General features: G+C 43.1%; 5 protein-coding genes and 1 long non-coding RNA gene across 14 annotated transcripts; 2 read left to right on the top strand and 4 right to left on the bottom strand.

Annotated features, from left to right (window-relative positions):
- Nucleotides 1-1,647: 1,647 nt before the first annotated feature.
- mtfmt (mitochondrial methionyl-tRNA formyltransferase) lies at nucleotides 1,648-56,379 on the top strand. Of its 6 annotated transcripts, XR_010000937.1 has the most exons (12): nucleotides 1,648-1,785; nucleotides 4,131-4,343; nucleotides 8,410-8,532; nucleotides 8,799-8,901; nucleotides 9,804-9,879; nucleotides 11,263-11,354; nucleotides 12,135-12,216; nucleotides 15,205-15,287; nucleotides 37,236-37,437; nucleotides 54,509-54,649; nucleotides 54,843-54,949; nucleotides 55,058-56,379. XR_010000937.1 is itself a non-coding variant. In XM_062963352.1 (9 exons), the coding sequence occupies exons 1-9, from the start codon at nucleotides 1,700-1,702 to the stop codon at nucleotides 37,269-37,271; spliced, it is 894 nt and encodes a 297-aa protein (XP_062819422.1). In that variant the 5' UTR covers nucleotides 1,648-1,699; the 3' UTR covers nucleotides 37,272-37,883. The 6 variants fall into 6 exon arrangements, 3 of the variants coding, with proteins under 3 accessions (XP_062819422.1, XP_062819420.1, XP_062819421.1); XR_010000935.1 differs by having other exon boundaries at nucleotides 54,843-56,379; XR_010000936.1 differs by having other exon boundaries at nucleotides 54,509-54,949.
- Nucleotides 17,708-55,431, bottom strand: cilp (cartilage intermediate layer protein). Of its 2 annotated transcripts, none has more exons than XM_062963347.1 (9): nucleotides 55,295-55,431; nucleotides 44,680-44,845; nucleotides 40,058-40,141; nucleotides 37,957-38,226; nucleotides 36,627-36,812; nucleotides 34,843-35,157; nucleotides 32,397-32,505; nucleotides 30,681-30,838; nucleotides 17,708-20,885 (listed from the first exon to the last, which is right to left on the bottom strand). In XM_062963347.1, the coding sequence occupies exons 2-9, from the start codon at nucleotides 44,741-44,743 to the stop codon at nucleotides 18,544-18,546; spliced, it is 3,528 nt and encodes a 1,175-aa protein (XP_062819417.1). In that variant the 5' UTR covers nucleotides 44,744-44,845; nucleotides 55,295-55,431; the 3' UTR covers nucleotides 17,708-18,543. The 2 variants fall into 2 exon arrangements, with proteins under 2 accessions (XP_062819417.1, XP_008117640.2); XM_008119433.3 differs by lacking the exon at nucleotides 55,295-55,431 and adding an exon at nucleotides 54,978-55,089.
- LOC134293970 (uncharacterized) lies at nucleotides 47,803-53,132 on the bottom strand. The gene is made up of 2 exons (XM_062963349.1): nucleotides 51,362-53,132; nucleotides 47,803-48,133 (listed from the first exon to the last, which is right to left on the bottom strand). The coding sequence occupies exons 1-2, from the start codon at nucleotides 52,907-52,909 to the stop codon at nucleotides 48,092-48,094; spliced, it is 1,590 nt and encodes a 529-aa protein (XP_062819419.1). The 5' UTR covers nucleotides 52,910-53,132; the 3' UTR covers nucleotides 47,803-48,091.
- A 21,002-nt stretch (nucleotides 56,380-77,381) lies between the features above and the next one.
- Nucleotides 77,382-87,588, top strand: gnrhr (gonadotropin releasing hormone receptor). Of its 3 annotated transcripts, none has more exons than XM_062962993.1 (6): nucleotides 77,382-77,836; nucleotides 77,941-78,055; nucleotides 78,902-79,043; nucleotides 81,233-81,751; nucleotides 82,084-82,285; nucleotides 86,164-87,588. In XM_062962993.1, the coding sequence occupies exons 4-6, from the start codon at nucleotides 81,236-81,238 to the stop codon at nucleotides 86,568-86,570; spliced, it is 1,125 nt and encodes a 374-aa protein (XP_062819063.1). In that variant the 5' UTR covers nucleotides 77,382-77,836; nucleotides 77,941-78,055; nucleotides 78,902-79,043; nucleotides 81,233-81,235; the 3' UTR covers nucleotides 86,571-87,588. The 3 variants fall into 3 exon arrangements, with proteins under 3 accessions (XP_062819063.1, XP_062819062.1, XP_003226613.1); XM_062962992.1 differs by having other exon boundaries at nucleotides 78,644-79,043; XM_003226565.4 differs by having other exon boundaries at nucleotides 77,382-78,055; nucleotides 78,864-79,043.
- Nucleotides 87,589-88,542: 954 nt separating this feature from the next.
- On the bottom strand, nucleotides 88,543-101,230 carry parp16 (poly(ADP-ribose) polymerase family member 16). Its single transcript, XM_062962995.1, has 7 exons — nucleotides 101,075-101,230; nucleotides 98,522-98,733; nucleotides 98,201-98,338; nucleotides 96,810-97,016; nucleotides 95,432-95,603; nucleotides 89,384-89,525; nucleotides 88,543-89,033 (listed from the first exon to the last, which is right to left on the bottom strand). The coding sequence occupies exons 2-7, from the start codon at nucleotides 98,717-98,719 to the stop codon at nucleotides 88,892-88,894; spliced, it is 999 nt and encodes a 332-aa protein (XP_062819065.1). The 5' UTR covers nucleotides 98,720-98,733; nucleotides 101,075-101,230; the 3' UTR covers nucleotides 88,543-88,891.
- Nucleotides 101,231-111,948: 10,718 nt separating this feature from the next.
- Nucleotides 111,949-115,929, bottom strand: LOC100551625 (uncharacterized). Its single transcript, XR_507342.3, has 5 exons — nucleotides 115,806-115,929; nucleotides 114,808-114,909; nucleotides 114,461-114,633; nucleotides 114,262-114,344; nucleotides 111,949-112,668 (listed from the first exon to the last, which is right to left on the bottom strand). It is a non-coding gene; the product is annotated as an uncharacterized LOC100551625 (long non-coding RNA).
- Nucleotides 115,930-121,896: the final 5,967 nt, after the last annotated feature.

Here is a 121,896-nt window from a genome sequence, read left to right as displayed (position 1 = left end):
TTTAGCACCAAAATATCACGATATATTGAAAACATTGACTACAAAAATGGCTTGGATTATCCAGAGGCTTGGATAAGCGAGGCTTGGATAAGTGAAACTCTACTGTATAATATTGTATTCCATTATAATATTATAATCAATATTATATGAATATACAATATATTATATATTTATAAATTACTGTGTATATGTGTGCAAGTGTACACACACAAAAATCTATATCTATATCTATATATATGAAACAAAACACAACATATAGCACACACACATATAAACATGTATATAACACATTAAACATCAATAAAAGATAACAAACATAAAGAAACATTTAAAACCGTATATATGTGTATGTATATATACATATGAACACATATATACTTATGCATATATACAAACATATACATACACATGTACACATGTGTGTATATAAACATACATATACATATGCATATATGCACATACATACACATGTACACATTTGTGTGTATATATATATATGAACACACATATACATATGAATATATACATGTGTTTATATACACATGTACACATTTGTATGTGTATATATATATATACACAGACACATATGAATATATACACAGATACATACACATGTACACATGTGTGTATATAAACACACATATACATATGTATATATACACATATACAATCACATGTACAGATTTTTGTATATATATTATACATATAATACACATATACATATGTATGTCTGTATATACACACGTATATACACATATGTATAAATATACGCACATATACATACACATGTACACGTTTGTGTGTATATATTATATGAATACACACATATACACATAAATATATACACACATGTATATACACATGTACACATTTGTGTGTTGTGTATATATATATAATACACATATACATATGTATGTATATACACACATATACATACACACATATATACACATATGTATAAATATACACACATATACATACACATGTACAAATTTGTGTGTATGTATATTATATGAATACACACATATACAGTAGAGTCTCACTTATCCAACATAAATGGGCCGGCAGAACGTTGGATAAGTGAATATGTTGGATAATAAGGAGAGATTAAGAAAAAGCCTATTAAACATCAAAATAGGTTATGATTTTACAAATGAAGCACCAAAACATCATGTTATACAACAAATTTGACCGAAAAAGTAGTTCATTACATATTAATGCTATGTAGTAATTACTGTATTTACGAATTTAGCAACAAAATATCACAATGCATTGAAAACATTGACTACAAAAATGTGTTGGATAATCCAGAACATTGGATAAGTGAGACTCTACTATACATATAAATATATACACACATGTATATACACATGTACACATTTGTGTGTATATCTATATATATATATATATAAATATACACACAGATACATATGTATGCGTATATATATATATACACACACATATACATACACATGTACACATTTGTGTGTGCGCGTATATATAAATACACACACACATACACACATCCCAAAGAGAACTTGGTAAGGTCTTGGTGGATCCCATCCTGAGGGCCCCGCCCAATCGAGTCCCGTAGCCACGCCCACAAAGGCGAGGTGGGACCGGATTGGCGCCGTGCCGCGTGATGCCATGACGCTTGAGGCGATGGGGGCGTGGCCAGAAACCCGGAAGCGGCGTGGCGATGCGGGGTGGGCCGCCGTGGCGGGTGCTCTTCTTCGGCACCGACGCCTTCGCCGGACGGGCCCTGCGCGCGCTAGGCGGGGCTCGGTGGGTCGAATGGCAACCGGAAGTGTGTCTGTGTCTGTGGGGAAACAAAAACCCCAACGTGCAGTTTGCAGCTGGATATAAATTCTCAAGTTCAAGAGGAATCTCGACATTAAATTGGGAGACAAATAAGTATCTTCCATTCAGACAGAAATATTTATATTTAATTTAGATATATCGATGGGTTGCTGTGAGTTTTCCGGGCTGTATGGCCATGTTCCAGAAGCATTCTCTCCTGACGTTTCGCCCACATCTATGGCAGGCATCCTCAGAGGTTGTGAGGTCTTTTGGAAACCAGCCAAGTGGGGTTTATATATCTGGGATGTCCAGGGTGGGAGACAGAACTCTTGTCTGCTGGAGGCAAGTGCGAATGTTGCTATTGGCCAACTTGATTAGCATTGAATAACCTTGTAGCTTCAAAACTTGGCTGCTTCCTGCCTGGGGGAATCCTTTGTTAGGAGGTGTTAGCTGGTCTTATTTCCTTATAAAAGTCTTCCCATTGAGCTGCTGGAATAGGTAAATTGATATCAAATCGTACTTCCTTTAATTTTTTGGCCACAATATCCCAGAAGAAAATGGAGTTACGTGTGAAGATTGCCAGTTCAAGATCAGACCATACTTTCATATTATAGCTCTTCTCTTTATCTGCGATCAGTTTTTTATATTGCTGTCTAATTTTTAACATATGGGCTTGTGTATCTAAATTATGATATGGTCAAAATTGATTAATCAATAAAGAGTTGTTGTTGTTGACTCATTGGCCCTATTTGATTCATGTCAATAATTCCCGTTTTCTAAGTTTTTGTTCTTTATCTACTGTCCTGATTTTAGATTATTTTAATACTGGGAGCAAAATTTTGTTGCTTTTAATAGTTTCCTCCTTTCTATTGAAATTGTCCACATGCTTCTGGATTTCACTGGCTTCTCTGTGTAGCCTGACGTGGTTGTGAGAGTGGTCTGTGCTCTCAAATAATATTCTGTGTCCAGGTTGGCTCATCAAGTGCTCTGGTTGAGTGAGTCTGCATTGCCTTTCATGTTCCTTGATTCATGTTTGGGCAATGCTGCTGTGTTTGGTGATCCCTCTGTAGACTTGTCCACAGCTGCATGGTATACGGTCGACTCCTGCAGAGGTGAGAGGATCCCTCTTGTCCTTTGCTGAACTTAGCATTTGTTGGATTCTCTTAGTGGATCTGTAGATAGCTTGTAGGTTGTGTTTCTTCACAAGCTTCTCTATGCCGTCTGTGGTTCACTTGATGTCTGGTGAGAACACTTTTCCTCTGGGTGGATCTTTGTCTTTACTCTCGTGGCTTGTTCTTGTTCTTGCGGTTCTTCTGATGTCTGTGGTGTAGTCTCCATTGGTAAGTTAACTCTTCCCAACAAAGGATTCCCCCAGGCAGGAAGCAGCCAGGCTTTGAATCAGCAAGGCCATTAAATGCTAATCAAGGTTATCAATTGCAATGTTCACACCTGCCTCCCAACAGACAAGAGTTCTTTCTTTCTCCCACCCTGGACATTATTCCACAAATATAAACCCCACTTGCCTAGTATGCAACAGACCTCACAACCTCTGAAGATGCTTGCTATAGATGTGGGCGAAACATCAGGAGAGAATGCTTCTGGAATATGGCCAGATAGTCTGGAAAACTCACAGCAACCCAGTGACTCCGGCCTTCTCCCCAGGGAGATTAGGTTGGCTCCTTCTCTATCTTCCTTCAGGAAACAACTGAAGACTTGGATGTTTCGGCAGGCCTTCGGAGATACAGTCATTAATTAATCAGCCCCAGAGGGTTTTTAATCATCTATCCTGTATTTATTACGGTCTTACCATTTATGTGTTTTAAATGCAATTTTTTTATCCTGTATTGTTATTTTAGTTGATATATTGTATTACTGTTTTATCTTTTTTATATTGTGATTTGTATTATGTTGCTTATATTTTATCCTTATTTTGTTTGGGCCACTGCCCCGTGTAAGCCACCCCGAGTCCCCGTGGGGAGATGGTGGCGGAGTATAAATAAAGTTATTATTATTATTATTATTATTATTATTATTATTATTATTATTATTATTATTAAAGCCTTCGATAACACAGTATTGCATTGGTTGTTGCATATATGCATGCATATAGATTTGTTTTTACTTTTTTAAATGAATATGTAATTTAAAAATGAAAACATATTAACCCAGAGAAAGCTTCAGTGGAGACCCCTTTTCCCCCATATTATTAACTTTTTCATAGTGGATCTTCCTACCTTCCTAATGGGAGATTTTTCTCACTTTCTGTTGTCTCACCCCCATTCTTAACTAGGAGTCCTTTGTAACTTGGGAACTGCCTGTATTTGTTTCAGAGAGCCGACCCCATGCCGAGTAGTGGACCACCTGGAAGTGGTGACCCTGCCGTCCAAACTGCCAAAGGGACTCCCAGTCAAGAACATCGCAGAGCAGCTCCGGCTCCCCATTCATTTGTGGCCCGACATTGGTCCCTGCGACCACTTTGATGTCGGCGTCGTGGCATCCTTTGGGCGCCTGCTCAGCGAGGAGCTCATCCTGAAGTTCCCATAGTAAGGCTGTGGTCACTGCATGTATCAAGATGAATCTGGGTGATATAACACTGCGTAACACAATGTTTGTTGCTGGGTTATAAATGTCATTCCCTAATTGGGTCTATCATAAAAACATGCCCTCCGATGGCTGGAAACCTCCAGCATGGTTAGATATTTCATAGGAGAGGTACAAAACCTACTGACTCCATGGACGATAAAGAATGGGGCACTGGCTAAGTCTGATTGATCCGTTGAGTAATATAATCAATGACTCTCTTGAACAGGATCTTCCCGGACAACCTAAAAGAGGCAAGGGTTCGTCTCTTGCTAAAGAAGCCTAGCTTGGATCCCATGACCCTTGCCAACTATCGTCCTGTCTCTAACCTTCCATTCTTGGGTAAGATGATAGAGCGGGCTGTACTGGGACAATTGCAACAATTTCTGGATGATACAGCTGGCCTGGACCCTTTCCAATCAGGTTTCCACCCTGGCCATGGGACGGAGACAGTCCTGGTTGCCATTACAGATGAACTCCGTTGCCAGTCTGATAGCGGTGGATCAGCGCTACTGGTACTTCTCGACCTTACCGCAGCGTTTGACACCGTTGACTACGATCTAATGATTCACCATCTTGCCATGTCCGGAGTTCGCGGTCAGGCCCTCAATTGGTTCAGCTCATTTCTCCAAAACCGGAGTCAATGCGTGGAGTATATGGATCAAGTCTCTGACAGAACTTCCCTCCTATGTGGGGTACCCCAAGGTGCAATTCTCTCCCCTCTTCTCTTCAACATCTACGTTAGACCCCTTGCTAGTTTAGCTCAGAGTTTCGGCCTAGACTGCTTTCAATATGCGAACGACACCCAACTCCTTCTGTGCTTGGAGCCTGGAGCAACGTCAATACCAGACAATTTCACCCTAGGCCTGGAGGCTCTGTCATACTGGCTACGTGCTAGTAGACTGAAGATGAACCCGGCGAAGACTGAGATTCTTTGGCATGGCCGCTCGATTGATTTGACCCACTTGCTACCCACCTTCGATGGTGCTGCCCTATCTCCTTCGCCTTCCGTTAAGAGCTTGGGTGTCGTCTTGGATTCGCAGCTGACAATGGAAGCTCAGGTCGCTGCTGCCAGCAAACAGGCCTTTTTCCACCTACAACAAGCGAGGCAACTGGCACCCTATCTATCTGATGAGGCGCTGGCAACAGTCATCCATGCCACGGTCACGTCTAGGCTGGACTATTGCAACGCCCTGTATGTTGGCCTTCCGATGTCCACGACCCGAAAGCTCCATATTGTTCAGAATGCGGCAGCCAGGCTACTCACAAGAACACCCATGAAATGCCACATAACACCAGTCCTGCAGCATCTGCATTGGCTTCCAACTGATTATCGTGGTCTATATAAGATGCTAGTTCTGACCTTTAAAATTCTTTACGGCCAGGGCCCATCGTACCTTAGGGACCGTCTCTCCTTTTCCCATCATCGGAGGTCGCAACGACCATCCCAACGCGACTTACTTTATATACCGGGTCCTAGAGAAGTGCACTTGGAAAGGACCAGACACAGAGCTTTCTCTATTTCTGCCCCTGCCTTATGGAATGCCTTGCCGCCCTAGATGAGAGCCATGTGTGAGTTAGGGCCTTTTACCCTAGCACTCAAGACCTGGCTCTTTGCTAGAGCTTTTGATCTATGTTAATTTTATCAGTATTTGTATGTTTTTATCCTTTACAATTTTATCTTGTAAATCGCCTAGAGCATCTTGGATGGAGGGCGGTTAATAAGTAATTAAATGATGATGATGATGATTGGCGCTCAATGTCCATTATTCATTGTTTATAGATGGTATCTGACCCCCCCCCCCCAAAAAAAAAAAAAAACTATCAAAACTATTATAAAAAGATTTCGAATAAATGTTGGAAATGCGGAAAGCATGAAGGGGCTTATTTCCACGTGTGAGAAAGCTAGAGAATTCTGGAAAGAAGTACAGTAAAGAATTCAAAAGATGTTACTAATTAAGATCAATTTGGAACCTAAATTCTTTTTCCTGGCATGTATGACATAGAAAAAGATAAAAACAAAGAAATTCTGTTCAATTACTTAGTTACAGCAGCAAGAATGACGTTCGCTAAAAGTTGGAGGGAAAAAATAGACCGGATATAAAATTATGGCTCAATAAAATTTTAGAAATTATGAATTTGGATAAATTAACATATCTGTTATCAAATACTCAAGGCAAACCTAGAAAACAAACAGACTGGAAACTAATTAAGAACTACAATAGAGTCTCACTTATCCAACATAAACGGGCCGGCAGAAAATTGGATAAGCAAATATGTTCGATAATAAGGAGGAATTAAGGAAAAGCCTATTAAACATCAAATTAGGTTATGATTTTACAAATTAAGCACCAAAACATCATGTTATACAACAAATTTGACAAAAAAAGTAATTCAATACGCAGTCATGTTATCTTGTAATTACCATATTTACGAATTTAGCACCAAAATATCACGATGTACTGAAAACATTGACTACAAAAATGCATTGGATAATCCAGAACCTTGGATAAGCGAGTGTTGGATAAGTGAGACTCTACTGTATTTAAAAGAAATTTACAAAATGATGATATAAAGATGTCTTAAATAGAAAGCAAAGAAAGAATAATATTAAAAACAAATAGAGATAAGCGTATTAAATGTACTAAGAGACTATCATACAAAACACTATACAATAGATGGAAGTCAATTTTATTTATTTGTTTTGTGTATATGTAATGGTTTTTTATATCATTTATTTCTTTTATTTTTTATTATTTTTTTCCTGCACTTTTTTGTATCCTTTCCTTTTTTTTTAGCCCGTGGGTGAGGGAGATAGAAGAGGTGCTGCATGTAGTAAGGAAAAACTCGGGTGGGCTAAACTAAGCAATGAAATTACTCACAGGCGAGGGATAAGATAAAGTGCATCAGGAAATCAACTATACATTGGACTAGAACCTGATGAGGAATAATGTATGACCATGTTCCAGTAGCATTCTCTCTTGACGTTTCACCTGCATCTATGGCAGGCATCCTTAGGGGTTTATGAGGTCTGTTGGAAATGAGGAAAGGAGGCCAGACTTTGAAACTGCAAGGCCATTCAATCAAGCTGGCTAACTGCAACATTCACACTTGCCTCAGACAAGAGATCTTTTTCCCACCCTGGACATCATTCCACAGATGTATAAACCCCGCTTGCCTTGTTTCCAACAGACCTCACAACCTCTGAGGATGCCTGCCATAGATGCAAGCAAAACATCAGGAGAGAATGCTACTGGAACATGGCCATACAGCCTGAAAAACTCACAGCAACCCAATTGCAACGTAGTTTGTGGCAGCCACAAAAAGGAAGCTTCTGGAGTAGAACAATTACTGTCCGATTAAAAAAAAAAATTGCGCACAATTAAACAGGAAACCGGGAACAAGTTTTATTGTGGTAGAGATTAGTAAGGGGCCCCTGGTGGTACAGTGTGTTAAAGCGCTGAGCTGCTGAACTTGCGGACCAAAAGGTCCCAGGTTCAAATCCTGGGAGCGGAATGAGCGCCCGCTGTTAGCCCCAGCTCCTGCCAACCTAGCAATTCGAAAACATGCCAATGTGAGTAGATCAAAAGGTACCGCTCCGGTGGGAAGTAACGGTACTCCATGCAGTCATGCCGGCCACATGACCTTGGAGATGTCTATGGACAACGCAGGCTCTTCAGCTTAGAAATGGAGATGAGCACCAACCCCCAGAGTCGGTCTTAACGTCAGGGGAAACCTTTACCTTTTACTAGAGATTAGTAGCCTGCCATTCCTTTTACCAGTTCCTCGGGTTATGTATGACTTTTTCCTGTTGTTTATTGCTATTTCATTATTTTCTCCACATTTAACATCTTGAGTTGTTACAAAACTATTTTGTAAGGTATTCTTAAAATACCCGTATATCTTTTTTCTGTATACATATTTTTCACTTTGGAAAGTTCTGCTGAAGGCTAAGGTGCCAGCCATTGTACACTTATGTATGTTACAGAATGACTGGTCCAATTCTAACTTCCCAATGTTCTGATGCAGTGGCGTTCTGAATGTCCATCCCAGCTACCTTCCTCGGTGGCGTGGCCCAGCACCCATCATCCACACCGTGCTCCATGGAGATCAGACTACCGGGGCAACAATTATGCAGATCAGACCTAAGAGGTATAACAGCAATTTCATTCAATATAAGTATCTTTTTTTAAAGGAACTTAAATTATTGTTTCTGGCAAAGTTGTAATTGGATTTTCTTAAAATTTTTATCATTTCCTTGTGTCCCTTAGTGTGAAACCTTTTTGTTTTTACCTCTATTCTCTTCTTCCTCTCCTACCATTTATTCATAAAGTTATTAGAGTTTGCTTTCTGTTTCCAAATTGTACATAAACAGAATATTAAAAGAGAGAACTTAATGTTCTATGTTATGTTCCTAGGTTTGACGTAGGCCCCATTATTAAGCAGGAATCTATTGCTGTCCCAGCCCACTGCTCGGCCAAAGAGTTGGAGTCGATATTATCCAAACTAGGTGCAAAACTGGTAAATTAACATTCCTTTTTTTCATGGGGCTTTTTAAAATAGCAGAATTGCAATAAGGATCCTGAATCTGACTGTTGCAACAATCTCTATATATTTTCTACACCAATGAATATGTAAGGTTCACCAATGAATATGCTTATGTACTGTCTGTTTATATGCGGCATTTCAAGGTGCTTCTGTGAGCCACCCTGAGTCCCTTTGGGGAGATGGTGGCAGGGTATAAATACATTATTATTATTATTATTATTATTATTATTATTATTATTATTATTATTATTATTATTGGGTTGTTGTGTGTTTTCCGGGCTGTATGGCCATGTTCCAGAAGCATTATCTCCTGACGTTTTGCCCACATCTATGGCAGGCATCCTGAGAGGTTGTGAGGTATAGGTAAATGTGAGCGAAACGTCAGGAGAGAATGCTTCTGAAACATGGCCATATAACCCGGAAAACATACAATAACTCTGTGATTCCGGCCATGAAAGCCTTCGACAATGCATTATTATTGTTGTTGTTGTTATTATTATTATTTGAAACACCGCAAGATGAGTCCACAGCAGACACTCTGCTGGCTGTTGTATTGGATCACACGTTGGACACTTCCCAAGTGTCTAGGACTGTGTGATGTATTGGCGAATATTCCTCCTCCTCCTCCTCCTCCTCCTCCTCCTCCTCCTCCTCCTCCTCCTCCTCCTCCTCCTCCTCCTCCTCCTCCTCCTCCTCCTCCTCTTCTTCTTCTTCTTCTTCTTCTTCTTCTTCTTCTTCATCTTCTTCTTCTTCGGTTCCTGAAGAGGAATCTGTTATGAACGCATAACTCTACGCTATCTGAATCCTGAATAGGAATGTGAATAAAACTTTTCATTTCATGTAATCTTGTGTTTGTTTGGATGTTGCTTTCCCAGCTCATCGCTGTTCTCCAAAACTTACCTGAAAGTTTGCAGAACATGAGAGAGCAACCTAAGGAAGGAGTCACATTTGGTAAGCACTGGTTTCATGCACGATCTAGATATTGATTAATGGACTTCATCATTACTTTGGGATCTGAGCCCCCGGAGGCACAGTGGGTTAAATCCTTGTGCTCGTAGAACTACTGACTTGAAGATTGGGTTGCTGACCTGAAGGTTGCCGGTTTGAATCCAACCCACGGAGAGTGCAGATGAGCTCCCTCTGTCAGCTCCATGTGGCGACATGAGAAAAGCCTCCCACAGGGATGATAAAAACATCTGGGCGTCCCTGGGCAACGTCCTTGCAGACGGCCAATTCTTTCACATCAGAAGCGACTTGCAGTTTCTTAAGTTGCTCCTGACATGAAAAAAAAATTCTGGGATTTGATACTGTTTTATTTCATTAGCTGGATGTAAAATGTCTCTTCCAGTGAGTTCTAGGATGTTTCCGACCAGATAAGAATTGGCATGGTTGCAATCTATGTGGACTACATCATTGTAAACCTATATCCACTTAGGCAGAAAAAATGAAATGCAGAGATACAGAATAGGGGATGCCTGGCTCGACAGCAGTATGTGTGAAAAAGATCTTGGAGTCCTCATGGGGAACAAGTTAAACATGAGTCAACAATGTGATGCGGCAGCTAAAAAATGCCAGTGGGATTTTGGCCGGCATCAATAGGAGTCTAGTGTCTAGATCCAGGGAAATCATGCTACCCCTCTATTCTGCCTTACTTAGACCACACCTGGAATCACACTATGTTCAATTCTGGGCACTGCAATTGAAGAGAGATGTTGACAAGTTAGAATGTGTCCAGAGGAGGGCGACTAAAAGGATCAAGCGTCTGGAGAACAAGCCCTAGGAGGAGTGGCTTAAAGAGCTGGGGATGTTTAGTTTGCAGAAGAGAAGGCGGAGAGGAGACATGATGAATAAAGATGTGAGGGGAAGTCATAGGAGGGAGCAAGCTTATTTTCTGTTGCCCTAGAGACAAAGATGCAGAACAATGGCTTCGAACTACAGGAAAGGAGATTCCATCTGAACATTAAGAGGAACGTCCTCACTGTGTGTGTGAGAGAGAGCTGTTCAGCAGTGGAACTCTCTGTCCCAGAGTGTGGTGAAGGCTTTTAAACAGAGGCTGGATAGCCATCTGTCAGGGATGCTTTGAATGTGATTTTCCTGCTTCTTGGCAGGAGGTTGGACTGGATGGCCCTTGAGGTCTCTTCCAACTCTAGGATTCTATAATTCTATCTGTATCAACTAATGGCTGTAATGGGTTGGGATAAGAAAGCCATCCTATACTGTAGGAAATAAGTACTAGTTGGGCAACCTCAAAGGCTTGCTTTTGAAAATATATCGAGCTATTTAGGGGATGGAAGCATTTCTAACTGCTCTTTGTGCTTTTATTTGACCTGAAAGCACCCAAAGTCACTGCTGCGATGAGTTGCATCCGGTGGGAAGATCAAACGGCGGAGCAGATCCTACGGATGCATCGTGCCTTGGGCTCCATGGTGAGGCTGGTTGGCAAATAAACCTATAAGAGTAACTCGTTGGGGATGTAAGGTGGGAGGGACTCTCCAGTGTCGCCTCTGGAATGAAACAAGTTGATGCCCCAATCCTGTAGTTGAAATGGCAGAATGTTTAGACAAGAAAGTGCAGAAATCTAGCTATTTTATTTTGATGCTGTGGCAAAAGAATCTGAAGAATGCACTAAAACACTGCCAGGGTTGCACAGCAGGGTCTTTCCATTGCTCAAGATGTATTAAAACTGAGAAGCAAATTATTTTGGCTCAAATGCCTGCCTTATTTAACTTTTAAAAACTTATTTTAATAATATTTTAATTGAATGGTTTCAACAATTGTATTGTTTCACTCTATTTTGATATTTGTTATTATTATTACTACCGTCTTACTTCAATTGTAAGACATCATGGATTGTAAGATGTAATTTTAGTACCATCAACACCAATGAAAATAGATAAGATACACTTGCAATTCTAAGACGCACCCATTATTGTTATTACATTTATTTGTATGCTGCTTTCCTCTTAAAAGGGACTCACAATGGTGAACAGTGCTCCAGATAATGCAATGTATAGTGTTTGTCTTTTGTGTGTTTTGCATTGTATGGTTTTAAGATGGTGAGTCTTAATCCTGAGAAAAAAGCAGGGTACAAATGCATACATCAATGACCATAATTTAAAGATGAGGAAGAAGAGCTGTTCAGCAGTGGAATCTGCTTCTACCCTGGGTGTGACTTTTGTATGCTTTATTTTGCTGCACCTTTTCAGATGCCCTTACAAACACTCTGGATGGGGACTGCTGTCAAACTGCTAGATTTCTTGGAAGTGGAGACATTACATGACATCCAAGGTATTGCCATAAATATATCTTAAACATTGGGTTGTTGTGAGTTTTCCGGGCTGTCTCACCATGCTCCAGAAGCATTCTCTCCTGACGTTTCGCCCACATCGATGGCAGGCATCCTCAGAGGTTGTGAGGTCTGTTGGAAACTAGGCAAGTGGGGTTTATATATCTGTGAAAGAATGTCCAGAGTAGGAGAAAGAACTCTTGTCTGCTTGAGGCAAGTGTGAATGTTGTAATTGGCCAGCTTGATTAGCATTAAATAGCCTTGCAGCTTCAAAGCCTGGCTGCTTCCTTCCTGAAGGAATTAGGGCCAGCTAACACCTCCCAACAAAGGATTCCCCCAGGCAGGAAGCAGCCAGGCTTTAAAGCTACAAGGATATTAAATGCTTATATATGTGTGTGTGATATATATATATATATATACATATACATACATACTGTGTGTGTGTGTGTATATATATATATACTTACACACACATACATATATACATGTGTACTTATTTACATATATATAATATAATTTACAATAATATATAATATAATATATTCTATATGCATATAATATTAGAATCATAGAATCATAGAATAGTAGAGTTGGAAGAGACCACATGGGCCATCCAGTCCAACCCCCTGCTAAGAAGCAGGAAATCGCATTCAAAGCACCCCCGACAGATGGCCATCCAGCCTCTGCTTAAAAGCCTCCAAAGAAGGAGCCTCCACCACGGCCCCGGGGAGAGAGTTCCACTGTCGAACAGCTCTCACAGTGAGGAAGTTCTTCCTGATGTTCAGGTGGAATCTCCTTTCCTGTAGTTTGAAGCCATTGTTCCATTGCGTCCTAGTCTGCAGGGCAGCAGAAAACAAGCTTGCTCCCTCCTCCCTATGACTTCCCTTCACGTATTTGTACATGGCTATCATGTCTCCTCTCAGCCTTCTCTTCTGCAGGCTAAACATGCCCAGCTCTTTAAGCCGCTCCTCATAGGGCTTGTTCTCCAGACCCTTAATCATTTTAGTCGCCCTCCTCTGGACGCTTTCCAGCTTGTCAACATCTCCCTTCAACTGTGGTGCCCAAAATTGGACACAGTATTCCAGGTGCGGTCTGACCAAGGCAGAATAGAGAGGAGCAGGACTTCCCTGGATCTAGACACTATTCCCCTATTGATGCAGGCCAGAATCCCGTTGGCTTTTTTAGCAACCGCATCACATTGTTGGCTCATGTTTAACTTGTTGTCCACGAGGACTCCAAGGTCTTTTTCGCACACACTGCTGTCAAGCCAGGCGTCCCCCATTCTGTATCTTTGATTTCCATTTTTTCTGCCGAAATGAAGTATCTTGCATTTGTCCCTGTTGAACTTCATTTTGTTAGTTTCGGCCCATCTCTCTAGTCTGTCAAGATCGTTTTGAATTCTTCTCCTGTCTTCTGGAGTGTTGGCTATCCCTCCCAGTTTTGTGTCATCTGCAAACTTGATGATCGTGCCTTCTAACCCTTCGTCTAAGTCGTTAATAAAGATGTTGAACAGAACCGGGCCCAGGACGGAGCCCTGCGGCACTCCACTTGTCACGTCTTTCCATGATGAAGACGACGCATTGGTGAGCACCCTTTGGGTTCGTTCACTTAGCCAATTACAGATCCACCTAACCGTAGTTTTATCTAGCCCACATTTTACTAGTTTATTTGCCAGAAGGTCGTGGGGGACTTTGTCGAAGGCCTTACTGAAATCCAGGTAGGCTACATCCACAGCATTCCCTGTATCGACCCAACTCGTAACTCTATCGAAAAAAGAGATCAGATTAGTCTGGCATGACTTGTTTTTGGTAAATCCGTGTTGACTATTAGCAATGACCGCATTTGTTTCTAAGTGTTTGCAGACCACTTCCTTAATGATCTTTTCCAGAATTTTGCCTGGTATTGATGTGAGGCTGACCGGACGGTAATTGTTTGGGTCGTTCTTTTTTCCCTTCTTGAAGATAGGGACCACATTCGCCCTCCTCCAATCTGCTGGGACTTCTCCCGTTCTCCAAGAACTCTCGAAGATAATATTAATAATATTATTTTGTAATACAATATAATACTAATAATACAATATAATAATGTTAATTATATATTATATATTACATGTAATATTAATAATAATATTACAATATATTGATATAGTACAATATAGTAACTTATTGCCAGCATTGTGCTATACTAATAATATAATATTGTATGTAAATTTAATTCGTAAGCCGCTCTGAGTCCCCTTCGGGATGAGAAGGGCAAGATATAAATGTATTAAATAAATAAATAAATAATAAAAATGGCAGATTGCATCATTCATACTTGCCTTCAACAGACAAGAGTTCTTTCTCCCACTCTGGACATTATTCCACAGATTTATAAATCCCACTTGCCTAGTTTAGAGTCTCACAACCTCTGAGGATGCCTAACGTAGATGTGGGCAAAAAGTCAGGAGAGAATGCTTCTGGAACATGGCCATACAGCCCGGAAAACTCACAGCAACCCAATGATTCCGGCCATGAAAGCCTTCTACAACATATCTTAAATGTTGCTGAAATGTCTGCAAAAAAAGGATATAGCTCCCTAATTTCCATGACTTGTTTTTGCTGCAAGTTATTCCTGTTGTGCAGACTTACAGTTTTTCTTGGCCTGTGTTTAAACTCCTTTAAGCACAAGCAATAAATGACCCGAATAGTAGAGAAAGGGCTGTGTCCCATCAGAACAACAAATATTAGCAACGCGTAACCTATTTGCACTGCCCTAGGTAGCAAACGTCAATGACGTGGGATCATGGTTGTTTTCACTGGCCACTTTTCTGAGTTACACAGGTTGTTCTTGGAGAACCAGAGGTCCAGAAAACACTTGAAAGCATTGTGGGGTCTTTTTGTTTAGTTTGGCTTTTTAAGTGCCAGAGGCCAAGTCAGGGCATCACAGCAATAAGTTGGAGCTTGATGCTTGCAAAGAAGTAAAATGTAGAATATGTGCTTTGTGTTCAGATAGAATAACAGCAGAAAAGGAAGCCATCCCAGGATCAGTGTTCTACCATAAGCAGTCAGAGACGCTGGTAATCAGTTGCAAGGTATGTGTCCATATATATATTTGTTTCAACGCATATATATATGTATTTATATATGTGTATGTATATATCTATATCTATATCTGCAGGTCAGTGTAACCAGAGTCTCCTCAAGCTACTGCATTGATGCAGCTCCCTTTGAAGGAATTGTTTCCAGATTAAGTTAATTGCTCCAAATTGCTGCCGAGCTTTTAAAGCGGGTTGCAGGATCATTTGTATACATAGCAATAGTGGCACAATTGCAAATGGGAACGTTTAACAACATAGCTGACTAATGGGATACAAGCCATGGTTTTACCGAATGTTTCAAAACCCCAAATCATAGAATCATTGAGTTGGCAGAGACCCCCAAAGGCCATCTAGTCCAATCTCCTTTTGCCATGCAGGAAAAGCACAATCAAAGCCCTCCTGAAAGATGGCCATCCAGCCTCTGTTTAAAAGCCTCCAAAGAGGCAGTAAGTTCCAGAGTTGAACAGCTTCTTCCTAATGACTGTGTTGTCAGAAATACTAAAATTAACTAGATATTTTTAATTACAAAAATGTGAGTCAAGCAGTGAAAAGGTTAAATGGATAAAATGACTCAGCAGAAGCTGTAGTTCAATAAAAGCAGGTGGGCCTGTAGCTTTGTAGGCCTTGGTGTGTAGGCCCCAGTGTGAGAAGCTTCAATGAGAGAAGCCCCAGGTTGAAGGCCTCATGTGTGAAGCTCCAGTGTGAAGGCTGCTGTGTGTAAAGCTACTGTGTGAAGCTACTGTGTAAGTTCGGCGTGAGAGGAGGCTCTGTGAGAGCGAAGCTGTTTATCTGCATGAGAAAGAAGCCCAGCATGGAAGCAAAGAAAGAAGTATAAAGAACTTTAATTGTGTTATGGAAACCTTGTTTTTGTAAATAAAGGTAAAGGTTTTCCCTGACATTAAATCCAGTCGTGTCCGACTCTGGGGGTTGGTGCTCATCTCCATTTCTAAGCCGAAGAGCCGGCATTGTCCGTAGACACCTCCGAGGTCATGTGGCTGGCATGACTGCATGGAGCGCCGTTACCTTCCCACCGGAGCGGTACCTATTGATCTACTCACATTCGATTGTTTTCGAACTGCTAGGCTGGCGCTCACTCCGCTCTCTGGATTCGTACCTATGACCTTTCGGTCTGCAAGTTCAGCAGCTCAGTGCTTTAACACACTGTGCCACTGGGGGCTCCTTTTTGTAAATAGTGCAACCATATTATTTTGCTACTAAGAAAAGCCCCCTAAGGAAGAAATAACATTGGTCTGTGTGTTTTTGGTTTTTTTAAATCACCTTTGGCTCCTGGTGCTGGGTCACGCTGCTGCTAATAAGTTACTCTGCTGTACATTTATGGGGAGGGTCTTTTGTTAATAAGCCCACTTGCCCAACATGTGTTACATTTCATTTCTGTGCAATGTGATTGCAGACTTGCTGAGCCTTTCCTAAGTGTCATTGCTGGTGCTCTTTCTAGGAAGGCTGGGTCGGAGCTAAAGGGGTCGTTCTGAAGAAGAAGCTGACCGCTGCTGATTTCTACAATGGATACTTGCACCCGTGGTTTCAGCAGAATTCTAAAATGCCTCCTGGGAGATGCAGGTTTCAGACTCTCGAGCTGGCTGCAGCAAAAAGGAGCCCGAAAGGAACGGTGTTGCAGGCTCACAACACATAGTAGCAGTCATAACCTCCTGCACACAATCCAAAAGAGCCTGGGGCTTCTATAACCTGGATGCTGGTATAATATATCAGCACTTTATCAGTTCTGCTCCAGAAGCAAAGTTTATCCCTGGCACACTTCAAAGGCTGGAAAGAGCAGAAGTGATATCATTTGAGCTTTGCTCCTCGTCTGCATCTCCCAAAGGACTTGAGGGTGTCTGCTAACCTTGAATCCTGTGTCCATCGTCAAGTGGCTGGAAACTTGAAAATCGTTTCCAGCCCAGGAAAGGCTATTTCCTAGCCTCTGTATCCCATGTCTGTGTATGAACTGTATTATAGTTTTGGTTTTGCATTTAAACTGCCAGTTTGTGATCCAAGAAAACAGTGGCACTCTGTATTGTTGAGCAGTAAATTATTTTCATTACTTTGCACTTCCCAATTAATAATGAATCTGCAGCGTGTCTATTCTGACATACCATAGATCAGGCTTTGAACTGGAATATATGGCAGTGTAGACTCAGATATCCCAGTTCAAAGCAGATATTGTGGAATTTTCTGCCTTGATATTCTGGGTTACCATGGCTATGTGGAAGGGCCCTCAGTCTTAGGACCTACTGGTCTACTAAAATCCCTGGATCCTTTTCACATGTACTGCCTTCAACCCATTAGTAAGTGAATCCACCAGCTATTTCAGGAAGGAATGCACACACAGAGCAACTCCACAAATACAGAAAATAAATACCGTTGTTCACAATTCAACTTGAAATCTTACAGTTAAATTCAGTCTTAAGAAATCACTTCTTTTTCTTTATTGGTTAATGATATTTGTTAATAGGGCTGGCAAAGCCAGTCGTAACACTAAAAAAATATTTTATGTACATTCCTTTACATTGCATACCCCGTCTACTGTTCTTTATGCTAACCTTTGTCAGTATTTGTAGAAATGCAAGCTAATAATTAGATAGGTATTTGATTCTTGGGTTTTTCTAATCTGCCAAACGGATTTTGTTAAATAGGGCATCCTTTGGAAAAGAGCAACTTGTGGGTGTTAAGGATGGTTGCGTTCTAAAGCAGCTGCCGGGTGCCTGTTTTCCTCCTCGATTCTGTTCCATCCTGCTGCCTTGCAGATCTGAACAGACGCAACTCTCATCAGTCCAACCAGTGGCCATCCAGAGCTGGTGGGACTTGTAGTCCAAAATATCCGGCTTAGGGCATACAATCTGGAATACAATCTGAATGAATGCTGTCTACCAACAACTGTTGTGGCGTTCCTAGAACAAGATCTGAATATCAGTATAAGGCCATCTCCAAGCATTTCAGTTTGGGGAAAGAGGCTTTGCATCATCTTATGGTGACAGTTGGAGGTGCCCTTATCTGTGGGACCATAAATCCTTTCCAGGTTTTAGTCTGAACTTTAACAGGGCTAACTGAGATGCCCTTCAAAGCAGAGCCTTAAAGGCGTTTCCTGTGTTTGCTCTTTTAGTTCAGAAGAAAATCCGAAGTGGGTTTATTACTCCCACTGGAAGGGAATGACCACCACTGATGCATGCATTTCCAAGAAGTCTCTCATCTTCATAGAACTGCTAGTAGAGAGTCAGAGATGGCAGCTGGGAGCTCACTTTTGAGGAATTCTAGCAAAGGGAATGCCCTTCCCTCGGATCAGACCTCTGCGGCTTTGGCTCGGCCTTCGTATGCCGATCCTTTCTCGAAGAGAGCTTGCTGGATACCGACTGGGCACGTTCCGCAGAGCCTGGAACAAGTTTTGCTGTTGCGCGTCTCTTTCTTGGCAGTTGAAAGTGAGCGCAACGCCGACGTTGCTCTTCATGATCCTTGAGGAGCCGTCTGAGGTGCCATCAAAACATCTGCCCAGGGCTATTTCCTTGGCTGTCCTCGGGTCCTGGTCGGTAACGGTGTAGATACCATAGTTGTGGCCCAGCGGGTCAAGGGGAGCCAACATGGTATATTGGCTAGAGTCATTATTAACGGCAACAGGAAGGTGGTTGACTAGGTATTCGTGCAGCATGCTGTTGACACTCTCTCTGTAGCAGTTTCCCTGTGGGATGATTTTCACCAGGGTCCGGTCGATGCGTTCCTGGTCATATAACATGCCGCTACACTTGAATTCCAGACACGCGGCCGAAAGGTTGAGATAATCCAAGTCTCGGATGCTCCGCACGTCTCTGATGCCGTAGAGCCTTCCGACAGTCCGGGGGTGAGTGCCACCCATGTTGCGGGACCGTATGTTGACCTCCAGAGGTCCATTGATTTTCAGCTTAATGTAACATGCTCTAAATTCCACTGGCCGGGGCCACCAGGCCAGGTAATCCTCTGTCCAATTGACGGGGTCGTCTTCGTTGAACGGAACCGTGTTGTAGTCATAGCGGTCCCCCTCCACCCTGTAGAACCTGAAGTGAGCAGCTGTGTAGGGAGCTGCTTCACATTCTTGCAGTTTTTCATAGGGGTAAATGGGCCCATTGCTCTCTTCGGCAGCATTCGGGGTGGGCTTGGCCACACTGATCCTGAAAGCGGTCTTCTTGACATTGCGATCGAAGTGATCCGTCCGCTGATACCTGAGCTTGCTGAGGTAGGGCTGCGGGACTCCGATGGCAAACGGATTAAGCCTTGGCGAGGAAGGGACAGCCTCAAGTTCCTCTCCCCCAAGATTCGCCATGATGTAGGCACTATAGGCATCCGGGTTTTGGTCGTCGCAGAAGGCCGGCACACAAGCCCCGTTGGAGGTTGTCACTCCACTGTCAAAGCGGCCCCAGGCTCTAGGGTTAGTAGAATATCCAGGTGTGGGTTCCAAATTGATGACTGAAACCACAACACCCGCCACTTGCTCGCTAGGCAGGTACCTCTCACTTCTGTAAGTACGCATCTTGATGTAACACCGCCGGCTCTCTGGCACGTCCAGGTTGAAAAGCCGTCTTTCTCTGATCTCCATGTTGCCGACCAGAAACGTCCGTTCCTCCCGTTTGCTGCGCCTGCTCCGGTCAAGCTGGAAGTCCCCTTCTTCCTCCCATAAGCCTGTCTGTGGGTTGAGGGACCAAAGCTTCATACCTTCCAGGTGTTCTGGCATCCGGACTTGGGAGGAATCCAGGTGGACTTTGACTTTTCCTGCATTGAGGGACTCTGTGGCTGTTTCATCAGTGAAATCCATGGAAAACATGCCGTAAGTCCGCAGTGGGAGCATGTCGCCTTCATCGTCCACAAAATTCAGGTCGCTTTGTGCCATCACTGCATTGGAGACATTCCTTGGATCCAGGAAAGTCACGCTGGCTTTGACTTTCCCTGTGTAGGGGTCTCCGTTCTGTCTGTAAAATGTATTGGGAGGGATTTCCAGTTTGCCCATGGGATCATCTCCCTCCATGTCCCCCAAGGAGATCATACTAGTCTCATTGGAGTCTAAAGTGATGGGTGGCTTCTTCCGTAACATCTTGACCTCATGGAAGACAGCCCCGCCATTCTTGTTGAAAGGCAGCACTTTGGTGGTGTTCACAAATTTGTGCAAGCGATCCACAAAGGTGAGCACTAGTCTCTCGGTATTTGGCGGCACCTGAACCGAAAAGGTCCCCTTGTAACCTGTCATGCCGACCCGGTTGTTCCCCATGAAAATGTGGCCAAACCTCATGGGCTCATCTGTGTCTGAAGCCACGGCTCTGCCTCGAACCACGACTTTGGCCTCGGTGCATTTCTGACAGCCACACTCCACCGTCACTTTGATGGGAAGGGTGTATCCGGCACACGACAGCTCTCGCATCTCCATTTTGGTGGCCCCACAGCAGTTGGTGACGCCGTCCTTGCAGCGGAGGCTTTTGTCTAATGCTCCAGCGCACGTCTTGGACAGACAATTCCCAACGTCATAGGAGAAAGAGTTGGTTGAGTTCTGGAAGCAGTCATGTGGAAGCTGAATAAGATGACTCTCAGGCTGAGGGTTGCAGGGAGCTTCATTCTTTCCTATTGAGAAAGATTTTTGACATTGGTTTGGTGGACAATGATTCATTCAGGGGCATGAGAAGAAAGATTAATATTAAATATAAATAGACAAGCTAAGTTAGTGCAGGTTGAGCATCCCTTATCCAGAATTCCAAAATTCTCCCATGGGGGGGCTGAGATACAATGACAACATTTGTTTCTAATGGTTCAATGTGGTGATGATAACAAGATAGATATGCTGGATTTCGTATCACAAAATCACAAGTTGAACACTTCCCAAGTGTCTAGGACTGTGTGATGTATTTTCGGATGATGCGTTCAGATCCCAGTAGGGTGGCCTTTTGCAGTAGGCCGATCGTAATTTTGTTAATGCCTATTGTTTCCAAATGCCAGCTGAGATCTTTTGACACGGCACCCAATGTACCTATCACCACCAGGACCATCTGCACTGGTTTCTGCCAGAGTCTTTGAAGTTATTATCTATTATATTATTATTATTATTATTATTATTATTATTATTATTATTATTATTATTATTTTATACCCGCCTCTCTTCAAGGTGGGTTACAAAATACCCAACATTATTTATAAATTGACCTTTAAAGGTAAAGGCTTCCCCTGACATTAAGTCTAGTCATGTCCGACTCTGGGGATTGGTGCTCATCTCCATTTATAAGCTGAAGAGCTGCCGTTGTCCGTAGACATCTCCAAGGTCATGTGGCCGGAATGACTGCATGAAGCGCTGTTCCCGTCCTGCCAGAGTGGGACCTATTGATCTATTCACATTTGCATTTTTTCGAACTGCTAGGTTACCAGAAGCTGGGGCTAACAGCGGGAGCTCACCCCATTCTCCGGATTCAAATTGCCGACCTTTCAGTCAGCAAGTTCAGCAGCTCAGCGATTTAATCTTCTGAACCACTGGGGGCTCCTTAAAAAAAATTGACCTTTAGGCTATAAATAATAATAACAACAACAACAACAATAACAACAACAACAACAAATGCAATTAAGGCCAAGATCGAAAAATCAGCTGATGACCCAAAATGCAGACTGTGCAAGGAAACTGACGAAACCATTGATCATATCCTCAGCTGCTGTAAGAAAATCGCACATACAGACTACAAACAGAGGCACAACTATGTGGCCCAAATGATTCATTGGAACTTATGCCTCAGGTACCACCTCCCAGCAGTAAAGAACTGGTGGGATCACAAACCTGCAAAAGTCTTGGAAAATGAGCACGCAAAGATGGTGTGGGACTTCCGGATCCAGACTGACAAAGTTCTGGAACACAACACACCAGACATCACAGTTGTGGAAAAGAAAAAGGTTTGGATCATTGATGTTGCCATCCCAGGTGACAGTCGCATTGATGAAAAACAACAGGAAAAACTCAGCCACTATCAGGACCTCAAGACTGAACTTCAAAGACTCTGGCAGAAACCAGTGCAGGTGGTCCTGGTGGTGATGGGCACACTGGGTGCCGTGCCAAAAGATCTCAGCTGGCATTTGGAAACAATAGACATTGACAAAATTACGATCTGCCAACTGCAAAAGGCCACCCGACTGGGATCTGCGCGCATCATCCGAAAATACATCACACAGTCCTAAACGCTTGGGAAGTGTTCGACTTGTGATTTTTTGATATGAAATCCAGCATATCTATCGTGTTTGCTGTGTCATACAATAAAATAATAATAATAGTAATAATAATAATAATAATAATAATAATAATAATAATAATAATAATAATGATGTAATTTTCACTCACCCTCTCTCCCCGAGGGGACTCAGGGTGGCTTCTAAAACAAAATGGCAAATATTCAATGCCATTACAGAACATAATAGACAATTAACAAATAATTAAACATAAATCCATCAAAAACATCGTATAAAACCGATAATGTAAACATTACAAAAAACAAAAATTGCACAGATTGAAAATTCAAAAATATAGATTTCCATAATTTAAAATTATTTTTTGTCAGCAACATCTCAAAGTAGAATCGGAGATAGTCTACTTTCCGTCCTCTCCATAAGCCAATTCACAGAAATGGGGTTTAAGTTGTTTTTTTTAAAAGAGAAGAGTAATGGGGTCGTTCTATTTTCTTTAGGGAGGGAGTTCCAGAGGCCCCCTCTCTCATTCCCACCAATCGTGTTTGAGGCAGGGGTGGGACCGAGAGCAGAGCCACTTCCGCTGATCGCAGTGCCCGAACGGGTTTATACACGGGGATATGATTTGTCAAATAGCCTGGGCCCAAACCGTTTAGGGCTTTATAGGTAACTAGCTTGGGGACCCAGCATTTGAGAAAGGCATTGTTTGCCTGTGTTCGAAGTTTAGTGTAGATCCAGTGTCAGCTGTGTTCAGTTGGTGCAGAGAACTACAACTCCCATATGCATGTTCCTTTATACACAGTCTATCCCCAACACCGCCCGGATGTAAAGTAAGTCATGGGGGCTCTATTTCTGTGGATGCAGGTGAACTATAACTCCCTTTTTCCCAAACTTGTGCAATATGTTGTATTGGTTATGGGGGCTCAGTGTGCCAAGTGTGGTCCTGGTGTATCATCGGTAGGGTTAGAAGTGCTCATTCATTGCAGGTGAACTATAAATCCCAGTACCTACTACTCCCAAATGTTTAGGGCAATTCCCCTCCAAAAAACCCCAGTATTCAAATCTGGGCATATCAGGTATGCATGGCCAGTTTGGCCCAGACCCATCATTGTTTGGGTTCATAGTGTTCTGGCTGTAGGTGAACTATAAATCCTTTAAATTTCCCAGTAGGAGTCACAGTGGTGTGACTTGATGCAGGGTGAACTACAACTTCCACCATGTGCAGTCAATCCCCAAACTCCTCCAGTAAGTTTAGTTGCTGCTCAGTTCTGCTGTTTGTTCTGCAGACAGATTGGAAAGGGAAGGGCAGTGGGCAGTGTGCAAATTCCACAGCAATGGAGAACCCTGGGATGCCTGCCTTTGGTGGAGGAAAATCTAGGATGAAATGGTTCCCAAACAAAAGCATTCCTTGGGTGGTGGTTAGTAGTGTTTGGGAAGGGCATTGGCAGGTTTTGGGCTACATATTCATGGCACTCTCTGTAACTGGAATGTCAGTGGAAAAGAGTCACTTGGTGGCTCCTCAGCACTGGGAACTGGAGCCTGTTTGTGGAGGCCGGAGGCTGTCTGTGTGAGTGGACACCTGTGCCACATACACACATACGGGTTTATGCTTTTATTATGGATTTAGATTAGATTAGATTTAGATTCAGATTAGATTTAGATTTAGATAGATTAGATAGATTTAGATTAGATAATCAGGACTTTGTATTTAGCCCAGAAGCAGACCGGTAGCCAGTGGAGCTGCCATAACATGGGAGCTGTCCATTCCCTGTACGGCACTCTAGTTAGCAATCTGGCTGCCGATCTCTGTACTAATTAAAGCTTCCGAACTATCGGAAGGCAGCATGGCAGTAGTCCAAACGGGATGTAACTGAAAGGTGCAGCTGGCGCACGGGTTTTAACTGTGTGAAGCCCTCTTGGCCAGTGCTATTAAGAATATTGCGTCTAAAATTCCCTTCAACATATGTGTACAAAGTGCATATGAAACATCAATGAACTTCTTCCTGAGGTTTAAGTCTCATCTGCAAGATATCCCATTATATAAGGTAAAGGTTTCCCCCAATGTTAAGTCCAGTCGTGTCTGACTGGGGGTTGGTGCTCATCTCCATTTCTAAGCTGAAGAGACGTTATTAAGAATTTAAAAGCTGGGAAGGCTCCAGGTATGGATGGACTAGGAACAGAATATTATAAAAGTTTTAGTGAAATGTTAATACCAAAATTGTTAGAATTGTATAATGGAATAATGAAAGGAGAGAAAATTCCAGAATCGTGGAGAATGTCACTTATAATATTGATACCTAAACCAGACAAGGATTTAACAGATCCAGGGTCATATAGGCCCATATCGTTAGTAAATCAGGATGCAAAAATATTATCAGCTATAATAGCTGATTAAATAAATGTATGTATCTATATATATAAAAGAGTGATGGAATCGCGGCACCGAGCAAAACAACTAAACTACGGCCCCCCCAACCTTGAAATTGGACAACACAACCCATCATCCACGCCTCTAGGTTGATACAATAAAAAATCCCGTCAAAAACCTCCATGGGACCTTAAAACCCCAGCCGTCAGCCTGGCTGGAAGGCCCCATGGTGGTCGGAGGAGGAGGGGCCTTCACGCGGTTGGGCCGTGGAGTAAACATTCTCAGGCCGCGGCGGGGCCCCAGCAGGCCCCCCAAGCGCCACCTCCTCTATGCGCCACAGGCCAGAGGGAGGCCCCCCCCCGACCCACCTCAGCCTCCCGAGGCCGCAAGGCCCCATGGTTTCTTTTCTTTTTTTGGGATGTGGAGGCCTGCAGAGCCGAAGGCGGGGGGGGTGCTTCCAGAAAGGCCCCCCCTCCCCATGAAGACTATCGCAGGCTCCTCCGTGCCCCGCAGGCTTCAGGGCGGCCCCAGCCACGAGAGAGCCCGAACCTTCCCCCCCAAGATCCACCCCCGCCTCCCACCAGGCCGGAGGGAAGCCGCAAGGACCAAGGTTTCATTTCTTTTAACTCTTTTCTTTTGGAGATAAACGCCTCAAGGCCGGGAAGCGCCCTGGTCCCAAGGAAGGAGGCCCCCAGGCCGCAATGTTTTGGTTTAGTTTTTTTTTAGATGGAGCCCTCTAAATTCCAGAAAGGAAACAACTGGGCCAGCTAACATTTCCCAACAAATGACTGTTTTTAATCATGTTGAAGTTTTACTGCTCGGTTTAATGTTTTATCTGATTTGTGCTGTCGTGTCTGGGCATGGCCCCATGTAAGCCGCCCCGAGTCCCTCTGGGGAGATGGGGCGGGATATAAGAATAAAATTATTATTATTTTTATATTCCCCCAGGCAGGAAGCAACAATATAATCTCTAAAATCAGGACATTAAATAAAGAACAACACTCTGAAAATGGGCATTCCAGAAAGGAAACAACTGGGCCAGCTAACACCTCCCAACAAAGGATTCCCCCAGGCAGGAAGCAACAATATAATCTCTAAAATCAGGACATTAAATAAAGAACAACACTCTGAAAATGGGCATTCCAGAAAGGAAACAACTGGGCCAGCTAACATCTCCCAACAAAGGATTCCCCCAGGCAGGAAGCAACAATATAATCTCTAAAATCAGGACATTAAATAAAGTACAACACTCTGAAAATGGGCATTCCAGAAAGGAAACAACTGGGCCAGCTAACATCTCCCAACAAAGGATTCCCCCAGGCAGGAAGCAACAATATAATCTCTAAAATCAGGACATTACATAAAGAAAACACTCTGAAAATGAGAATTCCATACAGCAAACCAACAGGGCCAGCTAACACCTCCCAACAAAGGATTCCCCCAGGCAGGAAACAACCAGGCTTCCAAACAGCAAGGCTATTCAGTGCTGTTCAGCCTAACCAAGCAAGATTTCCCCTTCATAGTACATAGGGTTTCAAGCCATGAGGCTACTCCGTCTCATTCAGCCTGCCCAAGAAAGGATGCCCCTATGTAGAAAGCAGTCAGTCTTTGAAACAGCGAGGCTATTCAGTGCCATTCAAATTGGCTAAAAAACCATTTTGCTACAACGCAAGTACCCAGCCTTCCAAGCAGCAAACCTATTCCATTGTATTCCACCTCACCAAACAAGGATTCACGTAAGAGGAAAACACCCAGACTTTAAGACTGCAAGGCTATTCACTGCTATTACAACTGGTCAACAAATGATTCCCATCAGCCACAGCAACGCATGGCCGGGCACAGCTAGTAAATACATAAAAATGGGCCAATGTGGATTTGTAAAGGGGAGACAAATGTCAAACTTGATAGGGAGAGTAATAAATAAAATATGAAGGGCTCAAAGGGAAAAGATAAAAGTAGGGATATTAGCATTAGACATATTCAAAGCTTTTGATTGTGTGGAATGGCAGACATTAAAGGAAATTATGAACAAATTTGGAATGGGAATTAGGATAAAAAGATTAATAGAACAATATTATTCAAAAAATTCGGCAATAGTAGCGATTAATGATGGAGTGACTAAAGAAATTGAAGTGACAAGGGGAACAAGACAAGGGTGCCCTTTATCACCAATTTTGTTCACTATGGTGATTGAACTATTCGCAAATGTAATTAGGAAAGATACAAATTTGGAGGGAGTAGGAACAAAGGCAAAACAAAAATTAAGCTTATTTGCTGATGATACATTGTTATGTATAAAAAATATGGTGGATAAAATGGATAGGATAAAAGATTATTTAGAGACATTTGGAAGGACAACAGGTTTACAAATAAATTGGAATAAATCAGAAATGATGCTACTGAATTACACAAAAAAAGAAGAAAAGGATTTTATAGAACAGAGCAAGATGGGAATAAGAATTAAAAATAAATTAAAATATTTGGGAATAATTATAACCAAAGATTTAAAAGAAATGGAAGAGGAAAATATAATAGTCTTAAGGGATAAGGTTAAAAAGCAATTATTAGAATATGAAAATTTAAATTTATCATGGTTTGGGAAAATTGCATTAATAAAAATGAAAATACTTCCAAGGATAAATTTTATATTTAGAATGCTACCACTCCAAATTACGGAAAAAGAATTGAATAAATGGCAGCTAATGATAAATAATTATTGTAATGGTAATAAGAGAAATAGGATAAACAAACAATTATGGTACAGACCGCAAAAGGAAGGGGGACTAGCACTCCCAAATATAAAACAATATTATGAAGCTAATAGATTAAGACTGGTTATTGAAGGAATGATAAACAAGGATGATATAGAATGGTTAAAAATAGATTCTGAAAAAGTAGAGGAAGAAATTCGGAATATATTTTTAAAGGATTTAACGAGAAAGGAAATTAGGGAAATTGGAAACCCAATGTTAAAAAATGTATTAGATATATGGATTAAATATAAGAAAAAGTTAATACCGGAGGGTTCAAGAATAATTCCAGTTATAATGGAAAGGAAGTTCCCAAAAAAATTAAAAAATATATTGGATAAAGTATTAAGGGAAAAAAACCTAGACAAAATAGGGGACTGGATTAAGAGGGGAATGAAGAAGGAAAAGATAAAGGAGGAATTTGGGGAAATAAAATTGACATGGTTCCATGGTGTTCAGCTAGATCAATGGTATAAGAATTGGGTAAAAAACAATAAAGAGGGGAAGGAACCTAACCAATTTGAACAAATAATACAAAATGGAAGGGATATAGATGATTATAAAAAAATGAAGGGTGTAACTATTAGAATCTATAGAATATTGGGTGGAATAAAAGAAGGAGAGAGAAAAAATACCACTCTTAAGGAATTATGGGAGGAGGAGTTAGAGATGAAAATAAATGAAATGGAATGGTCGCAATTGTGGAAACAAAGGCACTTAAAAAATCTATCAATAAGAGTTAAAGAAAATTATTATAAGATAATTTGGAAATGGTATTTAACACCATTAAAAATGTCAAATATTAATAAAAACCATCCAAAAATTGCTGGAGAGGCTGTCAGGAAGTGGGAACATATATACGTATGTGGTGGCATTGTAAATATGTAAGGAAATTTTGGTACAAAATATTTAAAGAGATAGAGGATATAATGAACATCAAATTGGAAAGAAACCCTGGTATTGCATTATTATCAATATATAATAACAATAAGATGGATAAAAAAAAGAAGCAATAACAAATTTATTGACAATAGCAAGACTGCTTATAGCAAGGAACTGGAGAAAAGTAATAGATGTACAGATTGAAGAATGGTATAAGGAAGTATGGAAATTGGCAATAAATGATAAGCTAACATGTAAATTAAAAGTTAAAAGAGGGATATGGAAAAAATGATTTTGAGGATGTATGTATGTATGTATTTATTTATTTATTTCAAATATTTCTATCCCGCCCTTCTCACCAGGAGGGACTCAGGGTGGCGTACAATTGGCATGTATGGGGGAAATTTATTGAGAAAGGACTCCAAAAAAGGGATGGAGGGCTACCGCCTCAGGAAGAAATGAGATTTTGGTTAGACAATGCATAAGAAATGGCTCGGGGAGGGAGGGGGAGATACACAGTGGTGAAGAAATATAGATAGACAAATGTTAACGATGTAGTAGATATAAATCAACAGTAGATGTAAAAGAATGATGCAAGTATTGTATGATAAATTAAATATCTGCTATGTGACAAAAGCAATTATTGTATGAAAATTTTTAAATTCAATAAAAACTATTTTTTTTAAAAAAGAGCCGGCATTGTCCATAGACACCTCCAGGATCATGTGGCCAGCATGACTGCATGGAGCACCATTACCTTCCTGCCAGAGCGGTACCTATTGATCTACTCACATTTGCATGTTTTCAAACTGCTAGGTTGGCAGGAGCTGGGGCTAACAGCGGGCGCTCATTCCGCTCCCGGGATTTGAACCTGGGACCTTTTGGTCCAAAAGTTCAGCAGCTCAGCACTTTAACACACTGAGCCACCAGCCCCCCCATTATATACATATATGCAAATGCGGATATTCCAAAATCCCTGCCCTAACAGGACCACTCAATTTACTGTATATACTCAAGTATAAGCCTAGTTTTTCAGCCCTTTTTTTAAGACTGAAAAAGCCCCCCTCGGCTTATACTCGGGTGAGGGTCCTGGTTGGCTTATATTTGGGTCAGCTTTTACTTGAGAATATATGGTACATTTATTATTTTTCTCTATTATTATTGGTATTATTACATTTATTATTTTTCTCTATTATTGTTGATACTATTACATTTATTTTACTCTATTTTATTATTATTAATAATACATTTATTATTTCACTCTGATCTTATTATTATTATTATTGCATTTATTATTTTACTCTACTTATTATTACATGTATTATTTTCCTGTATTTATTATTATTATTATTACATGTATTATTTTACTCTATTATTATTAAAAGGATACATAAGCACATTGACATTGAAGGAGATGAGAATAATGATTTGATCAGAGTTGGACAGTCTTATCTTAAATTTGAGCCTTATGTAAATATTCAAAAACATTTAACCCACTGATACCTCAATTAATGTAATTTTATTGGTATCTATTTTTATTTCTGAAATTTACCACCCTCAGCTTATACTGGAGTCATTGTTTTCCCAGTTTTTTTTGTGGTAAAATTAGGTGCCTCAGCTTATATTCGGGTCAGCTTATCCTCGAGTATATACGGTACTTTGATGCCCTACAGAAATGAATTGGGATGCTCTGTAGCCTGTCTGTGGGTGCATCTATTCCGTGGCTCAGTACCATGGAATTATGGCAGTTTGGTGGAGCCTCCGGTGGCATAGTGAGTTAAAGCCTTGTGACTTGAAGGTTGGGTTGCTGACCTGAAGGCTGCCAGTTTCAAATCCAACCCAGGGAGAGTGTGGATAGAGCTCCCTCTATCAGCTCCAGCTACATGCAGGGACATGAGAGAAGCCTCCCACAAGGATGGTAAAAACATCAAAACATCCAGGCGTCCCCGGGCAATGTCCTTGCAGACGGCCAATTCTCTCACTCCAGAAGTGACTTGCAGTTTCTTAAGTCGCTCCTGACACGAAAAATAAAATTGCAGTTTGGTGAGGCACTAGCATTGTTTGGCAGAGAAGGATATTGAACTTGTACAGCGACAGCCCATAGCTCCATAATATTGAGCCACGGTGTCAAACTGCATTAATTCTGTAGTATAGATGCATCCGAAGTCCCTCTCACTAAGCCAGTTTCCCAAAATTCCTTACCTATGATGGAAAGCGTGGCCGCTTGTGACTTCACGGACCCTGCCTCGTTGCTGGTCTTGCACAAATACTGCCCAGAATGGTCTGCCTTCAAGTTCTTGAGCACCAGGTTGTTCTTGTATTTGTAGAGCATCGGGTCCAGCAGGGTTTCATTGTGGAACCTATAAGGACAGGAGGCTCAGCATCAAAGCTATTTTATTTCTTTAGAACACTTCCTTGCTATTCTGTGTCTTGCAGGCCTCCTGTCTCTGGTTTTAGCTTAGTAAAGGCAAACACACCAAAGAGGAAAATCGCAACCATGGCTGGTGGCTTCCAAGAGAGACCATCAATACTGCTGTTAGTTTTTCCCAAACTTGTAAAGGCTTAAATGGACCCTTTAATGTATCTCTTTGAAGTTTTATTTTCATTTTAAAACCTACACAACGAGCAATTTAATGTACCGTATATACTCGAGTATAAGCCGACCCAAATATAAGCCAAGGCACCTAATTTTACCACACACACACACACACAAAAACTGGGAAAACAATGACTCCAGTATAAACCGAGGGTGGTAAATTTCAGAAATAAAAATAGATACCAATAAAATTACATTAATTGAGGCATCAGTAGGTTAAATGTTTTTGAATATTTACATCAAGCTCTAATTTAAGATAAGAGTGTCCAACTCTGATCAAATAATTATTCGTATCTTCTTCAATGTAAATGTGCTTATGTATCCTTTTAATAATAACTAGCTGTGCCCGGTCACGCGTTGCTGTGGCGTTGTCTGGTAGTGTTGATGAGAAATTGTTGAGGTAGTGGTGGCATTGAATGTCTGTTGTATGGTTGTCTTTATGTTTAGTATGCACACTGAAGTGGATTATATGGCAGCGTGGAGTCAAGATAATCCAGTTCAAAGCAGATAATATAAGATTATAAATGGGTTATATAGCTGTGTGGAAGGGCCTTGAGTCTACACTGCCATATAATCCAGTTAAAATCTGATAATCTGTGGAAGAGGCCTAAGTGAGGCCTAACTGTGCCTGTCCCCTGGGCTGAGTAGGTTGCTAGGAGACCAAGTGGGAGGAGCTTAGCCTTCAAACTGGCAGCAAGTGAATAAAAACTATTATTCCTCTCCCTGTAATTAGGACTTTATTTTTCTTTTCTTTTTGTTGTATCAACCTAGAGCCGTGAATGATGGGTTGTGTTGTCAAATTTCGAGGTTGGGGGGCCTGTAGTTTTGTTGAGAAAAATAATAAATGTGATAATACCAATAATAAGAGAGAAAAATAATAAATGTACCATTTATTCTCGAGTATAAGCTGACCCAAATATAAGCCAACCAGGACCCTCACCCGAGTATAAGCTGAAGGGGGCTTTTTCAGTCTTAAAAAAGGGCTGAAAAACTAGGCTTATACTCGAGTATTTACAGTATCTTTACACAGCGGGTCCTTGACATCTGCTGGGTTTTGGTCCCAAGACCCCCAGTGGATATCAAAATCTGTGGGTGTCCAGGTCCCATTATCCACAGTAGTAAAGTGATGCTCCATATATAAAATGGATTGTAGATATTATTATTATTATTATTATTATTTCACTGACACAAAAACACAGTATCTCACAGCAAACGAGATGTATATGCTGGATTTCGTATCACAAAATCACACACCAAACACTTTCCAAGTGTTTAGGATTGTGTGATGCATTTTCGAATGATGCGCGCTGTTAATATCTTACCAAAAATATCGTCTGGGAACTGGGTTTCCAATGGCATTGCAACAGAATGAAACACTTTGCCCCTCTCTTCTCGCTTTGCTTTCTGGATGGGTCACCATATATGGTTTTTCTAAGGTTGAAGGAGAGAGAGCCTCAATATTAACACCACATCTAATAAACGGGGGAAATATATGTGCAATCAATAAAAAATGTTTCAAAAGTAATTACAAAACTGGGGGGGAGGGGGCGGTGCCAGCGTCTCATTTCTAAAGTGTTTCTAAAGCATAGTTAATAAAATTTTTGTTACTATAACACAAGTAACTAAATTTGGTTACTTTTTTCGTTAAGTAATTGAGCAAGTGGGGAAACTTGAGGGGCTCGTTTCTCCCTCATTTTTAGAGCGATCTTATTATAATTGTACCTCCCATTGCCCATTGTTAGTCCACCAAATTTCAGAAACGTTACACTCATCCACTAATTTTTGGGGATTTTTTGAATATTTTACAAATACACTCTCTCTCTCTCTCTCTCGCTCTCTCTCTCTCTATATATATATATACTAGCTTAGCCCAGCCACGCGTTGCTGTGGCGTTGTCTGGTGGTGTTGGTGAGAACTTGTTGAGGCTGGATGGCCATCTGTCAGGAGTGGTTGGATTGTGTCCTCCTACATGATATAAGGAAGTTGAACTGGATGATCCTTAGGGGTATCTGCTAACTTTAGGATTGTATATTATTATTATTATTATTATTATTATTATTATTAAGAGGCTGGCTGGCCATCTGTTGGGAGTGTTTGGATTGTATCGTCTAATGGCAGAGTTGGGTTGGACTGGATGGCCTTTAGGGGTCTCTCCTAACTGTCTGATTCTATTATTCGATTTGTATTATTACTGTGCAGATATTGGATGGCCATCTGTCAGGAGTGGTTGGATTGTGTCCTCCTGCATGATATAAGAAAATTGAACTGGATGATCCTTAGGGGTATCTGCTAACCTTAGGATTGTATTATTACTATTATTATTATTATTATTATTGTTATTATTATTATTGAGTGGCTGGGTGGGCTGAGTAGGTTGCTAGGAGACCAAGTGGTCGGAGCTTAGCCTTCTAACTGGCAGCAATTGGATAAAAACAATTATTCCTCTCCCTCTAATTAGGACTTCATTTTTCTTTTCTTTTTGTTGTATGAACGTAGAGGCATGGATGAGGGGTTGTGCTGCCAAGTTTAGTGTTTCTGAGATGTGTAGTTTTGTTGTTTTGTCCTAGGCCGAAATTTCATTACCATATACCATATAGTGTGTGTGTGTGTGTGTGTGTGTGTGTGTGTGTGTGTGTATATATATATATATATATATATATATATATATATATAAAAACTATAAGAGCAATCTACTTGAACTTTATTTACAATACAGAAGATAACCAGGGCATTGATTCCTGGAAGTTTCAGAAAGATTCACCCATCTATGATTTTTGGGGATTTTAAAAAGTTTAGAAAAATACATTAACCCGCCCCCCCAAAGAAGCGACAACAGCAATCCCCTTGAATGTCTGTCTGTCTATGTGACACACAACCACATAACTTTAACTTAGCACAAATTTATACTATTACTTACTTTTTGCAGGTTCAATAATTTTATTTATTATTATTAGACTGACTCTAAACGGCTGGCTGCTGCTCTTTAGGCTTTCTGATGCTGAGAACTGCATTCTGGGAAATGTAGTTTAGGGCAGGGCCTTTGCATTCTCTGCACATGGAGCCTCGCCTCCCCAAACTACATTTCCCAGAATGCCGTGTTCTCAGTCTCTGCCCAGCTGCCCTTATGACAACCGGTGAAAGGGTCTTAATTTAAACACTAGCAATGGCCTTTTGGCCAAAGCTGTTTAATGCTCATACTGCTAATATCAATATTTGTATGTATGTATTTTTATCCTTTACAATTTTATCTTGTAAATTGCCTAGAGCACCTTGGATGGAGGGCGATTAATAATTAATTAAATGATGATGATGATGATGATACTGAAAAATAAACTGACTTTGAGAGTATTCTGAATGTTACAGAATCTAAATGAAAATGATTAGTGTTTTGATTCTATAATCCCCCCTTTCCTGCATGTTTCTAATATAAATTCATATGCATAAATTTAACGAATTTGATACGACTTACGAGGAGCAACAATATTTTTGCACATCCCTAATATATATACTTTGATAGTGTCTTCCTGAATGCGGTTGGACTGGATTTTTCATGTGGAATCTTCCAACTTTTTTATTGTATGCCCATCTTTCAAGACAGTGCTCTCACCCTGAGATTCTTCCCCTGAGAGCTAGAGAAGAAGGACCACTGGTAAAAACAAGCTGTGTTCTCATTTTCCCTTATGAGGAAAGGATCTTATGGGAGTATTTTGGATATGGGGTAACACATCTCATCCCTCTCTGAGGCTGAAGATCCGAATTGCTCTTTACCTGCTCTTTTCAAGTGAACCTGGACCAAAGAGGAATGCCCAGGATTTGCTGGCACTGTGACCAAAGCAGTCCTGTATCTTGGCTTTTTAATCTCCAAGGTTGTTTTCCCATCAGGACAGATGCCAGGAATGTGAAATGCTCCGTTGTCATCCGTTACAGTTAGCAACTTGGTTGCTTTGGCTTGTAAGTAGACAGAGGCGGTGACCGCAGGAGCCCCATCCGGAAGGGAGACCTTTCCTCGCAGAAGATGCTCCTCGCACATGCAAGCGTCGCACTCTGCATTCACACGGCCCATGGAGCAAGTCAGGTTGCACACTTTGGCAGGGAGGGAAAAAAGCAATTAAATATACATTATTATAGGGGGGGATTAACTGTAATTTATGGAATCAATGCATGAGAGTTGATGTTACATTCAGCGAATGGTTGCTACAAATTAGAGTTAGATAGGGCTGGTGTTTAGATAGGGTTAGAGTTAGCATTAGATAGGGTTAGGATTAGAATTAGATAGGGTTAGGGTAAGAGTTATGGTTAGAGTTAAATTCAGTAAGGATTAGATAGGGTTAGCATTAGATAGGGTTAGAGTTAGCATTAGATAGGGTTAGGGTTGGAATTAGATAGGGTTAGGGTAAGAGTTAGAGTTAGGGTTAGAGAGATACAGTTAGGGACAGACAGGGTTAGAGTTAGATACAATTAGGATTACATAGGGTTAGGGTAAGAGTTATGGTTAGAGTTAAATTCAGTAAGGATTAGTTAGGGTTAGTGTTGGATAGGGTTAGAGTGAGCATTAGATAGGGTTAGGATTAGAATTAGATAGGGTTAGGGTAAGAGAGTTAGGGTTAGCGTTAGATACAGTTAGGATTATATAGGGTTAGGGTAAAGTGTTAGATAGGGTTAGACTTAGATACAATTAGAGTTAAATAGGGTAAGGGTTAGAGTTAGACAGGGTTAGATAAAATTAGAGTTATACAGGATTGGGGTAAGAGTGAGATAGGATTAGTGTTAGATACAATTAGAGTTAGATAGGGTTAGGGGAAGAGATAGGATTAGAGTTAGATATAATTAGCATTACTCTGTTTCCCCTAAAATAAGACATCCCCAGAAAATAAGACCTAGTAGAGGTTTTGCTGAATTGCTAAATATAAGGCCTCCCCCGAAAGTAAGACCTAGTAAAGATTTTGTTTGGAAGCATGCAGGATCGGTAAATAGATTGTTGTACATGGAAATAAAGGTACTAACAAGAAATAATAATAATAATATGATAATAACTTTATTCTTGTATCCCACCTCCATCTCCCAGAAGGGACTCAAGGCAGCTTACACAGGGACAAGCCCAACAACAACATACATTTACATACGAACGGAAATTTAAAACGGTAATTTAAAATCAGTATAGCAATAAAATATAATATAGACTTTCTTGAAAGGATTCACAGTTTGGTTATGCTGGTTTGTGATGACAACTACTGTACAGTAGATAATACATTTTCATTTTTTAAAAATTCAACCATAAATGTGAATTCTTCTTTGTGGAAAAATAAGACATCCCCTGAAAATAAGACCTAGCGCATCTTTGGGAGCAAAAATTAATATAAGACACTGTCTTATTTTCGGGGAAACAGGGTAGATAGGGTTAGGGTAAGAGATAGGGTTAGAGTTAGATATAATGATAGTTTGATAGGATTTGGGGATGAGTTAGATAGGTTTAGAGTTGGATACAGTTAGGATAAAATAGGGTTAAGAGTAAGAGTTAGACAGGGTTAGAGTTGAGATTAGGCATAAGGCACCTGAGCAAGGTGATCCCAGGCAACGCCTCCCTTCTTCGCTCACTTCTTCACAGCGTGGGTCCAAAAGGCTTTCAGCCAAGCAAGTCCTGGTCCGGGTCTGGATGCCAGTTTGATCACACTTTGCAGAGCAGTCACTCCACTTTGACCATGAAGACCACAGGGTTTTTGAGTCCTGAGGTAAAGAATCTGGAAACAGCAATTATCTGCAGGTATTACCAAATCAAAAAGGAACCTTGCATCATTTTTCTCTTTCTCTTTCTTTCCAACAATTTTTAAACAGGGCTCTTCTTTCATATCAGAAGCAATGCCCTTTATTTTTCATGGCTTGGGGCAGGCTACAACATAGCTAAAAACACATAATCATTTTATAAAGTACACATATTAAAAACAATCTATACAAAATACATACAGTACGTTCAAATACACAGACCAAAAGATTAAAATATAGCCAGCACAAGACGTGAATGATTAAAACTGGTTGGATTTAAATCTCTTAGATGGTTTCCCATCAGGGCAGATGCCAGGAACGTGAAATGCTCTGCTGTCTTCTGTTCTCCCCTTCAATCTACATAAAATAACACTACACTCTCTTCTCTCTTATTTGGACAGAAGGTGCTGCTGAAAGGTCCTACTGTCAGGATGTGATCGCCCAGCATCCACACTAGCTGAACTATTCCCATCCTGTCAAAAGCCATTGGGGTGGAGACAGAGGCGGTTCAACCACCAGGCCAACTAGGCAATTGCCTTTGGCACCATCTTGTTGGGGGCGCCATCGAGGCAACTCCTGTCTCCTGCGGCCTGCCTCCGCAAGGTATTGAACTGCTTTTTCTGTTGATTTGTTGTAAAACATGATGTTTTAGTGCTTAATTTGTAAAATCTTAATGTAATTTGATGTTTAATAGGCTTTTCCTTCCTTAATCCCTCCTTATTATCAAACATGTTCGCTTATCCAATGCTTTTATTTTTCAATGATTGGTTTGGGGGGGGAGGGGCGCCAAAATTCTGTTCGCCTACACTTGAAAAATACCTAGGGCCGGCTCTGGGTGGATGATAAGAACCATCTGGCTAGGAGGATTGATTTATGGCCATGATCTGGTTTTCAAGCCTGGGAAAGGACTATCGACAGACAAGTGTGAATGTGGAAGGAGGGCTGGGGGAAGTAGTAGTTTGATGTGCTAGGGTCCGGGCGGAAGTTGATTAGTAACAGCTTTGTGTTCCTCTTGGCAAGAAGGTTTTCAATAAAGCAGTTCCATGGAACTACCTGTGTGAGCATTCATTGTGACCTATAGCTTCCAAGGACTGACACCTACCAACAAATGGAAATCCTTACCTGCGGGACACAGGAAGCGCACCGCATAATTCAAGCAGGTCTGCCCTTCTGGCTGCTCCTTGTTCAGGCACCAGAACCCCTCCTGGGCACTGAAGTGGACCGCTTGGCCTGTTTTGTCTGCGGGGATCCAGTCGGTTGTCCGGGCTTCTATGCGGAGGGGCCTCGGGCAGAGCCTCTCTCGGTAGTAGAAACGGATGGCATCCAGGCGCTCATAGTCCCCACTGCCTCCAGGGTGGTCGATGTTGAACCACGTGGTCCATGTTCCATGGTCTGAGGCACAAGGAAAAACTCAGCAATGTGGATATCCCTCCCAAATGTTGTATACCCTTTAGATCAGTGATGAAGTTTATTTACAGTTGCAAGACTGCAAAAAGGGGATTTTCTGCCCGACGTAAACCACCAAGAAGGCCCTGACTTGTGTTCCTGCAAACCATGTTAGTGAAGGTCCTCTCCTTAGAACCTCAATACCTGGAGAGGTTCAAACAGGGTGCATTTGCACTGTGAAATGAATGCAGTTTGACACCATTTAACTGACCTGAATCAAGGCTATGGATTCCTTGATGTAGTTTTTAGCGATGTGCAATTTTTTTCCATTAGTTGTCATAAGTTAGTTAAATTCACACTTACGACACAATATCGGACACATGCCAAAATCTTAAGAATCAAAACTTATCCAGTACTTTTTGGTTTGCATTTTGTAAACCTCAGAATTATGTATTATGTAATATACCATATATACTTGAGTATAAGCCAACCTGAATATAAGCCAAGGCACCCAATTTTATCACAAAACTGGGAAAACCTATTGACTCGAGTATAAGACGAGGGTGGGAAATGCAGCAGATACTGGCAAATTTCAAAAATAAAAATAAATATAGATACTAATAAAATTACATTATTTGAGGCATCAATAGGTTAAATGTTTTTGAATGTTTACATAAACTTGTAATTTATGATAATAATAATAATAAGACTTTAATAAGATAGGACTGTCTAAGTCTGATTACCTATATACTTGAGTATAAGCCGACTCGAACATAAGCCAAGCCAGGATCCTCATTTGAGTATAAGCCGAGGGGAGCTTTTTCAGACCTAAAAAAGGGCTGAAAAACTAGGCTTATACTCGAGTATATACAGTATGTATCCTGACGTTTCGTCCACATCTATGGCAGGCATTCTTAGAGGTTGTGAGGTATAACATATATCATGATATATATATATATATATATATATATATATATATATATATATATATATATACACACACACACACACACACACACACACACACACACATATATATATAAATACATATGTATATATGTATATGTGATATATATATATATATATATATATATATATATATAGTATACATATGTATATGATATATATATAGAGAGAGTATACATATGTATATGTGAGATATATATATATATATATATATATATATATATATATATAGATGCATGCCATATATATATATATATATATATATATATATATATATATATATATATATAGATGCATGCCATAGATGTGGGCGAAACGTTAGAAGAGAATGCTTCTGGAACATGGCCGTACAGTCCGGAAAATTCACAACTCAGGAATTGATCATTTTAAAACACAGAGTGAGCAAAGAATCAACTGGGAAGGACAACATTCCTCCCTCTTCCTCCTCTCCTTGATAACTGAGCGCAAATTATTTTTGTGTGCAACTCCACATTGATAACTTTTGCCCTCTTGTTGCTTTTTGAACCCATGGTGTGGTTCAGGTCCACAAATCTGGTTTTTTATCTATGAAATGTTGCTCTGTTTCCTGGCCCTGTGCAGTGTTCTAGATAGAGGCGCAAACCACACTTCCATGCCCACTTTCCAGCTTCCCAGCCAAAACAGTGGGGCTGCATTTCTTTTGGCCACCGCCGACATCTGTGTTCGGCAACGGCAAGTCTAAATATGTTTTCCATTAGGGAAGAAGGTCATGGTTGGATCTGTTTTAAATTAAGCCATTTATATATATTTGTTTCTTTTAAGGGTACAGCGGAGTGCAAGACACCCTCCCTTCTTTCTTAAAACAAACTGCCGAGGATGGAACATGACTTACTGTCTGAACCACGTTTGGCAGAAAGACTGTAAGGTTTCTCTCCAGGCTGGATCCTGCGGACCGATTGCCTTAAAACTGGCTCACCTTTGGGAGGAAAAAAACAAAGTTAAATTAGCTAGAAAAAAAATATATCCCAGTGATAACAATAGTGTCATCTATTTCTTGCAACAACATACCCTCTGGCGTTTCACAGACAAAAAATTGAGGGGTGTATCTAGAACTAATGCAGTTTGAAACTACTTTAACTGCCCTGGCTTCATATTATGGTGTCTTGGGAGTTGTAATTTGGCAAGCCTTGTTCTCCCAAGAGTATAAGCTGACCCGAATATAAGCCAGGGCACCTAATTTTACCACAATAAAAACTGCGTAAACATTATACTCAAGTATAAGCTGAGAGTGGTAAATTTCAGAAATAAAAATAGATACCAGTAAAATTACATTAATTGAGGTGTTGTGACTGCGCCTTTGGGTACTGTGAATGATAGTGATGGGATCAGGAGAGGAAGGAAAAACCCTCGTGAGGAGGGCTCGTTGGAGGATTTGCACAGAAAGAGAATTAGGGACCTCGATGGGGAGTTTTCTGAGGAAGATTCAGATGGGGAGTCTGTGGAAGAAATGGATGCTGGGGAACAGGTGGTGGCTGAAGAAGTGGGCACTGACTGGGCACGGGCACCGGAGATGCCTGGGGAGGAATCGGGGCCCATGGATACTGTTGACACTGGGGAAACTTGGCTATCTTCAGAAGCAGACCCCACTTGGTCTGCTTGGAGGAGTGAGGATGGATCCTCAGATGTGCATGGAGCTGGGCGTGGGCAGGTTGATTGGGATTCTGATGAAGAATTTGGGACACCCGACCCACGGGCGTTAGCTGTGTGGAGTTCTGATTCAGATTAAGAAGTTGAGACACCTGCTCTTTGGGCGTGGATAGTTTGGACGCCCAGGGAGACCTGGATATATTGAGGTTGTTTGGCCATTATACCTTGTGTGTGGCAAGGTGTTGCTGGGTGCCATTGGGTTTTCTGTTTGTGTTACTGAAGACTGGACTGGGACTTTGCAACAGATCTGCTGTTCAGCCTCGTTGCTTTGGCTCTCTGTGCCATTTCGTGTTGTGACCTTCTTGGATGACTTCAACCTCTCGGACCTTGGACCTTGGACTGGAACTTGACTCGGCTTTGCTCTTCGCTCTCAATCTGTGGCTTGGCGTCGTTCTCTATTCCGTGGCTGTCTGCTGTTGCTGACTACTACCTTCACTCCTGATATCGACGCTGTCTGCTTATCCTGACTTTGGACCGGCTTGATGACGCTTTCCTGCTCTGCTCCTTTAACTCCTGGTTTGATGTATGTTCCAGCAGCGGTTGCTGTGAACTCGCCAGCATCTCGCTGTTTCGCTGGCTTTGCTGCTCTCAACTGGGAGTTCCCTAGCTCAGTTTGGGCGTTTGTTTGTTTTGAACTCCTATTTGTACTTTTGAGTTTTGGGAAAGGTTTGTGGCCTTCAATACTACTTGTTTTAGTTCATGCCTCCGTTTTTCAGCCCATTGTGAACTTTTGGGTCAAGTTCTAGAACTTTAAATTTAACCCGGATTATATTTCTGGCTAATCTGGATTATTTGCCAGTTCTTGTTTTTGGAGGTTTTACCCGCTTGTTCTACTTAATAACACTGAAAGTTAAGTGTTTTAACTTTTTCTAAAAGTTTTTTAACTCAACCTTTTGTTGAGCTGTTTTTTGGACTGTTGCTTTAATAAACTCGATTTTGCTCTCTAATTGGCGTCTGACTTCTGACACCCTCACCTGAGTATAAGCCGAGGGGGGCTTTTTCAGTCCTCAAAAAGGGCTGAAAAACTAGGCTTATTCTTGAGTATATACAGTAAACTGTACTATTTTTCTGCCTTATTCTTAAACGTAATAAAATAGAAACTAAATTTTCTGACACAAGTCAGTCAATAATGCTTCTCAACCTCAGGCAAAGAATATACCATCTGGCCATCTGCCAGGAGTACTTTGATTGGGTGCTCCTGCATGGCAGAAGAGGGTTGGGCTAGATGTTCTTTGGGGGTCTCTTCCAACTTTCGGATTCTATAGGAGCAGACACACCAATGGCTTAGAGAAAGGCACTCAGCTTTATTATGGGAACTCCATTCTAAGCGAGGAAGGTTACTCAGGGTGCTGCTCTATCCTAACTACATCTTGGAAGGTCGAGACAGGAGTCATGGGAAGGAGAAGAAGTGGAGAAAACATCCCTGAGAAGATCAGAGGGGTCAGAAAACACAGGGGGAAGTCACTTCAGGTCAAGCTAACTATCTATTATTCCTTTCTATTCCTCAGTGCTAAGTGTTGCTATGTTTCCATCAGTTTGGTCATTCCTAGACATGAGCTCTTCTGCAACTGTCTTGGCCAAAACTTTGTTTGCACAACTATGGCCAACCCCATAACCATGTCCTATAGTAACAAATTCTTGTTATTGTTATCATCATCATCATCATCATCTGCCATCCCTAGTTGGCTCCCATTCTCTAATATGGAACATCTGCAGATGCAAAAGAGAGTTGGATGCCTGCTACAGTCTGGCAAACAGCAAGATTTTATAGCAGCTCTCTCACATCCTTTTGCGCAAAGACAAGACATGATGTCATTTTAATATCAAACTTCAAAGGCAGGCAGCCGATGAAAGAAAGGAAAATGTGTGGGGGGGATCTAGAAGGTAGACAAGTAAAATAAGTCGATACAGCCGCTGTTTGACATTTACTGCACTGATTTGGCCAATCCTCAGGTTTATGGGACATGTGGCGCTCGGTGCTGATCCCCTGTACTATTCGGGGTGTATTTTTTATTTTTAGCCTTTGCAATCAAAGTAATGGAAATTTTAAGGCAAACTGCTGAACCATGATCTTGGCAACACTCCTGCTGGTCTCACTAAAACTATGGGATTAGTTTGATCGGGAATATTCTTGTTTTGCTTGCATCATTTTATGTTTCTGTTTGTTCTGTTTTGCGTTGTGTAGTTCAATACCATTCAAACTGCATTGTATGGATCTACAATTCAAATTGCATTATTTGGCAGTGGGAAAGGAGGGAGTGTTGTTGATGTTGATGTAGATGCTGATGCTGATGCTGATGGCACTCATAGAGAGGAGGGAACAAGCTTGTTTTCCGCTGTCTTGAAGACTAAGATGCGGAACTATGGCTTCAAACTACAGGAAAGGAGATTCCACCTGAACATGAGGAAGAACTTCCTCACTGTGATGGCTGTTCAGCAGTGGAACTCTCTGCCCTGGACTGTGGTGGAGGCTTCTTATTTGGAGGCTTTTAAACAGAGGCTGGGTGGCCATCTATTGGGGGTGCTTTGAATGCGATTTTCCTGTTTCTTGATAGGGGGTTGGACAGGATAGCCCATGAGGTCTCTTCCAACTTCATGATTCTTTTATTCTATTATGGAATCTTGGGATTCATAGTTTAAGGGGGATACTTAAAGAGCACCAGTGTCCACCCAGCAATGAACCACAGGATCTACTAGGTCTTCCAAGGCAACTCTGTCAGCCCCGAGTTGTTCTGGAAGACCTAGAGATTCATAGAGAGATGTTCTCCTTATAGAGGTCTCTAGTTATTCCCGTATGACTCCATCAATGGATATAGTCCTTAAAGTTGCCTTAGAAGACCCCAAGATTCCTTGGGAATCTCAATCTCCTCCAGCATGACTTTATCAATGGAGGTTGGCCATTGATTCACACTGCAAGATCTAGAGATTCATAGAGAGATGTTCTCCTTATAGAGGTCTCTAGTTATTCCCGTATGACTCCATCAATGGATATAGTCCTTAAAGTTGCCTTAGAAGACCCCAAGATTCCTTGGGAATCTCAATCTCCCCCAGCATGACTACCAATATGGAGAACCTTGAATAGTTGTCTTCCCTTAGCTTGCCATCATCATTATCATTTTTTGTCCTTTCCATGAAAGTTGGACTCAAGGCAGCTGTGGTGATCTGATAATACCCTCCCCAGACTCTAATGTTCTAATGTTTTGATGTTGATGTTTTATGCTGGTTGTATGTTTATACTATTTTACCTGTTTTACATTGGTTTAATTATGCTGTATTTTATTGTATGTTGAAACTGGGCTTGTCCCCATGTGAGCCGCCCCGAGTCCCCTCTGGGGAGATGGGAGCGGGATATAAAAATAAAGTTATTTTTATTATATTATTTCTTAAGGTAAAGATAAAGGTTTCCCCTGACGTTAAGTCCAGTCATGTCTGACTCTGGGGGTTGGTGCTCATCTCCATTTCTAAGCCGAAGAGCCAGCGTTGTCCATAGACACCTCCAAGGTCATGTGGCCGGCATGACTGCATGGAGCGCCTTTACCTTCCCGCCAGAGTGGTACCTATTGATCTACTCACATTGGCATGTTTTCAAACTGCTAGTTTGGCAGAAACTGGAGCTAACAGTGGGCGCTCAAGCCGCTCCCGGGATTTGAACCTGGGACCTTTCGGTCTGCAAGTTCAGCAGCTCAGAGCTTTAATGCACTTTGCTACCGGGGCTCCGATATTATTTATTATAAGACACTTATAAGACACTTTGTCAATGTGAAATGCATGTCTTCCAAATATATCACCATTACCAGAGATGCTCACCGAAGATGCAGGACATTTGGAGAAGAAACAAGACGGCGAGACACCATGGCTGGATCGGTCCCATTCTTTTCTCCCACGCAGGCCAGATCCTAGTTAGACGAAACGCATCCAGACCTTTCTCTGTTTTCCTTGGAGTCTCTTCAGTCTTCCTTCTTCCACTAACAGCCTGGAAATGGAAAGGAAAGGGGGAAGGATATGTTTCCATCAATCCGATCTGGATTCCCAATGGAAAACAAAAACAAAAAAACACACCCTTGATCTTTCAGTTGTCTTGGTTAGTATACGAACAGGGGCAGTCTGACATTGCAAGGAGGGTCTGCCGTAAAAGGCTTTTTGGCCAAGGAAGAAGCAGGCGAAAGGGTTTGCAACCTGGCCGCCTATCCTTGTTCTGTTTTATGGGGAAACTGGGTGGCTGTTTTTCTCCAAACTCCTGGCACAGCTCCATTTGTTGAACATCCATGGGGAAGATGCACAAAGCGGAGGCCGTATCCTCGAGCCCGTCTGCCGATTCGCTTAAGCGTCGCCCCTCAATCTCTTCTGCAGATGATGGTCCTAGAGGCCCCTTCGGAGAAGCATTAAACGCCTCCAGACTGAGCCGGGAGGGACCAACGGGGCCGAGAAGGCTTCGGCTTGACCATCCTGTAACTTAATCTGTTCCTACTCAGCAAAACTGGACATTTTCTGGAACAGATGCTGAGCAAATCAGGCAAATGCGAACTCTTGCCATAGGCAATAGTTTTCACAATCAGACATAAATGTAGCTACTAGGGGTGTGCATATGTTGTTCATTAGTCATAGTAGGTTGTATCAAATTAGTTGAATTCATACTTACAATGCAATATCTGGCGCACGGGCCAAAAACCTAAGAATCCAAACTTACCCAATACATTTTCTTTTTTTTCTTTTTTTAAAATTTGTATTGGTTTATAAGTGTTAATACAGCAAAAGCGAGGAAAACAAAATTGGTGGGGATAGTGCAGAGAGGTGGGGAGGGGAAAGTAGGTGAAGAGACATGAGGAGGGTACAGGAAAAAGAAGGAAAAAATAAGGGGGAAAAGGATATAAATATATATATAAAAGAAAAAAAGAAAAAAGACCACCCCCCCAAAACACACACACACACACACACATATATATATATATAATATTATATATATATATATATATATATATATATATATATATATATATATAAACTTCCCATTGTCCTCTTGAGGAGTTTTGTTTGGTTTTTATTCATTTTCTTTTCCAGGTGACTCTCAAGAAATTTTTGTCTTCATGCATCAGATAGGTTTATTGTGAATGTATTTCCATTTTTTTGAATAAAATCTCGCAAGCCTGTCCAGTCCATCTTCTTTTTGCCATCACTTAATTTCTGTGTTAGAATGTCCATTTGTATTAAATCCAGCCATTTTATAATCCATTCATCTGTAGTGGGTACATTTTTTTGTTTCTAAACTTTGGCTAGAACTAGTCTTGCAGCCGTGCTCATTAAGAAAAACATTTTATCTTCATTTTCCTTCAATTTCCGGCTTGTTATGCCTAGTAGATACAATTCCGGTTTTTAATGGGAACTTGATTTGTAGTATTTTTTGTGTTATCTGATGTATATTTTTCGAGTACCTATTAATATTTTTACACTTCCACCATTTTACACTTCCACCATTTCTTTATCACATTCCCAGCACTTATTGGATATCTGTCTGTTAAATTTGGCTATTTTGACTGGGGTATAATACCACCTGAATTGCATTTTGTACCAATTCTCTCGTATCTCGGTGGCTACAGTAAATCTAGTTTTTTGTTCCATATTTCTTCCCACTGATTTAAGTTTATATTATGCCCGAGATCTTTGGCCCATTTAACTTTAAGTCAAGTCAAGTTACCCAATACATTTTCATTTGCATTTTGTAAACCTTGGAAGCCTCCCAAAGTTAGTTTCATGTTCAGCACAAGGAAGCAAAGCAAAGCCAAAAAGGCTGCCGTTCCTCTTTAAATTAATGGCCTCTCGCCATGAGGAGAGGGAAGCAGCAAGGAAAAAGCAGAGTTTGCTGGGAAAGAGGCAGAGAAAGCACAGCATACTGGTGGATGTAGTTTGGGAAGGCAAGAAGCCCTATGGCAGAGAATTCAAAAGGCCCTGCCCCAAACTACATTTCCCAGAAATCTACTCAGCATCAGAAAGCCCCAGTCAGGGGAGAGGAGAGATTTCTCCCTCCATTGCAGCAGTCAGAAAGAATTCCAATGAATGGTTGAATTTTCAAAGAGGACGGACTGATACTTCTAGTAAGTAAATCTCTGTGTTGGGCTGGGAGGAAATTCCTCCATGGAAGCTCTATTGGTTAATATGAGAGAGAGAGACATTCAACGAGATAGCTGTTGTGGCTTTTAAAAAACCATGTTTTTGTCAAAACTTAAGAAAATCCCTAAAATCATTAGGTGTTTGAATATTTCTGAAAGTTAGGGGGAATTATTGTTATTGTATAGAAAATTCAAAGAGATAGCTCTTGTAGTTTTTTAATATGTTGTTTACAAAAATTTTGAAAATTCCCCAAAAATCTGTGGACTAGTGAAATGTTCTGAGACTTGATGGGCTAACAGTGGTAAATGAATTCTATTATTGTAGCAAGTTTCACCCAGATAGCTGTAAAAATGAAGGAGAAAAGAGCCCTGAAGTTTTCCCACCTGGGCAATTTCTATAACAAAAAATAAAGAGATTTCATTACTCTTCTTATAGTAACAAAATTTTCACTAATGACATTTTAGAAACACTTTTGAAATGAAATGCTGGAACCCCCTAACTTTTTAATGAGTTTTGAAACATTTTTTTCATCAATTGCATGGCCAGATAAGGAGGACGACGAGAAGGAGGAGAATCTGATATACCGTATATACTCGAGTATAAGCCAACCCGAATATAAGCCGAGGCACCTAATTTTATCACAAAAAACTGGGATAACTTATTGACTCGAGTATAAGCCAAGGGTGGGAAATGCAGCAGCTACGGGTAAATTTCAAAATAAAAATAGATACCAATAAAATTTTATTAATCGAGGCATCAGTAGGTTAAATGTTTTTGAATATTTACCGTATTTCAAAGAAAAGCAATAAACTAGCTCTATAAATGGAAACGTGTCAGCTCACCACAGCCGCTCCTGAATGAACACACGAGACTCTCTGTGGTATCACCAGGAACTTTTACTGTAGGAAACATGAACATCAGAAAAGCCAAGAATGGGAGGCTCCGGCCAACCCTCCTTTATATACCCTCCCCCTCATTTGAACAGTCTCTTCCCGCTCAGTAAAACCCCGCGCAAATTCCCCGCCAAGTCCAGCAGCCGTTTCTCCTCCGAGTCCTGGGACGCAGGTGTCTTATCAATGTCAGTGACCCTGAAACTCAGAGCCACATCCAGGCTCTAGTAGCAGGGTTCTGACATGGCGTCCTCCTCCCCTTCGTCCTGGAAGGAAAAGATTAAACACAACTATTGTTCTCCGCTGTCCAGAGTTCCTTTATACTTTTTTAACAGGCTGCAATGGAATACCGGGTGTACCTTTCCTAGGTCCTTTGGTAGCCTCAGCTCATAGGTCACTTCGTTTATTCTTTTTGCTACCCTGAATGGCCCTATATAGCGTGGAGCCAATTTCTTGGATGGGAACCCCAATTTCAGGTTTTTTGTGCTCAGCCAAACCAGATCTCCTTCGCCCAATTTGTCCCCCTCTCGGCGCCTACGATCCGCAAAGAGCTTGTACTTCTTTTGTGTTTCCCGCAATGCCTCTACCACGGTTTGCCACCCTTGCTTGATTTTGGCCGGCCATTCCTCGTCGGTCTGGCCCTCCCCTTCCTTCCACTCGGGTAGCCTGGGGAAAGGTGCCACCTCCTGTCCGTATACTATTTCGAATGGGGCATGACCTGTGGCCGAATGTACGGCCCCGTTAAAAGCCATCTCAGCAAACGGAAGAAGGTCCGCCCAATCATCCTGTCTATAATTGGTGTACATCCTTAAGAATTGGCACAGTGTCTGTTGGGTACGTTCGACCCCCCCGTTGGTCGCGGGATGAAAGGCCGAGCTCAGGTTCCTTTCTGCTCCTAACAGCTGTAAGAATTTTCCCCAAAATTTTGCAGTAAATTGGACTCCCCGGTCACTAATTATCTTGTCGGGACACCCATGTAGGCGATATACATGCTTCACATACAAATCAGCAAGTTTTTCAGCTGAAGGGAGTTTTGGCAGGGCCACAAAGTGTGCCTGTTTTGAGAATAGGTCCAATATTGTCCAAATGTATCTGTGGCCTCTGCTGGGGGGTAGTTCGCCTACAAAATCCATGGCTACGCATTCCCATGGCCTCATGGGCTCCACCACCTTCTGCAATAGCCCCTGGGGCTTCCCCGGTGGTGTTTTTCCCTCTGCACATAATTCACACTGCGTGACGTACCCCCTGGCGTCTTTCCTCATTCCGGGCCACCAGCATTGTTTGGCCAACAGTTTGATAGTCCTGGTGGGGCCTAGATGACCCGCACCCTTGTTATCATGGTACTTCCTTAACATTTCTCGTCTTAAACATTCAGGAATATACAATTTCTTATTTACAAACACCAAATCCCCACACAATTCTCCCTTTTCTTTGTTAGTTTGTAACCATTTGTCCATTCCATACGCTCGCTTCAACTCTTCCTCCCATATTTCTCCTCCCCCCGTGGAAATGGCAGTACGTTTGTTTTCTTTGGCCGCTTGTGCTCGAGTTAGTACTGCCAGGCCCCATTGCTTATCAAGAAAAATACTCCCTTCAGATTCCTGAATTCCTCCCCCGTGCTGAGGCATCCGAGAGAGAGCGTCAGCGAGTATGTTATGTTTCCCCTGGAAGAATCTGAGTCTGAAATCAAAACGGCTGAAATATTGGGCCCATCTAATTTGCTTCGCTGATAGTTTACGAGGGGATCTTAGATACTGTAAATTTCTATGGTCAGTCCACACCTCAAACGGTGTTCCACTTCCTTCCAGAAAGTGTCTCCAGCACTCTAGTGCTTTTAGAATCGCTAATGCTTCTCTCTCCCAAATCGGCCAGTTTTTTTCTGTATCGCTAAACTTTTTTGACAGATAGCCACATGGCTTCAGGTTCCCCCCCTCGTCTTTCTGTAGCAGAACTGCCCCATATGCCCGGTCTGACGCATCGCAATGTAATACAAAGGCTTTAGACATATCAGGGTGCTGTAGGACAGGCTCCTCAGTAAAACGCTTTTTAAGGGCTTCGAAAGCTTCCTGGCATTCTATTGTCCAGGTCAGTTTGGCCCCTGGGGCCTTCACTTTGGCTGTTTCTCCCCTGCCTTTAGTCTTTAACAAATCCGTTAATGGCAAAGTGAGGCGCGCAAAGTCCTTGATAAATGTTCTATAGAAGTTTGCGAACCCTAGGAAGGATTGCAGCTGCTTCCGTGTTTTGGGGGCTTCCCACCCCCTCACGTCTTCTACCTTCGCAGGGTCCATCGCCACTCCCTGGGAGGAAATCCTATACCCCAGAAAGTCTATCTGGTCTTTATTGAACTCGCACTTGGCAAGCTTCGCATACAGTTTTGCTTCTCTCAACTTTTGCAGGACTTCCCTGACTAGTTCTATGTGTTGCTCCTTAGTCCGAGATACTAACAATATGTCATCTAAAAAAACAAAGACTCCCTTGTACAACAATGGATGCAACACTTCGTTGATTAATTGCATGAACGCGGCACCTCCGCCGCACAAACCGAAGGGGAGCACACGATAATTGAATAATCCGAATGCACAGGAGAAGGCCGTCTTCCACCTGTCCTCTGGTTTAATCTGCAATTTATGGTACGCTTCAATTAAGTCCAATTTAGTGAATATCTGTCCCTCCGATAACTGGGCGATCAAGTCCTTCACTAAAGGTAGGGGGTATTTATTTACAGAACTGATTGCATTCAGGCCCCTGTAGTCAATGCAGAGCCTCAGCGTTTGGTCCTTTTTGCGCCTGAACAACACAGGCGCCCCTAGAGGGGAATTTGAAGGCTCTATGAAACCCCTCGCTAGGTTTTTATCAATGTATTTTCTCAGTTCCTCCTTTTCCCTAGCCAACATTGGGTATATTTTTGCCTTAGGAAGCTCTGCTCCTGGGACTAGCTCTATCTTCACTTCAACTCTCCGCTTCGGTGGGAAACTGTCTGCTTCCTTCTCATCAAATACGTCCACAAAATCCCGATACTCTGGGGGTAATTTATCTGCCAGTTCTGCTATCCTGATAGAGTCTTCCTCCCCCCTTTTCCCCGGCTCCCTCTCCACTTCCTGGCTCCCTCCTTCCAACTTCATCCTGAAGATCATGCTCTTATCCTCCCAGTTGATTTGCGGGTTGGCCTGCCCCAGCCATGGCATGCCTAGTATAACATTATAGCTGGCTATTTGTGATATCACAAATGACACCTTTCCTTCCCAACTCCCTATCTTACACTTTACATCTTCGGCACTGTACTTAGCTAATGATCCCGATGCTGTGGATCCGTCCAACTGCGAAAAAGCTATTGGGGATTCTAGGTTCGTTCTTTCGCATCCCAATCCCTCGGCTAATTCAGGGGAGATGATGTTCCTGGAACATCCACAATCCACAAATGCTTTGCAGGTTGCTTGTTTGCTGCCACTTTCCAGCTGAATGGGGACCACTATCATGGCTTTGTCCTGACTTACCAACCCCCCCGAGTGGTGCCTCATCGGTGGTTCTTCCTCGGCGCGTTTCCCTGCCACGGCTCTTGGTTTGGGCGGGCCTCCGCCTTCCCCTTTTCTCTGCCAGCACTCGGCAGCCCTGTGGCCCAAACGGCCGCACACGAAGCAGCCCCTCCTGCTGGTGCTCACGTTCCCTGTCGGCTCCGTTCTCCTCCCGGCTGGGGTTGATCCCTCCTTCCGGCTCCCCTCTTTCATCTGCGGCCGCTGCTGTAGCCCTCCTCGGTGCCTCCTCGCCTGGGCCAGCGATGTCTCGACGCGCCCCGCCAGCTGAATCCATCCGCGCAGTGTGTCAGGCTCATCACGGTGCACCGCCCAGGAGAGGATCTCCCGCCTGAGCCCCTCTTTGAAGAGTTCCATCTTTGTCACTGCAGACCATTCCGGCACCTTTTCAGCGAGGCATTGGAACTCCTCCGCATACTCAGATACCGACCTCTGCCCCTGGGAGACGGTCTTCAACTCCTCCCTCGCCCGGATCTGCTCCAGTGGATCTCGGAAACGGGTCTCCAGGGCCCCCATAAAGCGTCGGAGTGACCCCAGACATGGGTCGCGCCGCGCGTGTAGTTGAACGTACCAGCTGGCCGCTCCCCTCTTCAACACTGCACCAATGGCCCGTACCCGGCTGGATTCCGTTCTAAAAGTGTGAGCATTGTCCTCCATATAGCCCCTCACCGTGGTCAGGAAAAAATCCAGTTCAGAGGACTCTCCCCCAAACTCGATCCTTAGTTCCTCTCGTCTCGGTAGGGGTCCCTGTGGTGGCAATCCCCAATTCTCCGCCCGTCGCAAGCCCCCTTGCGGGCCAGTGGGCCCCGCTGCTGCTTCCCTTTGTCCTGTGCCACGCCCGGCATTCGCCAGGGGCACCAGGGTCTCAGTTGGGAGCGTAGCCGGGATTCTCGGAGGCTTTTCCCCTTCGTCGTCACTCTCCTCCACCCGCGTCAGGCTCGTTTGGATCTTGGGCCGGGCGCCGGGCTCCTTTCGCATTTCCCTTCCCTTCGGTGCTGGGAGGTCTGCAAAGCCCTGGCTGCTTCCCATGCTCACGTCCCACATTGAGCTAGCCCGAAGTTCCCTTCCTCGCTCCGGCTCCGCCAAAACCGCCAGGCGCTCCATCGCCCTCGACATCACTGCCAGGGTGGTCTCCATCGCCGACATCCTCTCCTCCAGAAACACCATCTTTTGCGGGCCTGGGGAAGGTGAACCTTCCTCTCCTCCGGTGCTATCTCCCCGCACCACTCCGCGCCTCTGGGTTACCCCATTTGGCTGGGCATAAGCGGTGGATGACGCCAGGGCCGCCAGCTGGTGGAACTCAGTGTCCGGCTCGGGAGTGGCCCTTTCCGACCTTCCTCCTCCGGCGCCCAAGAGCTCTTCATCCTCCACTTGCATGTTACACCTCACCGCTACAGCGGGATGGTGTCCGTATTCTTGGCTTAGTGTCAGCTCACCACAGCCGCTCCTGAATGAACACACGAGACTCTCTGTGGTATCACCAGGAACTTTTACTGTAGGAAACATGAACATCAGAAAAGCCAAGAATGGGAGGCTCCGGCCAACCCTCCTTTATATACCCTCCCCCTCATTTGAACAGTCTCTTCCCGCTCAGTAAAACCCCGCGCAAATTCCCCGCCAAGTCCAGCAGCCGTTTCTCCTCCGAGTCCTGGGACGCAGGTGTCTTATCAATGTCAGTGACCCTGAAACTCAGAGCCACATCCAGGCTCTAGTAGCAGGGTTCTGACAGAAACGTAGGGGCAACAAAAACAATATGGTATCAACAATAAAATAATAATAATAATAATAAAAACTTCATTTGGATCCCACCGTATCTCCCCATGGGGATTCAGGCCGGCTTCCAACATAGTAACAGGCAAACATTCAATGCTTATATAAACAATGCAGAGCTAGATATAGATCTATAATTATAGATACTAATTTCACATATGCATTTTCCCCTGAAACATTTGCAAATCCCTCTTTGTGTGTGTATGCATTTCCCCTACAATATTTGCAATATATATATATATATATATATATATATATATATATATATATTCATATCTATCTAGACATGTCTATATATATTTGTGTGTTCATTTCCCCCCTGTAATATTTCCAAGCCATATATATAGGTAGGTAAGAATATATTCATATCTATCCAGACATCTCTCTTTATATAGATATTTCCAGAGACTTGCAAACATATGAGGGGAAATTCATATATAAAATTAATGTATATAGATATACACATATATAAAATTAATGTATATAGATATACACATATAAAGGTACATAGAGATTGCAAAAGCTTGCAAGGGGTAATGCCTATATATCTGCAGGAGAGTTTAACAAATATTTCAGGGGAAAATGCGTTCATAAGATTAATGAATATATATTTTTCTTCTTCCTGACTTGGAAGAGTGTCTCTCTTTTCAAAACATTCCCTTGATTAAGAGAGAGGGAGGCTTTGCAAAAGAAAACACACTGATAAGGGAGGAGAAGAGAGAAATAGATCACATATTGCAAGCAATAGTCTGCAGGCTCTGTTGCTGGCCTTGACCCGATTATAAGCCAGGGGAGGCTTTTTCAGCTCATAAATAAGGGCTGAAAAACTCGGCTTATCTTCGAGTATATACGGTACACACAAACCCACCATGACAAACTTTAACTGCTGATGCAATCTGGTGAGAATTGATGTGGGATGATGGGAGTTGTAGTTCTCCACATCCAGAGAGCACAGTGAAGTCAACTGATGATGGATCTGAAGCAAACAATGACTACTTCTAATAAAGAGGAGCAAACATACTTGCATTCATACAAGTGGTCTTTGACTTAGGTTGGCATATGAAAGTGAAAAAACTGCAAATTTAAAAAATGTTTTTTTTTTTTTAAAAAAAACGAGAAAACTCTTTTTGAGGAATTTCTGGGTCCTCCAGTGTGTCACAATTTTAAAAAAATCCAACAGAACCAATGTGAAAGAAAGGAACATCTCTGAAGAATATATCATTATGAATTTGCCACCCACAAAACCACAAATTCTTCTAAACACGGAAAGATTGTCTGAGAGAGGGGTGAAAAGGCGACAGCCCACTTGCCATTAAATATGCCTTATATTTATATTCACAGGACCTAGAAACTTTCTATTTTAAAGGTTCCAGAGAAGCTAAATTCTGCAAAAGTTCTCAAGAAGTTGCATTCTCAGGAAACTAAATTCTGAAAATGGAAGAGGAGATACACTACAGAGAAGCTGAGCAGGCTGGTGGAAAGGTAATGTATATACACGAGTATAAGCCTATTTTTTCAGCCCTTTTTTTAAGACTGAAAAAGCCCCCCTCTGCTTATACTCGTGAGGATCCTGGTTGGCTTATATTTGGGTCAGCTTATACTCGAGAATATATGGTACATTTATTATTTTTCTCTATTATTATTGGTATTGTTACATTTATTATTTTTCTCAAAGGTAAGATCACAAGCGGTGCAGCTACACTGGAGAATTGATGCAGTTTGACATCACTTCAACTGCCATGGCCCACTGCTATGATGAGGCACCAAATGACAAAAGACTTGGTAAAAGGATATACAACTTCATACCTACCTTATCCTTTATTTTTTAAAAAATCCGTATTGTAAAATTGAAGCATTTCTTCATCTTCCACTATTGTCTTTGCCGACTAGGACTGATGGGTGTTGCAGTCAAACCATATCAACCTGATTGAAATCAATGGAGTTTCAGGTGCTTCCTTCCTATTTCCTGAGTCTTTATGCCACAGATATTAAGGGTATCAATACAAAACCTATCCAATGCCCAATGCATTTAAACATGAGTTAAGGATGGCGAAGCTCGGATTTTGCCGCATTTGGTCACAATCTGGAAAGTAGGGAATGTGGAAAGTAATGGAAGGGGAGACTTACCTAACTCTTCTCTTCTTTGCGCCGTTCCCCAAGCCCTTGTCCAAAAGGCACTCCTTCTGAACGTTCCCAAACTGCGGGTGCCTTTCCTTATATCCTTCGGTTGGAGAACTTGGGATGTGTGTGTGTGTGGCATAGAGCCACACAGATGGAAAACCTGCTCCGGCAGCAAGGAAACCAGAGCTCTCCGGACTCCCTGGAAAAGGAGGGAGCGCAAATTGAACGTTGTCTCAAGAGTCAGGGAAAGGCTAACGCAGCCAGCAAGGAAAGAGGCAGTGCCCTGAGAACGATGGTAAAACAGGAATGTACAGGAACATACATGGTCAGTGTCTGAACGGCTGGGATTTGCAGAGTCTGAATGTCGCTGAATGCATATCTAATCATCAGAGATGTTTGGGTGTTTTGTTGAAAACTGGACTGCAAGGAGTGAACCCCAGAATCCACAGCTCTATGGGAACACATTGAGAACCTGTGATAATCTTTCTCCTAGTTTCAAGCTATCCTTCATTTACCTCATCTAAGATGTTGCATAAATACTACACGCACCCCACCCTTAAGTGAATGTCCAAATGTTAGTTAACATAATTCTTTCACAATAGACTGAGAAGACAACCAGAACACAAAAAATGATTAGGAAGAGCCACAGGGTATTTCTTGACACTAATTAGTTTCATTTCGGGGAACATTTCCTCACCTTTATTGCTGGATAAGATACCCTCTGAATTTGCCAACACCCTGAACACCCTTTTGTTGGCACCCATTGTATTGACCAAAACAGAGACATCAAAACCCATTTCAACCCAAGATCTCTTGCCCCACTGCACCTTTCTCCTGGGTGAAATAATAAACAGACGGAAGTCTTCAATCGTATCAGTGACTGTTTATAAATATTTTCCTCCAAACTTGAAGACCAATCGGTAACAACAACAGACAGTGCACTCCAGGTAACCATCAATCGACACTCGAGCTTGTTTCAAGGTCTTACAATCATTTATGTATGTTTGCATTGAGGTATGTCAATCTTTGGAGCACACTCTGCTGACATTCGCTTTGGCCAAGGTGAAATAAACCTCTGACTTTGCCTTTGATTCATCTATGTCTCGTTCAATCCTTGGGGAGATGACACACCGAGCCCCGAACCCACGGTTCTTGCAGTAGCTGAAATCACTCAATCTGCACTGTAGAATGAATGCAGTTGGACCCCACTTTACTTCTATGGATCAGTGCCATGGGATCCTTGGAGTTGTAGTATTGCATTGGTGGGCCAAGAAGGCTAAAGGCCTTGTAAAACTACAGCACCCACACTTCCAAAGTCCTTAAGGGGGTGTTACACCAAATTCATTCTACAGTAGATGCACTCTTTGCTGCCCAAGCCAGAAGAGGAAATGGTGTCCTTCCATCCACCTAAGGGTGCATCTACATTGTAGAATGAATGCTGTTTGATATCACTTAAACTACTATGGCTCAGTGTGATGGAATTATGGGAGTTGCAGTTTTGCAAGGTCTTCTCTGCCAAAGATTGCTGATGCTTCACCACGCAACAACTCCCAGGATTCAATCGCATTGAGCCATGGCAGTTAAAATGGACCAAACCGCATTATTTCTGCAAGGTTTTCCTCTGCCATTAAGTCTAGTCGTGTCCAACTCTGGGGGTTTGTGCTCACCTCCATTTCTAAGCCGAAGAGCCGGTGTTGTCCGTAAACACCTCCAAGGTCATGTGGCTGGCATAACTGCATGGAACGCCGTTACCTTCTCGCCAGGGCGGTACCTATTGATCTACTCGCTTCGACAGCACATATACTAAAATTGGATCTACCCACATTTGCATGTTTTTGAACTGCTGGGTTAGCAGAAGCTGGAGCTAACAGCGGGAGCTCACCGTGTTCCCCGGATTTGAATCACCAACCTTTTGGTCAGCAAGTCCAGCAACTCAGCAGTTTAACGTGCTGTGCCACCAGGCACTCCTTCTGCAATGTAGATGCATTCAAAAAGTATGTCCACAGGGGACCATTCCACAGCTTCGAGCCATGAAAGTTAAAGTGGTGTCAAACTGCATTGATTCTATAGTGTAGATGCTCCCTAAGTCTCGGAGAATGGGATGCTGCGGACGTGGCAAAGCAGCTGGCCATTTAGTTGGATATAATTATAGTTGGCAGAGGTTTTCAAGACAGCAGGGGGTAATGCTCTACCTCGGTAACCTCTTCAAAGAAAATGTTCTTAAATTGAAGCCATGTTAATGTGACTGTATTGCTTTGCATTCGAGAATGAGATTTGGGAGGCTTCATTTTGCTTGGGGCTACCTCTGCTTTAAACGGTCCCAACTCCACTGTGAGGTGAGCCAAGGGAATGAGAGCATTGTTTGCAAAGTTGTCACAGAATTAACCACGATGCAATGGATGTTTGTGCGATCCAGGAACAGAAACAGATGAGATCACGTAGGGTTACTACAATAACAACAACAAGAAGATGGATGGTCCAACAACCTTTGCATTCATGGTGAACCTTGGATGCTTAGGTGCAATTTGTTTATTGGCCTCCATGCTGAAAAATTTCAGGAACACAAACAGGATTCGTGCAGCCTTGTCTATGCAATAATGTTTTGCAATGACAAACTCCATTAATGCACCCAAGTATGGTCAAAAAATTGACCTCCTCTCCCAACATATAGACTCAACACGAGTTCCAAAGTCATATATGACTGTATTATATTTCACACTATAAGAAGTTTTGCAATGGCGAAATATTAACGTTTCCCCAGTCCGCAGTAGACTTCATGTCCAGTAGCCCAGATGGGAAACTACACATTCCAAACAGGATTAGTTAGCCTTTCACCAAAATAACACCTTTTAATAAAATGACCAATGACTTCTTCATTTAATTAGCACATCCTTTTATGTGACCGCACAAACTGGCATGTCCCAGTCTTTTGCAATTGAGTGCAGATGTTGCTTGTGTGGAAATCTGGAAGGGAAAATTCAGCTTTGGCTTTTTCTTCCTCCGTTGAAGTGAGATTCGATTCGGATCAAGAGGTAAGCTCTGAAACCCATTCATGGTATCCCTGCGTTCAAAGGATAAGGTGTCGGTTTTTTCCAATTCCCCATCAGGCCAAAAACTTTGCTTTATTTCCTCCAGGAGGGAAGCAGGCAGGATCGAGCCAGGAATGTGCTGATCAGCAAATCCAAAAGCAGTGAATTCTAGCAGGCGATGAGCCAAAGGAGCAAAACAGTGGCCTTGTTAACCCTAAGACAGTTCCATTCATTTACACAGCAGACAGAGCTTTCCAAATTGTGTGTCATGACACATTAATGTGTTGGTTGCAGTGTGCAGGTGTGTCACGCAAATCAAATGAGTCTCTGTGGAATAAGAAATCAATATTAATAAAAGGTTTTCATGAGATACATTGTGTCCCCATGTATTTCATCACAATTTGTGTGTGTGTCGGTATAATCCTATAAGAGGCTGGTATAACCTGCGGTTTGCTAGTAAAACTGAATGACTGTGTCGCCAGATGATGCATTAAATGTTTGGAAAGCACTGGCCTAAGATCTTACGCTTTCTTTGCCAAACGATGCTGGTGCCTCAGTTGTTATTACAGTAGAGTCTCACTTATCCAAGCTAAACAGGCCAGCAGAAGCTTGGATAAGCGAATATCTTGGATAATAAGGAGGGATTAAGGAAAAACCTATTAAACATCAAATTAGGTTATGATTTTACAAATTAAGCACCAAAACATCATGTTATACAATAAATTTGACAGAAAATGTAGTTCAATACGCAGTAATGTTATGTTGTAATTACTGTATTTACGAATTTAGCACCAAAAGATCACGATATATTGAAAACATTGACTACAAAAATGGCTTGGATAATCCAGAAGCTTGGATAAGCGAGGCTTGGATAAGTGAGACTCTACTGTATTATTATATTTGTGTTGTCGAAGGTTTTCATGGCTGAAATCACTAGGTTGCTGTGAATTTTCCGGGCTGTATGACCATGTTCCAGAAGCATTCTCTCCTGACATTTCACCCACATCTATGGCAGGCATTCTCAGAGCTTGTGAGGTATATTGGAAACTAAACAAGGGAGGTTTATATATCTGTGGAAAGTCTAGTGTCAATGTTGCAATTGGCTAGCTTGATTAGCATTGAATGGCCTTGCAGCTTCAAAGCCTGTCTGCTTCCTGCCTGGAGGAATCCTTTGTTGGGAGGTCTTAGCTGGCCCTGATTGTTTCCTGTCTGAAATTCCCCTTTTTTCTGGGTGTTGTTCTTTATTTACTGTCCCGATTTTAGAGCTTTTTAAAATACTGGTAGCCAAATTTTGTTCATTTTCAACCACCATGTCATTGAAATCCACAAGCATGTGGACAATTTCAACAGAAAGGAGGAAACCATGAAAATGAACTAAATCTGGCCACTCTCTCAAATTGAAATGGCAGACAAAGGTTTGAAGAAATGAGACAAAAAGAGTTCCGGTGGCTGTAGAAAAAATGACGTTTATTCTCAGTAGCCAGAGAGAATAAGCAAATAAGAAAAGACCTTCTCCTTTAATCAGGAAAGCGAAGGTCCCAGACAAAGAAACACAGATCCTTATATACTATTTTGGCCTACCTCTATCTACGTCACATAGGTATTATCCATCACCAATTAGTGTAAAAAAAGTCTTACTTGGCACTTAACTAAAAAGCTACCTTTGCATTTTCCTAAAATATAGACTCCTTCAAGACCTCTGACCCTCCATTAGGCGTTATCTCTGGAATTTCCTACCTAGGCTCTCAGGGGTTCTCATTAATTAAGGAGTTCCCCCCTATCTTAGCTTTTAGGGAGCCATTAGCACCCCTACATGGCGGCAGGTCTTATCTTGACATCCCAAAAGCCTTAATTTGTCTTTTGTCCATTAGCTTATCTATTCTTGTTGACACTTAACAGATGTTTCTGCATGTTTGAGGGCTCTTTAAGTGAACTTTAGTCTTTGCTATGGGGAGAGATCTATTTGCTAGGGCAGAATGTATTTTTGGGCTATAGGCACACAATTCTGCTTGTGATTACATTTTTCCTATTTCTATTTCTTAACATGATTACATTCAATATATAGTTTCCAATACAAGTATTATATTTTCCCAATACACTTTCATCAAAATCAGGGCAGTAAATAAAGAACAACACTTTGAAAACAGGAAAATTCCAGACAGGGAAACTATCAGGGTCAGCTAACACCTCCCAACAAACGATCCCCCAAGCAGGAAGCAGCCAGGCATTAAAGCTGCCAGGCCATTCAATGCTAATCAAGGAAGCCAATTGCAACATTCACACTTGCATATTAGAGTTCTTTCTCTCACCCTGGACATTTCATAAATATACAAACCCCACTTGCCTAGTTTCCAACAGACCTCACAACTTCTGAGGATGCCTGCAATAGATGTGGGCAAAACATCAGGAAAGAGTGCCTCTGGAACATGGCCATACAGCCCAGAAAACCCACAGCCACCCAATTATTATATTTATTTATACCCCGCTTTATCTCTCCAAAGGGGACTCAAAGTGGCTTGACATAAAAGCATTGGTATCCAATTTAAAACACAATTATACAAACATTAAAACAAACACAAACAACATTACATTTTTCAGTTTTAAACCATCAAAACATATTCGACATTAAAAACCTTAGCAAGAAATGACAACTCTTAGAATTCCATAGCCTTGAGCCATGGCAGTTCAAGTGGTATCAAACTGCATTAATTTTACAGTGTAGATCAGGGGTCCTCAAACTTTTTAAGTGGAGGGCCAGGTCATGGTCCCTCAGATTGCTGAGGGGCCGAATTATCATTTGAAAAAAAAAAATACGAACAAATTCCTATGCACACTGCACATGTCTTATTTGTAGTGCAAACAACCCCCCAAAAACAAAAACAAAAAAAACACAACACCCAACAACATGCATTTATTTATTTACTACATTTATACCCCACCTTCTCTTACCCCGAAGGGGACTCAGAGCGGCTTACAAGTTGTATGTACATACAATATATTATATTATTAGCATAGCACAATATTAGCATTATATATTGCTATATTGTACTATACCACTATACCGTAATATTATTAGTAATATTACATTTAATATATAATATATAATTAATCTATATATATAAAATGATAAAGTTGTTTGCGCAGTGACTATAACAACAAAACTAAACATCCCAGAAATACGAAATTTGGCAACACAATGCAAAAGGCTTGCCTCCAGGTTACAACAACACAACCACACCACAAAACTACAATCCGGACCCACAAAACTCACAACAACGCATCATGCGATAACAACACAACTAAACGCCCCAGAAATACAAAACTTGGCAACACAATGCAAAAGCCTTGCCTCCCAGTTGTAACAACACAACCACACCACAAAACCACACAGGACCCACAAAACTCACAACAACGCATCATGCGATAACAACACAACTAAACACCCCAGAAATACGAAACTTGGCAACACAATGCAAAAGCCTTCCCTCCAGGTTGTAACAACACAACCACACCACAAAACCACAATCCGGACCCATAAAACTCACAACAACGCATCGTGACTATAACAACACAACTAAACACCCCAGAAATACGAAACTTGGCACACAACTAAACACCCCAGAAATATAAAACTTGACAACACAATGCAAAAGCCTTGCCTCCCGGTTGTAACAACACAACCACACCACAAAACCACAATCCGGACCCACAAAACTCACAACAATGCATCGTGACTATAACAACACAACTAAACGCCCCAGAAATACGAAACTTGGCACACAACTAAACGTCCCAGAAATACAAAACTTGACAACACAACACAAAAGCCTTTTCTCCTGGTTGTAACAACACAACTACACCACAAAACCACAATCCGGACCCACAAAACTCACAACAACGCATAGTGACTATAACACAACTAAACGCCCCAGAAATACAAAATTTGACAACACAACGCAAAAGCCTTGCCTCCCAGTTGTAAGAACACAACCACAACACAAAACCACAATCCGGACCCACAAAACTCACAACAACGCATCATGACTATAACAACACAACTAAACGCCCCAGAAACACAAAACTTGGCAAAACAATGCAAAACCCTTGCCTCCCAGTTGTAACAACACAACCACAACACAAAACCACAATCCGGACCCACAAAACTCACAACAACGCATCATGACTATAGCAACACAACTAAATGCCCCAGAAATATGAAACTTGGCAACACAACATAAAAGCATTCCCTCCCGATTGTAACAACACAACCACACCACAAAACCACAATCCGGACCCACAAAACTCACAACAATGCATCGTGACTATAACAACACAACTAAACGCCCCAGAAATACAAAACTTGGCACACAACTAAACGCCCCAGAAATACAAAACTTGGCAACACAACACAAAAGCCTTTTCTCCCGGTTGTAACAACACAACTACACCACAAAACCACAATCCGGACCCACAAAACTCACAACAACGCATTGTGACTATAACAAATACAAAATTTGACAACACAACTCATCCACCTCCCCAATCACTACATTCACACTTGGCCTCCAAAAAAACAATTACAATAATAACAATGACAACAACAACAACAATAAGAATCAACACCATCACAGGCAAGAAACAGCCAGGCACTCAGGCTGAGAGGCCAGTCAGTGCTAAACTGGGCCTCCAAAAAACAATACAGTAGCATCTAACATCCAACCTTCATAATCACTACAACAACAATAATAATAAACACCTACACAGGCAAAACAAAAAAAAGACTATTGTACCACAATAAAAATATAAACCACACTCAGCAGAATCAGACATTACAACTAACAACAAACCAAAGACAACAGGGATCTCAACCAATTATCAATCAACACAAAAATTGAAGAAGGTAACAGACTTCAAATACTACTACTAATGTGAGTATAAAGAAGGTGGAGGTCACAGCATAAATACAACCTAATGTAGACTGACCAACACCACCAGACTAAGCCACAGCAACGCGTGGCCGGGCACAGCTAGTATTATTATATTATACAATATTATTATATTGTATTATTATTATTAGCTGCCCTGAGTACCCTATTGGGTGAAGAGGGCACGGTAGAAATACTGTTATAAATAAATAAATAAGCATTATATTGTATTACATTATAATATTATTAAAATTTTATATGTATTCACAATATATTATATTATTACCATAGCACAGTATTAGTAAATGAAAGAACAATACAATATTTAAAAAATAAAAACAATTTTAACCAACATACTGTATAAACCTATCAGGATTTCAATGGGAAGTGTGGGCCTGCTTTTATCCAATGAGATAGTCAAGTTAAGTAGGATTATTGTTATGTGCCTTCAAGTCATTTCAGACTTCGAGGGAGCCTAAGTCTAAAATTGAGGGCGGGGCCAGGTCAATGACCTTGGAGGGCCGCATCCGGCCCCCGGGCCTTAGTTTGGGGACCCCTGGTGTAGATGCACCTTTAGCCTGATGTCCAGCTACTTGTTATAAATGATGTTACCCATTGTAGGTTCTTTATCTCCATTTGAGCTCCTTCTGCCTGGATTTAGGACAGAGCGAGCCAAGCCATCTCCATTGATTAGATTACGGTATGCTCATTGCTTCTTATGAGATCAAGGACGTGACAAATTGACCATCCAATGAAACGGTAATCTAATTGTAAAACAGAACTAATGGAGGTTGTTTTGATAAATGTTGGGTGACTTTTGCCAGCTGGCAGGTCTGCACCATTCCTGCACCTTGTGCTGAGCTACAATTACTTTATTTTTCTCCAGGGAATTAAATAGCTGTTTACCAAATAAATTGAGGAGCAGGGTGGTAGTGGGAACAACGTTGGACCACATTGATGCGGGAAATGATTCTTCATATCCAAAGCCCTTACTTAATACACACAGAAAAGTTTTAAAGTAATTGTGCAGCCAAAGGATGTGAAGATTCTTGGAGATATGAGAGATACTACAAGTGTGCAAAATCCTTGCCTCTCCTGGTTTCTTTAAAAAGCTTTAAAGGGACAGGCGAAGTGGGTAGAGGAAGAAGTTAACTTGCTAACAAGGTAGAGATCCAGCTTATCTGAAGATAGCGGTAATAAAAACCTGTAACGAGGTGGTGACAGGGAGGAATCTTTTTGATCCCACCACTGCCACCAATTGTAAAGAGGTGAGGTAGAGGAATCCCTTTTTGATCCCACCGCTGCCACCAATTGTAAAGAGGTGAGGTAGAGGAATCCCTTTTTGATCCCACCGCTGCCACCAATTGTAACGAACTGTGAGGTGTCTGACAGGAATGGAATCCTTTTGAACTTACCAAACACACAGATACCACCAATTAATAAGATGTCTTATGGAGGATGATGTTAATTAATTATTTATTTGATTATCTTCTTCGCTGCCACCAATGGAGGAGACGTCAGGCAGATGGCACTGGTTCTTTTTTAGCTTTCTCTATTTATTTTACTTCAGATGTTGATGTTGCTTAACTTAATATAAGAGTATGACAGAGGCTTAGTTGGAATAAAATCAAAACAAGTTTATTGCGTGTACAGAGCTTGATGGTTTCTTATAACTTGTTAAAGGCACTTAGCTTAATGGTTACAAACAGATATGAGGTGGTCAAACTTTCAAAATATTTCTTCTTCCAAATTACACTAAAACTTGATCCTCCTGGATCCACTGGGATTAACTTCCCTAATCCACAGACTCTATAAATGACCCTAAACAAGTCCCCTAACTTGCTTAGTCTGGCCTAATAGAGGTCTGTTCTTCCTGGTTCCCTTCACCTGAAACCAGACTGTTCCCTGTGATTTAAAATCACAGTCTGTCTAAAATAATTCTCTTTATTTTAGATCTAACTCAAATTCTTCTATTTGAGCCACGCTGATCCTCTACACAAGAATCAGTTCCTTCACTGTGACTGGAAATCACAGACTGCCCGCTGGGTTTTAAAACCTTCCCCCTTTTCCTTTCCAAGCGGCGGTTGGCTCCGCCCCTGTTGCTATGGTAACCCGCCTTAAGATGGCTACCTTCCCCCATACATCATCCACTCTAATACTCACCATTTTAAACTTAGCCAAACCTGACTGTTTAAACAAAATCAAATAAACATGTCATCTATAAACAAAATATAATTATACACTTCTTCACAAAACCATTGCTAAAAAGTCCTCCCCGGATTGAAACAATTTTGGATAATGATTGGCCAGTTTCTAACAGTCCACTTTTGCATATGGTTCTGGAATAATGATAATAATAATAATAATAAGTCAAAAATCAGAAACTCCTCAAAGCACAGCAGACAAAAAACCAGTACAAGAAAGCCACACTACAAACTAGAGCTGACAGCTGGCACAACAAAACATTGCATGGAAAGTTCCTTGACAAAATTGAAGGAAAAGCTGATAATGATAACCGAAACCCCGGCTTTTAAATTAATTTAAAAACGCAGCGGAGAGTTCCGCAGGTCACCCACCAAAGGAATGGAGCGGGACCGCAGCAGACTATTATTAAAAGACTTTTTTTTCTTCATTTTCCCCTTCCCTGAACTATGTAACAAATCCCCCCAATAAAAAGTAGCATTTATTTTAACAATAACACTCTCTATCTGGTTATTTTGTATCTTTCTCTGACTCCTTCCTTTGCATGCAATTTCTCTCTCTCTCGCGTCCCTTTAACTCCGGCTGAGGTTTCTCCGCCATAGATTAATATGGCGGACGATACAAATCGGCTCATATCTCTATCAAAATTACCCCTAGAACGCTCCTCTTTTAGTCCTAACCCTTTCTAAGGCTCCTGACTCGAAGACAACCAGCGGAACCGGAATCGGTCCAGTTTTCGGCACCTCAACAGCTGACTGTCAAAACGGGACCGACTGCTCCTTTCAAGCCAAACTGCTGCCTTATCCCGGACTTTCCTCTCCCCGCGGCCCGCGGAATGGTTTTAAGAGATCCCTAGCCCCTTTCTGTGAACTGGGGATGGGGGGATCGCTCTCTCGCTGGGGAAACATAGTTCTCCAAGAACCCTTACCCTCTCTACAGCTGCCAGGGGGTGCCCGGACGGGTGCCCTCCACGTTTCATTCATACTTTCATAATTTCATGAAGGAGAAGAACACTCTTCCCCAGACCTATGCCTGGGCTTATGAAATCTTATACTTCCAAAGACTACAACCCACATGTGCCCCTTCCCCATGCCATCTCTATGAATTCCTTATGAACTCTTTTTCCTCATGTATTTGTGAATTTTCATATTCTATGTACTTGGACACTCTCATGACTCACTGTTGTATGAACTTCTAATCGTTGGGCTAACTTCATGAATTGTGAAATCATGCTGCTAGAACTCCACTTCTATATTGGGTTCCCCAGATGTTGTAAACTTCGTTCTTATCAAATGTTTTCTATTGTTTATATCATTCATGATTCCCCTTTATGCAATGTCACCCACCTTTATGGATTCTCCTTTATTTCCTTGAAATCTATCTATCTGCCTATATGTATTTGTACTCTTTGGGATCCCCGGAAAATATGTATTTTTTTCCAGCAGGGTTTATGTTCCAACTTTATTTTAATTTTCATTCTATCCCATATAATTGTCAAATCATGAAATCAAATGGGAAATATTATGACCCCAACGTGAACTCTAGCCCTATGACCCAGACCTCCCTTCCCAAAAAACAAAAGGATAATCTGCCACCGTTTAATCCAATCTCATTCCGATCGCATGGACAATATAGGGCTTGAGTCACCAAATTCCTAAAGGTGACTCGCCCCCAAGGCAAACATTGTCATATCCCAGGCCAGGACGCCTCAGGAAGGCACCCCTGTGGAGCCCGTCAATGACGGCTCATCACCACCCTTCTTTACTTCCCCCTGACACCCCAAGGCATATCTAAGATCTGTGAACGTGACAGGACCCCGGACATCCTTGATGGGTGCCATAAATTCCTTTAGAAATCGGCTGGGCCAGAATTAATCTGATATTTCCTGTCCTGTCACCTCATTGTTTCAATAGCTCCCGCCTCCTCCTCTCTGATTGGCCCGAGTGGGGACAAAAAGCGGCTCCCCATTGGGCCAGCAGAGCAAGGCGGGAAACGAAAGCCCGCCTCGTTCAAACTCTCAGCCTATCCACGATCAGATGGGCGGGGGAGCGGGGCGGGAAATTCAAAGGGCTGTCAGACCGAAACATTGTATAAATATGGCTTTATTTGAAACATATGTTACGCTAGTAGATTGAATGATCGCTACTAGTGTCCATTCAGCTGAATCGCTCAATAAAGACTCCTTGGCGGATTTTCCTTCACCCTTGGCGGACCTTCTTCATTTCAGGCTTCAGGTTGTATTGCGGCTTATATTCTCCTTTTGGCTTCGCCAAGGTCCGTTCCCTCAGGACCGGATCGGTCTCTCCTTAAGGGCCCGATCCCCTAAAACGCGGTCGACAACAATAAGGAGAAGACCTGGCTCTGGCTCACGAATGGGACCCTGAAGAAGGAGACAGAAGGCCTGATCCTTGCAGCCCAGGAGCAAGCCATCAGAACAAAGGCAATTAAGGCCAAGATCGAAAAATCAGCTGATGACCCAAAATGCAGACTGTGCAAGGAAACTGATGAAACCATGGATCATATCCTCAGCTGCTGTAAGAAAATTGCACAGACAGACTACAAACAGAGGCATAACTATGTGGCCCAAATGATTCATTGGAACTTATGCCTCAAGTACCACCTCCCAGCAGCAAAGAACTGGTGGGATCACAAACCTGCAAAAGTATTGGAAAATGAGCACGCAAAAATACTGTGGGACTTCCGAATCCAGACTGACAAAGTTCTGGAACACAACACACCAGACATCACAGTTGTAGAAAAGAACAAGGTTTGGATCATTGATGTCGCCATCCCAGGTGACAGTCGCATTGACGAAAAACAACAGGAAAAACTCAGCTGCTATCAGGACCTCAAGATTGAACTGCAAAGACTCTTTGCAGGTGGTCCCGGTGGTGATGGGCACATTGGGTGCCGTGCCAAAAGATCTCAGCCGGCATTCGGAAACAATAGACATTGACAAAATTACGATCTGCCAGCTGCAAAAAGGCCACCCTACTGGGATCTACACGCATCATCTGAAAATACATCACACAGTCCTAGATACTAGACAAGTGTTCGACTTGTGGTTTTGTGATGTGAAATCCAGCATATCTATCTTGTTTGCTGTGTCATAATATAATAATAATAATAATAATAATAATAATAATAATAATAATAATAATAATAATAATAATATACTTGATGACCTGAAGCTGTATGGGAAAACAGAAACTAAAATCTAGTCTCTGACTAACACTGTCCGAATTTTTAGCACTGACATCAGCATGGAGTTTGGTTTGGACAAATGTTCGACAGTGGCATTGAAGAAGGGAAAAATCATTGAAAGTGAGGGCATAAATATGCCTAATGGCCAAACAATCAAGTGTCACCAGCCAGAGGCCTATAAATATCTGGGCATATTACAGCTGGACAACATCAAGCATGAACATGTGAAAACTGTGGTCAGCAAAGAATACACACAAAGGGTCAGAAAAATTCTCAAAAGCAAGCTCAACACCATCAAGGCCATAAACACCTGGGCCATACCTGTCATAAGATATACTGCTGGCATCATAAACTGGACACAGATGGAACTGGACAATTTGGACAGAAAAACAAGAAAACTCATGACCATTCATCATTCACTGCACCCCCGCAGTGATGTTGACCGGCTATATCTGCCTAGAAGATCAGGGGGCAGAGGACTCTTGCAAGTCAAACAAGCAGTCAAAGAAGAACATGCCCTGGCAGAAACCAGTGCAGGTGGTCCCGGTGGTGATGGGTACACTGGGTGCCATGCCAAAATATCTAAGCCGGCATTTGGAAACAATAGACATTGACAAAATTACAATCTGCCAACTGCAAAAGGCCACCCTACTGGGATCTGCACGCATCATCCGAAAATACATCACACAGTCCTAAACGCTTGGGAAGTGTTCGACTTGTGATTTTGTGATACGAAATCCAGCATGTCTATCTTGTTTGCTGTGTCATAAAATAAAATAATATAGTTTATTTATATTCTGCTCTATCTCTCCAAGGGGACTCAGCGCGGATTACAGAACACACATACGGCAAGCATTCAATGCCATTTATACAATTAACATGAACAGACAATATACAGACAGAGGTAAAGGCATTTCCCATCTTATTTACGGCATCTTGGAATCTGTTGACTTTGGCCACTTTGGGGGGGGGGGGCTGTTGCGTCATCTGCCATGCCGAGGAGCTTTGTCGTCCTTAGACATCCTCCTGATTGATGTCCTTAAGGGAGCCTTTATTACCTCCCCGCTAAAAGCGGTACCTATTTATCTACCCGCATTTCTGCTTTCGATCTGCTAGGTGGGCAGGGAGCTGGGGCTAACAGTGTGTGCTCACTCTGACCCGAGCTCAAACTGCTGACCTTTCAATTGGCTGGATTTTTCTGTAGCTAGTGGTTTAGCTTGCTGAATGTATGGTGGCCTTCCAACTCCAATTTTTCATTAGATGGATTATCTAAACCGGTTTCAACATAGTTTCAGGCCTGAGTTAGGGGACAGAGATGGCTTTGGTCATCTTGATGGATGACCTGTGCCAAAAGTGTGTCCCTGTTGTTTCTGCTAAACCTCTTGGTGGCTTTGGACACTATCAAACATGATGTCCTTTTTGGTCACTTTACTGTTTTGCACTGGCTCCATTCCTTCCTGAAGAACCCAAAAGTAGTTCCTGGTAGACTCTTGCTTGATCCCTTGGCTGTCATCTTGTGTGGCTTGCTTAAGGCTGGTTGCAGTTTTCTGGAGTTTGGGGGTTCAGTTCCATCAGTATATAGGCGAAATCCAGTTCTGTTAGAACTTCCTACCTCAATCTGTCACGAGTGAATTGAATGAAATTGTATGATTGGGGTCTAGCTAAGGGCCCATTAAGGCTTGCCAAGGCTGAAGACACCATCCCATAATTGAAACCTGGGAAACATTAAGAAGGAGGTGGAGACTGGATTAATTGTGGTGTGAAAAGTGCTGATGAAGAAAAACTGCTAAACTGCTGAACTGACATAACTGACCTGAGAACTTTTGGGGTAAGCAAGACATGTTTACATGGTCAGAGACAATGGCTCTTTAAGTTAAGGAAGTCAGAAGCCATGGTTCTTTCTGTTAGGGAAGAAAAACAACACCTGTCTCGAACTGATAGAAGTTTCAGTAAGTATTAGCTGAATGGCAGGTTGTAAAAGCAATCCACAACAACAACAACAACAAAATTCTACATAAGGAGATCTTTTCCTCTTGGAAAAGTGTGTCAGATCTGTGAGGAATACAGAGCCTGGGCACCCGCCTCCTTCCAAGATAGACTGAATGATGAAGTACGGCGAGTATGTATGTGAATGGATGTATGTGGAGTGAATGCTGAGTATAGGTTTTTCCTTTGTCTGTGCAACCAATATAGGTATTACAAAACCAGTACTGGGTCAATGAGTCTACTTCTTTCTCTGAAATCTGTCGCACTGAAAACGGATTAAAGAACATTTTAAATGTTCAAAAATATTCATGACAAATCCAAAGAGGCCAGTTGGGTCGCAAACTGGTGCCTGTTACCCATAATAGACTGGATGTGGGCAAACAAATTGAAACCAAATTGCATTGAATAAGAAGCCAGAGACTCCAGTGGTGCAATGGGTTAAACCCTTGTTCCGGCAAGACTGCTAACCTGAAGGTTGGGTTGCTGACCTGAAGGTTGCCAATTCGAATCCCGGGAGAGTGCAGATGAGCTCCCTCTGTCAGCTCCAGCTCCCCATGCAGGGACATGAGAGAAGCCTCCCACGAGGATGGTAAAACGTAAAAATATTTGGGTGTCCCCAGGGCAACCTCCTTGCAGACAGCCAATTCTCTCACACCAGAAGCAACTTGCAGTTTCTTAAGTTGCTCCTGTCACAAAAAATGAATAAGAATACTGAAAAACTGCAATGCTGAAAGAGGCAATTGGTTCTTTGATGTCTGAAACATAAGCTGATATGAAACATGGAAGGACAGGAATATGGAAAAATCTGGAAATCCCAGATTCTTCTGCTCTCTAATCTTCAGCCAGTCCAGCCTACTCTTGTTTGTGTTCAATTATTGCTGTTGTTATTATTATTGTTGATGTTGATTTTAGTGGGACACGACAAGGTTAAAATACATAGAATATTAGTGACATTTCAGTCTCAAACAGTCTACCTTCTTGTTGTCAACCGCGTTTTAGGGGATCGGGCCCTTAAGGAGAGACCCGATCCGGTCCTGAGAGAACGGACCTTGGTGAAGCCAAAAGGAGAATTACGAGCCGCAATACAACCTGAAGCCGAAATGAAGAAGGTCCGCCAAAGCTGAAGGAAAATCTGCCAGGGAGTCTTTATTGAGCAATTCAGCTGAAGAGGACTCTAGTAGCGATCATTCGGTCTACTAGGGTACCATACAATCAAAATAAAGCCATATTTATACAAAATTTCAGTCTGACAGCCCTTTGAATTTCCCGACCTGCTCCCCCGCCCATCTGATCGTTGATAGGCTAGAAGGTTGAACGAGGCGGGCTTTCGTTTCCCGCCTTGCTCCGTTGGCCCAATAGGAAGCTGCCTTTTGTCTCTACTCGGGCCAATCAGGAAAGAGAAGGCGGGAGTTATTTGAAACAATGAGGTGACAGGGCAGGAACTAGCGGATTAAATCCTGCTAGACCGATTTCTAAAGGGTGCTTAATTTATTGATGGCAGCAATCAAGGGTGTCCGGGTTTCTGTCACGTATACAGATTTTAGATATGCCTTGGGGTGTCAGAGATGGAAGCAAAGATGGGTGGTGATGAGCCATATTGACAGGCTCTGCAGGGCGCCTTCCTGAGGTGTCCTGGTTTTTCCTTTGGGTGAGATATGACAATGTTTGCCTTGGGGCGAATCACCTTTAGGTCAACACTCCGAATTCGGCGACTCAAGCCCTATATTGTCCATGCAATTTGAATTTGATTGGGTTTAGCGGTGGCAGATTATCCTTTTGTTTTTGGGAAAGGAAGCCTGGGTCATAGGAAATGGGATAAGTTCTGGGGTTCAGGTTGAGTTCAAAATATTTCCTATTTGATTTCATGATTTGACAATTATATGAAATAAAATGAAAAATAAAATAAAATTGGAATATAAACCATGCTGGGAAAAATACATATTTTCCGGGGATCCCAAAGAGTACAAATACATATAGGCAGATAGATAGATTTCATGGAAATAAGGGAGAATCCATAAAAGTGAGTTATATTGCATAAAGGGGAATCATGAATGATATAAACAATTGAAAATATTTGATAAGAACGAAGTTCATAACATCTGGAGAACCCAGCATGGAAATTCATAAAAGTGGAGTTTTAGCAGCATGATTTTACAATTCATGAAGTTGTTATCTCTTGCCTCAGGCTAAAAGGTCAAACACCTTTTGTGCAGAGAGTCACAGTAAACTCCAGTAAAAAGTCTCAATCACCTTCTACTATAAATATATGGAATATAGAACATAAAGTCTTGATTTTTGAACTATCTTTTACAAAGTCCTGGGGGGGGGGTGGTCACCTCGATCACATTCTGATGCCTTCCATCCAAGCATTTTCCCGAATGTTGCAGAAAGTACAAACGCTGTTGGAAAGCACTGGAAAGCTTTGGGTTTTTGAACGTCTCTGTGTGAGAAAGCTAGGGATGGATGGGGAAGCGAACATCTGTCAAATGGATCTTTCCCAGCTGGAAAGTGGATCTGCAGATGTGATCGCCAGTGGTAGAAGGCGGGAGAGGAAACGGGAACCTTATGTTCTCTTTTCGGCATTGTGCAAAGGAAAAAGGAATCCTCGCTTTCGATTCTGGATGTTGACGAGAACAAGACATCGCCGAAAGGAATGACCATGAGCCAATGTATTTGTGTATACAAAAAGTGCATGCAGCCTGGGTCTGACATTTCTTTTGCATGTTTGTGGCTTAGATGAAGCAAAAGGGATAGCAATAAGACAGTTGGAATGATAATGCAGAGGGGTTGCCTAGAACAGAGTTGGAGATTCAGGTTGAATGCAAAATGTCCAAGATTACAGAAATGGAATGATAGGTGCAGGCTGCATCCACACTGCAGAATCATAGCACTTTGGCACCACATCAACTGCCATGGCTCCATGCTATGGATTCATAGGAGTTGGAGTTTTGTGAACTCTCCAATGAACCCATATGTTTGGGGAATAAATACAGCATTGGTCCATTCGAGCAGCCCCGTCCCCATTTTAGCATCTCCCTAAAGAAATTGTTAATGTTGGCCACGGCGAAACTCCTTTTTGACATCCATTAGGGCCTCACGGTGAGCAAATGTTCCATTCGTTCAGCTAGAGTGAACCAATTCAACGGAAAAAGAGTCCTGCCAATAAATATTATGCCAGGTTAACTTGTTTACTAGTTTCCACTTGTTTGGGGAGATCTTTTGGATGCAAAACATGCCACGCCAAGAAGCCACAACATGCATTCCCAAGGGAACTTCCCTGACTCCTATACTTACGTATTGGGTTCAAATTGCGACAGCAGTTGTCCAGAGCTGCACAACTTTTTCTGGAAAAATCGTTCAGATTCCCAAGGGAGGTTTCCATCAATATAGCTGAAGGTGCATCTTCACTGTCAAATTAATGTAGTTCGAAAGCACTTTAACTGTGATGGCTCAATGCTATGGGATGCTGGGAGTTGTAGTTTGGTACGGTCCTAACACTCTTTGGCAGAGAAGGCTAAAGATCATGTAGAACTGCAATTCCCATTATTCCATAACATTGAGCCATGACTGTTGAAGTGGGGCATAACTGCATTAATTGCACAACATACAATTGCACAACCAATTGTGCATCAGGGCCTAAGGCCCTGAGTTTTCTTATTAACTAACTCCGCATGTTCAGCTCTGCAAAAGAGAGGGTTAAGTGTGTGTTTGCAAAAGGCACAGGCAAACCTGCAACCTCTGAGAAAGCACAAGTCTTTGCACCACGACTTTTCATGCCAGCATCTAATGTACCAACCAATATCTAGCCACGCGATGTACATCTGAGACCTTCAGCTTTCTGGATTGAAGACTGAGCTCGAAACAGGTGGCTGGCAGAGAGGAGAAGTTGAGAGAGGCAATGCCACGCAGCTGTGCCATCCAGGAAATCATAAATCCGAGGAAACGATTTTGCATTTTGAAAATAAGCTTCCATGACAGCCACAGCCGGCTTGCTGCACAAAGAGGCAATTCAGCGGAGGAAACCCAGTCAGAAAACACAAGCAGCTTGCCATCGAGCACACTGGGAGAAATATGAGCACAAACAGTCAATTTTGTTTTCTGCAAATAGCCTTGGATTGGCTTACAAAACTTTACAAAAATACTTGTTTGTTTACTTGTTTGTTTGTTTAAAGCACTTGGACGCCAATCATTAGCTGAAATTAGTCTGGAGCATGTCAAAACAAAGGGCACAACACTAAAGGGCTTTCATGTTGCATGCGTTTGTGTGCAACAATGGCAAAAAAGGCTCATCTGAAGTAGATATTTGACCCAAGGAGCCTGGTGATTTTGGCCAGGCTCCCGATGACCAGATAGTGATGCTTTTAGTGATTATGAAAATAAAAAAACAACCATTTGGCAAGCCTGTTCTCTAAACTCATGACCTTTCTGGCTGCTGTTGAGGACCCGGTGTACCTCCCGTATTCATTACCCTCCAGTCTCAAGGAAATGACTTAATGGTTATTGATATTTATTCATATACCACACGGACTAGACTTTCTGTTTGGGATCCAGCATGAGGCAGAAATTTCCCTGAGCGCAGCTGAAGACTTTGCAACAACAGGGACAAGGAAAAGATGGGTTGGATAAGCAGCAAAGGAAGTATAGTAGACTTTGAGGCAAAGAGTGAGCAAACGGTAGCTCTCCAGGTGTTGTCGGACTCCTGCTACAAACGTTCTCTACCGTTTACAACTAGGATTTGCCATCCAAAAACATTTGGAAGCCCAGCAGATTCTTAATCCAAAATGTTCGAGCTTGGAAAAAACTATACCTTGGGAAACGCCCTCCTTTTTGATCTACACCTCATTCCTGTAGCTGGAGAATAAGGGGAGGCAAAGGCAGTTGCAATGTTATCAGCCAACCTTAAAAAGGTAAAGGTTTCCCTTGACGTTAAGTCCAGTCATGTCTGACTCTGGGGGTTAGTGCTCATCTCCATTTCTAAGCCGAAGAGCCGGCTTTGTCCGTAGACACCTCCAAGGTCATGTGGCCAATGGCATGACTGCATGGAGCGCCATTACCTTTCCGCTGGAGCAGTACCTATTGCTCTACTCACATTTGCATGTTTTCGAATTGCTAGGTTGGCAGAAGCTGGAGCTAACAGCAGGCGCTCAATCCGCTCCCAGGATTTGAACCTGGGACCTTTCGGTCTGCAAGTTCAGCAGCTCAGTGCTTTAACACACTTCGCCGCCGGGGCTCCCAGCCAACCTTACGATATCTGAATTGTTTCTGATTCACATGCACAATCATGGGAGCATTGTCACAACAGCAAATGACACCAGAAACCCACCTGAAAAGCCAGGCAGTGGCACCAAGCGAAGTCTCTTGGCAGGCATAGGATGCCATAACAGTCGTGAATTGCAGTCTTGATCAACTAAATGTGTATTGTTCTGGATGCGTATGTGATTACGTGCGATGCCTGTCGGTACACAATGTGTAACCATATACGGTACCATCATGAGCAATTCATAACCGTTATAATATGAAATGTACACAAATACTGAATGCACATCAATGCACATCAATGCACAATGGAATCCTATAGAGCAGCATTTCTCAACCTGGGGGGGTGGGACCCCTGGGGAGGTCATGAAGGGGTGTCAGAGGGGTCACCAAAGACTATCAGAAAACACATATTTCTGATGGTCTTAGGAACCCCTTTGGCAGAAAAGGGTGAATATCTCTTCACTGGCCCTTCTCTTCCTTGGAAACAGACAGCAAATCTTCCCACCAAAAGCCCAATTTGCCCAATTCTGTCATTGGTGGGGTTCAAGGGGCTCTTTGATTGTAGGTGAAATATATATCCCAGCAACTACAACCCCAACATTTCAAGAACTATTTTCCCCAAACTCCACCAGTGTTCGCATTTAGTCATGTTGAGTATTCGTGCCAAGTTTGGTCCTGATTCATCATTGTCCACAGTGCTCTCTGGATGTAGGTGAACTACCACTCCAAAACTCAGGGTCAGTGCCTACCAAACCCTTTCCTGTTGGTCATAGGAGTTCTGTGTGCCAAGTTTGGTCCAATTCCATCATTGGTGGAGTTCAGAATGCTCTTTGATTGTAGGTGAACTATAAATTCCAGCAACTTGTACTACTCCCAAATGACAAAATCAATCTCCACACCAATCCCACCAGTATTAGAATTTGGGCATATTCAGTATTTGTGCCAAATTTGGTCCAGTGAATGAAGATACATCCTGCATATCAGATATTTACATTATTTTTCATAACAGTAGCAAAATTACAGTTATGAAGTATCAAAGAAAATAATATTATGATTGGGGGTCACCACAACATGAGGAACTGTATTAAGGGATTGCAGCATTGGGAAGGTTGAGAACCACCTCTCTAGAATGGCAAGATTTCACCATCTGACCTGAGCCCAGCTTTTCCTAGGCTCTCTCCAAATGAGAGACAGGTTTTGGTGGACTCAGTTCTCATGTGTTGTAGTGCTGGGGCTCACCCTCCACTCTTTTTCTCATCCATTTTCCATCTCAGTGCAAGAAAACTAGATTAAATCTCCCTTATCTTGTCTAAGACCCTAAATTGGCAACACTAGCACTACATGTGGAACTCTGCTTCTGTGCCAGAAACACAAATGCCTCCATTGCAAAACAGTGGAAAAGTTCAACCCGTAGGTGTAAGTCCATTTATGTCAAAAGAATTCCAGCCTGTTTTGGAAACAAAAAAACCCGACACACAGAAGCACACACAATTGCACATTTCCAGCAGCTTCTGTTAGCAAGTCTCCTTTTTGTTGGCATCGACCAACCTAGCTGGTGGCTTGGCTTACATATCTCGGCTGGAGACGCCAGGCTCTTCTAGGCCATTTGTACATTGTGTCTAGTCTTTGGGGGGAAATGGTTATGAAACCACTGATATGGAGTAGATTTGAATGTGCTCCATGATGTAGGTCGCCCACCCTTCCTTCCTCCCCTGGGATAAAAGAAGGATTAAAACCAGGCCTAATCTGGAAAACAGGACCATGGCAACCTAGCAGGGGAAATAACCTTTGGAATGTCAACATCTACGTTTCCAAGAAGCAGAACAGAACAAGTTGGCTTTCTCCTTCGAACACGTCCCTCAAAAAACCCATACCTTTGCTTCTAAATGTGGATTGAAATGAACGCAAGTGCCTTTCACAAACAGGCTTGTTTTCATTTGCAGGTGAGGTGACCTGACCGGCCGCTGTTCCAAGAAGGTCCATCGTTCCATCTCTAGCTATTTCCATCTCCTTGATAATGGCAATTTCTCTACTTTGACAAGGATAGGTGCCAAAAACAATGCAGAAGGACATGGATACAGCATGACCCTGGAAATACGCTTATGCTCTGCCCGTGATAAGACTTAAATGCACTATCTGTATGATCCAACTCTTCGAAGAAGGTAAGAGCCTTGACATGGGGCAGTATTTGAGGAAGTCAGAACCATAGAATCACAGCGTTAGAAGGTATCCCATGGGTTATGAGGTTCAACTCAATGCAGGGTCACCAGCTAGAGCATTCCCAACAAGAAGGTGTCCAAAGAAGAGACCCTACCAACTCCCTAAGTATTTGGTTCTATTGCTGAACTGTTCTTATGCCAAGAATGCCCATCCAGTAGCCAATCAAAGCCTACTCTGGTGTAACTTCCAACTGTTAGACTGGCCCTACCTCTGTGTGACCTTGTGTAAGGAGAGAATATGAAGGCAGTGGTAATCCCCTTCTGATGAAACGTTGCCAAGAAAGCCCCATGATAGCTTCTCCACAGGTCAGAAACAACGGCACACCACAACAAAGTGACTCCCTCTACACCCCCCCCTTTCCCAAAAACTAAGAAGTTCCTTGTACCTGAGGTATATACATGTTAGACCAGAATGCCCATAATGTTAGACCAGAATGCCATATACACCGAAGGCTTCATCTTCACATAGCACTGTCCCTGCGCTTGACCCTTGCTTTGTTTTCTTCCCCTAACTCTCCAATCGATCCAAAGCAATACGTCGCCGTAGGTGCAGAGAAAATCTTGGCTGGCTGCAGAGGGAATAAAAATAGTCGCCGCAAGCTCTGTGTTTTGCAATCTGCTGCACAGCTCCGCCGCTTTGCTCGGTGTTCCGTTCGGACAAAACCACTTTGCCGCCTGGAGCAGATGGGAATGAGCCCAACAGGGTGGGCTTTTTTATCCTCGGTGTGACTTTTCTATCTCCCATCAATAGTTGTCTCTCCTTGGCTGTCGCTCTCGTGTTTTGCCCAGAGAGAAGGCAAGACCTTGGCTCAACGGTGGCACGGCAAAGCTCTACAGCTCATCTTTCTGATCTTGGGTTGTGCCAAAGACTCGAGATGCTACAAAGAAGCCAACAGAGAGAGAGAGTTTGAAGTACTTGGCATCCGCTGGGGTAAGACAATGAAACCTGGTCTTCTTCCTGTTTTCTTTCAAGGTCAAGGAGCATCCAGGTACAGTACATGCATTTTAGTAGAGCATAGATTTTGGGGTATCAACTTGGCAGTGGATGGTAGTAAAGCCTCCTTCTCTGGAGTTCTGGATGGCCACCTATCAGGAATGCTTTGGTTGTATTTTCCCACATGGCAGAATGGGGTTGGGCTGGATAACCTTTTGGGGGTCTCTCCCACTCTATGATTCCATGAATGTTCTCTTGCTTTCCTTTTACTAGATACTCATTTGAGATGCTTGCTTTGCATCCAAAGGCTGGTTTTCCATTCGCGACATGGGCTTGCGACACTCGCGCTGCTCAAGTGGATGAATTATTCATAAAACCATAGGATTATTGAGTTGAAAGAGACCTTAAGGGCTATCCAGTCTAACCCCGTGGCGCAACAAAATATTCTGCAAGATGCACATTGTGGCTATGCACCGCAACACAATCATGCAACAGATATTATGATTGTGCATTGCACAATGGCACACAGTAGTTGGCATGTTGCTACTGCACATGTGGGTTGTGTAGTGCTGATGCACCATATCTCCATATGAAGACACGGGAGAGTGTTGGATCATAGCCTTTTTATGTTAATGGGAGTGAAACCAGAGGGATGTTTGTGGCGTGGCCAATATGCTCCCAGTTTGGCCTGACGTGGTGCTGACACAATTTGATGGATAAGTTTCAGCACTTTGCTCCAGAAATACTAAAACCCAGTGTGCTTCCATTGCTCCTCTTACATTGAAACTATCAGCCTTGGGATGAAACGCCCCTGAAATCAGTCAGAGCTGACTCAGCCAGCTGATCAATTTGGCTGTTTTTTGATTCTGACATACATGGAATCTTTAAAGGTCACTTGTGTGTGCGCGCATTTTTACGTCAAGCTAAAGAAACCCGCAGCCCATTCCTGGCTTAGCTGGTTTCTCTTTGCAGAGAAACCAGCTTTTAATATACATTTCCCTGACCCTGTTTTGTTTACCTCTCTGCTTTGACTTCACATTTTAATAATTGATCGACAGAGTGGTATTTGCTGGGGTTTTACATGATGCTGTTCACTTCCTTGCATTGATTTACCCCTTGATGACACACTCTCAGGGTTTTTCCCCCCATTCATTTTGCTGCAGTAATGGGGAGAGCAGTTTTAAAGATTTCCATCCTGTATAAAATACTAACTTCCCTGTGAGGAAGTCTCCTTGAACTTACGGGACTTTGATTTCAGTAGCTGTTTATGGCAGAGCTGGAGAATATTTCAGAAAACGTTTGGAGGACACTGGGAGCTGACTTCCAGATATTGTCAGACTCCAGTTCCCAGCATCCTTACCTCACTGTCTCGAATCCATCTGGATCGCAAGACAAATAAAGGCAAACTTTACAAAACTGGCATTATTATTTCATTTCTTTGCTGGTTGCTTGAGAGTTCCAATTGTTTGCATTCGGGTTAACTGAGAGTCTGTTGCGGTGTTTGTGAACCTGGGGGTCGGGACCCATAGGGGTCACAAGGGGGTGTCAGAGAGGTTGCCAAAGAAAACACGTATTTCTGAAGGTCTTAGGGACCCCTTTGGCAGAGAAGGCTGAAGATCTCTTTGCCAGTCTTTCTCTTCCTTTTTGGAAACAGACAACGAATCCTCCCACCAAAAGCCCATTTTGCCCAATTCTATCATTAGCCAGTATAAAAAAGTATGAAAATGAACAAAATCTAGCTACCAGTATTAAAAAACTCAAAAATCAAAACAGTAGATGGGAAGCAACACTCTGAGGGCAGAGGAGCCCCAAGGACGGCTAATGACTCTTAAGAAAGGATGCCCCCCAGGCAAGAGACAAACCTTTCCAATGCTAATTAGGGTGATTAACTGAAACATTAACGCTGGCTTCCAACTGACAAAGGACTCTTGTCACACCCTGGACTCTACACAGATATATATTGTTTCCTTCCATGCCCAGTTTATCCATGCCTCACAGCCTCTGAGGATGCCTGCCATAGATGTGGGCGAAACGTCAGGAGAGAATACTTCTGGAACATGGCCACACAGCCCGAAAGACATGCAACAACTCTACTTTCCCCATGTTCTTATGAAAAAACCAATTAGGAAATGATATTGATAACCCAGGAACAAACATTGTGTTACATAATGTAGTCTCTCTTTCAGGTCATGACTGACGGAGAACCGCCGATGAACGCTCTCCATGGATGCAGCCTTCCGGATGAGAATTCGTCCCTCTCCGCCTGCCCCAAAGAAGCTTGGCTTGAGCCTGCCTTCACCTTGGCAGCCAGGACTCGGGTGGTCGTGACCAGCTGCTTTTTCATGGTGGCAGCCTGCAGCAACTCGGTGGTCCTGTACAGCGTGACCCGGAAGAGGCGCAAATCCCACGTCCAGCTGCTCATCCTCAGCTTGACAGCGGCCGACCTGCTGGTGACCACCATTGTGATGCCGCTGGATGCCGTGTGGAACATCACCATCCAGTGGTATGCTGGAGATAGCCTCTGCAAGCTCCTCAATTTCCTCAAGCTCTTTGCCATGTACTCGGCCGCTCTGGTGCTGGTGGTCATCAGCTTGGACCGTCACGCGGCCGTCCTTCGCCCGTTCTCCTTCGCAAATTCCAACCGCCGCAACCGAGTCATGCTCTCTGTGGCCTGGGTGCTCAGCGCCTTGCTGGCCTCTCCTCAGGTAAGAAAGCATTCAAGGAAAGGGGAATGGCATGCAGCCCTCCTGATGACATTGGGCTGTATCTCCCAGAAGTCCCCGTCATTGGTTATGCTGGGCGAGGGTCTTGGGAGTTGCAATCCAACAAGAGACAAGGTGTTTGAAGCCAAGACCCTTTCCAAAACAAGGCCTCTTTTGTGCAAGTCCTCCAAAGAAGGGTCCTCCACTGAGGTAGAGCAGCTCTTATGGTCAGGAAGTTCTTCCTCGTGTTTAGGTGGACTCTCCCTTCTTATAACTTCTGGGAGCATCCTGGCCTCCCAGAGAAGTCTGAACTCCTTTCTCCATATCCATTCCAGCTCTTTCTTTTCCACCTCTACACCGTCCCGGGGGTCAATTTCACCCAATGTGTGACGCATGGAAGCTTCAAAGAGCGCTGGCAGGAGACCACTTACAACATGTTCACCTTCACCACTCTCTACGTCACCCCGCTGAGCGTGATGGTCATCTGCTACATCCGGATCTTGTTTGAGATTAGCAAGCAGCTAAAAATTAACCAAGGTGAGTCCAGGATCCTTGACAATTTGGCGTGAAAGTGGCGTCAATAGACTTTATCAAATACTGTCATACCCCTACATCTAGATTCCCAGCTGGACCGTGGTTAACTGAAACCATGTACCATATATACTCGAATATAAGACAACCCAAATATAAGCTGAGGCATCTAATTTTACCACAAAAAAACTGGGAAATCATTGACTCAAGTATACGCCGAGGGTGGGAAATTTCAGAAATATAAATAGATACCAAAAAAATCACATTAATTGAGGCATCAGTAGGTTAAATGTTTTTGAATATTTACATCAAGCTCTAATTTAAGATAAGACTAACTCTGATTAAATCATTATTCTCATCTTCTTCAATGTAAATGTGCTTATGTATCCTTTTAATAATAATAGAGTAAAATAATACATGTAATAATAACAATAAATACAGGAAAATAATACATGTAATAATAAATAGAATAGAATAGAATAAATGTAATAATAATAAGATCAGAGTGAAATAATAAATGTAATAATAATAATAATAATAATAATAATAATAATAATAAACAGTCACAGAAGCAGCAGAAATATACAACACCAGAAAACCGCAAAAGATCTCAGCCGGCATTTGGAAACAATAGACATTGACAAAATTACGATCTGCCAACTGCAAAAGGCCACCCGACTGGGATCTGAGTGCATCATCCGAAAATACATCACACAGTCCTAGACACTTGGGAAGTGTTCGACTTGTGATTTTGTGATAGGAAATCCAGCATATCTATCTTGTTTGCTGTGTCATACAATAATAATAATAATGATAATGATAATAATAATAATAATAATAATAATAATAATAATAATAATAATAATAATAATAGGGTAAAATAAATGTAATAGTAGTAACAATAATAGAGTACAATAATAAATGTAATAATAGAGAAAAATAATAAATGTACCATATATTCGCGAGTATAGGCTGACCCAAATATAAGTCAACCAGGATCCTCACGAGTATAAGCCGAGGGGGGCTTTTTCAGTCTTAAAAAAAGGGCTGAAAAACTAGGCTTATACTCGATTATATACAGTATGTGGCCAAATGTCATTAAATTGCCAGACTTCTGGTCCTGACATACCATTGAGGACCTAGCAAATTCCTAGAGACCATTTTCCCCTGGGCACAAAACTATGTGAAAATGATGGATATGGGTTCTGCAGTTATGGATATTATTGCATTTTCTCCTCTTTTCAAGTGGCTATGCTCCCAAATAAACATCCATTTGAGCCACTTGTCTAGCTCCATGGAGTTAAAGGCATCAGAGGTTGACCGCCTATGTCGACAGGGCGTTGGGTTCCCTCCAGGCTTTACTTCTAAGGAGCTATCCAAGGCGCGTACTGCCAGGTTCAGCAGTTGGATAGCTCTCTTAAAGTGAGAGCATGAAATCCCACCACTCCTCCAACATGGGAAGCGCCTATGGCACCTGCCTCCAGATTTTGCTGGACTGCAGCTTCTGTCATCCATTACGGTTAGCTAGGACGATGAGAGCTAATAAAGACTGCATTCCAGCCATCAAAGAGGGTTAAAAGTATCCTTTGGTTGCTCTTATGAAGATGAGGGAGAAGAAGCTGTCATAGATAAATAGATATACACACTAGTGTGGCGCAGCTGGCTAGTAACCAGCTGCTATAAATCACTACTGACCGAGAGGTCATGAGTTCGAAGCCCGGGTCGGGTTAAGCCTCCGACCATTAATAGCCCCGGCTTGCTGCTGACCTATGCAGCCCCGAAAGACAGCTGCACCTGTCAATTAGGGAAATTTAGGGACGCTTTATGCGGGAGGCTAATTTAGAACACCATAAAACTGCCAGCAAAATACGAGGAAAGGAATGAGGAAGTACAGCCACTACTGGACGGTGAAGCAACAGCTCCCCCTGTGGCCGGAATCGTGAAGCTGGAAAAATGTTAAAAAATGCCTCTGAGTCTGTCTAATGTATGTTGTTTGTCTGTTGGCATTGAATGTTTGCCATATATGTGTTCATTGTAATCTGCCCTGAGTCCCCTTCGGGGTGAGAAAGGCGGAATATAAATACTGTAAATAAATAAAATAGTATAGCTGCACTGAGGTAACAGTTGGATCATGACCAATATCTGCTACCATTTCTTCTCTCCAACCTTGTAATCTTGTACGATTTCTTCTCTTCAGTGTTGCAATCTTGGAGCCTATAAACTGATAAGTATATTCCCTCTCTGCTATCATAATTTTATTTCAAAATGGTATTGATTCTCAGAATGATCAAAGCAATTGGCCTGTCCTTGGAAGCACTCTTAATGCTCACAAATGTAGAAGCTTGCAAGTCAGTCAAGAGCAGACTATGGATCTTGACTTCCATAATCTGACTCTTGCAGCAAAGATAACTTGTTCCCATACCACATCGTTAATTCCATGCGAGCGAGGAATCATGGCAACATATCTTCGTATTTTGAATAATCGCACCCAGAGGAGAGCTTTGGTGACTGCAAGATGTCATAAGTTGCCATCAGTTCTTTTGATGGGAGATATGAAAAGGTGGAACGCTACAATAGGGTTTATTCTTGTGACTTGTTCTCTGTTGAAACACGTCATCATTCTCCATTTGTTTGCCCCAATATGATTTTTTTATCGTGTCAGAAGTGACTTGAGAACATACTGCAAGTCCCTTCTAGTGTGAGAGAATTGGCCGTCTACAGAGACGTTGCCCAGGGGACGCCCGGATGTGTTACCATCCTGCTGGGAGCCTTCTCTCATGTCCCCATAAGCTAGAGCTGACAGATGGGAGCTCACCCCATATTCCGGATTCGAACTGGAAACCTTCAAGTCAGCAACTCAACCTTCACGTCGGCAGTCCAGCTGACACTGTTAATGTGGGATTTGTGTATTGATAGTGTTTAAATGCAATTTGTGCCATGTTTGTATTGCAACTGATTGCATCATCCAGATTGTACTATAGTAGAATCATAGAATCATAGAATAGTAGAGTTGGAAGAGACCTCATGGGCCATCCAGTCCAACCCCCTGCCAAGAAGCAGGAAAGTGTGGAAAGAGTTAATTGCCAAGAAGCTATGATGATCTTGATGTGTGGTTGGAACTAGGGAGTATCCAGACACAAGTGTGTGTATAATTGATTGCTCAGTTCGGTTGAGTTCTGTCTGCCTAGAGTCGAGTCAAGTTCTGTTGGAGAACAGAACAGTCCTGTGTTCATCTGTCGTCTGTTTGTGTTGATACAGTAAAACTTTGTAAATAGTTTTACCAACGTCTTCGAGTGTCTCTTTGTTCTACACTCCACTGCTTCCATCCAACTACTTCTGCGCTGCAAATACGCTGACAGACAAGGATTTAATCTTATTAAATATAAGATGCGGATAAAATGCAGGAATTCAATTTTTTGTTCTCAATGGCATGGGTGTTATAAAATTCCATATCTTCTAAACAACCCTGATGCATACTTTTGTGAGAGTATTGCCAATTTTATCCTTGCAATTAATAATTTTTAAGCATGTTTTCTTTTTATCTGTGACTACCCTTTGTTGTATATACCTGTGATAAGTATTCAAAGCATTTTTAAAGTCCCCATTTCCTGTGCTCTTTCCAATCTAAGGTGACCGTTACTTAGGTGGCTGCTATGTTATAGTTTTGACCCATACTTTATTCCCACCTTCTATTTTTTGAGTCAAGAATTGTTTTTGTTCAACTTGCATTTAATGATTTCCTTCATCGCGTTCCTTATATATTTTTTAGCTTTTAACAGTCCCACCACATAGGGAGAAAGCTTCAAATTCCGCCATTTATGCCATTCAGTTGCCACTCTGACTCCCTTTCTGCACCACTGACCCCTCTGCGATTCTCCCCGCAGGTCTGGCCAGAGGGAAGGACGACCACATTTCCAAGGCCCGCATGAAGACCCTCACCATGACCATCCTGATCGTGGCCTCGTTCATCGTTTGCTGGACTCCGTATTACCTCCTGGGCTTGTGGTATTGGTTCCAGCCCGACATGATCCGCCAAATGCCGGAGTACGTCAACCACTTTCTGTTCCTCTTCGGCCTTCTGCACACCTGCACCGACCCCATTGTCTATGGGCTATACACCCCGTCCTTCCGCGAGGACATGAAGATGTGCCTCAAGGGCCTGAAGCTCACCTTGACCCACCAGGAGAAAAGCCTGGCCGTTATTGTGGAACTCAAAAACAAAGAGGACCGCGAACAGGGCCGGCCCCGTTCGAGCGTTTCCAACGGCGGGACAATGCACACTGCGTTTTAGAATCTGACGCTTGGACAGAGAAGGTCCTCTGGACCCACTGACGTATGAATATTGAACTCTCCATCTGTACAAGCGAGGAGCCAGAAACTAAATGCAAGAACTGATTGTTAACATGAGAATATCAAAAGAGCCCCGGTAGCAAAGTGTATTAAAGCGCTGAGCTGCTGAACTTGCAGACCGAAAGGTCCCAGGTTCAAATCTCGGGAGTGGAGTGAGCGCCCGCTTTTGCTCCAGCTCCTGCCAACCTAGCAGTTCGAAAATATGCCAATGTGAGTAGATCAATAGGTACAGCTCCGGCGGGAAGGTAACGGCGCTCCATGGCCACATGACCTTGGAGATGTCTACGGACAACGCCGGCTCTTCGGCTTAGAAATGGAAATGAGCACCAACCCCCAGAGTCGGTCACGACTGGACTTAACGTCAGGGGAAACCTTTACCTTATCAAAGGAGCAGGCACACGTGAAGTGGGGCATACAAGGAATTTGATTTCCATTAGACTCCTTGAGTCTATTGAGGATGCAACTCATGCTCCTATAGTATTCCTTTTGAAGAAATACAATTAGAATTAACATCCTTTTTTCCTCTTGGTTGTAACTGCTCTGGCTGTAATGGCCCATATTCTAAAGAATAGGTTACGTACCTGCTTGTTGTCCATGAATGGGAGCCTGTGCTGACTCAGTCCAAACAACTGAAGACTTTTCAGGCTGCCTCTGAAAAAGATCGCTTTGTATTTTTGCAGAATTTTCAAGATGAAGTGTTTTAATTCCCAACTTTGTGGGGAAACACGAGACCATTTTTGTGTTTGTTGGCTCCCATTGCTCCGCTCTATTCTGGACAGTCTCCAAGGACCAGCAATTCATAGCTCTTACACAGGCACCAGGTCATGAACCACAAGTTCATTTTGCAAATTTGTCATTTGCAGAATTTTCCACCTAATTCAGAAAGAATAACTTTTCCAAACTCTAGTTGTTTCTGTTTGTTCCATGGTGTTCCATTAAAGCCTTTTTCACCTCTTTCATCTGCTCTTTCCTATTATTGAAGCTGACTTCAGACACCCTAAGATTTCTACTTTATTAGTGGAACAGTCATGGTGCTATCTCCTTCATATATATCTTTTCATAAGGAATTTGGGGAAGGATAAGGCCCCAGCTTTGGAGAGGTGTCGGAGGGATAGGGGAGGGAGGGGGGCTGTGAATTGGTTGAGACTATTTTTAAAATCGGTTAAGTGTTATTGTATTTTAATCTGTTTTTAACCACACTATTTCCTTGTTTTCAACTTTTGCATTGCGCTTTTTAAACTTGACCAAAGTGTGGGATTGTTAGCCGCCTTGAGTCCCCACAGAGAGAAAAGCAGAGCATAAATAAAGTTAATAATATCTACACTGTTGTTGAAGGCTTTGATGGCTGGAATCACTGGGTTGTTGTGAGTTTTCTGGGCTGTATGGCCATGTTCCAGGAGCATTCTCTCCTGACGTTTCACCCACATCTATAGCAGGCACCCTAAGAAGTTGAGGGGTCCTTCAACCTCTGAGGATGCCTGCCATAGATGTGGGCGAAACATCAGGAGAGAATAATAATAATAATAATAATAATAATAATAATAATAATAATAATAATATCACTTTATTTTTATACCCCGCCTCCATCTCCCCGCAGGGACTCGGGGCGGCCAAGCCCAAATAATCACAATAAAACAAGATAAAAACATTCAGAAAAGAACAAACATCATCAACAATAAAAGTTTAAACAGAATAAACGGAATGCTACTGAAACATGGCCATAAAGCCCAGAAAACTCACAACAACCCAATATCTACACTGACCATACAATGCAGTTCAATCTGCATTATAACAGCAGTGTTGATGGGTCCTGGACTTTCTGCTTTTTCTCACCTGAAATATATGTCATCAAACCTCACATTTCATTAATTCAGACACACAAGTTGGAAAGAAAACTAAAGCTCTCCACGAGGTATTGGATAAAGAACAGACTCCCTTCTTTGCAAAACAAACAGAGATATGCGACACGATGGAGGATGGCACACAGCCCAGATGTGGATATCTTTATCCAATGGGGAAACGGCTGCTGTTTCGTCCCTGAAAGTCCATAACAAAGAAAGAGGTTGCCGCTCCCTGACCATCGGAAAGGGAAGCAAGGCAAAACCAAGATAATATGAAAAGCCATGCCGGGGACCGAAGGGACGGAAGCACGTCCCATTCGCGCCTCTCCGTTGGTCCCAAAATGCAGGGTTGACAGCCGCTCAGGAAAGTTTTGTTATTAAGGCATTTGGGTGGAAGTGAGCAGAGCCTCTCCGAGCTCACTCATCGCCGGGAATCAAAGAGTCTGCTCCAATAGGACAGGAAAGCCGGGGAGTTGCTGGCGCCGATGAGCATCAGGAGCAGCAGGTAGAGGCTCATCATCAAGGCAAAGCGGTGTGAGGAGAGCCACGACTGGCTGGAACACCTGAAGGGAAGGGGAAGGCAATGACGGAGCAGGTCTCTGTTGGGAGGGTTTGGATTGTGTGCGCCCAAATAGCAGGTGGTTGGACTGGATGGCCCTTGGAGTCCCTCCCAACTCCCCGATTCTACAAAAACATGTAAAACTGATCCTGGAACTCAACTACATCCTGTACAAGTTTATAGTCCTCATCAAGGAAATACATAGGCAGATGAAATTCTGAAATTACCCAACCATTTCTGCTACATATACTACACTGGAGCTTCGCCTGATAGAAGGCGACGCAGACGTTTAAACAACTCGACGTGAGAAACGGAGCACCTGTTTCCGCAGCCGAGAAAGGGCTTCGCGCTCACCTGCGATATTGCTTCTGCGAATATACCAGCAAATACTTCACCCGGATCAGCTGGTTGTTTGTCACCACAAAGTATTTCTGAGGGACGTCACCGCCTTCGCTGTTCCTCACTCTGGCTCTCTTCTTGTCGATTTCTTTAGAATCTACAGGAAAAAAGGAAGATGGGAAAAAATCCTTTTAAGAAGAGTCATGGAATCATAAATTTGGAAAAGGTGCCAGGGGGCATCTAGTCCAACCCCATTCTGTCAGGCAGGAAAGACACAATCAAAGCACCCCCAACAGATGGCTACCCAGCCTATAGTAGCAGTAATAGCAGCAGTAGCAGCAGCAGGAACAATAATAATAATAATAATAATAATAATAATAATAATAATAATAATAATAAGCATGCAAAGATACTGTGGGACTTCCGAATCCAGACTGACAAAGTTTTGGAACACAACACACCAGACATCACAGTTGTGGAAAAGAACAAGGTTTGGATCATTGATGTCGCCATCCCAGGTGACAGTCGCATTGACGAAAAACAACAGGAAACACTCAGCCGCTATCAGGACCTCAAGATTGAACTTCAAAGACTCTGGCAGAAACCAGTGCAGGTGGCCCCGGTGGTGATGGGCACACTGGGTGCCGTGCCAAAAGATCTCAGCCGGCATTTGGAAACAATAGATAATGACAAAATAACGATCTGCCAACTGCAAAAGGCCTCCCTATTGGGATATGCGCGCATCATCCGAAAATACATCACACAGTCCTGGACACTTGGGAAGTGTTCGACTTGTGATTTTGTGATATGAAATCCAGCATATCTATCTTGTTTGCTGTGTCATATAATAATAATAATAATAATAATAATAATAATAATCCCCCTCGCAGGTGCCACCTTGATGTGGTGGGGGGGGCTTAGCCATTCCGAGGATGCTGAGGGCTGTGCTGGCGGTAGTGTAACTACCGGCAGGTCCAACCAAGCCAGAGAGGCCTCAGCGGAGGAATGCAAACAAGTGCACCTAACCCATTAGCATTATGGAGAATCAAACCAAAACGAAGTCTATACTGGCTCGGTCATCACCCAGGATAAAAAGGACCGCGGTGGATGCTGCTGATTCTGGACATCCATCGACAAGTGGGCTACAGAATCATCAAAACCCAAATGAACAGTCACAGAAGCGGCAAAAATATACAATGCCAGAAAACCGCACAGTCATGAAATGCTATTACAACTCTGAACCTGAAAAGCGCGGCTACCAAAAAAGGATGCATCAGCTATGGAAACAAGAGTACCCTGACTCACAGATAACAGAACCCCGACTGGCTGACCAACGAAGATTCATAATCAGAAACAAAGTGTTCAGTGAAGTTGACCTCAAAGAAATCCAGAAAATCTGCAAAGCAAATTACCATCAGACCACAGCACAGACAGCAGCAGAGACTCCAGCAACACTTGGAATGGTGGAACAGATTGAACCAGAAGAAAGTGTGGAGCTTTTGCAAGAATTTGATGAACCATCACTTGAAACACCTGTTGAACCACCAGGAACCTTGACAGCAAGACAACAAGAGCTCAAGGATAAGATCGTGGCTCATGCTGCAGCAAATGCAATAAGACAGCGGCTCCCAACTCTAAAAACAGTGCCCAAGAGACACCTGGCGCCTCTCATGAAAGATGTGAATGCAGCACTCTCCACTGTCCAGATAACATCAATTGAACAAACAAACCAGTATGCCTACAGTGCAGTAGTGATAGTAACAGAAGAGCTTGGGCTCCTACAACCAAGGCAGCCCCAAAGAAAATCGACTGGAAAACCAAAGTGGAAGGTCAGGCTAGAGTTGAAAATCAAGAAACTTAGATCAGATGCAAGTAACCTGAAAAATATGAAAGAGAAGAAACTGAAGAATGACAAAATCAAGCAATACCTGATCAGAAAGTACTGGCTGAACACCAGAAAAATTGAAGAAGCTTTGGAAATTGTGAAAGAACAAATTACAGCAACAGCCAGAAAAATTGAAAGATATGAAGCCAGAATCATCCAGTACAGACAAAATCAACTGTTTCAATCAGACCAAAGACGGTTCTACCAGAGCCTGAACCAAACAACAGACACAGTAACCATAAAGCCAGAGAAAACTGCAACAACGAAGTTCTGGAAAGAGCTTTGGGAAAATAATAAGAACTACAACAAAAACGCTGGGTGGATAAAGGAGTTTGAAGGAAAATTCTCACAGAACAAAATGGAACAGATGGAAATAACAACTGAAATGATCAGCAAACGAGTGCAAAAAGTCAAGAACTGGACATCGCCTGGTAGTGATCAACTTCATGGATTTTGGCTCAAACATCTGATTAGTTTACATGGAAAAATGGCCTAACAATTCAATGAGATGCTGCAGAAAGGAAGTATCAGTGAATGGCTAACAACTGGAAGAACTTACCTGATACAAAAGGATCCAGCAAAAGGAGCAGCACCAGGAAACTACAGGCCAATAATGTGTCTGCCCACTATGTTTAAACTACTGACTGGCATCATAGCTGACAGAATTCAAGACTATCTTGAAGAAAAAAAAAACATCTTGCCAGATGAACAGAAAGGCAACAAACGGAAAAGCAGGGGCACAAAAGACCAGTTATTGATTGACAAAATGATTCTGGAGAACTGTAAAAGCCGAAAAGCTAATCTTCACATGACGTGGATTGACTACAAAAAGGCCTTTGACTCACTCCCACACAGCTGGATCATCAAGTGCCTGAACGCCATTGGGATTAGTAAAAACGTTGGCACCTTCATTGAAAACATGATGGAGCACTGGAAAACTGAACTGTTTGTTGGAAATGAAAGCTATGGACTTGTCAACATCAGAAGAGGAATTTTCCAGGGAGACTCATTGTCCCCTCTGCTTTTCATTATTGCCATGATCCCTCTGTCAACAATCTTACAAAAAACAAATCTCGGCTATCAAACATCTAAGAATTCTCACAAAATTTCGCATCTGATGTACATGGATGACCTGAAGCTATATGGGAAAACGGAAACTGAAATCCAGTCTCTGACTAACACTGTCCGAATTTTTAGCACTGATATCAGCATGCAGTTTGGCTTGGACAAATGTTCGACAGTGGCATTGAAGAAGGGAAAAATCATTGAAAGTGAGGGCATAAATATGCCCAATGGCCAAACAATAAAGTGTCACTAGCCAGAGGCCTATAAATATCTGGGCATATTACAGCTGGACAACATCAAGCATGAACATGTGAAAACTGTGGTCAGCAAAGAATACACACAAAGGGTCATAAAAATTCTCAAAAGCAAGCTCAATGGAGGCAACACCATCAAGGCCATAAACACCTGGGCCATACCTGTCATAAGATATACTGCTGGCATCATAAACTGGACACAGATGGAACTGGACAATTTGGACAGAAAAACAAGAAAACTCATGACCATTCATCATTCACTGCACCCCCGCAGTGATGTTGACCGGCTGTATCTGCCTAGAAGATCAGGGGGCAGAGGACTCTTACAAGTAAAACAAGCAGTCAAAGAAGAACAACATGCCCTGGCAGAATATGTAAAGCAAAGTGAAGAGCCTGCTTTGATTGAAGTCAAAAATCAGAAACTTCTCAAAACACAGCAGACAAAAAAACCAGTACAAGAAAGCCACACTACAAACTAGAGCTGACAGCTGGCACAACAAAACATTGCATGGAAAGTTCCTTGACAAAATTGAAGGAAAAGCTGATAAGGAGAAGACCTGGCTCTGGCTCACGAATGGGACCCTGAAGAAGGAGACAGAAGGCCTGATCCTTGCAGCCCAGGAGAAAGCCATCAGAACAAATGCAATTAAGGCCAAGATCGAAAAATCAGCTGATGACCCAAAATGCAGACTGTGTAAGGAAACCGACGAAACCATTGATCATATCCTCAGCTGCTGTAAGAAAATTGCACAGACAGACTACAAACAGAGGCACAACTATGTGGCCCAAATTATTCATTGGAACTTATACCTCAAGTACCACCTCACAGCAGCAAAGAACTGGTGGGATCACAAACCTGCAAAAGTATTGGAAAATGAGCACGCAAAGATACTGTGGGACTTCCGAATCCAGACTGACAAAGTTCTGGAACACAACACACCAGACATCACAGTTGTGGAAAAGAACAAGGTTTGGATCATTGATGTTGCCATCCCAGGTGACAGCCGCATTGACGAAAAACAACAGGAAAAACTCAGCCGCTATCAGGACCTCAAGATTGAACTTCAAAGAATCTGGCAGAAACCAGTGCGGGTGTCCCGGTGGAGATGGGCACATTGGGTGCTGTGCCAAAAGATCTCAGCCGGCATTTGGAAACAATAGACAATGACAAAATTACGATCTGCCAGCTGCAAAAGGCCACCCTGCTGGGATCTGCGCGCATCATCCGAAAATACATCACACAGTCCTAGACACTTGGGAAGTGTTCGACTTGTGATTTTGTGATATGAAATCCAGCAATCTATCTTGTTTGCTGTGCCATAATAAAATAATAATAATAATAATAATAATACATCACACAGTCCTAGACACTTGGGAAGTGTTCGACTTGTGATTTTGTGATATGAAATCCAGCAATCTATCTTGTTTGCTGTGCCATAATAAAATAATAATAATAATAATAATAGCAACCCCAGGGGCCATCCAGTCCAACTCTATTCTGGCTTCATGCAGGAAAAGCACAATCAAAGCATTCCTAACAAATGACCACACCGTCTTTGTAGTAATACTAATAGCAATAATAATAGTAGCAACCCCAGGGGCCATCCAGTTCAACCCTATTCTGCTTTCATACAGGAAAAGTACAATCAAAGCATCCTCAACAGATGGCCACCCAGCCTTTGTAATAATAATAATAATAATAGCAGCAACCCCAGGGGTTATCCAGTCCAACCCTCTTCTGCCAGGAAGAAAAAGCACAGTCAAAGCACCCACAACAGATGGCCACCCAGCCTTTGTAGTAGTAATAATAATAATAATAATAATAATAATAATAATAATAATAACAGAAGCAACCCCAGGGGTCATCCAGTCCAACCCTATTCTGCTTTCATACAGGAAAAGCACAATCAAAGCATCCTCAACAGATGGCCACCCAGCCTTTGTAATAATAATAATAATAGCAGCAACCCCAGGGGTTATCCAGTCCAACCCTCTTCTGCCAGGAAGGAAAAGCACAGTCAAAGCACCCACAACAGATGGGCACCCAGCCTCTGTTTCAAAGCCTGCAAGGAAGGAGCTTCGACAAGACTCCGAGAAAATGAGTTGCATTGCTGAACAGCTCAGACAGTCAGAAAAAATAAAGTTCAGGTGGAATCTCCTTTCTTTCCTGTCATTTGAACCCATGGCTCCATGGAGCGCTAGTCTCCAAGGCAGCAGAAAAACAAGCCTGCCCCTTCTTCCTTAGGACACCCTTTTGCATATTTATACATGTCAAGAAACCCCGCTTTATTTTTTATTTTTTCCTTTACTCTCTCTTTTTTATTGTATTATTTTTATTGTTATTATTATTTGAGAAAAAGTTACAATTATATAAACATATTCTATACATTTCCCCCTCTTTTATTTACATTCACCCCTGTGCTCCCCTTCTCCAGAGCAATCTCTTCTGCTGTAGTCCCACCAAAAGTTCAATTCTTCATTTGGAGGTAAATTCCCATCTTCTTTTTCCAATAATTTTTCTAGAAATTTTCTCCAAATACTTTCAAAATCATTTTTTTTTCTATAATCCCTTCTTTACTTTTAAATTTGATGTTAGCTTGTCATTCAGTGCCATTCGCCAAACTTCTTTATACCATTCATTAATTTGCATTTTCATTTCTCCTTTCCAATATTTTGCAATTAGTAATCTAGCTGCTGTTAATAGCATGTCTATTAAAAAAAATTGCCTCTTATCTTTCTCATCCTCTTTTTTAATTAAAAGTAATATTTCCACTGGATTCCTTCTAATTTTTATATTCATAATATGTTCTATTTCCCTTATGACCAAGATACCCCTCTTTATCTCCCCAAAGGGTTCACCTTTCTTTTGGACTTGGCACTTGACGTCCGGGTGATCGATGATTTCGCAAACGGCGACGCAGCTCAGGACGGGGCCCATGAGGCTCCGCTGCCAGCCGAGTCCGTGGGGGCTATAGAGGAGAGCAAGGCTCAAGTCACTGGTCAGGTAGGTACCTTCCCCGAACAAGGAGGTCTGAAAGAAGTGGGAAGCCGTTTTACATCGGGCAGAACAAACCCTGGCACCCTCCCTTCCTCAAAAACCCACAGCCGTCATTCTCATCCATCATTGTCATGTCTCTTATTTGAGGCAGGCACAACACCTGGAGCTTTCTTCATTGAGGGGTTAAGACCTAGATTTATAGAGTTGGAAGGGACCCCAAGGGCCATCCAGTCCAACCCCAAACCGCCATGCAGGGAAAGCACAATCAAAACCCTCCCGACAGATGGCCATCCAGCTTCATAGACATTAACAGGTTCATAGAGAAATGGAGATACAGAATCATAAAAGGGTTGGAGGGGACCCGCAAGGGCCATCTAATCCAATCCCCTTCTGCCATTAAGGGGGACACAATCAAAACCCTCCCGACAGATGGCCATCCAGCCTCACAGACATGAGCAGTTTCATAGAGGAATTGGGAAAAAGGTAAAGGTTTCCCCTGACGTTAAGTCCAATCATGTCTGACTCTGGGGGTTGGTGCTCATCTCCATTTCTAAGCTGAAGAGCCGGCGTTGTCTGTAGACACCTCCAAGGTCATGTGGCTGGCATGACTGCATGGAGCACTGTTACCTTCCCGTCTGAGCAGTACCTATTGATCTACCCACATTGGCATGTTTTCGAACTGCTAGGTTGGCAGAAGCTGGAGCTAACAGCAGGAGCTCACTCCGCTCCCGGGATTTGAACCTGGGACCTTTCGGTCTGCAAGTTCAGCAGCTCAGTGCTTTAACACACTTCGCCACCGAGGCTCTATATTGGGAAAAAGAACCATAAAAGAGTTGAAGGGGACCCCCAAAGGCCATCTAATCCAACCCCATCTGCCATTAAGGGGGACACAATCAAACCCCTCCTGACAGATGGCCATCCAGCATCACAAACACTAACAGGTTCATAGAGGAATTGGGATATAGGACCATAAAAGAGTTGGAAGGGATTCCGAGGGCCATCTAGTCCAACCCCAAACTGCCATGCAGGAAAAGTATAATCAAAAGCCTCTTGATAGATGGCCATCCAGGCTGTTAGGAATTTGTGGGAGTTGAAGTCGAAAACACCTGGAAGGCCGAAGTTTGCCAATGCCTGCTCTAAATGATCAGCTGCTTGGGAACAGGGGAAGAAAAAGATTGTTGGGAGCTTGATCACTGCTAATCCAGATCGATTGTTGCAAGGCAGAGACTCGTCCCTTACCCGGTTCAAGTGGCATTGCAGACCGTTGTGGACAATGGAGTGGAAGTTCTCGAGGCGGCTCCCGTGGAAGGCATAGAGCAGGTCTCTCCCCGCTTTGGTCTCCTCAAATTTGGCATTCATCTGGCTGGAATAGGTGATCTCGAACAGGAAGTCTGGCTCGGCCACCGGCACACTGGGCGCTCCCGCCAGCTCTTGGATCTTCTTATACTGCAAGACCAATTGATATTAAACAAGATTATTTGCTTTGAAGGCACGCACCATCCCCAATAATAACACACACAATATTGAGGCTGAATAAGGCATCTCTATAATACGCAGGGAGCTTTTGATTTTATAGCACCCAAGACCAGGACAATGGACAGTTCTTTTAAATGTTAGAATTCAATAATAATAATAATAATAATAATAATGATGATGATGATGATGATGATAATAACAACAATAATACGACGACGACGACAACAACGACCTGGCTATGGCTCACGAATGGGACCCTGAAGAAGGAGACAGAAGGCCTGATCTTTGCAGCCCAGGAGCAAGCCAACAGAACAAAGGCAATTAAGGCCAAGATGGAAAAATCAGCTGATGACCCAAAATGCAGACTGTGCAAGGAAACCGACGAAACCATTGATCATATCCTCTGCTGCTGTAAGAAAATCGCACAGACAGACTACAAACAGAGGCACAACTATGTGGCCCAAATGATTCATTGGAACTTATGCCTCAAGTACCACCTCCCAGCAGCAAAGAACTGGTGGGATCACCAAGTAAAAGTATTGGAAAATGATCACGCAAAGATACTGTGGGACTTCCGAATCCAGACTGACAAAGTTCTGGAACACAACACACCAGACATCACAGTTGTGGAAAAGAACAAGGTTTGGTTCATTGATGTCGCCATCCCAGGTGACAGTCACATTGACGAAAAACAACAGGAAACACTCAGCCGCTATCAGGACCTCAAGATTGAACTTCAAAGACTCTGGCAGAAACCAGTGCAGGTGGCCCCGGTGGTGATGGGCACACTGGGTGCCGTGCCAAAAGATCTCAGCCGGCATTTGGAAACAATAGATAATGACAAAATAACGATCTGCCAACTGCAAAAGGCCTCCCTATTGGGATATGCGCGCATCATCCGAAAATACATCACACAGTCCTGGACACTTGGGAAGTGTTCGACTTGTGATTTTGTGATATGAAATCCAGCATATCTATCTTGTTTGCTGTGTCATAAAATGAAATAATAATAATATAATAAGGTGGTGAGGCCTATTCCAAGTCTGGTTTCCTCACTCAGATCTCTTGGGAGCCCCCAACGCCTTGCCAAAGTTGCTTTGGATTGATTGTGCAAAATGTAAGGATTCATTCGCCATTAAGAGCGAGACTCTCACCTCTGTTTTGCTGGTGCTGTGTATACGCAAGGCCTTGGAGGACAAAACCCAGCCAAGCAGCTCCCAGATCCTTCTGTCGATGTCGTGGGTGGATTCACACATGTCCTTCAAGCTCCCAAGTGCATTTGTATCTGCAAGCTACAAAGACACCAGGGGAGAAAGCATTCAGGGGACATTTCTGGGCTTTACGGGTCATTTTGTCAGGATATTTTTTTCTGGTAGATTCCTCCACTTTCTGTTGTCTCAGCCCCATCTGTAACTAGGAGCCATTTGTAAATAGGATGTTTCTAACTTGGGGACTTGCTTGTGAATTAAACTCACCAAAGCCTCAAAGTCCTTAGTCTCTTCAATGACGTAGAACCCGGGAAAGGGTCGCAGGACGGAGTCCCGCTTGTAGCTCTGCAGAGCCGAGGCGAAAAAGCTAAACTTCAAGTCGGAGGCCAAGAGGTCCTTCTGGATGGCCTCCCGGACCCGCTCTTCAGAGGTGGTGGCGGCATCCCTGGCATTTGGCTCCTGCATCCCCCGGAGGGCTCCTGTCAAAAGGAAAACACCAAAAAAGAAACTGGAACTACAAAGACAAGTATCCACTATTACAGTAATACAGAAATTATTAAACCTAAATTTAGTTCAATACATCAATATGAAAACAGGTACAAAAGACGTTGCTAAACAATCAAACAAAGGACTGTTACATTCACAGTAAAAACAATATTTTTCTCTTGAAGGATGAATTTACTCCTCTTCTCATAAACAATAAATGTTCTTTAGTTCTTTAATTGTTTCACATAGACAAACTGAGTCCTCTTCTTATATATAATGACTAGCTATGCCCGGCCACGCGTTGCTGTGGCGTTGTCAGGTGGTGTTGGTGAGAACTTGTTGAGGTAGTGGTGGTATTGAATGTCTGTTGTATGGTTGTCTTTATGTTTAGTATGCATTTGGTTGTTTGTGTACTGTGAATGTGGTGAGGGTAGAAGGGGTCTATGTCCCTGTGTAGTATTGTATAGTATTTATATGTTGTCCATGTGTTGTGAATGCTTGGATTGTGTCCTGCTGTATAGTAGAAAGGGTTGGGCTGGATGGCCCTTAGGGGTCTCTCCAAACTCTTGTGCCTGTCCCCTGGGCTGAGTGTGTTGCTAGGAGACCAAGTGGGCGAAGCTTAGCCCTCTAACTGGCAGCAATTGGATAAAAACAATTATTCCTCTCTCTTGAACAATTATGGATCTACCTAACATTTCCTAGCCCACATTGATTGCACAATCAAAGCACCTCCCAATAGAGGGCCCTCCAGCTTCTACTTCCAAATCTCCATGGAAGGACTATAGGGAAATGTATTGCATTGCCTCTCATTGAACATCAAGAAAACCAAAGTGCTCTTCCAGCAGTCGTCAGCCAATCCCTATGCAATGCCAGGAATACAACTTAATGGTGTAACACTAGAAAATGTGTAACACTAGAAAACAAAGGATTCCCCCAGGCAGGAAGCAGCCAGGCTTTGAAGCTGCAAGGCTATTCAATGCCAATCAAGGTGGCCAATTGCAACATTCACACTTGCCTCAAACAGACAAGAGTTCTTTCTCCCACAATGGACATCATCATATACATACATACAGTAGAGTCTCACTTATCCAAGCTAAACGGGCCGGCAGAATGTTGGATAAGTGAATATGTTGGATAATAAGGAGGGATTAAGGAAAAGCCTATTAAACATCAAATTAGGTTATGATTTTACAAATTAAGCACCAAAACATCATGTTATACAACAAATTTGACTGAAAAAATAGTTCAATAGGCAGTAATGCTATGTAGTAATTACTGCATTTACGAATTTAGCACCAAAATATCATGATGTTTTGAAAACATTGACTACAAAAATGCGTTGGATAATCCAGAACGTTGGATAAGTGAGACTCTACTGTGCTTCCAACCACCATAGAAGGACTATAGGGAAATGTATTGCATTGCCTCTCATTGAACATCAAGAAAACCAAAGTGCTCTTTCAGCAATCGTCAGCCAATCCCTATGCAATGCCAGGAATACAGCTTAATGGTGTAACACTAGAAAATGTTATTATTATTATTATTATATTATCAACAAAGGATTCCCCCAGGCAGGAAGCAGCCAGGCTTTGAAACTGCAAGGCTATTCAATGCCAATCAAGTTGGCCAATTGCAACATTCACACTTGCCTTAAACAGACAAAGAGTTCTTTCTCCCACCCTGGACATCATTCCACCCCACTTGCCAAGTTTCCAACAGACCTTACAACCTCTGAGGATGCCTGCCATAGATGTAGGCGAAACGTCAGGAGAGAATGCTTCTGGAACATGGCCAGACAGCCCGGAAAACTCAAAGCAACCCATTATATTTCATATTATTATTTACAGTAGAGTCTCACTTATCCAAGCCTCGCTTATCCAAGCCTCTGGATAATCCAAGGCATTTTTGTAGTCAATGTTTTCAATATATCGTGATATTTTGGTGCTAAATACGTAAATACAGTAATTACAACATAACATTACTGTGTAATGAACTACTTTTTCTGTCAAATTTGTTGTATAACATGATGTTTTGGTGCTTAATTTGTCAAATCATAACCTAATTGGATGTTTAATAGGCTTTTCCTTAATCCCTCCTTATTATCCAAGATATTTGCTTATCCAAGCTTCTGCCGGCCCGTTTAGCTTGGATAAGTGAGACTCTACTGTATATTCATATTATTATATTTCACATTATTATTATACATGTTATTATATTTCGTAGTATTATAATTATTTATATTTCATATTATTCATATTATTTATATTATCATGCATAATCTACCATGTATACTATGATGACTATATGATTCCTAGGATGTCCTTTCCCTCTTACCTCCCCAAAAGGTTGTTGCAACGCTGAGCTGGATTAGCGAACTGTCGAACAAGGCTTACTGAGCATGCGCAGCTCGCTTCTTCCACGCACGCGCAGTAACGCCCACTGAAGCCCCGAAGCCCGTGACCAACACGGAAAGCCTTTTGCCCTTGGTTCGGCACCGCCCCGCGCATGCTCAGTAATGCCTTTTGGAAAACGCTCGCTGTTCCCCCCCCCCCCAGCTGCAACCCTCTAAAGCGCATGCGCGAAAGCATTCACGTTAATCAGGGAGCCTTGCAAGCATGCTTAGTACACCAAAGAGACAGGGCTCATCACTTTGCATTGTATTTATTTGTATATTAAAGAACCCACCACTTTGCATTTTATTTATTTATTTAAATATTAAAGAGACCACCACTTTGCATTTTAATTATTTATTTGCATGCATATCAAAGGAATCATCACTTTGCATTTTATTTATTATTTTTATTTGCGTATTAAAGGACTCATACTTTGCATCTTATTTATTTATTTGCATATTGCAGGGCCCATCACTTTGCATTTTATTTTATTTTATTTGCATGCATATTAAAGGCATATTAAAGGCTGCATTTTATTTATTTATTTATATTTGCATATTAAAGGTCCCATCACTTTGCATTTTATTTATTTGTATGCATATTAGAGGTACCATCACTTTGCACTGATTTATTTACTTTTTAGCATATTAAAGGACCTGTCACTTTGCATATTATTTATTTATTTATATTTGCATATGAAAGGCCCCATCACTTTGCATTTATTTATTTATTTATTTCCATGCATATTAATGGACCCATCACTTCGCATTTTATTTTATTTGATTGATTGATTTATATCCTGCTTTATCTCTCCATACAAAGACTCAAAGCGGCTTACAATCAAAAACAATACATGTCAACAGTCAGACGCCAATTAGAGAGCAAAATAGAGTTTATTAAAGCAACAATCCAAAAAATAGCTCAACAAACTAAAAAGACTTAAAACACTTAACTTTCAGTGTTATTAAGTAGAACAAGCGGGTAAAACCCCAAAAAACAAGAACTGGCAAATAATCCGGATTAGCCAGAGATATAATCCGGGTTAAATTTAAAGTTCTAGAACTTGACCCAAAAGTTCACAATGGGCTGAAAAATGGAGGCATGAACTAAAACAAGTAGTATTGAAGCCCACAAACCTTTCCCAAAACTCAAAAGTACAAAAGGAGTTCAAAACAAACAAACGCCCAAACTGAGCTAAGGAACTCCCAGTTGAGAGCAGCAAAGCCAGCGAAACAGCAAGACGCTGGCGAGCTCGCAGCAACCGCTGCTGGAACATACAGCAAACCAGGAGTTAAAGGAGCAGAGCGGGAGAACGTCGTCAAGCCGGTCCGAAGTCAGGATACGCAGACAGCATCGATATCAGGAGTGAAGGTAGTAGTCAGCAACAGCAGACAGCCACGGAATAGAGAACGACGCCAAGCCACGGATTGAGAGCGAAGAGCAAAGCCGAGTCAAGTTCCAGTCCAAGGTCCAAGGTCCGAGAGGTTGAAGTCATCCAAGAAGGTCACAACACGAAATGGCACAGAGAGCCAAAGCAACGAGGGCGAACAGCAGATCCATTGCAAAGTCCCAGTCCAGTCTTCAGTAACACAAACAGAAAACCCAATGGCACCCACCAACACCTTTTATACTTTAATCCTAATTTGTGTGGTGTCATGTACCACCGGTACATCATTTTATACCAATTCTCCTTTAAATCGGTTGCAAAAGTGTATTTTAATTTTATGTTCCACTTAAGTTCCCAATTCTTCAATTTCATTGTCCTTCCTATATTTGAGGCCCATTTCGTCATGCAGTTTTTAACTAAATCTGAAGCCGAGATGGACTTTGGAGGGTCTGCCCCAGCGAGAGAGAGACCCCGCGGCCCCAACAAAGAGGGATCGCTACTTTGGCGAGCTCAGAGAAGCCTGATTTCAGCAATTTTAGTTCCCTATAATCCAATAAAGAGACTCTGCCAAAGTGAAAAAGCTCCACCGAGATGATTAGCGATTCAGCTGAATAGGATGCGATGCCACAATCATTTGTCAAGCAAAGCATGTAGATACAGAGAAAAATGCCATTTTTATAAGAAATACAGAGGTTTGCTTTTCAAATTTCCCACCCTCCTCCCGGCTCCCTGGTGATTGGCTGGCGCACTTCAGCTGGGAGGAGCCTTGGCCGCCCGTCCCGCGCTTGAGCCAATCACAGGGCTTTCTGACCAACTAGAAAAGAGGGAGGCGGAATGAAGGGGGCAATACTTTCATGAGTGGATTATAGTTTTCCATGCCCGGTGGCCCCTGAGTCCGGACGTTGGCCTTCTAAGGGAGCCTGTTTTATTGTCTTGAGATGGGTCTGTCATAGATATTGATCGCTTAATCCAGGTTTTCCTGTCGTAATCAGATATAACACAATGGCAAGGCTGGGGTGGGTGGTCTTTTGTGGAGGGGTTTGAATGGAACACGGTTTTGGGGAGAGGGACTTTCTGAAGGTCCCTTTGCTCCCCATTGATATGTGATGAAGGGTTTGCCCAAGGGAATTCATTCTGATGGGCCAACTCTGAGGTCAGAAGGGATTCCCATTGTTATTGTCCATGCAAATATGTTCTAAGATAATAGTCTTTTCATGACCGCTGATCATCCTTTCAGTGACAGGGCGCTTCCTTATGGAAAGGGAAGAGGGTGGAAAGGGTCAGGGCAAAGTCAGATACATGTAGGAAAATATTCAGGAATAAAAGGAATTCCCAGAGTATTCATATCCAAACCATTCCCACTAAAGCAATTAATAAAAGTGATAACCTTAATACAACATGAGTTCATAATTCATACAGGGAGACTTCATAAAATAGCTTGAAGAAAATTGAAGCTTGAAATATATTGCAGAAAGTCCAAAGTCCCAAAAAAGGGTTTGGCGGTCTTCACTGAGTCAAAGATGGAGTCCTGCAGCGCAGGAATCAAAGCTGGCCCTTGGTCCTTGGAGAACTGTAACCCCTCCCCAGGGCTGAAGCCCAGTTGTTGGATTGCCCCTGGAAGGCTCTGTGGGGCAACCATCTCAAACTTCCAGAAGAGAGGCTTCACACGAGCCAGCCGTGAGAGAGAGAATCGGCGAAGTGCGGACTTTGACAATCAGCTGTTTTCCCTTTAAATATAATCTCAAAACTTTAAAAGATTATTCCCCGGATGTAGGGGCCCAAAATGCAAAAAGCAAGATAGCAGATTATGTTAGAATTTAGTCAGGAAAAAGATGACCCCGAAATGGGGCCAATCCGTCAACTTGCGGATACCGGGGCTCATGGCCATTCCGTATCCGCGGTTGGGAGGAACGTGGATTTGAGCTCCCTGGGACGCCTGGAAGGCTTCCCAGGTTGGCCTGCAGTCTCCCGCAGCCCGGATAAGGTTTTTTCTCTAAGGTTAGTATAGTTTCAGGCAGAAAAGAGACACAATGTATCAGTTAGAAGAGGTTGAAGTTGAAACTTGGTTAATCTTTATTAGGGGCTTGTTACATAGTTGGAGCTGGGTAGGGAGATGAGAGAGAGAGAGAGAGCATGCCGTAGGATAGAGTCCCTGGTTGAGGTGGCTGCTGGGGCACATTTCATCCTTTCTAGCCCAATTTGGCACCCAGGGACTGTGGAACTCCCTGCAGCTTGTCAGATCAGCTTAAAGGCAGGGGTTTGGGGTGCCCTCGATAACAACTCTGCCTCTGTGGACCACTCGAATAGTTTGTTGTATATCTTTGTGATTATTTTCTTTTCCAGATTCATCACTTTTTCCCAAAACGTTTCCTTTTCGTTAAATCTGATCTTCCAATATTAGTTGGTGATATTGGAACCATGACATAATTTTAAATTTTTGATTTAGTTCTTCTTGAGATTTTAACTGAAATTCGTTATTCTTTTTTACAAGAACCTCTTTGTACGTCGGCCATTGTGACCAACCCAGCAGCCTCCTCTGCCTCGCTTCTAGTGGAGAAATCCACATAGGGGTTCTAGAATAAAAATTTTCTTTGTATCTTTCCCAATTTTTTAAAAGTGATGCTCTTACATAATGATTATCGAAGTTTTTCTCAATCTTTTTTCTACCATACCACAGATACGAGTGCCAACCTGTTCTGAGGTCACAGCCTTCTAATGTCAACAACCTCTCCTTCCTCAATGACATCCAATCACGAATCCATATTAATCCACAAGCTTCATAATATAATCTTTTTTTTAAAAAAATTAATAGCAATTAAACAGATGATAAGCTGACTTGCAATATTAAAATTAAAAAGGGAATATCGAAACAAACAGAGAGTGAAAATTTATTGAGTATATTTTTAATGAGGGAAAGGGGTATAAGCCAGCCACAGAGACAATGAAATTTTGGAACAATTTGTGAAACAGTATGAGTTGGTTGGTCCTGGTGGAGGTGACAAATAATAAGGGGAAGGGAAGAGGGGGGAAAGGTATAACAATAATAACAATAATAGGTGACAGTCACATTGACGAAAAACAACAGGAAAAACTCAGCTGCTATCAGGACCTCAAGATTGAACTCTGGCAGAAACCAGTGCAGGTGGTCCCGGTGGTGATGGGCACACTGGGTGCCGTGCCAAAAGATCTCAGCCGGCATTTGGAAACAATAGGCATTGACAAGATCACGATCTGCCAACTGCAAAAGGCCACCCTGCTGGGATCTGCGTGCATCATCCCAAAATACATCACACAGTCCTAGACACTTGGGAAGTGTTCAACTTGTGATTTGGTGATACAAAATCCAGCATATCTATCTTGTTTGCTGTGTCATACAATAATAATAATAATAAATAAAACATGCATAAGTACAGTAGAGTCCAACATAAACGGGCCGGCAGAACCTTGGATAAGCGAATATGTTGGATAATAAGGAGGGATTAAGGGAAAGCCTATTAAACATCAAATTAGATTATGATTTTACAAATTAAGCACCAAAACATCATGTTATACAACACATTTGACAGAAAAAGTGGCATAACATGAATTAATGGCTAAAATTAACAAAACTCAAAGGCGAGAATGCTGAAGATCTAAAGTGCAGACAGGCATCTTTTCCATGTTTGGTGGACATGTCAGGAGATGAAAAATGCCAGGAAAAAGGTGATGAAATAACCCAATAATTGAGAAACTGCAAGTCACCTCTACTGTGAGAGAATTGCCAGTCTACAAGGATGTTGCCCAGGGGACATTGCTTGTTTGATGTTTTCTCATCCTATGAGAGGCTTCTTTCATTTCCCCACATGGGGAGCTGGAGCTGACAGGCGGGAGCTCACCCCGTTCCATGGATTTGAACAGTCGACCTGTAGGTCAGTAGTCCCATCGACACAAGGGTTTAACCCACTGCACCACTGGAGGCTCCACCCAATGAAATTATTTCTCAAAACAAGTTCCTGGACCACCTCAAGAGCATCCACCCAAACATCCCATTCACCATTGGGAGCCATGGAGAAGAAGAACTCAACAAGCACCTGGACCACATCAAGAGCATCCACCCATACATCTCATTCATCATTGGGAGCCATGGAGAGCATCCACCCATACATCCCATTCACCATTGGGAGCCATAGAGAAGAAGAACTCAACAACCTCCTGGACCACCTCAAGAGCATCCACCCAAACATCCCATTCACCATTGGGAGCCATGGAGAAGAAGAACTCAACAAGCGCCTGGACCACCTCAAGAGCATCTACCCAAACATCCCATTCCCCATGGAAAAAGAAAAAGGAAAATGCCGTTTCTCAATGTCCTCGTCACCCGCAAACCCAATCCACAATTGGGCCGCACAGTTTACAGAAAACTTACACACGAGGAGACACACATCAAAACTCCAACCATCACCCAAGTCAGAAAAGAAGCGCAATCCAAGACCGGGCAGACCGGGCACAAAGAATCTGCGAAGCCCACCTCTTCCGAGGGGAACGGAACCCCTTCGTCTGGACTCCACAAGGCCAATGGAGACTCCACTACAGGCACCGGAAGAGCCGCAAGGCCGAGAACGTCCGTGACTCTGTTGCGGATTGTAAATGTTAATAAACGGCTTCAGAGAGTCGACAGCCATCTTCTCTCCTGGCTGTATTCCAGTCAGTTTACACACTCTCACTCTCTGAGGTAAACCAGTTTAAGCCAGTTCCCCAGCAGCATGACAGAAAAAGTATCCAATCAGACTCCCAGCTCTTCTGGAGGCTCAGCCAATCGGCTTCTTACACGGACATTTCCAGTTAACACATACTTCATAATGTCTTTACAAACCACAACAGACTCCACCACAGACATCGGAAGAGCCGCAAGAGCAAGAACCCCCATGACTCCACCACAGACATCTCATTTTAATCCTGAGAGCAAATAATGACATCACATTACTGAACTGGACCCTTCCCCCAAAATCCACCTCCTGAAATGTTTGAAAAGAATGCTGGCCCCACGCTTAAGTTCCACAGGGTTAGAAACATCGGAGGTAAATTTCAGGCAAAAATGGACATGATCAGAAACAAAGATGGCAGGGACCTAACAGAAGCTGAAGAGATCAAGAGAAGGTGGCCAGACCATACAGAAGATCAGTATAGGAAGGATAATAATATTGAGGATAGCTTTGACAGTGTCGTGAGTGAATTAGAACCAGACATCCTGAGGAGTGAGGTTGAATGCGCCTTAAGAAGCATTGCTAATAACAAGGCAGCAGGAGAGGACGGGATCCCAGCTGAGCTGCTTAAAATCTTGGAAGGTGATGCTGTCAAGGTGATGCGTGCCATATGCCAACAAATATGGAAAACACAAGAATTGGAAAAAATCAACTTCTATCCCCATACCAAAAAAAGGGAAATGCTAAATAATGCCCACTGTTTCATACAGGCCCAGGCTGTGGCACAAGCTGGTGAGCAGCCAGCTGCAGCCAACTGAGACCAATCACTCTGACCAAGGGGTCATGAGTTCGAGGCCAGCTCGGAGCCTACGTTTGTCTTTGTCTTTGTTCTATGTCAAGGCATTGAATGTTTGCTTATATGGGCAATGTGATCCGCCCTGAGTCCCCTTCGGGGTGAGAAGGGCGGAATATAAATATTGTAAATAAATAGCCACAGTCAGAAGAGACCATGGAACAGGAGACGGGTTCCAGATTGGGAAAGGAGGCTGCGTCCTCTCACCCTCCCTATTCAACTTGTACGCAGAACACATCATGCGACATGCGGGGCTTGATGAATCCAAGGGTGGAGTTAAAATGGCTGGAAGAAACATTAACAACCTGAGATATGCAGATGATACCACTTGGATGGCTGAAAGCGAAGAAGGGCTGAGGAACATCATAACCAAGGTGAAAGAAAGAAGACAGTGCAAAAGCCGGGCTGCAGTTGAACATCAAGAAGACCAAGATGATGGCAACCAGACTGACTGAGAACTGGTAAACAGAGGGAGAAAACATGGAGACAGTGACAGGCTTTGTATTTCTAGTTGCGAATATGATTGCAGACTCAGATTGCAGCCAGGAAATCAGAAGACATTTCCTTCTTGGGAGGAGAGCAATGGCCAACCTCAATGATAAAATAGCGAAGAGCAGAGACATCTCACTGGCAATGAAGGATTGCATAGTGAAAGCATTGGTATTCCCCGTAGTAACCTATGGATGCAAAAGAGAACTGGACCATGAGGAATGCTGAGTGAGGGAGGAGAGATGCCCTTGAACTGTGGTGTTGGAGGACAATGCTGAGCGTGCCTTGGACCTTGGCAAAAAGATCCACGCAGTCCATCCTCCAGGAAAGAAAGCCCAGCTGCTCACTGGAGGGAAGGATATTAGAGACAAAGATGAAGTCCTTTGGCCACATCGTGAGAAGACAGGAAAGCTTGGAGTACAGAATGATGCTGGGGAAAAGGGAAGGAAAAAGGAAGAGGAGGCAATGAAGGGCAAAGTGGATGGACGGGATCCTTGAAGGGACTGACTCCACCTTGAAGGAGCTGCGGGCGGCCCCGACTGCCGACAGGGAGCTCTGGCCTGGGCTGGTCCAGGAGGTCAGGAGGAGTCGGAAGCAAATGAACAAATCAACAACAAAGGTCCCATAGGAAGTCATGAGTGGGATTGTTTCACTCCATAGAATGTAATAAAAATCTTATAGCAGGAAGGGAAGCCTCCTTGGCCCCTCTGCTAACCCTGCTCTTCTCCTTCTTTGCAGACATCATGCCCAGGTGGTTGGATCGCCTGCGGCGATCCAATCAGAGGGTCTTTCCAGAGGAGCTCGGAAAGGGGGTGGCTGGTCCACCCTCCAAGTGGAGGAAGCTGTGGAGGTGGGTGAAGAGCTCCATGCTCTCCTGCTTGAACACCAGGTCTGTGGAGGAGCCAGCCCAGGAGCGGCGAAGGGAGGCCCGCGTGAGGGAGAAGGTGCACAGGTGGGGACACCTGAATAGCAAGTGTCCCTGTTTGGATACCATCTTGGAGGAGAAGGAGGAGGAGGAGGCCCGGAAGGAGGCCAGGAGGTGTGCCATCTCTGAGGACCTGGAGGACCTGGAGGGGCCGACGGAGCCGGTGGAGCCCAGGATCTACCAAAGGGGAAGGAGCGGCCTGGCCAGCCAGCGTCCTTCTCCGGAGGTGATCCTGGAAGATCTGGAGGAGGCAGACGGGGGCGTGTAGGCGTTGGGGCGGTGGCGGACCTCTGCCCTTCTTCGTGGCCGCGTGGATCGCACCGACGGGAGTCTGCAGCGTCTGGACCAGGCCCTCCGGGAACATCTGGGCCCTCCTTGGCAGAGAGTGGCCTGCCCACGCTTCCCAGCGGGACCCCCGCGGCCCCCGTCCCTCTCCCTCCGCCTGGACTCCAGCAGTGGACCCCCGGCCCCGTCTCTCTCCGGCCCCGGGACCGCTCCGTGCCTCTCCGGGCCAAAGGGACACGGGAGCCACGGGGCCCGCCTGCTGATGCCCAGGCAGAGGGCGGGGACATGGTGCCGCTGCGGGGCTGCCAACGGGGAGAGTGGGCGGGGCCCCCTCGGCCAAGGACTGGGCGGGGCTACATCACCCGGGAGACACAGCAGAGGACCTTTGGCGCGATTCACAGGGACCACGAAGGAGAGCAGAGGTTCCTTGGTACCATCACCGTCCCTGGCTCCTGCATGTCCTCGTCTATGCAGCACCATCGCAACCTCCTCCGTCTCCACGGCTCGTCCCTGCAGAAACCTCCTCCATGGTCTAGAACATCTCGCCGGCTCCACCATCCTGGTCCTCCATTTCTGAGGCTCCACCAACTCTGAAGCTCCACCATCCTGGTCCTCCACCATTTCTGAGGCTCCACCAACTCTGAGGCTCCACCATCCTGGTCCTCCACCATTTCTGAGCCTCCACCAACTCCCAGGCTCCACCATCACTGGGCTTCCACCATTTCCGAGCCTCCACCAACTCTGAGGCTCCACCATCACTGGGCTTCCACGATTTCTGAGGCTCCACCAACTCTGAGCCTCCATCATCCTGAGCCTCTACCATTTCTGAGCCTCCACCAACTCTGAGCCTCCACCATCCTGGGCCTCTACCATTTCTGAGTTTCCACCAACTCTGAGCCTCCACCATCCTGGGCCTCTACCATTTCTGAGCCTCCACCAGCTCTGAGCCTCCACCATCCTGGGCTTCTGCCACTTTGTCTGAGCCTCCACCTCTTCTGAAGCTACAAGAGTCCTGGGCCTCGACCATCACTGAGCTTCTGCCAGCTTTTGGCCTCCACCATTGCTGAACCTCTGCCATCACTGGGCCAAATAATTTCAGATGAAGGACTGGTTGCCTGCCTGGAACAGTCTTTCTTTGTGTGGTCCTCTGTGGATTCAGACAATCGGGTGTGACTGCACCTGCGTATGCTCAACCAAAACCTTTCTATAGCTTTGAGTTCAATTTTTGGCGACCACCCCACCCACTCCTTCAAAGGACCCTTGGCCACTGCAGCAGCTCTTCAGGAACTTCTTTGCGCCTGCCTCTTGTCCATCACGTCCTTCCAAAGGTGCTCCGAATGCACTGCTCAGATGCTGGTCAGCGACAGCCATGCGAAGGGCCACCTTGTCGGCTCCTGCCACCATTGCCACGTCTTTACGCCACAGACCAGGAACAGCAGGGAAGAGAACCTGCCCGGAACACCTGGCGCCTCGCCGAGGAGGAGGATGAGGATGAGGAGGAACAACATGACTGCCTCCCGCACCTGCACCTGCCCTCCAGGGAGCCCAGCCCGGCCCTGACACACTCTCTCAGCCTCAGAGGGTCCCCAAAGCGCCCTCCCATCACAATTCCCCTCCCGGCCTGGTTCCCCGCCATCCCCCTGCCGCCCATTTGGCCTTTATTTGGGCAATGGATGGAGACTCACCTCTAAAGCGCCCTTTATAGGTCCTGAACCCGTGCCGCGAGGAAGAAGCGGAACTGAAGAGGGTGGCCATTTTGGCCCAGAGATCGGGGCCTGTGGGGCCCGAGAGAGCCTCCCACCTCGTCCGGGCCCGTCTCTACTCCGGACTGGGCAAGGGTGGGCCCAGGCGCGAGGCGGCGGAGAAGAGACCTGCCCAAGCAGGGCCCCCTCGAGCCCCTTCTCAGGAGGCCAGACCCTGAGGGGGGCCTGCCAGCCCTATGGGGCGGGGGAGGGGCCCACCGGGGGCGCCCCCCCCGGAGATGGAAGAGGCCCATGCGGCAGGGGCGCTCCGTCCTCTGTTGGGGGCGCTCCGTCCTCCTTGCCCCCCCCCCCCGCTGCACGCAACATCCGGGGCCCGGCAGAGGAGGAGGAACATCACTGCCTCCCATGCCTGCATCCGCCCTCCCGGGATCCTAGCCCTGCCCTGGGCTTACCACGGGTAAGTGCGCGTGCACAGCCCCCCCCCCCTTTTCAGAGTATTGCTCCCAAGAAGGAAACTTTTCTGATTTCCTGCCTGCAGTCTGCATCTGCAGTGATCTTCACGCCTAGAAATATGAAGTCTGTCACGGCCTCCACGTTTTCTCCCTCTCTTGGCCAGTTGTCAATCGGTCTGGTTGCCATCACCTTAGTTTTCTTGATGTTTAACTGCAGCCCGGCTTTTGCGCACTCTTCTTTCTTCCACCTTGGCTCCTCCTCACTTTCAGCTTTCATCAGAGTGGTATCATCTGCATACCTAAGGTTGATAATGTTTCTTCCAGCAATTTTAACTCCAGCCTTGGATTCGTCAAGCCCCGCACATACGTTGCATGATGTCTTCTGCGTACAAGTTGAACAGGGAGGGTGAGAGGATGCAGCCCTGATGTCCGTACTCCTCTCCCAATCTTGAACCCGTCTCCTGTTCCGTGGTCTGTTCTGACTGTGGCTACTTGGCATCAGTTCCATCCAAAGACGTAATATCCGCTGAGCCTCGTGTCAACTGCACAGGAGGGGAGGCCATGGAGGAACGTGGAAGTGGGCAGCTGTGTGGCCGCAGTGAAACAAGGACCCCATTTTCCGGTAACGGGTCCCCGCTCCCAGCAGTCCCCTTTCCCACCTCTCAGAGAGAGGCTTACATGGATTTCCGGTGATACTCGGGAGGCGCAACCTCATAGTCTCTTGCGCTAAACAACGCAGAGGAATTCTTGGCAAGATACCTGCAAAGAAAGGGGAGGAAGGAGACAACACAGTCACCCAAGGTCATTCTGGTATTTCAAGCTTGATTTGTAACCAGGAAGACAAGCCCAGCGAGGGAGGGCTAGGGGAGCCAGGAATGTTGAGTCTGTGGTATGACATGGGAGCCATCTTTACAGATGTTTTCTGCTCCGCCAAAGACTAGAACGCAAACCAGTGGACTAAAATTCCAAGAGAAGGAAGGCTATGTCATTCTCTTACATTACGCTATGTAACACAATTTGAAAAAAAAAATCTTCCTAGTTTGAAAGTGTCATTTTCTGTTTCATTCTGCAGTCCTTACTTTGAAAATAATGATGATGATGATAATAATACTGTTACTACTAATAATACTTTATTTGTACCCCACCTTATCTCCCCGAGGGAACTCAGGGCGGTTTCCAACAAAAGTAATAAAACGGCAAATATTCAATGCCAAAAACAGACAATGCTAAATCAAATCAAAATAGTGGACAAGACAATCTCAAAATAAACTTATAAAACTAAATAAAATATATAATTGAACTTAAGAAAAACATAATAGACATAATTTAATGACCATATATACTCAAAGATAAGCCGAGCTGAAAAAGTCTCCCTCGGCTTATAATGGGGTCAAGGCGAGGCAACAGAACCGGGAGGCTATTGCTTGCAATATATGATATATTTCTCTCTTACCCTCCCTTATCAGTGTTTACTTTTCCAAAGGCTCCCTCGCTCTTAACCAAGGGAATGTTTTGAAAAGGGAAAGACACCCTTGCAAGTCAGGAAGAAGAAAAATATATATCCATTAATCTTATAAAAGTATTTTCCCCTGAAATATTTGTTAAACTCTCCTACAGATATATAAGCATTGACCCCCCCTGCATGCATTTGCAATCCCTATGTACTTATATATATGAATTTTCCCCTTATAAGTTTGCAGGTCTTTGCAAATCTTATATACCTATAGATCCATGTACCTGTATATCTGCATCCATATATATACATTAATTAACCTACTGATGCCTCGATTAATGTAATTTTATTGGCATCTATTTTTATAGATACCAATCTATTTTTAGTAGCTGCTTCATTTCCCACCCTTGACTTATACTTGGGCCAATAAGTTATCGCAGTTTTTTCTGGTAAAATTAAGCGCCTCGGCTTATATTCGGGTTGGCTTATACTCAAGTATATACAGGTAAATAGTCTATTTCGCTAAGCTCAATCATCAGTAATAAACATGAGCCAGCAAGAAAATTAAGAGAAGTCACCAAAATAAATAAATAAATAAAAAGAATAATTTAAAAAATCTTAAAACAAAATAAAAACAAAAAAGTAGTAGTTATCTTCCAGAAACTTCATTTTTCTATGTTTTTATGACAGAGCCAATTAGGAAATGACATTTATAATGCAGGAGCAAAATTCGTGTTATATGGTGTTATTATTATTAATAAAAATACTGATTATTAATATCTATTAATAATAATACAATCCCTATGGCCATGCACTGCGCACAAAGTCCCTTCCTCCCAAGCCCCAATAAGCCCATCAAGAAACACCCCAGGAGCCAAACCTGGGTCTACAATACTTACTCAGGAAATCGTGTAAGTCGTTCAACAGCAGGGCCAAACTCTTCTTATCGAGAGGTGTGTAGGCCAGCATTGCGCCAATCCGACTGTTGAATGAGAGAAACGCACACGGAGAAGACCTTGAGGAAAATGCTTCCAGATTCCCCACGTTTTTTTCTGATCCTCAACCAAGGGGCCCCATGCGGAGCGCCTTCCTACCTACCGAACAGCCGCAGGAGGTGGGGCGCGCCAGACACCTGGGACATGGGCGAATCGGGGTGGTCGGCCAAGACCTCGGCGGACTGCGGCCGCTCAAACTTATACAGCAGCTGCGTGCCCAGCATGACGCTGAAGTACTCCTTGATGCCGGCCACGACTTCCTTCACAGCATGTTCTCTAACGCATGGCAAGGAAGAACAAGAGACAATGAAAGAGGAAGAACAACAACTGAAGGGACAGAATGAATGGAGTTCTAGGACAGGGCTTTCAGAAATCCCAACTGTGGCTTGTTTTCGTGCAAATAACATGGGAACGGATGCCTTCATGCTGTGGGCTCTGCCTCCACGTTACCTGCTTTTGCCGGGTGATCAGGTCCCAGTCATCGACTAGCCACGGTTTCAGCTCTTCTGGTATTTTCACTTTGACTTCCACTCTGTTCATAAACGTTTCCTCCTAAATAATCAAATGGGAGTTATTTATCAGACACTAGAGCGGAAAGAAGAACCTGGTTTGGTGACAGATTTTCAAAGCGAGGCACCCAAAAGGGTGGTCCTCTTATCTGGGACCCCAAGATCAAAAGACCCTGTCAGCCTGGACCCAAGATTCAAAGCTACGCTCTGATTCAAGGACCAATGGTCACAATGTCTGGGGATTATGGGATTAGCAATCCAAAACACCTCTACGAACCCTGTTTGAATGCAGGCACTAGAGAAGGATAAGAAGGAATTCAAGGTATGGCATTTGCTGGTGGGACGAACAAATATCTCCGATTAACACATTCCTTAACCTCTCTTCACTGGTCATCTGACTATCCTGTCCCAACCGTTATCTTTCCCCTTCCTGACTGACTTTAGGATATTCTGCTGCTCTCTCTCCCAACTGCCAACTGCCAACTCCACTTTTAAACTCTGGCACACGCTCATTTACATATGACCAATCCGGTCGCTGCTATGTAAATTAGCTCCTCCCCTGTTGTCCCATTCCAAGGATTACAAAATGGTGGTTCACACACTAACCCTGCAAGGCAAGCCATGTTCTAATTTTAACAATAAGTTTTAAAATCTCTCATACAATTAAACATTTTGCTACAGCTGGGTTCACAGTTAATCCAAATCATAGCTTTGGGAAGAAGTCGCCATTTTTATTGTTTTTTCCAGGGATCCAACAACTCAGAAAAGCATTTAGGCATTACAATATCTTATGCTTTTTCCAAGGGAAAATGTATTATTTTGGAGGCCAAAATACTTGGAATCCTCTTCTGCATGGGCACACCGCCTCCATTCAGCCCAGCCCTGGCTACATACTAATGGGGCGAGGTGGGCATGGAGCCCCAAACCAGCAACACTTACGCTTTCAACACTGGGGTCAACCCGGGGGCCCTTTTCTTCCTGGGAGGCTGAGGGTTTTCATGGGTGCTGCTTCCTTCCCCGGTTCCAAGAGCTGAAAGCACCCAGGAGAATCATTGATTGGTTTATTTATTTATTTATTTATATTCATTTTCTTAAAATACATCCATACATCAATACCTTCAATACTCTTATATTTCATTCTTAATTAATTGCATCAACTACATAAATATATATATCTTGTATGCCATTTCTTTTCACTTCTGTCCCCCCCGCCCCCCCCCAGAGCCATTTCAATTTACATTCTTTCTTCTTGTGGAGGTAATTTCCCATCTACTTCTTTTAAACCCTTCTCAATAAATTTTACCCAAACCTCGTCAAAGTAATTTTCCTTCTATACCCCTTTCCTAACTCTTAATCTACATGTTTTTTTTCTTTATTTTTTTTCGTGTCAGGAGCAACCGGAGTTGCTTCTGGAGTGAGAGAATTGGCCGTCTGCAAGGACGTTACCCAGGGGACGCCCGGATGTTTTGATGTTTTACCATCCTAGTGGGAGGCTTCTCTCATGTCCCTGCATGGAGCTGGAGCTGATAGAGGGAGCTCATCCGCGCTCTCCCCGGGTGGGATTCGAACCTGGCCGCCTTTAGGTCAGCAACCCAACCTTCAAGTCGCAAGGCATTTATCCCCTAGGCCACCGGAGGCTCCAATCTACATGTTAACTTATCGTTTATTGCTAATTTCCATAGTTCTTTATACCATTCTTCGATTTGTATGTTTATTTTACCTTTCCAGTTCCTTGCTATCAACAATCTTGTTGCAGTTAGCATGTTACTTATTGCATCCTTCTCTGTTTTTTTCAAATTCTAAACCACTGATCTCTTTGTATTTGCCAGAATAAAGGAAGTGAGGCCAAAAGGTTTCTAAGGTCCTTGCAAGGTGAGCACACCTTCCCCATCCTCTTCCTTCGCCTGCAGCTGGAGAAAAGAGGCTTAGAAAGTGACATTGCAAAGCAGTGCTCCCCACTTTATGCATTATAGGTTATATTATCCCCCAAGAGACAGGGAGTGTATGCCTATGTATGGATGACACTGACAGGACTCCACATTCCACATGCAGGGCCACATCGGCCTTGTTATGGTTGCCTTTAAAGGGCCCTGGGCAAAGGTTAAAGAGCATCTAAACATCAGACATCCTAACCACAAGCGTTCTGTCTAAATCTACACCCTGCTCTCCTGACAGAACATACGGCAGCCTCCCAGATGTGACTGCATCCCAAGATGTGACTGTATCCCAACTCCCATCACCTCTAGTCATGATAATGTCCAATAAGGAATACAGGCGTTGTAGCCCAGCATCTCGAGGAGGGCCTTGAACTTGACACCTGCGCTTTAGAGCTGTTTGGTTGTGCATTTAAGTAAATCAGATCTAATTTGCCAAATAGTCACTGCTGAATTTTTTTATGTTGAATGTTTTTATATTGTGGAATGATATTTTAAATTGTAAGTCGCTCGGAGCACTCTGGTGGAGAGCGACTAATTAAGAAATAAAGTGAAGTGAAGTGAAGCTAACCTGATATGGTACAAGCTGCAAAGAGTATTCTCTACCAGCCATCTCCGTGGAAGACAATGTGCATAACCTATTATTTCACAAGTGCATTGTATTTCAGGGGGGAGTGGGGGAGAGACGTTAAGAGTCTACAAAGCATCTACACAAGCAAGGAGGTCTGGGTTTTCAGGATGCAGATCCTGGCGTGACAATCCATCCTTAACTCACCGCGTTGATATCGCAAACAGTATGTGCTCCATCTCGTCTGAAAAATCCAGGCACAGCAGGGGTTGAGTTAAGGAGAGAGTGTCAGACCCAACCAACAATGGACACAGCGTTAAGGGGAGGAGGCGTTACAGTCTGACACCACAAATCCCTGGGAGGGAGGAAAGGAACCAACCTGGGCTTTTAGCTCCTGTTATTTGCCCCTAAATATACACAGACACACACCCGTAGTCACTCGAGTCTAATGCGCCATCAACTATAATGCGCAACTCAATTTTCAAAACCCTGAAATCAAAAAAAGAGCACTTGCTGCCACATGTCATGTGCAGCGGCGAAAAGGGCATTCTTTGTAATTTGGCCAAAAAAGAGGCGCATTACTGGTGCTGTCTGCTTATAATTCCTTCTTTAAAAATGAAAATATTAGTGCACTAAAGCTTCCAATGTAACCTTGGGGTGCATCTATGCTGTGGAATGAATCCACTTTAACTGCCCTGACTCAATCTCACGAAATCATATACAGTAATTTTACAATTATTTACGACATTTCTACCCTGTCTTTCTCAACCCTGGAGAGGACTCAAGGCAGCTTTCTCTGCCAAGATCTTTCTCTGCAAGGTCTCGAGCTTTCTCTGCCAAAGAATGCTAGCGGCTCTCCAAACTACAAAGCCCATGATGAGCTATGGCCATTAAATTTATTTATTATTTATTTATTACATCACCTCTATCCCACCCTTCTCACCCATCGGGGACTCAGGGCGGCTTACAATGTATATCAGAAAAAACAATTTACATCAGATTTAAAAGTCTTTCAAAATTAAAAAATTACAATAAAAAATAAAATATACATTAAAAACCTACATAATTGTACATTTAAATATACACTTAAGGCACTTTTCATGTCCAGGTGGGGGTCTGTCAGTGAGTCATATATTCATATCACGATTCTGCTGCTACTCATGCTCAAATGCCTGATCCCATAACCACGTTTTTGTTCTTTTGGAAAGATAGGAGAGAGGGGGCCTGTCTAATTTCATTTGGGAGGGCGTTCCATAGGTGGGGGGCCACCACTGAAAAGGCCCTGTTTGTTTTTTGTTGTTGTTGTGTCAATTGTTTTTAAAAAATAAAAAATTACTGGCAAAAAAAACCAACCTGCGAACTTTTGGTCTGCAAGTTCAGCAGCTCAGCGCTTTAATACGTTGTGCCGCCAGGGCCCCCGATTATTATTATTATTATTAATAATCCTAAAACCTCTCTGAGGATCGTAGACACTAAGCAGGATCCACCCTGGTTAGGCCTTGGATGGGAGGCCACCAAACAACCCCAGGCTCCATTTAAAGGGGAAAGAACTGGAAAAACCACTTCTGAGGGTATTCCTTGCCCAAGGGTGCAAAAATCGTGTTGCATAGTGTTATCGTCAGCATCTCAACAAGCTGCTGATGTGAATGTTTGGCTCTGGCTCTAGAACCCATGTGCCACACTTACATGGGTCCTAGAGTCCGAGCCAAACATTTATGCTGGTCGTGTGCTTCCTTGCTTTTTCTCAAAGAGAAGCACCTCCGCCCTTCTCCCGCCAGATGGCACTTTTGTCCTAAGGAAGCTTTGAACTGGGACAAAGGGTGCATCTGCACTGTGGAGTTAATACAGTTTGACACCTCTAACTGCCAATGGCTTAACGCAAGGGAATTCTGGGAGTTGAAGTTGTACAACGAAGATGGAAAGACTCAACTTTTTTGATGCAGGAAGACGGGTTTGCAAAGGATGTGGGAACTAATGGAAACGGACAAACTCATGATGTTGACAAAGGAGAGTTCTGTGTTTGATTTCAAGAAAGACCAGGATTTATTTATTAGGTTTCTTCAGCAAAGCGTCTTATGCAGAGGTGTTCATGGTGTTTTTCTTCTTTTAATGGGCAAAGTGGGAAACCATCAGGCAGAGAATGCAAATCCCTTAAGATTAGGCACTTTAGATGTGTGTTATATTATATTACTAGCTTGGGTGCTGGGAGATGTCCGGGTTATTTGCTGAGCTGAGCATCGCCTCCAGACACAGGATACGGAAAGGGAAGGCCTTGACCTCTGCCTGTGTATTGTGTGTCGTTGTTACTGTGGAAAAAGGCATTGAATGTTTGCCTTATAGATGTAAATATAAACAGATTATTATTATTGTATTGTCGAAGGCTTTCATGGCCAGAATCATGGGTAGCTGTGAGTCTTTCGGGCTGCCTGGCCATGTTCCAGAAGTAGCATTCTCTCCTGACGTTTCGCCCACATATGTGCCAGGCGTCCTCAGAGGTTATAGGCAAGAGTTCTTTCTTTCTCCCACCCTGGACCTTACACAGATATATACTATATCTATATACTATATACCAGCTGTGCCCGGCCATGCGTTGCTGTGGCGAAGTATGGTGGTATGGGAAATAAAGTATTGAGGAATTGGTGGTAGTTAAGGTAAAAGGTAAAGGTTGTCCCCTGACCTTAAGTGCAATTGTGTCTGACTCTGGGGGGTGGGGCTCATCTCCATTTCTAAGCCGAAGTTGTCTGCAGACTCCACCAAGGTCATGTGGCATGACTGCATGGAGCGCCGTTACCTTCCCGCCAGAGCAGTACCTATTCATCTACTCTCATTTGCATGTTTTTGAACTTTAGGGTTGATAGAAGCTGGGGCTAACAGTGGGGGCTTCTCCGCTCCTCCAATTCAAACCTGCAATCTTTCGGTCCAGAAGTTCAGCAGCTCAGCACTTTAACACACTGTGCCATTAGAGGATATTATTTTCTAAAGCTTGTGAATATACAATATTTCTGATTGTTTTCTTTTGTCTGATGGAGACAAGTGTGACTGCTGCAATTAGGCAAAATGATTAGTATGTAATGGCCTTGCAACTTTAAAGCCTGGCTGCTTCTTCCCTGAGTGAATTTTTTGTTAGGAAGTATTAGCTGGCCCTGATTGTTTCCTGTCTGGAATTCCCTTGTTTTCAGAGTGGTGTTCTTTGCGATAAACAATTATTCCTCTCCCTCTAATTAGGACTTTATTTTTCTTTTTGTTGTATGAACGTAGAGGTGTGGATGAGGGGTATTGCTGTCAATTTTCAAGGTTGTGGGGTGTTTAGTTTTGTTGTTTTCTCCATTGCCGGGATTCCATCACTCTTTTATACATATACTAGCTGTGCCCGGCCACGCGTTGCTGTGGCGAAGTATGGTGGTATGGGAAATAAAGTATTGAGGAATTGGTGGTAGGTAAAAGGTAAAAGTTTCCCCTGACATTAAGCCCAGTCATGTATGATTCTGGGGGTTGGTGCTTGTGAAGAAGTGTATAATTATATTTTGTTTATAGATGACATGTTTATTTGATTTTGTTTGAACAGTCAGGTTTGGCTGAGTTTAAAATGGTGAGTATTTGAATTGATGATGTGTGGGGGAAGGTAGCTATCTTAGAATGCTAGAACAGGTTACCCTAGCAACAGGGGCGGAGCCAACCGCCGCCTGGAAAGGAAAAGGGGGAATGTTTTAAAACCCAGGCAGTCTGTGATTTCCATTCACAGTGAAGGAACTGATTCTTGTGTAGAGGATTCTTGTGTAGTGGCTCAAATAGAAGAGTTTGAGTCAGGTCTAAAATAAAGAGAATTATTTTAGGCAGTCTGTGATTTTCTAGTCACAGTGGAGGATCTGATTCTTGTGAGGAGAATCAGGTTGGCTCAAATAGAAGGATTTGAGTCAGATCTAAGTTGGACCAGACTAGGCAAGTTAGGTGACTTGTCTAGGGTCATTTATAGAGCCTGTGGATTAGGGAAAATTAATCCCAGGGGATCCAGGAGGATCAGGGTTTAGTGTAATCCAGAGAAAGAAATATTTTGAAAGTTTGACCACCTCATATCCGTTTGTAACCATTAAGTGAAGTGCCTTTAACAAGTTATATGAAACCATCAAGCTCTATACCTGCAATAAACTTATTTTGATTTTATTCTAACTAAGCCTCTGTCATACTCTTATATTAAGTTAAGTAACAACAACATCTGAAGTAAAACAAATAGAGACAGCTTAAAAGAACCAGTGCCATCTGCCTGACGTCTCCTCCATTGGTGGCAGCGAAGAAGATAGTCAAACAAATAATTAATTAACATCATCTCTCATAAAACATCTTTATTAATTGGTGGTATCTGTGTGTGTGTGTAGGATCAGAGGGATTCCATCTCTGTCACACATTCCTGTCAGACACCTCACCTCTGCACATATTGGTGGCAAGTGGAGGGGATCAAAAGGATTCCATTCCCTGTCACCCTCAGTTCTGTACAATTTGGTGGCAGCGGTGGGATCAAAAGGATTCCATT

The sequence above is a fragment of the Anolis carolinensis genome, unplaced genomic scaffold (genome assembly GCF_035594765.1).
Source record: "Anolis carolinensis isolate JA03-04 unplaced genomic scaffold, rAnoCar3.1.pri scaffold_11, whole genome shotgun sequence".
In the NCBI taxonomy this organism is placed as follows: Eukaryota; Metazoa; Chordata; class Lepidosauria; order Squamata; family Dactyloidae; genus Anolis; species Anolis carolinensis.
This window is presented reverse-complemented; position numbering and strand designations above follow the sequence as displayed.

Bases quoted from the DNA above. Each gene is read 5' to 3' on its own strand.
- mtfmt (XM_062963350.1), top strand. From the start codon at position 1,700: ATGCGGGGTGGGCCGCCGTGGCGGGTGCTCTTCTTCGGCACCGACGCC. The intron at 4,344-8,409 runs GTAAGGCTGTGG...GTTCTGATGCAG, and splicing joins CTCATCCTGAAGTTCCCATA to TGGCGTTCTGAATGTCCATC. The intron at 9,880-11,262 runs GTAAGCACTGGT...TTGACCTGAAAG, and splicing joins TAAGGAAGGAGTCACATTTG to CACCCAAAGTCACTGCTGCG.
- cilp (XM_062963347.1), bottom strand. From the start codon at position 44,743: ATGGGACCGATCCAGCCATGGTGTCTCGCCGTCTTGTTTCTTCTCCAA. The intron at 38,227-40,057 runs GTAAGTCATGTT...CTTGTGCCTCAG, and splicing joins TGCCAAACGTGGTTCAGACA to ACCATGGAACATGGACCACG. The intron at 32,506-34,842 runs GTAAAGAGCAAT...CTTCAACCTTAG, and splicing joins GGTTCACTTGAAAAGAGCAG to AAAAACCATATATGGTGACC.
- LOC134293970 (XM_062963349.1), bottom strand. From the start codon at position 52,909: ATGTTCATGTTTCCTACAGTAAAAGTTCCTGGTGATACCACAGAGAGT. The intron at 48,134-51,361 runs GTAAGTCAGGAC...TTTTCCTTCCAG, and splicing joins GGCACCACTCGGGGGGGTTG to GACGAAGGGGAGGAGGACGC.
- gnrhr (XM_062962993.1), top strand. From the start codon at position 81,236: ATGACTGACGGAGAACCGCCGATGAACGCTCTCCATGGATGCAGCCTT. The intron at 81,752-82,083 runs GTAAGAAAGCAT...TATCCATTCCAG, and splicing joins CCTTGCTGGCCTCTCCTCAG to CTCTTTCTTTTCCACCTCTA. The intron at 82,286-86,163 runs GTGAGTCCAGGA...TTCTCCCCGCAG, and splicing joins GCAGCTAAAAATTAACCAAG to GTCTGGCCAGAGGGAAGGAC.
- parp16 (XM_062962995.1), bottom strand. From the start codon at position 98,719: ATGCAGGAGCCAAATGCCAGGGATGCCGCCACCACCTCTGAAGAGCGG. The intron at 95,604-96,809 runs GTAAGGGACGAG...CACTTCTTTCAG, and splicing joins TGCAATGCCACTTGAACCGG to ACCTCCTTGTTCGGGGAAGG. The intron at 89,526-95,431 runs GTGAACCCTTTG...TTTTTCCTGTAG, and splicing joins GTGCCAAGTCCAAAAGAAAG to ATTCTAAAGAAATCGACAAG.